Source organism: Bos grunniens, chromosome 24, assembly GCF_055505025.1.
Source record: "Bos grunniens cultivar Pamir isolate PY7600 chromosome 24, Bosgru_T2T1.0, whole genome shotgun sequence".
Taxonomy (NCBI): domain Eukaryota; kingdom Metazoa; phylum Chordata; class Mammalia; order Artiodactyla; family Bovidae; genus Bos; species Bos grunniens.
The window spans coordinates 47,467,079-47,611,257 of record NC_141188.1 but is presented as its reverse complement, the minus strand read 5'-3'; the positions used below and the strand labels follow the sequence as shown (position 1 = coordinate 47,611,257).

The window sequence follows — 144,179 nt, the reverse complement described above, 5'->3', positions numbered from 1 at the left end:
CGTCTCTTAAACCCACTTCATTCGTGCAACCTTGCCCACCTACTCCAGCTGCCACGGGTGTCAGGCTCCCATGCAACCTTCTAGTCTGTGTCTGGGCCTTTTATTATCCAATTTCCATCTTCATCTACTATTTAATATTTTATTGTTATCACATTTGGGGGACTTGATACATTGTAAACAGTTAATTCGTAACATTAATGCAACTCTTTTTCTTTTATAACCTAAATCTATGTTCCAATTTTGTCAATTGCCCCAGTGTTCTTTATACCACTACAAAAAGCAAGTTTAGTAAGAGATGAGCGGAGCCACCCTACGTCCGAGGTCAGGGGCAGAAGCCGGTAGGACCCCACGCCCGAAGGGTGGCGGCCAAGAGGAGTTACCCCACGTCCGAGGTCAGGGGCAGCGGCCGAGAGTGCCAGGCTGCGACAGCGCAGGAACGGCTGAGAGGAGCTATCCCGTGTCCAAGGTCAGGGGGGCGACGAGAGGAGATACCCAGCGTCCGAGGTCAGGGGCGGCGACGAGAGGAGTTACCCCGCGTCTGAGGTCAGGGGCGGCGACCTGGAGGAGATACCCACGCCCCAAGGCTGAGGCCAGGGGCAACGGGCGGGAGGAGCTACCCCACGCCCCTACGCCCGAGGCCAGGGGCGGCGGCCAAGAGGAGCAACTCCACGCCGGAGGCCAGGGGCGGTGGCTGGGAGGACCAACCCCACGTCCAAGGAGCCGTGGCTGCGCGGACGCAGGAGGGCCTAGAGGAGCTATCCCACGTTGAAAGTCAGGAAGGGCGGCGGTGAGGAGATACCCCTCGTCCAAGGTAAGGAGCAGTGGCTGCGCTTTGCTGGAGCAGCCGTGAAGAGATACCCACGCCCAAGGTAAGAGAAACCCAAGTAAGACGATAGGTGTTGCAAGAGGGCATCAGAGGGCAAACACACTGAAACCATACTCACAGAAAACTAGTCAATCTAATCACACTAGGACCACAGCCTTGTCTAACTGAATGAAACTAAGCCACGCCTGTGGGGCAACCCAAGACGGGCGGGTCATGGTGGAGAGATTTGACAGAATGTGGTCCACTGGAGAAAGGAATGGCAAACCACTTCAGTATTCTTGCCTTGAGAACCCCATGAACAGTATGAAAAGGCAAAATGATAGGATACTGAAAGAGAAACTCCCCAGGTCAACATGCTACTGGAGATCAGTGGAGAAATAACTCCAGAAAGAATGAAGGGACGGAGTCAAAGCAAAAAGAATACCCAGCTGTGGATGTGACTGGTGATAGAAGCAAGGTCCGATGCTGTAAAGAGTGATATTGCATAGGAACCTGGAATGTCAGGTCCATGAATCAAGGCAAATTGGAAGTGGTCAAACAAGAGATGGCAAGAATGAATGTCGACATTCTAGGAATCAGCAAACTGAAATGGACTGGAATGGGTGAATTTAACTCAGATGACCATTATATCTACTACTGCAGGCAAGAATCCCTCAGAAGAAATGGAGTGGCCGTCATGGTCAAAAAAAGAGTCCGAAATGCAGTACTTGGATGCAATCTCAAAAACGACAGAATGATCTCTGTTCGTTTCCAAGGCAAACCATTCAATATCACAAGTCACACAATATCACAATATCACAATATCAAGTCTATGCCCCAACCAGTAATGCTGAAGAAGCTGAAGTTGAACGGTTCTATGAAGACCTACAAGACCTTTTAGAACTAACACCCAAAAAAGATGTCCTTTTCATTATAGGGGACTGGAATGCAAAAGTAGGAAGTCAAGAAACACCTGGAGTAACAGGCAAATTTGGCCTTGGAATATGGAATGAAGCAGGGCAAAGACTGATAGAGTTTTGCCAAGAAAATGCACTGGTCATAACAAACACCCTCTTCCAACAACACAAGAGAAGACTCTATACATGGATGTCACCAGATGGTCAACACCGAAATCAGATTGATTATATTCTATGCAGCCAAAGATGGAGAAGCTCTATCTCCAGGAGCTGACTGTAGCTCAGATCATGAACTCCTTATTGCCAAATTCGGACTTAAATTGAAGAAAGTAGGGAAAACCACTAGACCATTCAGGTATGACCTAAATTAAATCCCTTATGATTATACAGTGGAAGTGAGAAATAGATTTAAGGGCCTAGATCTGATAGATAGAGTGCCTGATGAACTATGGAATGAGGTTTGTGACATTGTACAGGAGATAGGGATCAAGACCATTCCCATAGAAAAGAAATGCAAAAAAGCAAAATGGCTGTCTGTGAAGGCCTTACAAATAGCTGTGAAAAGAAGAGAAGCGAAAAGCAAAGGAGAAAAGGAAAGATATAAACATCTGAATGCAGAGTTCCAAAGAATAGCAAGAAGAGATAAGAAAGCCTTCTTCAGTGATCAATGCAAAGAAATAGAGGAAAATAACAGAATGGGAAAGACTAGGGATCTCTTCAAGAAAATCAGAGATACCAAAGGAACATTTCATGCAAAGATGAGCTCGATAAAGGACAGAAATGGTATGGACCTAACAGAAGCAGAAGATATTAAGAAGAGATGGCAAGAATACACAGAAGAACTGTACAAAAAAGATCTTCATGACCCAGATAATCACGATGGTGTGATCACTGACCTAGAGCCAGACATCCTGGAATGTGAAGTCAAGTGGGCCTTAGAAAGCATCACTACGAGCAAAGCTAGTGGAGGTGATGGAATTCCAGTTGAGCTATTCCAAATCCTGAAAGATGATGCTCTGAAAGTGCTGCACTCAATATGCCAGCAAATCTGGAAAACTCAGCAGTGGCCACAGGACTGGAAAAGGTCAGTTTTCATTCCAATCCCAAAGAAAGGCAATGCCAAAGAATGCTCAAACTACCGCACAATTGCACTCATCTCACACGCTAGTAAAGTAATGCTCAAAATTCTCCAAGCCAGGCTTCAGCAATATGTGAACCATGAACTTCCTGATGTTCAAGCTGGTTTTAGAAAAGGCTGAGGAACCAGAGATCAAATTGCCAACATCTGCTGGATCATGGAAAAAGCAAGAGAGTTCCAGAAAAACATCTATTTCTGCTTTATTGACTATGCCAAAGCCTTTGACTGTGTGGATCACAATAAACTGTGGAAAATTCTGAAAGAGATGGGAATACCAGACCACCTGATCTGCCTCTTGAGAAATCTGTATACAGGTCAGGAAGCAACAGTTAGAACTGGACATGGAACAACAGACTGATTCCAAATAGCAAAAGGAGTTCGTCAAGGCTGTATATTGTCACCCTGTTTATTTAACTTATATGCAGAGTACATCATGAGAAACACTGGACTGGAAGAAACACAAGCTGAAATCAAGATTTCCGGGAGAAATATCAATAACCTCAGATATGCAGATGACACCACCCTTATGACAGAAAGTGAAGAGGAACTCAAAAGCCTCTTGATGAAAGTGAAAGTGGAGAGTGAAAAAGTTGGCTTAAAGCTCAACATTCAGAAAACGAAGATCATGGCATCCGGTCCCATCACTTCATGGGAAATAGATGGGGAAACAGTGGAAACAGTGTCAGACTTTATTTTTGGGGCTCCAAAATCACTACAGATGGTGACTGCAGCCATGAAATTAAAAGACGCTTACTCCTTGGAAGGAAAGTTATGACCAACCTAGAGAGCATATTCAAAAGCAGAGACATTACTTTGCCAACAAAGGTCCGGCTAGTCAAGGCTATGGTTTTTCCTGTGGTCATGTATGGATGTGAGAGTTGGACTGTGAAGAAGGCTGAGTGCCGAAGAATTGATGCTTTTGAACTGTGGTGTTGGAGAAGACTCTTGAGAGTCCCTTGGACTGCAAGGAGATCCACCCAGTCCATTCTGAAGGAGATCAGCCCTGGGATTTCTTTCAGCTAAAGCTGAAACTCCAGTACTTTGGCCACCTCATGCGAAGAGTTGAGTCATTGGAAAAGACTCTGATGCTGGGAGGGATTGGGGTCAGGAGGAGAAGGGGACCACAGAGGATGAGATGGCTGGATGGCATCACTGACTCGATGGACGTGAGTCTCAGTGAACTCCAGGAGTTGGTGGTGGATAGGGAGGCCTGGTGTGCCGCGATTCATGGGGTCGCAAAGAGTCGGACACAACTGAGCGACCGATCTGATCTGATCTGAGCCATTTCTGGTTCTTTTTGTCTGTAGATTGAGGGACAAAGCACTGTGTTCAAAAATTACATGGATTACTTTTTTTTCTTTCAGTGTATTTATTACATTTATTTCAAATATGGTAGGATCCATTTATTTTCATTTGAACTCAGTTTTACAGTTCCTTCCATCTGGTTGATTTCATACTATATATTTTTTAATGTATGGAATAGTAACATAATTTCCAAAGTCAACCTACATAAAAGGAACACTCAGAGAAGCAGCACTCCCCTAAACTTCCCTCTAACCGCCCTCTCCCACCATCCCTTTTGTAGATAGCCAATTTCAGTAGCTTCTGGTTTATCCTTCCTGTGTGTCTTTTGAAAAAAGTAAGCAGATACCATTATGTTTTCTTTCCCTGTTTCTTACATGCGATATGCTCTCTTTTGCAGTTTGCTTTTGTCATTTAACAGTATATCCCGAAAATCACTTCATATCAGTTCAAAGAGATCTTCCTCACTCATTTCACAGCTGTGCCGATGTGGATCCATTGAATGGATGTTCAACTAATCTCTTAAGGGCTTTGACATTTAGGTAATTTCCCATAGCTTGCAATCACAAATCATACTGCCACGAACCATGTGTATTTAACTCATTTCCATGTTGTTGACCTGTAACTTCAGAGTAAGGGCTTCCCAGGTGTGCAGCGGTAAAGAATCCACCTGCCAACACAGGAGGCACAAGAGACGTTGATCCCTGGGTTGAGAAGATCCCCTGGAGTAGGAAACGGCAACTCACTCCAGTATTCTTGCCTGAACAATTCCATGGACAGAGGAGCCTGGTCCATGCGGCTGCAGAGTCAGTCATGGCTGAGAGACTGAGCACTCAGGCGCTTCTTCAGTGTAAGTTTCTGCAGTTCAGTTACTGAGTGGAGGGCAAACCTGTATGTTGTTTTCTTTCTTTTTTTTCTTTAAATCCTGGGAGCCCGTGTGCATTTTTTTCCTTTGAAATAGTCTCCCATTTTATTGCTTACATTTGAGAAATTCTGTTCTATTTATTTATTTGGCTGGGATCTTTCTCAGTGTGGTTCAGGGAGTCTTCAGTTGCAGGGCATGGGCTTAGTCGCTCCGCAGCATGATGGATTCTAGTTTCCCAGCCAAGGATCAAACCTGCATCCTCTGCATTGCAAGGTGGATTCTTAACCATCAGACCACCAGGGAAGTCCCTGTATGAAGTTTTCTTAGGTGTTCACAAATTCTCCGTTGTGGAGTCTTGGGTCCCGCAATCCCAGCAACGTCTAAGACAACCTGTGTCCCCACTGCCTCACCAACAGAGCAGGTTATCAAAAGTCTGAAGTTTTGCCAATCTGATGAATGAGAAATGTCTCAGTGTAGTTTTAATTAGCACTTCTCTTAATATTTTCACTTGTTTAAGGGTTATTGTTATATCATTTTGGGTGTGTGAATTTTCTGTTAGATCTTTGGCACATTCTTCTAAAGAGAGATATCTTTAAAACTTCTTTTAAGATTAAAAAAAAAGTTAGGGAGTTCCCTGGCAGTTCAGTGGTGAGGATGCTGTGCTTCCACTGCAGGGAACCCAGGTTTGACCCCTGGTCTGGGAACTAAGATCCAACATGCCCCTCAGCACAGCCAGAAACAAAAAAAAATTAATCTTTTTTTTTCTTTCAGTTTTTATTATTTATGGAGAAGGAAATGGCAACCCACTCCAGTACTCTTGCCTGGAAAATTCCATGGACCTAGAGCCTGGTAGGCTACAGTCCATGGTGTTGCAAAGAGTTGGACACGACTGAGCAACTTCATTTTCTTTCTTTATTATTTACATGTTAGAGATATCTCATTTTATTACTGCCATGTAGCATCTAGCTCCTCTATGCCAGGCACCATGCTGGGGACTAGGAATCTTACACCTGGGTGGTCACAGTTTAGAAGGAGAGAAGAATTTGACAGTGTCCTAAGAGTTATAATTTTGTTGTTGTTGTTTAGCCGCTAAGTCACGTCTGACTCTTCGTGACCCCACGGACTGTAGCCCACCAGGCTCCTCCGTCCATGGGATTTGAGACATGAAGGGTGGGAGGAACTTCTGCGCCTGATGAAATCTAGGAAGGCTCCACAGCAGAGGTGAACTAACCTATCAAAACTCCAAAACATAGACAGGTGAATAGACACAGGTGGGAAAAGACCGGGGGAGAGGAAGGCACGGCCGGGATTCCAGGGCCCTTTCCAGCACTTTCTGCCTGACCCTGGGGCTTGGAGGCAGAGCTCATCCCCTCCTTCCCAGCCCTCTCCCTGGGCCTTCCCCGTGCCCTCCCATGAGTCAGAGTGCTGCCAGCTGCCACAGCTACTCTCACTTACCAAGTTGGTTACACTAGTGGGGGTGGGGGGTGCCTTCTGTTCTTCACTACTTTAGACCCAACTGCTCAGCTGTTTCAGGCACAGTTGGCCTTGCTGCCTTGACTGTGGGCCTGTGTGTGTGTGTGTGTGTGTGGAGGGAGGGTGTTGGGTGGGGGTCACATGCCCAGAAACATCCACAAGAAGTGCAATCCATTACCGAGAGCTCATGTTTCTCTCACATGCCTACAACCTGTGGGTTTGCAGTTAACATTAGGCCTCACCTCTCCTCTGCCACCTCAGACTCCCACCATCCCAAGCTGGGGAGGGCTCTGGTCCTGTCCCTCCACCTTGCCACCCCAGAGAGGGAGGGGACTCGTGGATTCGCTGGGCTAGGTCTGAAGTGGTCAGGGAGGGCTTGCCGGCAGCTGTGGGGTCTGCACTAGTCTGGGAAAGCTGGGTGGGATTTAGAGAAGCCAGAGAGGTAGTGGGGAGCATGAGCACCCTTAGGAAAGGCAGGGATCCAGTATCCAGCACAGAGAGGAAGGTCCCCGGGAACACAAGTCAGGATGAGCTGCGGTCATAAACAACCCAGTGAAACAGATCGCCAGTCCAGGTTCGATGCATGAGACAGGGTGCTCAGGGCTGGTGCGCTGGGATGACCCTGAGGGATGGGATGGGGAGGGATGTGGGAGGGGGGTTCGGGATGGGGGACACATGTCCACCCATGGCTGATTCATGTCAATGTATGGCAAAAACCACTACAATATTGAAAGTAATTAGCCTCCAATTAAAGTAAATAAATTAATTAAAAACAAAAATACCAACCCAGATTCTCTGAATCTCTACGCATGAACATTCTTGCTTGAGCCACATATAATAGTAATGAATACAAATGGACTGTGTCAGGGGTCTCCCTCTCTGACTTTTTCCTCTTGGCTCTGTTTTAAGCTCCTCCATTTGGCTGTCTGGACATCAAATCTGTTACTTCCGAGACTGCAGCGTGCAGGGCGGCATCGCAGGGCAGTGGGGGTGGGCAAGCACTGAGTTATCCCAAAGGGCGCAGCCCCGAGGCCCTTGAACATCAGAGCTGTCTCATCACCAGCAAGGCCCGGCTCCTTAGCCGCATTACCAAATGGCCGCTGTGGCTGCCATGTGTCCAAGTTCACCCAATTAAGCCCGGATTAATTCCAGAGGTGTTGGCCTTCTGACGCCAGGGTGTGGGGCTGAGAGGGCCTGGTAGTGGGCCCACATCCGAGCATCCAGGAGGGTCCCCCAGAAGCTGCCTGGCAGGGTGGGCAGCGAAGAGGGCTGTGCCTCAGTCCCCAGTGCCCACCTGCCAAGGGCCCACCAGCAGTGCAGGACAGAGTTGAGATCAAGTGCCATCTCGGCCCTGACCGGCTTCAGGAGGGGAGTGGGGGTAGTGGGCCTCATGGCCGAGGAGACTCTCCCATGTAGAACGCACTTCCCCAGCCCTAGGGGCTCCAAGAGGTGCTTCGGGCAGAGTGCCAATCCCCCAGTCCCTCCCTAGTCTGAGCACTTGAGGGCGGGCATTTGAAAATCACTCCAAGACATTGCCAGTCTAGAAGAAAGGCGTCTAGACCTCAATGCCTTCACAAAATGAGTCAAAGCCCCTTCCTCCTGAGCAGGCACGTTGGCGGCATGCACACCTGAGCCCCTCGGGGATCACGGCTTCCAGGCAAGAGGGAAAGGGGCAGAATGGGATGCCCGAGAAAGACCGCCCCCTTTGCCATTCCTCACCGGCCGGCCCAGGTCCCTTCTCTGGTTCCAGGCTTCCCATCTGTTCCGGCTGTAAAGGGAAGATGGTCTGTGGGCTCTTCCCTCTCCTGGGACAGCCCCCAGCTGCCCATAGGAAGGATGGAAATGGATGACACCAGAGACCCTCCCCCAAACCCATCTCCCCGGCCTCAGACAAAAGAGAGTGGTCCCAGCAGAGCTGAAAGGAGACTCCAGCTGGACTGGGTTTCAGGGTGAGCCTCTGGCCGTTGGCAGCTTGCCTCCTTGGTGTGCAGGAGGGAGAAGAGGCTGCCACATACACCTTCCTCTTCACCTGTGGCTGATGTCAGTGAAAGAAATTTATGTTAGCAGTGGCTAACATTTTTTAGCAGTATGTCTCTAATTCTTTATGTGCTAAGGGCTTCATGTGCATCATCACATTTAAGGTAAGATGCTTCGATTATTTGCATTTTTTTTAGGTAAGCAGGGGGATCCTAAGGTCAAGCACCTGGACCGGGTCAAATGGCTAGAGAGGAGGTGGGTCAGGGGTTCACCGTAGGCGGTCTGATCTGCTCCGCTCCGTGCTCCTCTGGAGCGGATGGCTCCGTTCAGCGGTGAGCAGGTCTGGGCTCCCCCAGGGCTCCTGGTGACTCCCGTGAGCCCCTCAGGCCACAGTTCTCAGCCTCAAAGTGAGTGGGTATCAGATTTACCAGCTAATTTTCCCTGAGTGCCCCATCCTCTCGCTTCTCCAGCCTGTATCAGAACAGGCCGGGGTGAGGCGCACAGCCCGTAAGTGGAAGAAGCCCCCGCAGTGATTTTGATGCTTCCCGGAGCCTGCCCCCAGAGGCCTGCTGCCTGGGGACCTGGCCCCTCAGGTCCCTGAGAGAAGCAGCCTTGGTCCCATCTCATGTTCTGAAGGAGCCCTAAGCCTGCTGCTGGCTTCCTGCACCTTCCCAGTAGTTCAGAGTTTTTGCACATTTCCAAGGCAGGCACAGGGGTGTGGACGTGAGCACATTAATACCCATGCCCCGGGCCAGGAAGCTTGGTCGGGGGTGAGAGAAGATCCTGCCTACAGAGATTTAACTTCTGGCCCCCCACCGCCCAGCCCAGCACTCCCCTCACCTCACTGAGCCCAGCCCGCAGCACGGAGCTGGGGTTATTCCACCTAATTGTGCATAAATTTGAACATTTCCATAATTAAAAAGCGAGGTTTTTTTTCCTAATGGCTTGCAGGAAGGATCAAATGAAGTACTGGCTGACATGTGCTCTCCCTGTGCAGGCGTGAGGCATGATGGCAGGATTATCTGGCTCATCTCTCTAATTCTGCCTGAAAGAGGGTCTGGTGAAAGCTCAGGGCACTGACCCTCACTGGGGGGAAAGACACAGAGGCCCACGGAGAGTCACCAAGTCACCCATCTGTGGGGCAGGGACAGAGGGACTTGTAGCTTACACAGTGTATTTGTTTTGTCTGTTTGATTGGAGGTAGAACTCTGTAACAAAAAGAATACAATGTGACAAATACAAAATTAAAAGGAGTACAAACTTTAAAATTGATCTTGAATGAGGAAAATAGCATGCTAAATTACAAATATCAAAAAAAGCTAAGCGGGACCACTGGTGATTCAGTGGTTAAGATTTCTTCCTTCCAATGTAGGGGATGAGGGTTCGATCCCTGGTCAAGAAACTAAGATTCCCACATGCCTTGAGGTCAAAAGAACAAAAACATAAAAAAACAAAATATTATAACAAATTCAATAAAAACTTTAAAAATGGCCTACATCAAAAAAAGAAAAGAAAAAGCTAAGAGATACTACAAATTTCACAAAATACAGAAAAATAACAACATTTTAAATTCATTTACAGCCCAATCCACCTCTGTTGTACTTTTCTTCTATCTTTTTCGGAGCTTTATACTCTTTGATTACCTTTTCTTGAGACGATTCTGAAACTGTTCTGTTCTCCACAGAGAAAATAGAAAGATAACCTTGTCTTTCCTCTAATGTGGTTTATCTAAATTTGTTCTTTGACTATGGATAGTTTAGAAAATGTTCACGTTCACACATTATTACTGTATTGCAGTGTAAATGTTTATGATTATTGCTAAATTGGGGGAAATGTCTATCGGTTCCTTTGGATGTAAACAACAGGAATTCAGGGCATTTCAAGTTTCTGTGTTCAGATCATCCAAAAACTTAAACACACCAAAAATGTGATAAATTATATTTCATGTGCTTCCCATTTTGAGAAAAAGTATGATGGGTATCATGTTTTAAAAAATCATTCAAAAAAAAAAAATCATTCATGACACTTGTTTAAGATGGTAAGGAGGGGGAGGGGTTGGCTACTACAATGGAGTTTTGTAGAAGGGAGAGACAGCATGCTCAACCCTAAATACAGCAATAAAAATGGGGATTTACAGCCAAGGAGCAGGAGCAGGGTGGTGGTCAATGGATGGAAAATTACGAAGAGGAAGCATCAGGGGGAGGGGTTACCTGCTAAAGGCAGGATAGGGTGATCAGGCATCACCAGGGGGTACTAGAGGAGAGAGTGATCAAGTAAGGGATTAGGGGAATCTGGCTAAACTGACTGACGTAGCAGGAGTCTTGCTAATACTGGGCGATGGAGAGACAAACACAGAAGCCCAAAAGGCAGGGCCCAGTTAAGAGAATTCAAAGGAGCCTGACTAGAGTCTAGTCAAGGAGAGAAGCCTTATCAATCCTAGGACTGCACTTCCATTTTGAACTGGGATTGATAAGAATTAAAGTTTCTGATTTTATGCATTTGATGATCAGAAGAATGTTTCCCAGACTAGCTTCTGGCTTCATCACTTCAAAATTTATTTCTCCTGCTGTACCCACTGTTCACAGCCCAGCCTCAGGGGACACACACACATTGTGATACAGTCTCTGGCCCTGCTCCTTTCACAGTGAATGGCAGGAATGTGCCCAGAAGCCATTTCTACACCAGCGAACTACAGTCAGGCCTCCATACGTGGGGTTCTTCATCTTCAAATCCAACCAACCGCCCATGATGGATTCATAACTGCTTACATAGTATTTAAATTGCATTAGATATAAGTGATCTAGAGATGATTTAAAGCAGGGATCCCCAACCCCTGGTAGGGTCCTTGACCTGTTACGAACTGGGCCACACAGCAGGAAACGATCTGGCAGGCAAGCAAGCTTCATCTGTATTTACAGCTGCTCCCCACTCATTCTGCATTATGGTGAGTTATAAAATTATCTCATTATATATCACAATGTAATAATAATAGAAATAAAGTGCACAAAGGCTTCCCTTGTGGCTCAGCCGGTAAAGAATCCGCCTGCAATGCCAGAGACCTGGGTTCGATCCCTGGGTGGGGAAGATCCCCTAGAGAAGAAGGGAAAAGCTACCCACTCCAGTATTCTAGCCTGGAGAATTCTATGGACTTGTATAGTCCATGGGGTCCCAAAGAGTCGGACACAACTGAGCGACTTTCACTTTCAAAGTACACAATAAAAGTCATGCACTTGAATCATCCCCAAACCATCCCCCCAACCCCCTCACCCCCATCCGTGAAAAAACCATCTTCCACAAAACTGGTTTCTGGTCCCGAAAAGGTTGGGACCACTGATTTGAAGTATATGGGAGGGGACCTTGCTGGTGGTCCAGTAGCTAAGACTTCTGCTCTCCCGATGCAATGCCTGGGTTTGATCCCTGGCCGGGGAACTATATCCTTCATGCCCACAAAGAGTTTACTTGCTGTGTCTAAGAGTTCATAATCCGCAATTAAAGATCCTACATGCCTCAAGATCCTGCGTGCTGCTGCCAAGACCCAGTACGGCCAAATTAATAAATATATAAAAATAAAGTACATGGGAAGATGCTAGCAAGCTACATGCAGTGACTACACCGTTTTATATGAGAGGCTTGAGCATCCCCATGGATACAGAGGGATGGCTATTCATGGAGTGGCTGCAAGCCCTTCTTCACACCACATGGCCATCTGCCTGCTGTGCACTCTGCCCTATTCAAAGTGCTGAAAGGGACCCTTCGTGCAGCTTCAAGACAAGCAAAGACTAAGTATCACCAGGAGGACTTCCTGCTTATGACACTCAGAACCTCTAACCTGGATTTGCAGGGACCTTCTAATTGGCCATTTCATCTCCATCTTACGTTCTAGTGTGTCCTGCACTCAGCTCTCAAAGGACCTGATTGCATCAGGCACATAGCACGGTGTCTGGTATACAGATAGAGTTTAATAAGTGATATTCAACTGGATGAATGCATAAGCAAACAAGTATCAGCCTTTAAGAACTCCATAGGGCTTCCTACTCTGACACTGCTTCTCTGTGAGTTTTGCAGTTTCAGTTACTATATTCTGTCTTCTCATCCCCACACATGGGCTGCTATCTGTCCAATTATCAGTCCTGAGTTTGGCCCAGCAAACAAGGTCATTTGCTGACCTTGTCATTGCCATCGTAGTGACCATAAAACCTAAACAATCTACTTGACTTTCGAGGCCTTCTACAATCAACCCCACCCTAAATATTTATCTAGACTATGTTCCCTCTGACCCCCTTCCTAGTTTATTGTTTCAGTAAAGGAAGTAGCCTCACACATGTAAGAGGTACATTTACTTTATGTTAACATGACATTGACTGTATTTTAAATAGGTCAACTGTAGAAACGGGGAAATCAAAACAGCCCAGAGTGAAAAGCATGTACAAGCATGAACATTCATTTTCTTACCATCTCTTTTCAGTGAATACTTTCTGCTTTCATCAGAGTTCAGAGCACACCATTTTGCAACATGTTCTCCTTCTCTGTGATAACTGAACACGTTTTCTTCTGCCTCCATGGTTTCACCTCTAGACACACAAACCTTCGAGGTTAAAGGAAGTGGAGCAGTGCAAGGGGTCTTTGTCAACATTGAGAGAAAAAGTGGCCAGGAACCAGCTTCTGTTTAAACACTCCCAATGAATGGAACCTCCCCGTCCCAAGGCAGCCAGTCCCACTGGTGGGGGGAGCTACTTTTTGGAAGGTGCTTTGGTTCTCTGTGAGCTGAGTGGCCTCTGGGAGCCTCTGTGTTCCGGTTCTGCTCTCTGGAATAGCACAGGAGAGCCTACATGTCCTTCCCGTCAGCATGTCCACTCTCCAAAGGCGGATACAGCATGAACCTTTTCTAGGTTCAACAATCCTGATCTCTCATCCTCTCCGGTAGCCCCTGAATTCCCTTTTGCACCATTATCCTTCCTAGGCTATTAAATCACTCGTTCAGGGAGAATTACAGGTACCTTTTGCGTACATCTTCATGATCTATTATTTCTAGATTTTCTTCCATGAGCTTGCATTTTCCCATTAGAAAAAACATACAGTAGCATACACTGTTACTTTTCTGCTGTTCTGCGATTCCTTCTTGCTCCTAATGAGCTGAATCCTTAATGCTACGATGACGTCCTCTGCTGTGCATCCCTCCCACCACGTGCTTCCTCTGGCTCTTCAGTGGCTGGACCAGAGCCCACTGGCTGCCACTGGGACCACGCTCCAGGTTGACATTCGTCCCCTTGTCCCGCTCTGGGGGCAAAACTGTTCACACTGTGACAGAACTCACCTCCCCATCACCCAGCTCACGTCTCTCTCATGTCCACATGGACAGCACAGGAAGCTTTGCTCAGTGCTTGCCAAAATACTCTTTGCTTTTCCTAACATGCTAACAATAAATATGTTGAGTGATTGAAAAAAAAAATCCTTTGGTAATGGGGATTTGGGTTTGACATGATTTAATGAATTAATTCTGGCATGAGTATGGTTCTCTGTAAAGTGCTCCCGGACCATCTGTCTAATAATTCTAGAATGCTGTGGAGTGACATTAAGCTTACATCCCAGGAAGCATATTATTCTCTTTTTGAAAATCAAGACATTTTGCTCCCTTGGGCTGGGTAGTCCTTCTCTTCTCTAACCCATCCTACAGTCTTGTCTCCTCAGGCCATTTGGGATCATTCCGAGGATTTATCCTTCCCTGAACTCCTGTAACGACTCATAACCAGAAGGAACAGCAGCAACAGTAACAGCTACCACCTATTAGAGCTTGTTCTGCACCAGACTCTTGGCTGAAGGGCTTTATATACCTTTATCATATGTATCAATTAATCACTGTATCATACTTTTGAACATATATAATTAAACTTTTAATCACTTGCATAATGGATGCTATCATCATCCCCATTTAGCAGATGAGAAAACTTGAGATTCTGAGACGTTTAGGTTCCAGTGTTGCTCAATGTCCCTTAACTAGTGAATAAACTCAGGTTTGTCTTGGTCCAAAGTCTGAGCTCTTACGTCCAATCCCCCAGGTATGAGTATCTGTGTTACACAATTTCACCTTTCACTTTGTACAATTCTCCTATTGTTTCTGGGACTTTCACCTTAATATTTCTGGCACCTCCTGGACAGCACCCACCCCACCAAAATGGCCTTAGGTACGCTCCTTGGCTGCTAAGTGATCTTTCTTGAATGCTGTCCCTGGTTCTGTCTCTCGCTGGGGGCCAGCAGGATCCATCCCCTAAATGGCCAGGCGCTGGGAGAAGCCGCCTTGGAGGGGTTGGGGCAGGGATGCCCAGGGCTCGGCTGTCTCCACCTCTCACTGCAGGATGAAGAAGGGACCCCCGTGCAGAAACCAGAGGGATGTTCTCAGCCCGCTGAGCCCCTGGGAGGATTGACACTGCCACGTTTTCTGCCTTCTGTTCTCTCCCACTGAGCCCCTAGGGGCCGAGGCCTCAACTGATAATTCTGATCATCTAATTCTCAACAAGGTCTTTCTAGCTGGTAATTGAATTCTGTATTTTCCTCCCAACCTAGTCAGGGGGCCTTACCCGCACATCTCTTGAGCAGAACACTGGGCCAGGCTTGCTGGGAGGGGCGCAGAGGCGTGGAGACCCTTCTCAGCCTCCACACGTTCGTTTCGGGGGCCACAGGTGCAGGCCGACCACAGAACCACATGGCACGTCCAGGACACTGTCCTTTGCAGGGCAGTCACTGCACTTAGGAGACTTCCAGGCCATAAGCTGGGGAGAGTGTCTTGGAGGAGAGTGGCCTGCAGGCAGGATTCTGATAGACAGGAGGAGAGGGGGAGGACGGGCCAAGGCCTGGAGGTGGGACACATTCAGTGACGAGTCAACCCGCCTGGACAGGCCTTCAAGCCTTCAGCCAAGGAATGACTTCTGAATGCTCAGGCCGTCGTCAAGAAGTGTGTGCAAGTGGTGGGGGTGGGGAGGCCGGGGCCACGTGCCAAAAGGCCCAGCCTGACCATGCCTACCTCCAGGCCTCCGTCTACAAAACCAAGGGAAAACCTAGTGGTGGGGCTGGGTGCAGAGGGTTCCTCAGCACTGTGCAGACCACCCGGTGCATTGAGCCCGGAAACAGGCTGTTTCCTCACCCTCAAGTCCCACCTGTTTCACCATCTCCACCCCTTCGGCAGGAGGGCCTCAGTCACATCTGACCTGTCTCGGGGTGACCAGCCCCTCCCTGACCTCTCCGCTCCAGCCGAGTTGTTCTCTAGCACATTCTCCATACACACCGCCTCACGGGCCCCCAGCACTGACACTCCCCAGTGGCTTCCCAGGGCCCTCAGGTCCAGACGTGGTGATGAAGCCTTCTGAGGCTTTGTTCCCCCGTCTCTCCAGGGTCATCTCTTGTCACATGAAGCTCCCAAGATATGCGGTTGCTGTGAGCCTTCAGCACATATAAGAAACCTCCTCCTTTGTTACTGGTGAGATGACCCTGCGGTCCCACTAGCCAGTAAGGACAGGTGCAGCGTTATTCACACCCAGACGGCTTATCTCCAGAGCCCAGCTTCTTCAACACTAGATTATAGTCCCTTGGAAACTTCTATGGGCACCCCTCCAACTTGTGGTGAACTTGGGTTCACTCACAAGCCTCTGCTGCATTTAAGGCTTCTGCCTACATGGCGCTCCCCGCCACCCATGAAAGCCCTCTCAGATGCCTCACCCCAGGAGTGGGTGGGGGCAGTGATTGCCCTGCTTTGCTCCACATTGGCATCACCTGGGGATCTTTTTTAAAAAACTACTGATGCCTGACTCTCAGACACCGTGATCAGATTGCTGCTGGATTCCCTGAGATGCAGCGAAGTCTGGTAACTACCGGCAGTCATTCTTAAATCAGAATATGCACCAGCATCCCCAGGTGGACTTGTTAAACAGATAGCCGGGCCCACCCCTGGTTTCTGACCCCGTGTACCTGGGTTAAGGGCTGAGAATTCACACCCCAGAGTGTCCCGTGCTAATCACCACCCAGGCACCCATCACATCTGTGTGCTTCTTTTCTTGGCTACCTCAGCCTGGCCAGGAGCTTCCTGCTCAGTTATGTGCAATAACAGGTGTCAACATGTGTTGGATCAATAAGCCCATGAGATGCCAGGCAGGCTCCGACTGGCACTCTGCAGCCATCCATCCTTGTTTCTGAGTGGGAAAGGAGCTGTTGTTATGACTGGTGCTGTCTTTACTGAGCACAGAGTGGGTGGAGTAAGTCGTTCAGGTCACAGCAGGAGAAAAAGGCAGAGCTGGGGTGACAGGGGCAGCCTGACTGTCCTTCCCTAGGCGACCAAGACCTAACCTCCCGGACTCCCTCACTGAGATTCCCAGCGAATTTCAGAGCGTAGGTCTCCATCTATTGGTAGGAGGGAGCAGTATGCTTTAAAATGACCTCATAAGGGACAGCACTGAGAAGACTAGATCAGAATGCACACAAAAAGTAGTAGAGTAAGTATTGTTTAGTAAAATACACATGTGCAAAGATCCATACTGGGTGGTGAGATAAAACGCACGTCCTACTTTGGCTCATGGTCCGAAAACCCTGCAGAACCCTTTTTCCAGGCTGCTGTCAACGACTTCACTTTCACTTTTCACTTTCATGTATTGGTGAAGGAAATGGCAACCGACTCCAGTACTCTTGCCTGGAGAATCCCAGGGACAGGGGAGCCTGGTGGACTGTTGTCTATAGGGTCGCAGGGAGTCGGACACGACTGAAGTGACTAAGCAGCCGTCAGCGGAGAAGAGCGAGGTCGGCCCCTGCTGGGCGCCGCCAGTGTTGCACCAGGAGCCTCCGTGGCCGTGAGGTGGGCAGGGCCGGGCCTGACTTTCAGGACAGGTGTGGGGGGCAACACCCGTTTTCTCTTGGGAGCAGTTCAAACTACAAAAACATAATAAATAAATAAGAAATGTAATGAAATGTTCATCTGTCTTAATTTCTAAAGTACTGCTCTGGTCGTCTGTCCCACACCGTCTTCCCTGTGGTCAGACTGCTTCATCCCGTCCTCTCATCTCCCCAGGAGCTGAAGCTTGCGGGCACGCTGGGATCTTACACCCACCCGGCTCACCGGTGAGGCGTGGTGCTCCAGGCCCCCTCGCTGACTGATGAGCCAGCTCTGCAGAAGGGAGCGGTCGAGGGTCACCGGGCACTTGGCTAATCATTCTGAGCACCAGGCAAGACATGGTAAGGCTCCCTTTCCTTGTGGCAAAAGCAGAAGGAAACGGGGCATCTGGGGTGTATTAAGTAGTGACTACCAGGCAGCTGTTCGTAGAACCTATTTCAGCATGTCTTTCTTCCTCCCTTATTACCCTCAGTCTACAGACGAGAACACAGAGGTCACAAGGCTGACGAGGAGCAAGTTCCAGAAGCTGGGGCTGCTGACTTCTAGGCCAGCCCCCTGGAGACAAAGGAGGCAGTCGAGGGGACTGGGACCATTTCCCAGGTGGGCCTCTTCCTCCTCTAGCTTTGCTCCGTCTCCCAATGTCTCCCTGTGCTGTTCCCGAAGGAGCTGACACCTTACAAGGTGACAGACAGTCGTAGAGTGGCCCTTCCTGGCTTAGAGCGAGTTGCTGTGGTGGCTTTGGGCTTAAATCTTAGAGGTCCCCAAACCCTAACTGAATCTGTAGTCCTACAGAAAACACATTTGGTGGGGAAAGCAAGGACCCAGCATGCCCCCAAGGGCTTCAGTTCTTCCTGGGGAGATGAGAGGATTGGATGAAGCAGGCCAACACAGGGAAGTCGGTGTGGGACTGACAACCAGAGCAGTACTCACTTTAGGAATTAAGACAGATGAACATTTCATTAAATTATTTATGTATTTTGTATTTTGAACTTCTCCCATGAGAAAACACATTTTCACGGCTTTAAGCCATAACCACTTTCTGCTGGAGGATGAATCTGTCTAAAGGAAGCTTTCTTGTCTACCATGCGCCCAGATGGTTTGGGGTAGCCTGTTTGGGAGCTGAGGATGGCTGAGTTACTAGTGGCAGAAGGAACTGGAGATGAGGGCAATTAGCAGGAGGCAGACGAGGATCTGGGAAGGGATGAGGAGGAGCAAGGTGCCCACAAAATGGCACAGGTATGGGCTCTGCAAGAACCCAGACCCGGCCACACGCCCAAATGTTTGGTGTGAGGTGATTTTGTAGAATGAGAGGATTTCATGTCCAAGCTTAAATCCATGATGGAGCAGAGTGCACATGCAGATACAGGAACCAAGAGACAGAGGTGATCCCCAAAACCCAAGTCCATAAACATCTTGAAGGGAACTTGGGATTCCCACAGGCATTCCACAGAGGACAGGCTCAACTGACGTCCTGGGGTGGGGGGACCCCGAGTTTCCACAGTTGCCTTTTGCTCACTTTTGGAACATCTGAGGCAAGAAAATAGACAAACTGCCCAAGGAGACTCATTTGGGAAAGCAGAGCAATACAAAATCGCAGTGCAAAATATGATCCCCTATAATCCATCAACAAGCAGTTATTCATAGCCTGTTACCCCACCACCTCTCCCCTGCAGAAGGTCATGTCTCCCAGACATGCCAAAAACAAAAAGCCACCAGGTTAACCCTTGACAGTCTACACTCCCCTACCCAACTGTGTGTTTAACTATGGCCACCCTGCCTCCTTCCAGCCTCAGACGAAGTTTTCCTTACCTGATTCAAGTTAGGGCACCTCTGCTCTGGTTTTTGGTACCACAGATGTCCATGGGTCCTCTCTTCCATCAATCATCCCCTTTCTGAATCCCTACTTGTTCTCTGTCGTTGGCATATACAGGGTGTTTGTCTTTCCAACATCTTCCTAAGCTCTTCCTCTCCTCTATAGCACCTCGTAGCTCATCCCAACACCCCTTTTGTTCACCTCAAAGCTCGGGAAAGAGTCTGTGCTTGTCTTCACTGCCTTTCAGTCCTCCTTCCCCAACTCCAAACTGACCTCTGCCCCCACGCTGCTAATGAAATCACATTACTAAAGGTCCTCATTGCTAAACTAAATGGACGATTATCAGTTCCCACCTCCCCTGCCCCTCTGTAGCATTGACCTGCTGGCCCTCCTGGCCCTCCTGGCTCCAGGGAACTCTGGTTTTCACAACCTCTCTCTCTCCTGGTTTTCTTCCTACCCCTGATCTTCGCAATCTTAGAACAGTTTCTCAACTACAGTGCTATTGACATTCGGGACTGGATAATTCTTTGTCATGGAGATCGGACTTGTGTGTTGCAGGGTGTTCGGCAGTGTCCCTAACCTTCACTCCATGCCAGAAGCAGCATCGCACCCGAACACTGCAACAACTAGAAATGGCCTCAGGCATTGTCACATGGCCCCTGGGTGAGAACCACTGCTCTACAAGGGTGTTTCTCTTCCATGGGTCTCTTAAATATGGTTGGGTTTTGCAGGGTTTTTTTGAGGAAGGGCGGTGTGGTTGTCATTTTTATCTGTACTTTATGCTCATGTATAAATCTACATCTCCAAACACACGGCCACTGCCTGCTGCCTGTTTCCACTCTGTCTCCTCAGCACGTCAAGTTCTTAGTGAACTCGGCCTCTTCCTGTCTTAGTTGAGATTCTCCCAAAAGCAGAGCCTGAGACAAGCATTCAGATGTAGGCAGTTTAATTAGAGAGTGATCTCAGGAAATAGGAGTGAGGAACGGAGGAGGCAGAGCAAAGGAGGAAAAGCCAATATGAGGTCCAACATCAAAGCTACTGCTATGAGCAGCGTTGGGGTGGGGGGCCTCAATCCCACTGGACTCTCCAAAGAAGCACGAAGAATGCCCCCCCAGATTTGTCTACCGGCTCCCACAAATGTGAGGCTAGGCATTTATCCCCCACCTAGTGCAGACGAGGTGAGAGCATCCATCCACTGGCTCCCATCCTCCATTCTAGCGGGTTGTCCCAGGGCCATCTGGCTTCCCAGGTGGCTCAATTAAAGAGTTCTCCTGCTAATACAGGAGGCACAGGAGATGTGGGTTCGATCCCTGGGTTGGGACGAACCCCTGGAGGAAGAAATGGCAACCCATTCCCGTATTCTTGCCTGGAGAATCCCATGGACAGAGGAGCCTGGCGGGTTACAGTCCATGGGGTCGCAAAGCGTTGGACATGACTTAGTGACTGAGCATGTATGCCCAGGGCCATTAACTTCCCCAACTTCTGGGCTTCTGGGTTACCTATTTGTTAATATTTATTTTTATTCATTAATTTGGCTGTGCTGGGTCTTAGTTGCGGCATGTGGGATCTTAAGTTGCAGCAAGTGGGATCTAGTTGCCTGACCACAGATTGAACCTGGGCCCCCTGCATTGGAAGCATGGAGTCTTAGTCACTGGACCACCAGGGAAATCCCTCTGCGCTGTTTGAATGACACAAGTGAAACAGATTCCTGTGGCTTAAAAGAAGGCTCTAGAATAGATACCAAAATGGCACACACCGTGTGCTTGAATTGGGGGTGCAATCAACACGAGTCTAAGCTCACAAAGACCTATCACGGCTGCAGCTGAAATCAGAGGCTAATGAAGGGGATGCAGTGCAGGGCCCCCCAGTCTATCCCTCTGCACCACTCAGATCCACAGTAAGTCTATTCAGTCACAGAGGCCTCAAGGTAGTGCTCAGTCGCTCAGTTGTGTCCGGCACTTTGTGACCCCAAGGACAGTAGTGCACCAGGCTCCTCTCTCTGTCCATGGGATTCTCAAGGCAAGAAGCTGGAGTGGGTTGCCATTTCCTTCTCCACTCAAGGTAGTGGTCAGCCATAATTATTCTAGTGAAAACAGTTTGTACAGGAGAGTTAATGGGACAGGTTACAACCCGACTCGCTGCTACAGCAGGTCCAGAGGGCGACACTGCTGATCGCTACCTTCCTTCTCCACCACCTCTTCAAGATTCTCTTTGGTCTAGGTGTTTGCCTGATGCGATGACTCAGACCTACATCCCTGAGGAGTCTGAGCCCTCAGTGGACTTGGCCGTGTCAGCTCAGAGTTGTTATAAGAGCCCATTCTTCTGATACCACCAAGCAGGGAAGCCCTGAGTTCAAGACACACACGTTTCTGAGTGCATCTCCTGAGTTCCAGACGTCCTCTCACCTGTTACGAGTGGACCACTGAGAGTGATGGGGAAAGGGACCAATTCTACATTCACCCTTGATTCCTGGACCTGTGTATTCTTGCAACTAGGGACTCAGTGCCATAGAACAGGTCCACTCTGGGTGACAGTAACCAAACCTAGTGTCTTCCTCAAGCTGGGACCTTAGCTGTTTTTGCAAATCATTCTATCATCCTATGAGATCCGCAACCTCCAGCAATTTGATATATATCAGACCAGAAGATTCCGTGATCACATACCCATCAGCACACTTCCCTGACCATAAGATGGGTCTCTTAGGTGTGATGTTATGAGGCATCACATGTAAATAAGTCAGGCACTCTGTAAACCCTCAGATGGATGCTAGGATAGGTATCAATCCCAGGAAGGAGGAGTCACTGCTCTTTCCAAGGTGGAAGGGGCCGAATGTAATGAACTTTCCTCAAGTAGCTGGCTGCTCAAGGACTTGGAGCCTGTCTCTGAGCTGACACATCGGTCAGCAATGGCGGTGAACAGCACCACCTTGAAGGGAGCCCCTGCCTAGCCTCCATGCCTCCCCATGGCTACCCTATTCGTGGGCTCATTGTGCAAGCCCCAGTGGCCGAGGACAAGGCTGACCTCCACAGGGCGTCACGCTGTTGAGCACTTCCTCTGTGCTGGGTGGTCTCTGGCAAACATTAGCAGGAACATAATGACGACCCACATGCTTTGTGCCCACTCCCATAGGATTGCCCACGTGCTGCTTCCCCTGACCTCCTTGCCTTTCTTTTTTCTCCCTTCAGGCCTGACCGACCAACCAAGCTCCTCTGTCGTAGCCCCCAATACAGATCCTTATGGAATACATAGACTTCTCCCTCTAGAGCACACTCATGGACAGATACACTGCTGCAAGTCCTGCCCACTGGGAGAGGTTCCACTCGTCTTTCAGGGCTACCCTGCTGGGGCTTTAGTGAAACCAGCAGTCTGTTTTTGGCTAACATCAACACATTGAACCAGAACTGGGGTCTTTCTTCCTCCAGCAGCTTGTCACAAGAAAATGCTTGGTGTGAACTGAGGGAGACGGGGGTGTGCCTGGGAGGTCTGGGGAAGAAGCCTGTGCAGCTAGCAAGTCTGTGCAGCTTACTCATGCCCCTTGGCCTTTTGCCCAATCCTAGGTGTACTACTTCCATCTTAGACCGGACTCCTGTTGGTACAACAGGAGGGACACATGAATGGTACAAAACTCAGCTCATCATGAGCAGCTGATGCCTTGGTCAATTGATGCTGCATGGTCAGGGCCCAAGAGCGTGCTGGGAGCTGCTTTTCAAGTGGTGAATAGTTCTCTGCTACAGAAGGCACAGCCTTGCCTCCAAAACCTGTAGGATCCCATGGCACCCCCCTCCTACTGGGGCTTGCCAGACTCCACACCACACCCTAATCCATCAAAAATACCTCCAGCACCACTGAATTTACTGTGTCATAATGGTACAAGCAGCAAGGAAGCTTATATTCTAGCCTGGGTTTGCTGAAGAGCACTTCCTTGCTCTAAGTGGCTCAATGCATAACGGCAACAGTACTTTCAACTGCAGTATGTATTGGTGTCCCAAAGCCAAAGAGGGACATGGCACGTGGTGCTGTCTCCTTCTTAAGGCAGAGTACAAAGGGCAATAACCTGTCATCTCAGAGGGCTATGACGTGGGGCACCCCAAAGCCTCTGCTGCAGTCCCTATACCTGAGTCCTTCTCTGCATCTCCCACTCAGTGGATGTAATAACCCATGAACCTCTCTTCCTGACTCTTCCTTCCTCACTCACATGCTGAATACCCCCATATTCTAACTAAATCATGAAGACTCAACCTCATAAATTGATTTCTTTATTCTGATTTCTCCTCCCTGTTCATCCTACCACCTGAGACAGCCTTATTCATGTAACTGTTCAATTCCTGCACAAGCTTCCTCATCAAATTTCCCACTTCCAATTCCCCATTTCCTTGCTAGGAAAAGCTGCTTCCTCCTCCTCCATATAATACTTTAGGGTTCCCATCATTTGAGGTACAGCTCCATTGCATATGTTTAGATGTTCATTTTCTGCCTCAAAATGCAGGCTTTTTGAGGGTAATACACATTCTATTGGTGGAGATCAACAGCCAGAGCATCTGAGATGCTAGTGAGGCATTCAAGGCCCTTTGCCTCATGGCTCCCAACTCCAGCCTCCAGCACTCACCCACTTCCCCGCCAGTTGCAGTTCCTCCAGAGCCACGCTTTCCTTCTCACCTCCATGTTTTCCAGAGCTTTGGAACAGCATCCACCCACACCCTCCACCTTCTATCTCCCCTGACCTCACAGAGTTCCTGACACCCTGCAAACTTAGCTCACCAACACTGTCTGCACGAGCTCTTCCTCCATTTGTTCACTGCACCCCAAAGATGGCTCAGGGAGCCTTCTTGTTTCCACTGCACTGAGCTCTGTCTTAGTGCTTGTCAGGCTTTGTGACAACGGTTTGTTACACCAGATGGAGTAAGTGACCTGAGGGTGAGGGCTGACTTCCAGTCACCTTTGTGTCCCTGCGGTCTGGCCCAGTGCCTAGAACATAAGAAGCATTTAGTATTTGCTGCACCAGTGAAATCTGCATGGTACAGAAGCAGCAAACTGGCAGCCTGCAGGCTAAGTCAGGCCTGCAGACCAGTTTTGTTTGGCCCACACAGACCCTGGCTGAGCTAAGTCAAATAGGATTGATTCAGGTTACAGGGCTGATGAGACTGATGACACAAAATTGGCCTCTATTCTCTTCAGACTGTCCAGCCAACCAGAGCGATGTACTCAGGCAATACACCAGACCAAGGATGAGCGTGACCACAGCTCCCTGAGCTACCTTTCTCTGCCCCTTACAGAGACGCACCTGGAGTTTGGGTCTCAGCAGCCTACAGGATGAGGGTGGGCCCCCCTCACTGCAGTGGTAGGCCTGCATGCATACTCCCTTCACAGATGAAGAAGTTGAGATCCAGAGAGGTGGCTGACCCCGGGAAGTCACACAGCTTGTTAGCAGTTATGGCAGACCTTGGGACATTCTAATTTTCACCACCCCATGCCAGTTATCACATACCCAAACTGCTGATTGCTTCCTTTGAAGCATTTCACTTCTGAAAAGATGTTCCAAGAGTTTAACTTTGCGACCATGAGATTTGTTAGCAGCCTAAAGACAAGTTTAATTTGGTCTACATGCTTCCTGGCTGAGTCAGCTGAATAGCATTGATTGGTGCAGAGCTGGTAAGACTGCTGCCATCAACTTGGCCCTGGATTCATTTACTCCTTAAGACAATCCCATCAGGGGAGTCCTCCCAGCCCCACTTTAAATGAGTTAGCAACTTGAAGCACAGACAGGTTAGGTGAAGGCAAGACTGACTTAGTGACAGTATACACTAGTTTGGTCCCATCAGTTGTTACAATAATGACACATTTCAATCGCAGTTGACCTATGCCCTAGCCCTGGCGTACCCTTCTGACCATCCTGGTCGCTCCCCAGGATCTGCAGTCCAGCAATGATAGGGTTAATCCGACACCTGCCACAGGAACTTGCTTGAGCCCTACTTTCAGTGCGGGTTCTGACTGGTTGATGCCTATGCTGAAGATTTTGCATGTTTTAACACTGAGTGCAAGGTTCGCATTTTTAATGGTATACAGCTTTAATGTCACAACAAACGAACCTACTCTGCCAAGAGCCCAAAAAGCTAATCAGCAGAATTCAGCCCTCTACTTTGGGAAGTGGAAAATTACTAACTAGATGAAACCGGGTAACTGGATAACCCAGCACTACATAAAACTAAGGTCCTAAGGGTGTTTTCTGCCTCAGCATCCAAGGGACACCACGAACTCTCAGCAGTGACAGCGACTCTCAGGAGCTGGAGACCAGGCAAGTGGGGGTGGCAATTGCAGCAGAATCTCACAGAGGGCAGGGGCATGTCTGGCGAGAAACTGCCCCCACTCTGACCCCATGTGACTCACTGCCCAAAGGATGCAGTAAGGGCCGCTGTAGTGGGATGTCAGCTGTCAGAAACGGTCTCTCGCGATGGCTGTAAGCTTTCTGGGCAAAAACCTGGGGCAGGTCTCAAGAGCTCACAGGCAATGGTCCTGACCTGCCTTGAGGACAAGCACTTATATTTCAGTGGGGAATGGTTCGTTTCTTGCTGAATTATCTTCACCCTCAGCAAGCTGCCCCTCTCTCCATGGAGGGTAGATCTCCAGGTGAACTTGCATCTCAGGGTCAGGGCAGGTCACACCCCATAACAAAGTTGGTCATGCCCGCCTTCAATTACTGTCACATTTAACCATTTGAGAAAACAAATTGTTTTCCAAAGTAGCTGTACCTTTTTTATATTCCCATCAGCAATCTATGAGACTTCTGACTTCTCTAATTCCTTACCAACGGTTGTTGCTATTTGACTTTTTGACTTTCGTGGTCCTAGCAGGTGTGAAGTGGTATCTCACTGTGGATTGGATTTGCAGTTCCCTGATGACTAAAGATGCCGAGCCTCTTTTCAAGTGTTATTGACCAACTGTATCTCTTCCTGGGAGATATGTCTATAGGTTTTTTTAATTGTTTTTTTTGTCTTTTATTATTGACTTGGAACAGTTTTTATATAGTCTAGATTCGAGACCCTTATCAGATATAAGATTTATAAGTATTTTTTTTTACCAATTCCACAGGTTGTCATTTCACTTTCCTGATGTTGTCCTTTGAAGCATAAAATTGGTTTTGTTAAAGCCCAAATTATCAAATTGCTTTTGTTGCTTACGGTGATACATCCAAAAGGTGCTGCAGGCATCTAAAAGGAATCAGCTTCACATCTTACTCATTTCCATTAATATCATCTGCAATGTCATAAAGAACTTTTATTCCTTCTACTGGAGACAGAAAACAATCTTTAATTTTATTATGAAATATTTAAGATATACATAAAGGTGCCAATAACAACATACATCTGTGTCCCCACTACCCAGCTTAAGAAATTCTGCCAATAAACTCGAAATCCCTGTGTCCCCTCCCTACCTCCCATATCCAGAGGTATCCATTACTCTGAATTTGGTGTTTATTATTCTCGTGCATTTCTTTATACTACTATGTGTGCATCAGTATTTTACCAAAATGTGGTGTTACTTTGTCTTTTAACTTCATATGAATGGCATCATGTAGTACATACATATTCTGCAACTTGCTTTCCCCCCACTTCACAGTGCTGAGGTTTATCCATGTTGATATAACTAATTTAAGTGTATAAATATTGCTCTAGTTCATTAATTTTCACAGTGTCTAAATGTTCTATAAATACAATGTTTACCTGTTCTATAGAGGAACATCCATGTTGAAATAGCCGAAAACTAGGAAAAACTAAACACTAACACTAAACATTTCTGAGCACATAAACCAGTTCCTTTAGAACCATGGCTTTCCATATCTTCTTACTGCAATCCACAGTAAAAATAAATAAAATATATATTTTGACCCTAGGTACACATACATATATTTGTATGTAGATGTTTATCAGTATATAAAAGAAGTTTTGTGTAACAATATTGTCTCCTGCTATTTCTATGTTGTTAATATCTCCTTAAATAAACAAAAGATGGTTTATAGACACTGAACTGATTTCATGACTTCTCTACCTAGGTTACTACCACAGTTTAAATAAAAGTTGCTCAAGGGTATTATCCCAGATAGTGTAACTGCTGGGTTTTGGGTATCTTAGCCAGCTTGGGCTGCCGCAACAAAACACTATAGAGAGTGGTGGCTTGAACAAAAGACATTTTTTTCTCACAGTTCTGGAGGCTGCAAATCCAAGATCAGGGTGCTGGGATGGTCAGGCCTGGCTGAGAGTCCTCTTCCTGGCTTGCAGACAGCTGCCTTCGTACTGTCTTACATGTAAGGCTGAGGTCTCCTCCTCTTCTAATAAGAACATGGATTCATCACACCATGGGGGCTCTGCCCTCATGATTTCATATAAATTTAATTATCTGTGAAGGGTCTTACCTCCAAATAACCTCACATTGGGTAGGAGAGCTTCAACATATGCAAGGGAGGGAAGAGAGACCCAGTCAGTCTACAGCTTGAGGTATATACATATTCAGCGTTTTACTAGACAATTTCACTGTTTTCCAAAATAGCTGTAGCAAATTATGCTCAAACAAGCCAACAAGTGAGCTGCCACTGTCCTGCCTCCTTATTGGATTTAACTGTAATCCTAACTGCTTCTTCCTATGTGGGATGGTGTCCTGTAATATGCATGCATTTCCATAATTAGTAGTGAACCAGAGCATGTTTTCTGTGTTTATTGACCATCTGTATTTTCCTATTCCATAAACTGTGAGACAGGGAATCTGTCTGCAGAAAGAAGTTTCATGGCCATCCTGAGCTGGGGCTGAGAGGCATACGCAGGTGTGTGGTTCTGATGTTTAAATCTGTGACCACTTGCCTGAGAAAAAAGGCAACCAATCAAACATTACCTTCTTGGGAAAGACTTCTTCCAATTCAGTTCAGGCCAGAACAAAGTAGAATCAGTAGCAATAAGAATGAATGAAAAATAAGGTGGAGAAAAGAGGTTTTTGTTTTTCTTAAAGTTAGAAAGTCCTAATTTGGACCACAAGAAAAAAAAACCTTCTCTCGCTAAGTCAAACTTTGTAAATCTGGATATATTATTCTGCTGTTCTCAGTCTTCCAATCTGCAAAATGAGGATAACAATCTGTACCACTTCTTAACCCCATGTGGAAATTTTGAAATACAGATTCTTTTAAAACTTTGAAAATAAAAGAGTTTGTACAAATTAAAGGTTTTGTGAGTGTTCATTATCCAATGCCTTCAAAACACTTGTGAGGTGACAAAACTGTAAAACAGCCTTTTGGAGTGAGCCATTCTCCTGTATTACTACCTGAAAAGCGATGGCTCTGCAGAACAATGAATTATCCCCTAAAAAAACACATCCCTATCTTTTAATCTAAGAAAAGAAGTTTTAGAAATGCTCCATTTTAAGGCGTAGAAATCAAATCCCTTAGCAGTCAGATAGTCTTTCTGGGGTCTCCTGCACGCTGGTTCAGGCTTTGTAAATATCATTCCCTCTGCCCTCTGGTCTGATGTCCCTCGTACTGCAGATGCAGATCCATCCTAAAGTCAGACTTGCCTCCTTTAGACACAAGCCCAAGTGTAAGGGCTCAACTGTCCACAACATTTCACCTTCCCATTCTTATAACAGAGCAATCACGGAAAGGAAACAGAATGACTCCTCTGAGGTGTCAATTATCAAAACACAAAGGAAAAAACTGGTACCAGATAGTTTCCTTTGCCAAAGAATAACAAGTTAGATCAACAGAATTTACAACCAAGAGATGTACCCCACCTGCAAGCCCAGGACCTGTGAGCAGACCAACCCAGCCACTGCTGCCTCCTCCTTTCTGAGGGTTAACTTCATTGCCAGCACTCACTCTCATCCTTGACTCACATCCACCTACCAAATGAGATCTCAGGGCTTGGCAGAAAGGAAAGAAGTGGTGAATCCTCGCTACACAAAGGGATCCTTGCCTAAAGTCACCTCCATCTCGAAGGCATGCTACCCACAAAGCAGTGCAATGGCAGCTGTATTGAGCCAACAGTGTCACAACCTCAGTTGAGCTACTGGATGCTCTTTCCACATCTCGATGATGTTTACGATAATCACAAGCATCTTTTTCTGAGTTCATTGCTCCTTCCAGTATTTGCCACTGCCTTCTTCTGTTCCAGGCAGATTCTCCCAGTCAAAGCTCCACTGTATAGTCCAGGAACTCCTCTAATTCTGTAAACCAGGGCTCCCAAACACAGAGTCAAGGAAGTAAAGAAAATCATACCTACCAGTAACCTAGCAGAATCACTCTTTTATAGATCAGCAATATTGTTAAAATAAAACCTACAAGAAATTCACCGTATTATTTCAGTTGCAAAACTGGAGCTGAAGAGATATTTCGTAAAGATTTATGTAATTTTTCTCTATTAAGATTAAAGTTATAAATAGCTGTCATCTACTGTGAAAAAAATACAAATAAGGGAAGCCTCCCTAGTGGCTCAGACAGTCAAGAATCTGCCTGCAATGCAGGTGATCCACCCAGGTTCGATCCCTGGGTTGGGAAGATCCCCTGGAGAAGGAAATGGCAACTCACACTCCAGTATTCTTGCCTGGAGAATCCCATGAACAGAAGAGTCTGGCAGGCTACAGTCCACGGGGTCGCAAAGAGTTGGATACAACTGAGCGACTAACACTTTTACTTTCAAGAGAAGGCAAGGCCAAAAGCCAGCGTAAGATAGAAAGAGGAAGTCAGAATGAGATTAATTACAAGCTACTGATTATTTTACTTACTCATGCCTTGTCTATTCAGAAGCAGCTTCCAAGGGCAAAAGGATTCAGAAGCAAGACTCTAAGTAAAAAAATTTCCTCCAGAGCCCAAGAAAAGAAGCTCCTCACAGGTACTAACATGTCTAGTAGGTCTCAGACACAAGGTAGTATAAAAGAACCATTTTCAAAAACTAAAAACATTTCCTGATAACAGGTCTCTTTCCAGTGCAAGGAGAACAAAAATTCGATGAACATGAAGAGATCCAGGAGTGAATATTTAAATAAACATAGGCCTTACTCTCTCTGGTTCCTCATTCTCCTTGATGTGGAGTTACAAAAGTAATAAAATGCTAATACAGTAGTTCCTATCATTTTGATAACCAAATTAAAAACCTGAAAATAGAACCAAATTAGGAGGAAAATTCTTTAGGCTATTTTTGAAAATCCTATATTTGCTTGAACCACGAGCAAAGTGCACGCAGTCATGGCATTTTACCCTGGCACGTTGAACTCTGGGAAGTAACTGTCAGCTGACTTTTGTTCCCAGGAGCAAAGGGGTCAAGCACTAGGGAGCCTTTAGTTGACTTTGAAATCTCACGGGTTCAAACTGGAACGGGAAGTGGGGGCTACAGGAAAGCCAGTACAAAACTATTTTTATCTAGATCTAATACACCAAAGGCCAATTGCAAAACATTCTAGGAGTAGGATACAGCTGTTGCTTGGAAAAAAATCAGGCAACTTAAACAATAAGATCTGATAACAAAATATAATTCACTCTCACATCCAAAAGCTAACTTGGGAGCTGCTCCAGGCACCATCTAATTAACTGAAGCAGACAGGAAAAAAAAAATCCTCAGAAATTATCTTTGTTTAAATACACTCTATTTTATTTTGTCTTAAAATAGTTTAACCTTTATGCTACAGACTTATTTCAAAAAACAGAAAATCTTATCTTGCACCAAAAAATATATATATAACACTCTGTTTTATTTTTTTTCTCCAAAGACCATTAAATACTAAATGAAAACAAAAACTAAATAATGAACGTAAAGAAGAACCAAAGTCTATTTTAAAAACTAGAGTTGCACATTTTAAAACATTAATTCTAAGCAATGATTTGTCGTCACTGCATCAAGTCCACGCTCCAGCAACAGCAGATCTGTTAACCACCAAGTGCATTGGTTCCTAGCCATACAATGGCTAACATTTCATTTTCACGGTAAGAGGAGCAAAAGGCTTTAAAGACCTTTGTACTCTTTAAAAAACAAAACAACAACAAAAAGTTATTTCCTAGTTATCCAGTGATTTTTTTTTTAAGATCACTATCCTTTAAAACTTGTTAAAAGAATAAGAAGTACGTAGTGTTTTAAATAAAATGAAAAATACAACAGCATTGGACTAAAATACGTGATTATTTTAAACAAACAGTGCACAATCTGAGGAAGTTTGGTTAGGGCGCAGTCATTTTTATATATACATGGAAGTCGCATCATACACATACTGAGAAACGGGTTGGGGGGAGCTCTTTGCCTTGAAAAAAAAAAAAAACTTTAAAAGACAAAATTGTGCCCCCAGCTTTTTCAAGAACCTTATGACACAGTATATATAAAAAGCAGGCAACAAATTTGTTTTTAAATTACCTATGGTGCTAATTTGCTAAAAGTAACAATGAACGACTGACTAAATTAGCAAATTAGATGTTCATATTCACAACTGGTAAAATGAAAGCCGAGTTTATGGGATGTTCAGTTGCTATGAATAATGGAGTCCATTCAGTTTGGCCCCTTCCATCAAAATGAAGCAAGCAGCAACTACATCTCGCAGGGCAATATGCAGTAGCGAAGTTACCACTCTGTGGTTTCAAACTGAGGGAAGGGGGGCACTTAGCCATGTTGGTGCCATAAACCAATCTGTGACCAAAGTGTACCATTTTAGCAGAGATATTACTTTGAAGAGACTGTGGAGTATAAAGTGTTTATGCTACCAAGTGCAAAACTGGTTAGAAAAGATCCCCTTTAAAGAAATTTAAAATGTCAGAATATTTACCACAGAATTTTATCATTAATAGCTTGCCAGAAACCATATCCCTACTCTCCTGGACCTGGCAACCAAAGAAGAGGTGAAACACAGTCTCTCTATAGTTAGTTAGAAGGTGGAAAAGTCCCAAACTAGTAGGGAGAAAAGCTACTATTTCCACCATCCCTTCCCCTCCCTGCTTTCTGCATCTTAATTTTCGTGCTGGTGCACTAAGCCAGGTAGTCAGGGTGGTGGAAAAGGGACAGGTAAGGGCAAACTTTAACCCAATACAAAAGCAAAAAGCCATAAAAGAGCTTGGTTAAAACTTCACTCTCTGTTCCCAACCCAGAGTGCCTACAACACACTGAAAGAATTCTCATTAAAGGATGACCGTGAGGGACTAAAGAAAATATGCCCTGGGAAATCACCTGCTATATGGAAGTGAACAAAACATACTGCTAACATAAGAACAGGTAATGCAAAAAAGTTCTTTAAAATGGGGCTCTGGGGAATTCCCTGGCAGTCCAGTGGTTAGGACTCTGCGCTTTCACTGCTGAGGGCGTGGGTTTGATCCCTGGTTGGGGAATTAAGATCCCACAAGCCACCAGGTGTAGCAAAAAATTAAATTAAAAATGAAATAAAATGGGGCTCTGCCCTGATACTGGGAGAAAAATAAGCTGCAAAAACTTCAAGTCATATAACTCTATCCTTTCCCCAATGATATTCCTGGAAAATACAGACCAGAAATTGTACATTTCTGCTTTGTCTAGCATTTTAATTCAAGTCAAAAACAATGTGTAACAGTAAAATTCAATAAATTAATCCTAAAGTAAAATGTGACGGTCCAAGGATATACCAGTAGTGAATCTGCAGAAGGTCCTATTTTGCTCTGGCCTCTGGGTCTTTGGTTTTTGCCTAGAATTGTGGCCATGTATGAGGGGCTAAAACTGGAGGTTTACGATCTCTTCAAAAGCCTCATCTATTAAAAGTAGATACATAGGAAAATAAAAAGTTGATGAACAACAGAGGCCAGATCAAATGAGATGTTATCAGAAGAGAAGACATGCTTAAATATACTCCCATAGAAGGATATACAGATGAACTCAAACAGCAGGAAGAAGGGTGAAGGAACAGACGAGTCTTTACAAAATACAGAAGGAAAGGCCAGGCTTGTGGAGCCAGGCAGACTCTGACTCGTGTGCATGTGGGGGGTCTTGCTCAGCACAGCAGCCCCACAGCACCACCCCACACAGTGCCTCATGCAGAACAGGCACTTGGTAAATGCGTGTCCGCTGAATGGAAGCTGAACACGGTCCTTCTCATGCTCTCACGATAAGGAAGAGCCACCGAGACATTTGGGAAGGGAGGCAAAGGGCTATAGCCACACTGTATGGTGAAAATGGAAACCAAAAAGAAAAAGCACACAAAAGCTGTGGAAAAACACAAAGTGAGGTCTTCTACGCCAGCATTACTCCACTGTTCCCTGTGCACAGCATATAGTGTTCTAACTCTAGGTATTGCTTGTAAAGTAATTCACTAGGAACTACGTTATAGGAAACAAGGTAGTAACTAATGCCATGGAACTCCAACACTGGCATTTCCTGAATTCCCTGAAGCTCCTACTACCCCTTACAATTCCTGTTAGATACTGCAAAATCTACAGTGCCATTAATGTGCTTCGTATCTGATTTTTATGATACATTTTGATCTTTCCACTTTTAAAAGGTAGAGGAGAAAAATACCCAAATACAGCATCAGGTCAACTTCAGCTCAAGCATTGAACAGTTGTTATGCATCCTTTTTGGAGAGACTAGCTATGGAAAAAGGCATTGTCCTCTCAGATTTACAAGTGCCCATAGCCTTAGAAGTCACACAATTTTCATATTACTAGCTATGTACTTAGGCATAGTCTACCTAAGTAATAGGTTCTGTTTCTCCCATTGAACAAACCAGGGAGGGGGAAAGGGATCTCTCAATACTCTCTTCAGATGCTCAAACCTCATGGTGGGTATCTATCTGAAATGCCTCTGCCTTACAAGGAGATATTTTCCAAAGGGTTATGAATTATTGCAACAAGGAGATCAACTAAGTCACCTTAGCAGTATTTATAAACACAAAGAGGGCATGTTAATTATTTGGGTTGTGGGAAGTCAGCCAGGAGCAAAGTTAGGAAAGAAGGCAGAAGACTTAAGCTAAAAGAAAAAGTTAACTTCTGTCTTCTATTTTTAAGGACAGGTTTTCAATGCACATGCCCTACTAGGTGCCAATAAGGACCTGACTAATATGTGTGCAAATGCCCTAAGATAGGAGTGCCAATGGGTGGGCTGACAGTGGTCAAGTCTACATATTAATTTTATTACACAGAAAAATAAATACAAGACTCAGAAACTAAAATCCATTTTACCTGGTAATTAAAATACCATTCTAAAAGGAGGGCAGAGTTTCCCCAAGACTGAAAGTCACCAAGTAAAATGAAGTTGTCTTATAAACGTCATCATTCTCATATTCCTACTGAGGGAAACAAGAAAAGAAATTCTTTTCTCTGTGATAAGTTATTTTCCTAAGTGACTTCTTTTAATTTAAAAAAAAAAGGAGGGGGAAGGAGAGCAATTTTCCATGAGTTTTTGATTATACAAATGCCACAAACAGCTTCTGAGGCTGAAGCTATGACAATGAACTTCCATGTCACAAAGAGGAGGAGGAGGAGGAAGTAGAGGGGAACAGTGCAGAGGAAACACAGTGACATTGTATTACAGCAGGTATTTGCGTCTGCTATCCTCATCCAGTGTGAGGTCAACAACTTCTGCAGGTGAAGCCCAAGTCTGCTGAGGAGCCACAGCAGTCCATGACTGTGTTTGCCGGGCGCTAACATACTGTGTGCTGGAGCCATGCTTCCATGAAGAAACACTCTGAATCACACCTCCTCGAGGATGAACACACCTGCAATTGGGATGAAGAGCAAAAGCATGGTTAACCCTATCAGAGCAAAAACAGAAGGCAATACGGCTTCAGCTGTATTAATACTTTTCCTAAGATAAGCCTACTGCACAAGCTCATAAAACCCACAACCAATATCCTTCCCCCTTTTCCTCCTTTCTTCTATGTTTGTCTGTCTGTCTGTCTGTCTCCCTGCCTCTCTCAGTATAGCCTAAGAAATGCCAAAAGCCTTGCCTCAGTCACAAGCTCCTGAGTTATATCTAGATCTATTACTGATGGACTAGATGTTGTTTCTCTGAATTCATTTATATCTCTGGAATCTTCAGGATAGGGCAGCATATAAATTCCAAGCAAAATTAAGATGCCCAATTAGTCTGAGCAAATGAAACAATAAGAAATACAGGTGGAATCTGTTCTTAAAGTAAGTTCTGTGACATATTTGTTAATACTACTTTCAAAAACAGTTAACAGTAAAACCCCTTTTACAGATTAGATTTTTAAATGTCTATATACGTACTAGGTCATGAGTTAAAGAGGATTCCCTGGTGGCTCAGTGGTCAATCTGCCTGCCAATGCAGGAGACGTGGGTTTGATCCCAGAGTTGGGAAGATCCCCTGGAGAAGGAAATGGCAACGCACGCCAGTATTCTTGCCTGGGAAACCTCAGGGACAGAGGAGCCTGGCAGGCTATAGTCCGTGGGGTCACAAAGAGTTAGATACAACTTAGCAACTAAACAACAACAACATGAATTAAAGACCAATTTTCCTCATCTTGAAGGTGACAACAGAAAAACCTGGCTAGTGCATCACAAACACTTATGCTTTAGTTCAGTGAAAATAACAAGGCTGAAGTACTTAGCTTAGATTCTCTAGAAGTGTTCTATAAGAGTGTCAGAACTGCCAAGCTGACATGTCTCAAAGTTCACCAACTGGGAGAGAACTGTTTCAGAAATACCTCCAGATTGAATTGCACATTCCAGTCAAATGATAGAACCATGAACCTCCAGGATGAGCCATGGAGTAAGTTTTGATTCAAACGAGAGGAAGGCAAGCAGCACAAGCTATCACTGCTCCTTATGCCTTCCCATCTCAACTATAAGACCCGTCACTACGCAGCACCCGTGAGAAGGGGCAAGTGGCATGATTCTAACCACACAAACTACTACAGTGGATCGCAAGCAGCTGTTCTGACAACCTGTATACAATGAGTGATGCTTATTCAGAACTCCAATTTCTATTCCATGCCACCTGCACCTCTAGGTTCAAAAGAAACATTAGAGTAACAATGGACAAAGTTTATTATAAGGAATTCATGGCGGCTGAGAGGTTCCAAGGTCTGCAGTCAGTAAGCTGGAGGCCCATGAGAGCCAATGGTGTAGTTTCATCTGAGTCTGAAGGCTTAGAAGCAGGAGGACTGATGGTGTTTCAGTTTGAATTTGGCCTTCTCAGGTGGCTCAGTGATAAAGAATGTGCCTGCCAATGTAGGACACACAGGAGATGTGGGTTCGATCTCTGGTTGGGTTAAGACCCCCTGGACAAAGAAATAGCAACCCATTCCAGTATCCTTGCCAGGAGAATCCCACAGACACAGGAGACTGGTGGGCCATAGTTCATAAGGTCCCAAAGAGTTGGACATGACTGAGAGACTGAGCGCGCATGCACACACAAAGTTTAGCTATAGAACTGCCCCTGAGGATCCTTAAGATCACAGAAAGAGGCCCAGCTTCTACAAAGTCCAGCCTGAAAAGGACTCCCTTCCCAAGAGAGGTGCCAAAAAACAGATCCCTTGCGGCCAGAGTAGGGGTAGAATGTGGACTTGTTATAGTTATCAGACGGCCATCATCTTTCCAGAAATGAGTCAAGCAGCTACTAACCCAGAGGCCACCATATTTTCAGAGTAGCTAGTGAAAAGCATTAAAATAAGACACACAAAAACCCAAAGTCTAATCCAAATCTGTCCACTCTTTAAATACACTGAGATTAAATGACCAAGTAGTCATGGAAGAAAGTCAGTCAAAGGAGTCCATTCAACATTTTCAAGAAATGGTTTTGATGACTGATGACAACAGAATACCACAATTATTAAGTAGTTTCTCCACATGTGACACACCCAACAGACCCATGAAGTATTGGAAGCCATCATCCATCCTCTGACAGGGAAACTGAGGATTTAAGAGATTACATGACTTGTTCAGGGTCACACTGTTCGAAAGTGTAGGCAAGAGAACTTCAGACCAAGTCTGATTTCTGGTCCAGTGCTTTCCACAACATAATGTTGCCACTTAACAAAGGTGTGTATTAAACTGGGTAAGGCAAAATACAAAAGAGTCAGCAGGGTGCAAAGACAAGCCCAGACCAACAATTAAAAAATATAAAGTTCTTCAACAGTTCAAATGCTCATTTATACAAGCAGTAATTGAAGTAAAAGCTGGCTGGAAACTTAGAAAAATCAGGGAATGAAGAGCTACCAAAAAAAGTCAATGTAATCTCTGACAGAACTGCAAGAAATAATTCTGAAATAAAAGCAGTATTTACTCCCAACTATTACTTTGCACTGCTCCTAAAATAATCACACCATGTAACATCAGGACATCAAGGAGTGGCTTTAAAAAGGACCTAATCCAATCTTCCCATTTTACAGAAGAGAAAACCAAGACCAAAAGACAACTTCCCAGGGTCTTAAGAAAGTAAAGCATGGAACAAGAACAAAAGTAGGTCTCCTCTGGGGAGTTTATTTCCAACTAAATAACCATGTCTTTCCCAGACTGCACCTGAAGTATTATACACTATGTTTTATTGTAAGAAGACTGCTTAGCCCCTAGGAATAATACAATAAAAAGCAAAGCAGATTCTAGAAAGTGTCTAGAGTAGGAGAGTGAGAGGTTTAGAGAGGATATTTATTAATGAGGAAAGGTTGAAGGAAAAATAATGAGGAGAGAAGGCATTTCTTCAGCTATATAAACTAAACCACTTCTGTAGTTACGTCATAAATAGCTCCAGTTACTGGAAAACAAATTGGGCTACTTTAAGCAAAAAAGAAAATTTATTAGAAGTCACCTTTACTTGAGCACCTCAAAGAAACATCACTTCATGGCAAACAGAAGGGAAAAAAGTAGAAGCAGTGACAGGTGTTATTTTCTTTTGCTCCAAAATCAAGGTGGACAGTGACTGCGGCCATGGAATTAAAAGACACTTGTTTCTTGGAAGGAAAGCAATGACAAACCTAGATAGCACATTAAAAAGTAGAGACATCAGTATGCCCACCACGGTGTGTCTAGTCAAAGCTATGGTTTCTCCAGTAGTCATGAATGGATGTGAAGAGTTGGACCAGAAAGAAGCCTGAGCACTGAAGAACTGATGCTTCCAAATCATGGTGCTGGTGAAGTCTCAAACAAGTCAATCCTAAAGGAAATCAATCCTGAATTCATTGGAAGGGCTGAAGCTGAAGCTCCAACACTTTGGTCACCTAATGTGAAGAGCCAACTCTTGGAAAAGACCCTGATGCTGGGAAAGACTGAAGGCAAAAGGAAAAGAGGGGGGCAGAGGATGAGATAGTTGGGTAGCATCACTGACTTAATGGACATGAATCTGAGCAAACTCTGGGAGGCAGTGAAGGACAGGGGAAACTGCTGCGCTGCAGTCCATGGGGTCGCAAACAGCTGGAAACGACTTAGTGACTGAACAGTAACACCAACCAACCCTCGTACTCTGTTTCTCTTCAAAAGTTTAGATTCTCCAGAGAATGTGATGATCCTTTCTTTAGTCAAAAACTTCCCTGTCTCCTATTAACTGCAACTGAAGGGCAGCCACCAAAGAAGGGAGAATCACCATGGAAGGCAGCTCCTCCATGTACACAATCTTGAGAGCACAGTAAGAACCAACAATCGTTTTCTAGAAGGCAAGTTTTGAATGGTCATGACTACACAAAACAGAATAATCTGCCTTGTAAACATTTAAGTAATTGCTGAGGCATCTGTCAGGAATGTTAATAAGATTCTGAATATAGGCAAACTATCCTGTTAGAAGCCAGGATAGTAGTTACGGGGACAAGGTGGGGGACAGGGGAAGCTATAATTAAGAAGTGGCACAGGGGGACTTCTGTTTCTTGTTCTGAATGATGGTTACTTGGGTATGGGTACAAAAGCTAGAATGCAAACTTATAGCCTTTCTCTGTGTGTTATAAGCCAAAAAAACATTCAAAAAAATTTTTATGATTTAAGACCTCAACCACCTTAAATAAAATGGTAGCCAGGAGATGGATGAGGATAGAACAAGACTTTTAACACATTTTTTTAAGTACAGGGGGAAAAAGGTCAAGCTCTATTTTATAAGATGGTACTTTACAGAATACCTTAGATAAAAAGGAAAAAAAAATGCAGGAAGAAATGGGACCACAACAACTGTTATTAACCCCAGAGAGGCCCTATAAAGGAGGCTCGTGTGAGGGACCTCCCCGGCGGTCCAGAGGCTGGGGCTCCACCCTCCAAGTGCAGGGAGCCCAGGCTTGATCCCTGGGCAGGGAACTAGACCCTCAGGCAGGGACTAAGACCTGGTGCAGCCAAATAAATAATAAAAATACATTTTTTAAAAAACAAGGATGTGAGAAGCTCAAAATTTTGGAAGGTTAACTAACACAAAACAGTTCCATGTATTAGCACATATCCTTTTTCTATTATGAAAGATATGGGGTGGGAATATACTCATCTGTTTTACAATTGGTCCAATCAAATTCTAGTGCAGACACAAGCTTTTTCCTCACAAAGCATTTACTCTGCATATGACTGGCAACAGGTCTATAAAATGAGTCGCATTTTGTGTCTTACAGCCAAGAAAAACTGCTTAGGCCTCACTTCCATTTCCCCCACCAATCCACTATTTATAAACAATAAGTTTTGATATAATAATTTCCTGCTCTTCATACACTAAAACCAATAAAGGACAGACTTTGGAGTAGAAAGGAAGAAAAACACAGAAAGAGGGCAGGCTCTGATGATCAGCTGTTGATACAGTTAACTTACTATTCTAAGAAAACAACATTAAAAATTAATCATTTTTTGCTCTCATTTACAGATCCTGAAGGTGACCTCTTAGATAACATTCCTACTTATTTTTCTGAACTGAAGGTGGAGTGAATCCTTGTAGCTTCAGGGAAATGCTCACCCATCCCCCTTCCTTTTTTAGGGTTAATGTTAGCAAGTGGTTCTAGGATTCAATCAGTCTTAAATGCAAAAGCCTTCTCACACTAATTCTTCTGCTGACGGGTGAATCAACATTAACCAATGCCCACAGGACCATGTTTGTGAAAGGAGATAAGAGTCTGATTATTCATAAAAGCTTCAGAGAACAAGTACTGAAAGAACTGTTCCAACACAGTTTCATGGCATAAAGACCCATGCTACACGCATTTATCTTCCTAGGGGAATTACCAATGAGGCTGGCAGAAGGAAAGAAGGAAAAAGGTCAAAGGATAAAGAAAAATATTGGCAAGACGGTCATAACTTAAAACTTATGGCAAAATTAAGTGGGTGCAGAAGAACCAGAGATTTTAGAGAAGTTCCCATCTCACTAGCAAACAGCACCTTATAAAACTGGACTGTCCAAAAATAACACCTAGAAATGACATGTAGACAACGACAAGAGTTCATCACAGCAATCCAAGGCAGCCATAAAAGATGCATTCAAGTTAAGAAAGCATGCTTTCTAGCCTATAACTAGAAGAAACACGTAAGCTAAGGGATATGTCAAAATCTAAAATGAAAGAGCAGGGAAAGATGTTAGCATGCAAGAAAAGAAAAATGACTGTTTATTGGGAAAAAAAAAAAAAGACAAGTCATAACCAGAATTACTGAGTGCAAAGGTCAACAAAACAGAATGTTTCCAATATGGAAAAATGGTATCCAATGCAAGTCAGAACAACCACAATCTCAAAGAGAACAACTCAAGAACGAAGTCTGAGTTTTTTTTTTTTTTAAAGCTCTCAGAAAGCCCACAAGGTAGAATACCAAAAGGAAAAACAAGAAAAGGACAACTAAATCCAAACAAACATCTATGCATGCAAAAAATCCAATTAGAACACAAAGATGTGGATCAAAACCTAAAACCTTCTTCCAAGCGATAACCCTGCCAGAAGCCCATCAATACTTCATAACTGCAACCCTAGACCTGTAAAAGAAACAAATTTCAGATGAGATACAGCCAGCTAAAGGGGCAATTTTGAAGCAACCAATAAGAAAGCCTCTCACTCCCCCACCCCCCACCCCCCAACTTGCTTCTCAGCTTTTTAACCTCAATGTTTGAAAGACTATCAGGCTTCTTCTAAATAAAACTGCTGGAAAATTTTTGAGAAAGGCACAACAGTCAGTGAGATTCTACTCATTCCTAGACCAAGGGCCAAAATAAGAGATCCCCTCATAATGATGAAAGAGTCCATTCAAAGTACTCCAATAGAATTTGTCAACCCTACCCATCTTCCATTGTATGGACAGTTATTAACCAACACCGAGATTTTAAGATAAAGCTGTTACTGCTAAGATATGATTTCCCCAGGACTCAAACTAAAAGATCAGAATTTGAAGAACAAAAACACATCTTTATATTTCAGAGCCTGGTAAGAAAAAGTCCTCAAAAGTAATGTTATAGCATGTTATTTAAAAGGTACCCAAAGTCATTTGGCTTAGTTAAGACTGAAATAAGTATGTCTGTTCATAGAGTAAAATGACAATCTGAATAAAAGACTGTAGCAAGTTCAGAGAAGGGTCTACTAAATCTTTGAGTGTGTGTGTGTACTGAAGGTGAGAGCAACTTAGAATTTAAATCTACAAGTTCTAACAGAAATAATATAATTTTAACTACAGATAACAAAAATATTGGTAGGAAAAGAAGCTGAAGATTTCATTATGAAAGGAAAGTTAAACAAAGAATCTGAAAAGAAAGGTGTGCGTGCTCAGTCACTTGAGTCCTGTCTGACTCTGCAACCCTATTGACTGTAGCCCACCAGACTCCAGGATTCTCCAGGCAAAAAATACTGGAGCGGGTTGTCATGCCCTCCTCCATGGGACCTTCCTGACCCAGGGATTGAACCCGTGTCTCCCCCACTGCAGGCAGAGTCTTTACCGCTGAGCCACTGGGGAAATCCATGAAAAGAAGAGTAGCATCTGTAACATTTCTAGGCACAAAGAAACAATAAAGAAGGGAGAATTGGCAGGAGTTAATACGTGAACCGTGAACTTCCTGATGTTCAAGCTGGTTTTAGAAAAGGCAGAGGAACCAGAGATCAAATTGCCAACATCCACTGGATCATGGAAAAAGCAAGAGAGTTCCAGAAAAACATCTATTTCTGCTTTATTGACTATGCCAAAGCCTTTGACTGTGTGGATCACAATAAACTGTGGAAAATTCTGAAAGAGATGGGAATACCAGACCACCTGATCTGCCTCTTGAGAAATCTGTATGCAGGTCAGGAAGCAACAGTTAGAACTGGACATGGAACAACAGACTGGTTCCAAATAGGAAAAGGAGTATGTCAAGGCTGTATATTGTCACCCTGCTTATTTAACTTCTATGCAGAGTACATCATGAGAAGCACTGGGCTGGAAGAAACACAAGCCGGAATCAAGATTGCCAGGAGAAATATCAGTAACCTCAGATATGCAGATGACACCACCCTTATGGCAGAAAGTGAAGAGGAACTCAAAAGCCTCTTGATGAAAGTGAAAGTGGGAGAGTGAAAAAGTTGGCTTAAAGCTCAACATTTGGAAAACGAAGATCATGGCATCTGGTCCCATCACTTCATGGCAAACAGATGGGGAAACAGTGGAAACAGTGTCAGACTTTATTTTTCTGGGCTCCAAAATCACTAGATGGTGACTGCAGCCATGAAATTAAAAGACGCTTACTCCTTGGAAGGAAAGTTATAACCAACCTAGATAGCATATTCAAAAGCAGAGATATTACTTTGCCAACAAAGGTCCGGCTAGTCAAGGCTATGGTTTTTCCTGTGGTCATGTATGGATGTGAGAGTTGGACTGTAAAGAAGGCTGAGTGACTAAGAATTGATGCTTTTGACCTATGGTGTTGGAGAAGACTCTTGAGAGTCCCTTGGACTTCAAGGAGATCCAACCAGTCCATTCTGAAGGAGATCAGCCCTGGGATTTCTTTGGAAGGAATGATGCTAAAGCTGAAACTCCAGTACCTTGGCCACCTCATGCAAAGAGTTGACTCATTGGAAAAGACTCTGATGCTGGGAGGGATTGAGGTCAGGAGGAGAAGGGGACGACAGAGGATGAGATAGCTGGATGGCATCACTGACTCGATGGACGTGAGTCTGAGTGAACTCCGGGAGTTGGTGATGGACAGGGAGGCCTGGTGTGCTGTGATTCATGGGGTCGCAAAGAGTCGGACACGACTGAGCGACTGAACTGAACTGACCAAGTGATATGTCTCAGAATGAGCAAGAACTTAAATAGACAACACAGGTCATGACCTATTCTTTCCTACTTAAGTAGGAACACATGAGTAACATTGAATTAAAATTTGAATAGTAAGTCAAGAGGAAGTTGGTAACTGGATAATGTGCTCCTGGCACAACAGAAGATAATTAACCTACATCAATCTATCAGTCAATAGGCAGAATAAGTTTTATGGTACAGAGTTGGGAATGGAAAATATTATCATATTCTAGAAAGATCTTGACATGGGGCTTAAAGTCTAATAACGTCTTTTATATTTATACAGTGCTGAAATAAAATAATGACAAATGTATGCTAAAGGAAGAAATCTGGAGTTCTATCTTCTTCATCTGAAGAAGTCAGATGAAGTCAGCTGGAAGGAAATAACATGAGAAAATGAAAGAGAATATAACAGGAAAGAGTTTTTTATTAAGGAAGAGAAGAAAGTATGAGGTAAAGGAAAGGTAAAGAATGAAAGTCTTTCCACCAGAATAGGGGGAAATAACCATTTAAAAAGACGAGAAAAAAGGAAGCAGCTAAGCAGACAGACTTAGGGCATGAATACAAGATAGAAGGGAAAGTGTTCTGATGGAGAATTAGCCACTTAAGGGGAGATGGCTTGATAAATTACAACTTAACTCTACACCCTTAAAGCCCCAATTGTTTAACTAAAAAATCCTTTCAGAAACTAAAATCGGTTCTCATTAGAAAAAGTATTCCTCAATTTATGTGCATGTGTTTTTTGTGCCCCCACTTCTCCACTCCTAAATCCACCTTTTAAATAAGTCAACAGAAGAAATCAGTGCTGGTGAATGTTTTATTATCTTGCTAACCAAAGATCAAAATCAGATCTAAAAATAAGGCAAGATACTATCTTGTATACCAACTTGAGGAAATCACAAAATCGTAACTCTTGTGGCACAGGAGAAAAATTGTTCACTACAGAGAATACAGATTTTTCCAAAGACGAGGTTTTGTTTTGTACGTGTGTGTTAAATGTTCCTCAGGTATATCTCTGACAGGGCTGCAACTAATTCTTAGGACCATATCTTAAAGGAAGAGTCAGTAAATTTTTTTTGCAAAGAGCTAGACAATAAATATCTTTGGCTCTGTGGACCCTAAGGTGTCTGAAGAAACTTCGCAATTCTGCCAATGGACTGTAAAATAGACAATATGTAAGTAAATAAGCATGGTCTGTTCAAACAAAACTTTATTTATGGATAAATAAATTGTATTTGAATTTCATTTAATTTTTTCACATCAAAACATGTCTTGATTTTTTCCCCCAACCATTTGAAAACGTAGAAACAATTCGCAGCTTGAGGTCCATATAAAAAGATGCAGCAGGCCAGACGTGGTCCATGGGCTACAGTTTGCTCTCTCTTATCTTAAAAAATGATAAACTTCACAAAATTATTTTTATACTACTGCACACTAATTCAATGTCTTACGGCTTTTTTAATTCCTAAGAAACAAGATGCCCTAAATCACATGAACATCACCAGAAATATACTGTTAGGAACTGACTAAAGTAACTTGTAACTTTTCCCGGAAGATAAGGAGAGGTGCTCTAAGAAGAGGTGTGATGTCAAATGCAGATTTTCCAATTATTTGTTCCTGATATATTTCAAGATAAACTGAAAGGCAAGAAAATATGGGTGAGAAGGGGGTTAGTATGGAGATACTTCTGCCGTAACAGAAAAATCTGTTAAGCCATCTAGCCATTTGCTAAAAATAAGAGAAAAACATTAGTTCTGGTTCACATACATGTGTGGCCAAGATGTTTCTGATATAAGACAATCTGCAATACATTCTGAAGCCCATCAAGTGTCTATAATCAAAATGTATTTCTTAAACTACAGGAAGCTGAGAAATAGCTCCCAACATTCATGCCAGCCATGCCATGGCATGCCATACCATTTTCTTCTAATTAATTTCCTACCTTGCATGTTCCTGAACCCCCACAATCTCCACTTCACTATCTGAAGAGGCAATATTAATTTCTTCATTGAGTGGTGCATTGCCAGCAGATGTTTTCTCACTTGCTAGGAATCCTGGATCCAAATGACCTGAGAGAGAAAGGGGAGAAAAAACTAAGCACTATATTTTGATTCCTTAAGAGCAGCAGAAACATCGCACTGATGGATTTCTCCTCTCAGTTTAATCACTGAAACAGAGTACCCTTATAAAAGCTTGCCTCCATGAAATTGTTACCACGTCAAATTAAAAAAACTAAACAATACATACTGATTGTTAAAAGAATGTTCAAACAACAGAAGTACATAAAAGTAAGAACTCTAATTCTCTTGCTTTCTACTGCCATTCCTTAGGAGAAAAAATTCTAGAGTATTCTGACAAGTTTGTGTATATAAATGCAGGTATATATAAACTGCATTAATACTCTATTTTGTGATGCTTTTTGCATTAAATTCTACTCTGATTTTAAATGACCTGCAGGTAGGTTTGTCTCCACTCAGGTCAAAGGGGTTCTCTACTGCTTATCATTTTAATATAACAAAATTCTAAACCAAACAAGCTCAAAGGCACAAATGGAGTAAAGAAAAGAATTATTAATATCATAGTTACATTGGGAACCCTTACAAAAGATTTAATAATTTTCTCTCAATTTTAAACAATTTTAACAATTTTCTCTCCAGGAATCCAGATTTGACAAAATCAAGCCCAAGGGAATTCCCTGGCAGTCCAGTGGTTAAGACTCTGCACTATCACTGATGAGGGTGCAGGGGGAGGGGGGAGGGGGGACCTGAACCCAAAACAGCATCTAAAGGGGAAGACTAGAAGCAAATAGTAATTTTTGCCCTGAGAAACTGAAATATATAACCTGTACGTTGTTGACACTCCTCATTAGACAGAAAGCACCACACAGTGCTTCACCCTGGAAAGCACTGGAGCCTATAAGGACTTTCTCACAAAGATCTTCACAAAGCATCTATTCCATGGTGCAATAAAACACATTTTCCAACACTAAACATGAGTTTAATAGAACTGACTCTCAATACAGGTTAATGGCATAGCACCAAAGTACACAGCTGTGTAAACAATTTTAAAAAGAGTTAAAATTCAGAGGGATTCCTCAGCGCTCCTCTGGTTAGACAGGATTTTGCGCTTCCAATGCAGGGGTTACAGGTTCAATACCTAGTTGGGAGAACTAAGATCCTGCATGTCACAGCCAAAAAAAAAAAAACAGAGACAAAGAGTTAAAAACCTATTTATTCAGCTCTTGAATGTTCTGACTTAGAAGGATGAATTTCAGAATGTCTAAGAGTAAACATGGAATAAACAGAGTTGCAACAGGTATAAATTTTCATTTACTCTTTAAAGATGTATTTTTATTTAAATATATTGTCATCTGATACAAAATTATTTCTCCCTATTTAAAAAAAAAATTCCAACAACTGTTGTTATTATTCAGTCACTAAGTCATGTCTGACTCTTTGAGATTCCATGGACTGCAGCACACCAGGCTCCTTTGTCCTTCACTATCTCCCAGAGTTTGCTCGAATTCATGTCCACTGGGTTGATGATGCTGTCTAATCATCTCATCTGCTGCTGCCCCCTTCTGCTTTTGCTTTCAATCTTTCCCACCATCAGGGTCTTTTCCAGTGAGTTGCCTCTGTGCATCAGATGGCCAAAGAACTGGAGCATCAGCATCAGTCCTTCCAATGAATATTCAGAGTTGATTTCCTTTAGGACTGACTCAACGCCTTGCAGTTCAAGGGACTCTCAAGTCTTCTCCAGCACCGTATTTCGAAAGCATCAATTCTCCGGTGCTCAGCCTTCCTTGTGGTCCAACTCTCACATCCATACACGACTACTGGAAAAACCACAGCTTTGACTAGACAGACCTTTGTTGGCAAAGTAATGTCTCTGCTTTTTAACATGCTGTCTAGGTTCGTCATAGTTTCCTTCCAAGGAGCAAGTAGCTTTAAACTTCACAGCTGCAGTCACTGAACAGTGACTCTGGAGCCCAAGAAAATAAAATTTGTCACTAGGTCCACTTTTTCCCTTTCTATTTGCCATGAAGTGATGGGACTGGATGCCATGATCTTAGCCTTTTTTTCTTTTTTTTTCATGTTGAGTTTTTGGCTAGTTTTTTCACTCTCCTCTTTCACCCTCATCAAGAGGATCTTTAGGTCAACTAAACCAATATAAATAAGATTTTATATATACAACTCTCTCTTCCCTTCTCACCTTACTCATATCTATGCTTCAAGGTCAAGACAAACCTTGTAGTTTCACACTCCTGCAAACTTGTAGTGTAATCCTTTTTGAAAATTTTGGATAGTCCCACAAGCAAAAAAGACTTATAATTTATATCCTCTGACCCTATAATCCCACCTCTGAGAATTTAGCCTTATAGAATACACTTTAAATAAGCAGAGTCATGATGTCAAATGATACTCACCAGATTGCTATGTAGAAACTTGGGGAAAATATATGTATAACACCCAGAGAGTTACATATAACACTAAAAATATGTATGTGCTGGTTAAAAGCTATGAAAAGTAAAGGAATTTGAATGTGATTGTGGGTCTTTTTTACAATTCTTTAATATTATTTTTACCTTTTTTTCTTCAATTGAAACTGATGCATAAATGAGAAAACAGAAGATTCAAGTCTTCTAGATACAACCAGTGACTGAAATTGTATTACAGTCTGCACAGGCTTGTCAGTGGGCTTCCCAGGTGGTGCTAGTGGTAAGGAACCCGCCCTGCAAGTGCAGGAGATGGAAGAGACAGAGGTTTGATCCTTGGATCAGAAAGATCCCCTGGAAAAGGAAATTGCACCCCACTCTAGTGTTCTTGCTGGGAGAATTCCATGGACAGAGGAGCCTGACAGGCTACAATCCATGGGGTTTGCAAAGAGTTGGACACAACTGAGTGTCTGAACACACAGCACACAGGCTTGTTAATCCTATCTATATTAAAGAACAGATAGGATTGTGTGTGGTATCAGCAGTGATGTTGAAGTCTACAAGCGTACAGAGGTGACATCCACCAGACAAACCCAGTTTTGTTAAATCTAGGGTGGTTGCTTAAGTGGAATTTGGTTAAGCCTGGATTTGGTAAACCGATATTCTTGCTCTGACCCCACTACTTTGTTTGTGGCAAAGTCTTTTGTCTCATTTCTACTTCAATGCTGTAGTCAGACTGCTGTCATGCACATAGTTCCAACTGCACTGCTCGGGAGAAATACAAATTGACAGTCTCCCTTTTCTCTAAAACTTCAGCTTTTCCACAGTCAATATTTCAAGTAGACTTGCTGTGCGCAGCTCTAACAGTATACTTCATCTATTTATTTCTAAAGTAAACATTTATTTATGACATGATATGGCACCCCACTCCAGTACTCTTGCCTGGAAAATCCCATGGACGGAGGAGCCTGGTGGGCTGCAGTCCATGGGGTCGCGAAGAGTCGGACACAACTGAGCGACTTCACTTTCACTTTTCACTTTCATGCATTGGAGAAGGAAATGGCAACGCACTCCAGTGTTCGTGCCTGGAGAATCCCAGGGACGGGGGAGCCTAGTGGGCTGCCGTCTATGGGGTCGCACAGAGTTGGACACGACTGAAGTGACTTAGCAGCAGCATGCACTGTGTTTGGGCTTCCCAGGTGGCTCAGTGGTTAAGAATCTGCTAGCCAAGCAGAAGACATGGGTTCAATCCCTGGGTCAGGAAGATCCCTGGAGATGGAAATGCCAACCCACACCAGTATTATTGCTTGGAAAATCCCATGAACAGAGAAGCCTGGTGGGCTACCGTCCACACGGTCACAAAAGAGCTGGACACGACTAAGCGAATGAACAACAACAAATGCACTGCGCTCAGTGCTAGGACTGCTCCAGGGAACGAATGAGGGAGGCAGAGTTTACACCCTCAGCAAGCTTACAATATAGTCAAGGATATAATTGAGGATAATCAAGGATATACAAAAACCAGTCCGCTGGTATTATGGTTTGAAAACTAGTCGGAGAGGGAGGCAAAGAATGCCCTGCATGCACAGAGAAAAGGACCATTCCTAGACTGGAGAACAATCAAGGACACTGAGCCCGCAGGGAAGAGCAGGCCCAGGTGAAGGAAAGCAGCACAAGGAACACTGTGTAGCCCTTCAGGGCAGAAAATCACCTTTTAGGGTGAGATCTGGGGTAATGGTAGTTAAAAAAAAAAAGTAATGAGAAATGAGCTGGTAAAGTCAGCAGAGGTCAGATCATGGGTAAGGAGTCTTGACTTGACCTTGAAAAGTAGGAAACCAATGAAGGATTTCAGCAGAGGAGTGACATGATCGGATTTTGAATTTAAAATTTTTTCAAGTATGGAAACAGAACCAGTAGCGGGACAAGAAATATTAGAGGCAAGGAAACCAGTTAGACTGCTACAGTTTCCAGGGTGAGAAATGGCTATGGCTGAACCAGGAAACGGAGAAGGCAAAGGCACCCCACTCCAGTACTCTTGCCTGGAAAATCCCATGGATGGAGGAGCCTGGTAGGCTGCAGTCCATGGGGTCGCTAAGAGTCGGACACGACTGAGCAACTTCACTTTCACCTTTCACTTTCATGCATTGGAGAAGGAAATGGCAACCCACTCCAGTGTTCTTGCCTGGAGAACCCCAGGGACGGGGGAGCCTGGTGGGCTGCCGTCTATGGGGTCGCACAGAGTCGGACATGACTGAAGTGACTTAGCAGCAGCAGCAGCAGAACCAGGAAAGAAACAAAAGGAGGAACAGTCTGTATTTCTGTAAGAACAAACAGTGAGTAATCTTGGAAATTAGGCAAAGGAAAAACTGACGCCAAGGTTTCTGATGTAGGTAACTGGTGGCATTCAGTGCACCAACGGACATGTTGAGGGTGGCTGCTTAGAGCATGATGATGATATGCTTCTGAGATGCTGAAAACAGGCAGTTGAAGTTACTACTGTTCTAAAGCTCAGGTCATCAGTCTAGAGAGGAAATAATAGGTAAGTCCTCCCAATAGCGGAGAAGATAAAGTTCATCCAGAGGAATGAAGGGGGCCTAAAACAGAACCCTGACAAAAACCAATAATTAAGGGATGGGCACAGGAAGAGGTGCTCACCAAGGTCAACCAAGAGACAGAAAACCTGAAGATACGAAGCCAGGGCACCATAAAGAGAACATTTCTCAGAAGTGCCTACAATGCCCAACAGAGAGACACAATAAGAGGAGGGACTAAGTATAGCCCAATAGAACAGGTGATAAGATGACCATACACAACCCTGGCCAGGGGAACCTCAGAGGAATGATGGGACTGAAGCTATTGCAGCAAAGCCAGCTGGAGAAGAACAGAAGGGGAGAAGGAGCAGACACATTTGAAGACATCTGGCTGTGGAGGAAACGGCAATAGATGGCACCAAGAGGAACACGGGTTTGCAGGAGGGGGATGTGTACGTGTATATAGTTATTTTTACCGGCCATATCTAGAAAAAAGGCAGAGAGCAAACAGTTTTGATGGCAGAAAGCTGAGGTGATCTTCATCTGTAAAGAATGCAGAGGGCCATCTGCAGAGCACAGGTGTGAGTAGGAGAGCAAAGTCAGTTTAGAGTAGGTTCAGAAAAGTGAGCCAGCCACTGTGAAGAAAGAATGATGCCTAAGGAAAGGAGAGCCAAGGTGAGGCTGCAAATCAGGAAGTTAATACGACCCTCAACTTTTCAACTATCTGACTTTCTCCAGCATGGATAAAGGCTCTAAAGTATGCATCCAGGGATCAGACTTGGCCAGCTGAGTACAAGAAAGTCAACTATATAAGGAGCTGAGGATATCAGCAAAGGAGAGTTGGGCTGAACAAACTAGACAGAGAAAGAAAGATGCAACTAGGGGGAGCTGAAAAAGGACTGTGTGATGGGTCTGATAAGGTAGAGGAATAGCGTAGCAGGAAGGAGCAGTGTAAGTATAGCTAAGCAAAAGGAGAAAGCATTAGGAGGAGGTAAGAGGGAAACCAATGGTTATGAGAAGTAAAATGTACTTCTACCCTCCTGCCCACTCACAAAATTCAACCGTCTGGGGCCGCCCATCTGACTGTCTTGTCCCCTGTGTGCATGTGTGGTGAGTGGCTTCAGTTGTGTCCGACTCTGCGACCCTATGGACTGCAGCCCGTCAGGCTCCTCTGTCCATGTGTTCTCCAGCCAAGAAAACTGGAGTGGGTCACTATGCCATCCTCCAGTCTTGTCCCCTGCTGCTGCTGCTGCTAAGTCACTTCGGTCTTGTCTGACTCTGTGCGACCCCATAGGCGGCAGCCTACCAGGCTCCTCCATCCCTGGGATTCTCCAGGCAAGAGTACTGGAGTGGGTTGCCATTTCCTTCTCCAATGCATGAAAATGAAAAGTGGAAGTGAAGTCGCTCAGTCGTGTCCGACTGCTAACGACCCCATGGACTGTAGCCCACCAGGCTCCTCCGTCCATGGGATTTTCCAGGCAAGAGTACTGGAGTGGGTTGCCATTGCCTTCTCCGGTCTTGTCCCCTACTCAACTGTTATTCTCCTTTGCTCTAGCCACCTACCACTCACCTTCCTACAAGTTTTCCACTGCCCTATGGAATGCCAGCTCTATGGAAAAAGGCACTGAACTTTCTCTTTGCCTCCTTGTGGAAACATGACTTTCTTGAAAATGCTGCCTCCCCTGCAGGCCTATGATTCTGACACCTCAATGCACCCATGTTCTTTATTGCTTGGTCCAAAAGTCAGTTTAAGACAAAACAGGGCCAGAGGGTGCGGTGGGGTTGGTGGGAGGATACAAACAAATTTCCTGGTGAGCGTTAACAACTCTGAACTAATGATGTGAGTATTCTGCCACATTTCCTCTCAGAGCCTTTAAATAAAATGTGCCACACACCAAGTCTGTGGGGCGCCATGCTCTACAAGAGACCCCATGGCATTCTCCAGTAAGTCAGGAATGCATCCACTCCTCTATTTCAGAGCCAGAACAATCAGTCCTTTTCTCTCAACGTTACCCTCTTCAGAAAGTCGAACATTCCTCTGGAAGCTCTTGCGCAGAGGTGAACACTCTCTGGCCTTCGGGTCACACCTACATGGCCCCAACCAATGCCCCTAGACCTCAAAGGAATCCAACAGCAGAGCAGGGCCTAAATCACACACAAGTGAGTCAAAGATGCACGAGGTTCTTCAAATACTGTCGGTCGTAGTAATCTCTTCCTATTCTAGAATAAGCTCTGCACAAAAAGCGTAAATATCACAATTACCATGTATTTGACTGAAAATAAAGCAGAAGATGTATATTTAGTTATTGTGGCAGCTGGCTGTCTCTGTGTAGTTCTTTGTTTGTGTAGCTTTTTGAAAAGATAACTTCTTTCATTTCATGAGAAAACTAATTCTAAATTTCTGTCCTCCTACTACAGACCTTTTCAACACATAAATAAGTCAGAAAGTAGACCACGAAAGGCAGTAACTAAATTATCAGGGCAAATATTTTCTTTTTAAATCAGCTATCTAATGAGAACTAGTCGTAAGCCTATTTGCAGTATATAAAATTATTACATAGTGGTGACAGTGGAATGTTAAGTATAAAAAAGGTTACTATCTTAAGTACTCATAGAGTTTTAAAAGAAGCAAATCATTACCTTGTGTTGAGCTTTTTCAACAAAAGTATTAAAAACAACTTTAAAAAGTGGTAGAAAAGGAGATTAGAAACCTAAAATCTTAGGTTTCTTAGTCCACATGTAGCAGCTAAACAAAATCTCCTTCACAAGACTCGATACAATGATTTTAAAGTGCTAACAACAGAAACATGGTCATTCTGGTCTGATTATTAAAAGCCCTACTCTAAGAACAGGAAACCCAAGATTTTTTTTCTCTTCACTACAACTAAGCTTGTACTATGGACAAATCAAGATTACCAGCCCAATTTCAAGGATGGAGAGAATGTTCATAAGCCACCTTCTTAAAAAGAAGGCTGATGGAAAAAATGAGATTTGTTTAGAATTTTTAATTTCCGAGGCAGGGGGACCTCTAAATTAGTTTAGTGTAATGATTATACCAAGAGTACTTCAGACTTCAGCCTCTCTTGGCCTCATCTACATTTACAGTGAATGAGCCTTCAACTCTTTCCAATGAACATTGAGAGTTACCTCCTTTACAATTGACTGCTTTGATCTCCTTGCAATCCAAGGGACTCCAGCACCACAGTTTAAAAGCATCAATTCTTCAGCACTCAGCTTTCTTTATGGTCCAACTCTCACATCTGTACATGACTACTAGAAAAACTATAGCTCTGACTACACAGACCTTTGTTAGCAAAGTGATGTTTCTGCTTTTTAATATGCTGTCTAGGTCTATCATAGCTTTTCTTCCAAGGAACAAATGTCTTAATTTCATGGCTGCAGTCACCATCCACAGTGATTCTGGAGCCCAAGAAAATAAAGTCTGTCACTGTTTCCACTTTTTCCCCATCTATTTGCCATAATGTGATGGGATCAGATGCCATGATCTTAGTTTTTTAAATGTTGAGTTTTAAGCCAGCTTTTTTACTCTTCTCTTTCACCCTCATCAAAAGGCTCTTTAGTTCCTCTTTGCTTTCTGCTGTTTGGGTGGTATCATCTGCATATATGAGGTTATTAGTATTTCTCCCAGAAATCTTGATTCCAGCTTATGCTTCATCCAGCCCAGCATTTCGCATGATGTACTCTGCATAGAGGTTAAATTCTCAGGGTGACAATAATACAGCCTTGGCGTACTCCTTTCCCAACTTGAGAACAGTCGGTTGTTCCATGTCTAGTTCTAACTGTTGCTTCTTGACCTGCACACAGGTTTCTCAGGAGGCAGGTAAGGGGGTCTGGTACTCCAATGTCTTTAAGAATTTTCACGTTAATAACCTTTGAGGGTAGATACTAGTTTTATCTCAGTTTTGACAAGGAAAACTGAGGCTTTGCATAACTTACGTGAGGTCACACAGTCCATAAGAGGCTGCTTGTTCAAAATCCAGCTGTTTGCTCACAGGAGGCTGCCACCCACTACACTATTTAATTCTAGCATCAATGAGAAAAAGTAAACCTATGGCAAGAGCTGAAAAGGAAATTTTAGGTCTTTTCTTGATCAGTGGCTTTCCTAATTTCAACTCTTTTGCCTTGGTTGAAACTAAAACTAAACAGTAAAAACTATTTTGCATACTAGAACATCTGCTGCTGCTGCTGCTAAGTCGCTTCAGTCGTGTCCGACTCTGTGCGACCCCAGAGACAGCAGCCCACCAGGCTCCCCCATCCCTGGGATTCTCCAGGCAAGAACACTGGAGTGGGTTGCCATTTCCTTCTCTGATGCATGAAAGTGAAAAGTGAAAGTGAAGTCGCTCAGTCGTGTCTGACTCCCAGAGACCCCATGGACTGCAGCCTACCAGGCTCCTCCATCCATGGGATTTGCCAGGTAAGAACACCGGAGTGGGTTGCCATTAGCTTCTCCACTAGAACATCTAGTTGCTTAGAAAAAGAGACATGCTACAAGCCACTTAATGATTACTTATGTGATTCTAAATGGAGGGCTGTAGACCTGGTCTGAAATGTTGCTATTAATTAGACACTGAGTATCCATCCTAAGCGGCTGGCTCAGATGGTAAAGAATCTGCCTGCAATGTGGGAGACACAGTTCAATCACAGGGTGGGGTAGATACCCTGGAAAAGAAAATGGCAATCCACTCCAGTATTCTTGCCTGAAGAGCCCCATGGACAGAGGAACCTGGCAGGCTAACAGTCCACGGGGTCACAAAGAGTCAGACATGACTGAGCAACCAATGCAGTGTACAGTGTACAGAGACACTCAACAGTCTAACTCAGTGACTGGCTTTTATTTTATTGGGAGGGAGAGAAGGAAGACTATGATTAACCACTACATTTATCTTAAACTCCAAACACAAGAAAGATGATCTAATTGATACTAATAGTCCAAATCTCAAAACTATAAACTGGCAATGAAGCATAAATTCTATGAACATTTTGTTATGATACATTAAGTATATTCAAATTCACAAAACAGGTTCCCACTATGACAATTACATCAAGACTAGAGGGTATTAATAAATGGTAAAGAATCCACCTGACAATGCAGGAGACGCAAGGGACTTGGGTTTAATCCCTGAGTTGGGAAGATCCCCTGGAGACAACAATGACAACCCACTGCAGTGTTCTTGCCTAGAAAATTCCATGGACAGAGGAGCCGGGCAGGCTACACTCCACGAGGTTGCAGAGTTGGATATGACTGAGTACACACACAAATACATTACTCACATACCTGCATGTCAGATTAAAAAAAAAAAAAAAAGACTTTGAACGATCAGTAAATGGCTTCATAAGAAAATACCATGGGGATCTGTTGAACAGTGATGTCCATGTCCTATGATACACAAAAATCTACACGATTTATGGCCCAATACATACATGTGCTTTCTTGATATATTACATCCTAGCGAAATTATCACACATGTACCAAAAGACACGTACAGGAAATGTTAATGGTAGCATCATTTCAAATAGCATCATAAATGTTCAAGAAGAGAATGGGTACGTCTACTGTCATATATGCATGTGCTGGAATACTAAACAGCAGTGAAAAGTGAATGGACTACAGCAGTACTTAACAAGAACAAACTTCACAACATGTTGAACTAAAACAAAAGCAAGTGGCAAATGATTACCTTCTATGTAATACTACTTAGTATTAAAACATGCTTGTTTACAGATACAAAGCAAATGCAGTAAAACTACGAAGGAATACACAGGAATACCAAATATTAAATATCAATTTCAAGGCAGTGCTGGAGTGGAGAGAGAAGAATAGAGGAAGGAAGTCATGTGTGTTTCCCTCATCAAATACTTCTGTCATGTTTTCTTTCTTAGAATTTAGAGCTAAGCACCAAAGGCTAAGGTGGTTTTAAAGGATCAAGCTAACAATTACCTGAACCTGAAAATGTGAAGCTTCCCCACCCCCACCAATGCTGGTGACTTTAGTGATATGGTAAGACGCCCAAATGCTGCACTGTTAGGTTAATTCATATTAAACTGCTAAATTGGTTGTAGATCAGAAACTCAAATATTAACAATTCAAAAGAGTTCAACCTAATATTAAAACTCTCTATGAAAAGCAAAAAAAAACAAACAGTAACTGTTCATATTTTTCCTAACAATTCACAATAAAGTGGTCTACATTTACCAACCAGACTGCATTTAATGTTATAATATATACACAATACATATTAATAAACACTTAAAAGACACTTGTTGGGCAAAGCAAGTGTTTATACAAATAAAAACTGAAATCCAGAGGAGAATCACCTTGTCCAAGGTAGGCAGTTAGCAGTCACAACAGAGTTAAAACTAAATCGAGGTCCTGTTCCAAAATTAGTCACAATAAATTAATCGGAAGCTCAACAAATAAAGAGAAACTTTTTTATTTAGTTCTAATTGAGGATTATGAAATGAATTAATGACAATGATCTGTAGAATTGTCTTTTACTTCCTAAGAACTTCAATATAAATAAAGTTCTAAATCATAGCCCACTGCTATTTTTGTAACACACAACTCATTTCCCATAAAAATAATATTCTAGGTAGTTATTAAATCAATGGAATTTATAAGTTAACTAGAAAACTAAAATACCTCTATAACAATAACGAAAATACACAGTATGTAAGAAGTCTGTCTCTCAATCCCCTCTACCTCTTTTCTTAAAATTTTCTAAAAACACTAGTACTTTTAGAAAAAGGTTTAAATTAGAAAGAATGTTGGAAGAAAGAGGTTTGGGGAACATACTGAAGGAGACTTGGAGGCATTGTGCAAGGTTTTCAAAGGTAACAGCAATAGGTTTCTTAGAGAATAAAACATCACTCTTAAGAATCATCACAGAACCAAGATAAACAATGCAAGACAGGGAGAAAGATTTTCCTGAGAGACAGCAACTGCAGAGTTGGAAAAGACAAAATGAGAACTAGTGTAGAGAAATTAACAGGGACACTGCACAAGAGGCAGAACAACAGTGCGGTACTTCAGTGGACAGTCCACAGGGCGGACTGCAAGGTCACTCCCTGTTCAGAGTTAAGTGAGGGAATCCACTGGTGGTGGTTGGGTGGGGAGGGCTGGGGGGGTTTGGGGGTGGGGTGGGGAGACAGTATCAGGTCATCTGGCTGATTTTTACATATGTTAGGCATTTTTAACTCAAGATGTCTACTGAAATTTACCTATGCCTACAATTATTGTCTTAGATACTCATTTTTGCTTTCTTCTGATTAGTAAATACAAATGACATGCTACCCCAAATCTTTTCAGTTATAAAGGACATCCTGGATAGCCGCAATCATCTAATGTTAGATGTTTCTAGTTGGCCTGCTTTCCTAAGCAAGGAAAAGAGCTGCCAGGACACATGCATATTATACCATCAGAGAAGGAGGGGTAGGGATAGGGAGACCAACCTGCCTCCGCATTCAGCTCCTCTAGAAGCCCGCTGGTCCTCCAGGTAGCTCCTGTGTCCTGGCCTCCTACAGAATTACTGTGCTCTTGAACTACTGCAGCCGCCAATAAATTGTCCACATTTACCACTTCTGGCTCAGAGCCGGTGTCAGACATATCATAATGAGCTACAACTGGAGGTCCATCTAGGGAGGAAAAAAAATGTATACTTGTATCTAACTCATGGGGTGAAAAATACTTCTATAACTAAAAGCCCCCTAAATGCCTGTTGCCTTTATCTTATTATTCTACCTAGTCAGAAAAGCTGCACTTTATACAATCTAATTATTTTGTACATGAAATGAAAGTGAAAGAAATACTCCAGCTTACAAAGATGAGGGACACATTTGAGAAGGAGGGAAAGGGTGTTATTATGAAGAACAAAGACAAGACTATACTGAACAAAAGTTACATTCAATTCCTGTCATTCTGCTAAAGGGCAAAAGATTAAGAGAAGGGACGACTATAGAGAAGGTAAAGCTGATTTTTTAAAGGAAACACTGATGCAAACTATTAAAACTGAATTTATATATTTTTAAGAGGATCAATCTAGTTTCTTCCTCTTAGTAGCTAATACTAAAAGTCCCTAGTAGAATCGAAGAAGAAAGTCAAATATATATTTTCCTACTTCAAGAGCTCTACTTGCCCAACATCTATTTCCAGTAAAGCCCTTTTATAGTATTAGGGATGTTATGTATTTTACAACATTCTATAAAAAGATGAGTGCGTGCTCAAGTCGGGTCTGACTCTTTGTCAGGTTCCTCTGCCCATGGGATTTTACAGGCAAGAATACTGGGGTGGGTTGCCATTTCCTACTCCAGGAGGTCTTCCAGACCCAGGGATCTAACCTGAATCTCCTGTACAGCAGGCGGATTCTTTACCACTGAGCCACCTGGGAAGCCCCCAGCAAAAAGATAATACTCATAAAATCCATCTTCAGGATTTGGATGTCTTGTGAGGGATATTTCTATTGTCTTTTCCCTGAGAAAAACAACCAGCTGACACTCCAAGGAAGTGATACACAACCTTATGGGTTATTTGACAGGAAGATATTAAAACTTTTGGAAAAATAAAGAGAGCCCTTCTACCTCCAAATCACCCTAAGCTGCTGAAAAGGGCAGCTGAGCTCTGAAGTAATTACACTGCAGTGATTCATGCTAAATAATTCAATATTCATGCTTGTAAAATAGATACATGGTTTAAAATGCTAGTGCTACCTTTTCTAATATAAAGGTAAAAAGCAAAAATCATTTTCAACCAACTATGAAGCATATCCCTTACTACTAACTGCTATTTTTGAATAAAATGCTTTTTCTCCTCCAACAGTTATTACTAAGTGCAAGCAAATCACTTAATTCCAGAAAAAAAATTTCTAATATCTAATAGATTAACGTTAAACACACCTATTTTATGAAACTCCTGACTATGAAGGAATACATATGCCAATAAATCATTAAAATAGAACACAATGAAGGACTGCTGTTTTAATACAAACATCCATTGTGTAAACTGTCACTAAACAAAACATGAAACACACTTGGGGCACTTATCTCTTAAGACTAAGTTCCCAAACCACAGGCTTATGCGGCAACACTTTAAAATAAAAAAATGACCAAACATAAAAGTAAATGAGTTATTAGGTGCCACCGTATAAGGAACAGACATGTCACAATATGAAATTCTGACGATCATGACAATTTCAGCTGACTACTTAAAAATAATTTCCAATTTCCCCAAAAGGGTACATCAAGTTCATAAAATTCAACAGTGTGGCCTTAGTATCAGCTAGTAATAGATTTTAGACCAAATAGTAAAATATTAGTTCATGTTTATGGTTTTTCTTTTCAAAAAAGAAAAGAAAGCTGTATCATTTATGGAGTTCTCGTCAGAGTTCAAAATGATTATTATGGAATCAAGATAATGTGGGATGTCCAAATATTTGGTTGCAGAAGATATGAAGGTCAAGTACAATATTGACTATTTGACCAAATATTCTATTTTTTAAAGGGCTTTATTAAGTGTTTTGTGTTTGGAAAAAAATAAGAGACTTATTTAAAAATTTGTATCATAAATACCATTCACAACCTCTTGCCCTCACGTTCCCCCACCCCACAACCCACAACCACCAAATTGAGGCAACAGGTCAACAGTCAAGTCAAAATTGTACCCACTCCTACATGTAAACTCATGCAAAAAGTATAAGTGCAGATGTACATGCAGAGTAACATCACCTACCCATGGAAATAACTTGTCTGAAAGTCTTCATCAGTAGGATATACAAGCATAAACTTGTTATCTGGCTTCATTCTTGTATCTTCCATATTTCCAAACAGCACACCTTATAGCTTAGCTCAAATTTAGTATTCATCATAAACAAAGACAGCAATATTTTCACATTTTAATTATACTTAAAATTAAAATAAATTATCACTGTCGTTTTTCATATCTAATATATTCAAACAATGACAAGTCAGTACTATATAAACTTTAATAAAGTTAAGGAAAGGTTGTTTTTCCAATTTTGCCTTCCAACAAGAAATCACAATTAAGCATCTTGTGTCCCAAGGTCATCTCACACTATCAGCAAACCAAAATTAAGTAAGATATGTTTAAAGAACTAAGCATCAAGGCTTGGATTTTGAATCACTAAGTATGAATATTAGCTAACTGATGGGGACAATTTATGGTATTCTTTTAAAACATGATTTCTGCTACACAGCAAAATTAAGAGGTAAGATCCTTTTAAAATAAGTATCTCTTGAAGGAAAAAATAAAATCAAACCACTAAGAGGAGCTAGAAAAACCAGGAACATTAATAACAGAAGCAGCTATCTATGCTTCCAATTTGATTCTATCAATTTATTACAGGAGGGAATAAGCATGAAGCTATTTTTCTTCCTCTGACTTGATTGTTCCTCTAGGATGCTAAAACAACTGTGCTGCTACTAAGATAATTTTGACTTTTAAAAACATCAAAATAGCAACTTCAAGTAAAATTACACATGGAAACATTTCCAATTTAAAATGCAGTCACTAAGCATTCCATGTTTACAACATAAAAGGTTATCAAACTTCACATTCTCCCATTTGGTATCTGTCAACCACACATCATCAATGTATAATGATGAACTTTGTTTTTCTATAGTCATTAAAAGCATCTCTCTATAAAGGTAAATCTAACTCAATTATTTAATAACTATTTTGTCTGTGGTTAATCCAAGTGCTGTGTCCAATTTAAGTGTCTTGAAATTTTTGCTGATCACAAGAAAAATAAAATGTTCAGCAATCCACTGCTTCATTTAAGAACATCACCTTGGTCTATCTTGTGCTAGACAGGTCTGCATCCTCTCTCTGAGCTCCAAGTTTATAAATAGGTTCTAACTTTTGAAATACCAAAATACAGGTGTGGGACTTTCCAAACGGTCCAGTGGTTAAGACTCTGTGCTTCCACTGCAGGGGGAGCAGGTTCAGTCCTGGTCAGGGAACTAAGATCCAGCTTGCCAAACAGTTCGGCCAAAAAAAGAAAAATGAAACAAAACATACAGATCTATTCATCACACATTCCTACTACAGTGAAGTTTACCCCTATGTGACTTTAAATCTTCTGTATTATTATCAACAGTGTTTAATTTTATGAATTAGTCTTCTTTCTGGTCAAATATGTTCTCTTCTAAATCTCATGGAAACAACTTGAATCATGAAAACAAAAAACAAAGCAAAACAAAGCCTAACATCCATCCTCTATTACATCTATCTTTCCAAATCCCTCTTTCCAAAGCTGATAACCAAAAGCACAGAATTTTAAAACTATGTAATATATAAGTTACCAGTCCCATTTTACAGATGAGAAATTTTGAGTCCTAGGGAGGTAAAACCAGCATAGTTTATGGTTGTTCTCAGCGGTGAGGGAATGGGAAATATACAGGGTAAGACTGGGAGCCGTATATGAAGTGCATAGGTTTGGGGCAGCAAATACATAGGTTAAAATCCTGCCTACTTCTTCTTAACGTATGACTCAGCTTGTTCACAGGGTTACGATGAAGGTTAAAATATAACACAGAACACAACAGTTCAAAGACTGGTCCACCTGCCCACCTTTCCATTATAAATTAGCACTTAACCCTACTTCTTTGTTTGCTTATGTTTGTGTAAACTCTGCTGTACACAGCCTGCATGCAAGAAGCTTTGAGAAAACATCACTGCCTGAGTTGGTGCCTTCTACTGGTCATGGATTAACCCATCTTGTTAAGTAAATGCTTTGCTGGGATTAATAAGGTCATCACATATGTGGCTTTTGTATTTTTATTTTTGTTTGAAGTGAAATGTTAGCTTAGATGTATTCATATGAAAGTGTTTTAAAGCCAGATAGAGGTCACTTTGGATCATCCCTATTTGGCATCATTCTTACCTACAAAGCCCTTCCACTAACACAAGTGTTGTCAGACTCCCAGTATGAAATCTAATCAGATCTGGGAATCAGAAATTCCTCTTGTATCCCACAGACATCTGGAAATGTCACTCCTCCTTCTCTATTGCTAAATCTTCGGCCCAAGGAAAGGTGGAGCAACAGACAAACAGCGTTTACTCATTCAATTCCCATTTCAATGACTACAGTAATATACGATAAAGACCAGAATAAATTCCTTCTCTATGTTTTACTACAGCCAATTTCCCAAAACCCCTCATAGAAGAGGAAAGAAAAAAACTTTCCTGCTGCTGTCAAAGGACCCCACAGAAGTTCTGTCTCCCTAGTCATTAAAGGTCCTAAGATCAGTACCATTATCTACAACATCTAGAGAAAGTCACTCCAATAGTGAGATTCAAAAAAAGTTACACCTAAAAAGAAGAGTTCTCAGAAATTACCTACCCAAGCACTTTAGGAAGGAGGAGCATGTGTACGGTATTCAAGTTAGGAAAAGAAGTGTAGGGAAAATGAGGTGTGAGCCTTAGGGATTGAAAGAAAGAAGCAAACCTCAATAGTTGAAAGGGAAATCTGCAATTGGCAGAACCTACCTAGTAAAAACTAGCTTTTTAGTAATACATCTAAATATTTACCAAGATGGAAAATGATTATTTGGAATAAGAAAAAATAAAATACTTAAGAAAATACATACGCTGTATTTTATTACTATTAATCTACATATATATGTAATATATGTACACACATACACAAAGAACCATTTATAAAACCTGTAATTTCAAAGCATCTCTTGGAAAAGATAACTATATCAACCAGAAAAGACAAAAAGTGCCATTTCTAAAATAACAACTTTAAATACCAAAAACTGGGTATTTTTCCTTTATAGTATTATAAAGCTATTTTAGTAAAAAGAAAAATAAGATAGTGCTAAATGAAAATAAAATGCAGCAATATGCACTGAAATTCTATGTCAGAAGTTAAAAAATCATTTTTAAATAAAATGAATTGATGCCTATTTTGTGTTTTTCCCATTATATCCAACTCAATTATTAAAAATTTAGATGTTCCGTTTACAAGGGAGAAATAGAGTTTTAAGGATTACATCTGTTCTTACATCATACTGACAAATGACAGGTCATTTTGCCCAGAGAAGTTACCTATAACACTGATGAATAGTTAACTTTGAAAGTATCGAAGGAAAATATTCAAGATTAAATACAGAAAACAGGACACTTGCAGAGGTCACCATCTTTCAATTTATCTTTGTATTTCAAGGACAAATCCACAATTTCTGTTTTGAGGATTCACATCAATGGAGAACAAAACTAAAACATCTACACTACTACATACAAGAAGGAAGAACACGAAAAGTTGACATGACTTTCGCCACATCCTCGTATCTATGTACCCTGCTAAGACACATCCACTCAGCTTTTTGGTTATTCCTCAAGGTAGGCTACATTTTGCTATTTTCTAAACAGTCTTCAATTTTTAACAGGATAACTCAGAAGAACATATAAAGGAGAAGAATCTCCACCTTTTATGTTAGCACTGATATTTTGTTATTTCCTTTTTCAATATACCAACTGCAAAAAGACAGAAAATTATCTGAAAAACACCATGTGAAATCTATTATTAGTGATACTACCTATAAACTAATGCCATTCATGCATTATGGAAAAGCAGGTTTCTGTACTAAGGAACACCTAATGTGAATTAACTGGTAGGGAATCACCATAACTAATGTAAAAGGATCCTAAATAGAGTAACAAGAAACATTTCTTTTTAAACATTTTTATTTATCTAGGTCAACTGATACACTTCAAATGCAGAATTAGGTAAAAGATATAAAGAAAATGCAGTAAAAATAAAAATCACAGCAATTTGATAACATTCTTCCCAAATTTTAAAGTTTTAAGACTTTATTATCAAAGAATACATCTCCTCATGGATTATTATTCCTTCATTTCTTAACATGTCTTCTGTTGTACGTTGGAGTATTTTAAGATAATATGAAAAGATCTATTCACTACTTTGGTTTCAATCCCCACTAACTTTTCCTAAACTTCAGAGAAATTAAAAACAGAATCAAGAAAGAAATGAAAAGTATAGAACTCGGAAGTTATTCACATTGATAACTATTAATGTACTCATATAACTGTTCCAGACAGATTAAAAACGACAAGTTTCTTATCTGTACAATGATTGAGGGCATATACGCCATTTTTAGAGAAGATTCTGAGAATTATTCTTTGAGAACAATTTTTATTAAAGCAAATTTAATAAAAAATTAATTAAATTTCAGTTTAATAAATCTGCTCAAATTGTTTTGATACTGTGTTTTCTCACATGTGAAACCCCACAAAATCTTTTCCATTGTGCCCCTTACTATACTATTTAAATAATTCAAACAGAAGAGAGGAAATCAATACAAGCTAAACAAAATATAACAGGTAACTATTTTTTAAAGTCAAGTTCTGAAGAAGAAAAAAAAATAAAAAATGAAGTCAAGTTCTGTAAAATAACCTGCCCATGTTATCTGACCTGCATATAAACCTTAAGCAATATATTTCATTAAATTGTGCTATATCTCAACCTTCAGATCACAGTATCTGCTGTTAAATACACATAACTAAGGAATGACAAAAGCAATGAAGCAAAATAAACTAATTCGTGTATATTCTTTTACTCAGTCTGCTAATGAAACAAACAAGCAGTCAAAATCTTTACCTGATAATCTAAGAAATAAATTTTTCCACCTAACTTAATCACTCTAACTCGTATGTGGCAATTTTTTTTTATACACATTTAGGAAGCAATGAATGGATATATTAGTGACTTGAATCCATTAAAATCCCTGTAGACTATTGCATAGTTATGTTTCCAGCACAACCTGCTAACTATAGCATTAATAAGAATACAGGATTATTTGATAATTCTGAAGGTCCACACACCTTCATGAGCACATGCACACACACACTCTTGAGACTAGGCTTATTCCTTTGACTTAGTAACAAAGAACAGGCTTTTCTCTTGGAGCCCCCAAAATGACAGATCCTTTAAGTAAAAAAAAAAAAAAACTTCATGCAAAATATTAAGTTTTAAGATTTTAATTTTATTGTGTTGTGTTCTAAATTAAATTTTTATTTGAGCTCTTATTACACTCAAGTTTTAATAATGCACACAAATTACACATTAATATAACTGAGAGGTATTATGCAATGAGAGGCTCAAATAACCTGATAACTCTAATCTTAAATCTGCTGGTTAAATTTTCTTAAAAATGATTAGGATCTAATGTCCTACAACACTGAACTAGGAGACTCTAGGCAGAAAACAGTCTGTAGATAGATTATTGGAAAACATATTCACTATAGCGCCCCCCGCTTAAATACCAGCAACTAAATAGCATATGTAGACTGTTAGCGAGATGACATAATCCAAATATGGGATTATAGTCTTCATTTTAATCTTTCCTCTATTTCTTTCGGAATTGATCCTTTTCTTGAAAACTGGACTGATTAAAATGAGCAAAGATACTTTAAATAAACCATCTGTGTTTGTCTTCTCTTTCTTTTCTTGCAGTAATTCCCTATAAAGCACTGCAATCTGCCAGTCCTCAGTGACTCTCCAAAGGTCATCTCCCTGATCTTCCCAAGCTTCACAGAGCAGCAGAGGGGCCACTGCCTGGCTTGCCCTGGGGCCTGTAGATACTGGTGGCAGCCATATTTGGGAGCACATTCTCCTGGGATTATACTCTTTTCTTTTATTAACCTTTTATTTGGTATTAGGATACAGGTGATTAACTGGGTAGCCATTTAACAATGTTGTGACAGTTACAGGTGGACAGAAAAGGGACTCAGCTATATATCTACAAGTATCCATTCTCCCCCAAACCCACCCACCCATCCAGGCTGCCACATAACACTGAGCAGAGTGGGATTATATTCTTAAATAAAAAGCATTTCAACCATGTCTAGATCAATGCTAGACATGATCTAGATCAACTAAAAGACGTTTCTGTCCAGCATTAGCCCTTTATACACCACAAAAAAGCCCAAACAGGATATATTCCCTGTACTTAAAATTCTAGGAAAATTAAGCCAATTTAAGGTAAGTTAAGGGAAGACCAGGGTTCCCTGGTAGCTCAGCTGGTAACGAATCCACCTACAATCCAGGAGACTCCAGTTCGATTCCTGGGTCAGGAATTTCCCCCTGGAGAAAGGATAGGCTACTACCCATTCCAGTATTCATGGGCTTCCTTGGTGGCCCAGACAGCAAAGAATGTGCCTGCAATGCAGGAGACCTGGGTTCGATCCCTAGGTTGAGAAGATCCCCTGGAGGAGGGCATGGCAACCCACTGCAGTATTCTTGCTTGGAGAATCCCCATGGACAGAGAAGCCTTGTGGGTCCATGGGGTTGCAAGGAGTCAGACACGACTGAGCGACTAAGCACAGCACAGCACAAGGGATGACCACTAGGCACTTCTAAAATAATACCGATATAAAAATGCCACCACATAATCCAAAAATAATTTCCACTTCTTAGTATGTATTTAGACTATGATCTTAGGAATACAGACTGCCTCAGTGAAGGAGAATTCAATAATCCAAAACAGCAGTCGTTTTTAAAAAACTATTATAACTACTTCAAATACTTAATACTTCTTTGTCCACAATACAAAAACAAATTTTTCTGAAAGAAGAATTTTTAAATCGTGCAATCTGGAAAAAGCATAATTACTTTAAAGCACGATTCATTAAAAAAAAAAAAAACAACTACTGTTTCAAAACAATACTCCTTAAGACAGCAACACATTTTCAAGACACCACGACAAACTGAAAATCAGGGGAAAAAACTGTATGTATGCTTCTGGTACAAAATTATTCTTAAGGTTAAACTTTTCAAACCACAAAATATAAAATTTTGTTTTGGAATAAATTTTAATATTTTAGCATATATTCTATGAATTAAATCAGTACATTCCGGTGTTCCTCTTCTTTCTACCAAAACCTCTCTTTCCATATCTTTATACAAATTTATGTAGAAAAAGCTTCCTCAAATTTATTATGCTCGATACCTTCTCAAATATTTACAATATTTTTACCTTGAATATCAATTATTAAAACTTTACCTTGATAATTCCACTCAACTGACATTTTTCTCTTTTAGGCAAATAAAATCTGTAGATTTCCTAGTCCATTATCTAATAACAACAAGAAACAGAACATGTCCAGTCAATACTAAGAATAATGTCTACGTTACTTTTTATGTTATTCTTAAAGGATTCATTCATGTTTTCTATTTTAAAAATAAAAAGCATTTCACTACATGCTTAATATATGAAACATTAAATCATGAATCAAAGAAGAAATCTGTTAAGTTCTTGAAGTAGTTATGCATGCATAGAAAAGCAGTCATGTTAACATGCTGAAATTAACATTTTCTTATATCTAAAAATCCATGTCTAGTAAAATCTGTGATCCCAGGGAAAAGCCGAATACAGAACAAACTTCCCTGACAACATCTTAATTTAAAATAAATATTATAGATTAGCAAAAAACTTCTCACCCAAAACCAATATGCTCTTCTTATTGGTATAAAACAGGAAAGTTAAAAAAATATTAGCTGAAGTAGTTTACAAGTGTTGTGCTATCATGTCAGAGAAAAACCCATCAGTTATAACTCTCCCAAAGTTAATTCCCAATTCTCATGTATTAAGCTCTAAAAAGAAAAAAAAATTTTAAGTCATTTTTCACTTCAAAAAAGCAAAATAAATTGATTCAATCTATTACAGTTAATTTACAAGGTATAGATATCTGAATATAGAACTAAATAGAAAAAGTGAAGACAATTTTTCTGAGTAGTTACTGGTAAATTACTAAAATAAAACAAAGGTCTTTATTGTTTATACAGCTGACCCTAAAGTTGGGCTCCCACCCACTGCACAGTTGAAGAAAATCCACACAAAACTTTTAACAGTCTGTGGTCCCACATCCATGAATACTATCAAGCACAGATTGTGCAGAACCACAGTTCATATTTAGTGCAAAAAATCTGCATATAAGACCTGTGCAGTTCAAACTCCTGTCGTTCTAATGTCCAACTATATATGAAACTCCAGATATATCACCTATCCTTCCTCCTGCAAAACAGACAATCAGATCTTTTTCAGTTGCAACTATATTAAATATTAAAATAACCTTACTCATATTGAGAAGTTAACTTATAAATTTGAAGGGGAAAAACTACCATATTTTTATTGTAAGTAAATCCAGTAGAAGTACAATTTTTTTAAAAAAGCACAAGGTAATGTTAGCAAAGTTATATACACCTACTGAAAATTTTCTTCCTAAATTAGCTTTTTCTCACACTATTTCTCAGCCCTGGGCCACACACTGAAAATCTATCATGTTGCAAAGCTAACGATGCTGTGCTATTTTCTCCCCTTTGACACACGCCATGGACTCTTTAACATACCATTTATTTTCAGTCCAGGGACTGAAAACAAAATTAAATTGGTAGTACATTAGCCAATACATTTAGTCACTATTAATTAAAAAACCCATTCAATACATACCCTTAATAGAGTGACCATTTCATCTCTATCCTCTAGAGGGTTACCCTTTATATCAGAGTACCAATTTCACCGGATTCTGCCAGGTAACTGCTTAGAGAGTTAAAGCTTAAAATAAAAACCCATCTATGTAACATTGGAAAAATACTGCTTTTCTCACACATAAACTCAAACTCCTGTCTAATCTGTATTCCTTACAGTATCTCACATAGCAGGTACAGAGCATTAATTTGCTCAAAAAGTAATTCATTCTTCCTGCACACAAAGGCTACTTCATACAAGTCATTAAAGACTAGCAACAAAATCAGTTCATTAAATGACCTATGAAAGAATGACATAAAAATGCTCATGCAATATTCACTCATGACCTCCAGAATGAGATTAATTACATCATTCCTCTTACAGGAATCACAAGCAAGTCAACACTGTTGTAGAGATTAATGCTAAGAGACTCTAAGGGAATTAACCACTTACCTATCTGGATTCACTAAGATTCCCTATTTTATATCTTACTGATATTTATGCTTTTGGCATGAAAAAAGCATAAAGATGAGGATCACTCCTGCTGCTGCTGAATCACTTCAGTCGTGTCCGACTTTGTGCGACCCCATAGACGGCAGCCCACCAGGATGTCCCTGTGGTTGCCATTTCCTTCTCCAATGCATGAAAGTGAAAAGTGAAAGTGAAGTCGCTCAGTCGTGTCCAACCCTCAGCAACCCCATGGACTGCAGCCTTCCAGGCTCGTGCATCCATGGGATTTTCCAGGCAAGAGTACTGGAGTGGGGTGCCATTGCCTTCTCAGGAGGATCACTCCTATCATCATATAAATACGGTTCTATGTTCCAAGCACATGTAACAAAACTCTAACTAGAATTCATGAAATTTTGTTTTGAATAACTAATTTTTTAAAAAGCAACTTGTTTACTATTTAATTTTTAAAACATTACCAAAAGAAACTTAAAATGGGCAAAAGCATATTCTTTCTTACACAATTCAAAAAGCAGATAGTTAACACAATTAATTTTGTGATAGATTCAAAGGTTGTTCTATAATATTCCCATTTTCAACAAAGTTAATCAGAAAAGTGTAACGTCTGAGAATTCGAATGTGCTGTCAACATTCCAACAAGCCACAAAGGGCTGTTGCAGCAGGTCTTGGGAATCAGGCAATGCGAGTAAGCACCTGATGGGTGATGGGGAAATGCCTTGGCCAACTAGCTGCATTTTAAGTTCCCTGGGCTCCAGTAGCTGCTTGTCCTCTTCACCAGTCAAGGTGAGTTAGTTTTTCCATCCACATTCGGAACTTCTCTGTCTGCCTCTGCATCTTGGAATAACAGCTCATGACCTCTTCTAGGACACTGCCTATAATGTTTCTAACACACACAGCACCCCTGCCAAGTAATCCTAAAACTTCGCTGGGCGCTCCTTCAGATCCGCCAGTATGACTGAAGTCAGTTTTAAAGGCAGTGAGGCCATTTGATAAAACGTCATTAAATCAGAAAATTGTATTTTTATGAAGACATGCTTATTCAGGAAAATGACTTAAGCATTACCAAGAACAGGCAAATAGATTCAGCAATGACAAGGAGCACTTAATTAACCAAACACAAGTAATTCTGAGAAAAATAACATGACACTACCCTTTTTTCATAGCTTCACTGAATCTGCCTAGGATTTTATATTTTGTACTATACAACTAACTACTCAAGTTTGAAAGTATCAGTAGCTTTCAAACTTGCTAAACATAAAGACCTGGAATGGTATAACAAACACCAAAACGTAGGCAGCTCCCAGGCATAGGTTTGTTTTAAGCCCCCTGGGTGATTCCAGTGTACAACCCTGACTGAATATCACTGTATCCCTGAATATTTTCACACCATGACTTTAAAATTCTAAAAGGTGTTTTAACAGCTGACCATAATAAGTCAGTATAAATAATTCTGTTAATTGATTTTCATCAACTACTCTTAAGTTAAAAAAAATTGTTTTCCTTATGGAAAAACCACATAAAGGATATACAAAATCCATGTATACTGCTGTGTAATATTTTTTATAAACCCTGGTTTATGCAAGGTACTAAAACATATATCTCAAAAAAAAAAAGTTTTGTGGTTAAGTTTTGGATATACAAATCATATTCTGCTCTTTTAGAGAGCACATTAATGGCTCTGAGTTGTCCTGCAGTAGACAAATCTGTTTCCACATGATCCAGCACTTTTCAAATGTGTGAACAGTGTACACCTATTAATATCAAGTAGAACAGTGGTTTCAGAGGATTTCTGTTTTAGGATATGCTCTTCTATATACAGTGTTTTATCCTTGAACTAGGCCAGATTAGTTTTGGTTTGGGTCCCAAATACTTTGGGTTTCTAGTAAAACTAATTATACTGAACTCTTTTCTTCGGGTAACTATTAAAAATGTTACCTCCTCAGATCACTCTTGCCTATGCTACCTAATATAGCTATTCTACCCCATCTCTAGTTCATTTTTATCTGAACTCTTATATCTTGCTTTATTATTATTCATAATGTATATTCCTACTTGAGAGCATATGATGAATTCATTTATTATCTGTCTCCTCAAAAAAGATGATGTTCCACGAGGGCAGACATGTTTCATTCACTGTTGCATTCCCAATGCTGCATAGCAGGTGTCCAAACTTTGCTGAATGAATGAATGATGGAATCAATCAAGCTTGGCCTTATACCATCTACCTATATCAAGAAGTCTTTATAAAGAACTGCCCCCATGAAATGCTCTATTATATTTATCCCAGAATATTTCTGAAAATATAGTTTACTTTATCTCATAGTGGCTTTTTATGAATAGGCAAAAGAAAAGTTTCCCAGGTCTCAGTATCAAGAAATGCAGTGTTTCTCTTATATTAAGAAAACTGCTTATATCATGCCACCTCACCTCTACTCAATGCCTAAAAGGCTACAGGACAAACTTTGAGCCCAATTCTACCTAGCAAATAAAAACTTCATCAAGTTTATTGTTACCAACTTTTCCCTCTAACTTCATTTTATTCCTCCACCCCTGATTACTCCATTCCATGCCCTCTCTCCACATTAAAAAAAAAAACCACCTTATTTATAAGTAAACGTCTTCAAGAAGGACATACCTTTCCCCAAAGTATAACACATTCAGCTTATGGAGAAACTAAAAGGAGTTTGAAGTATATTAAACTTTCTTTAAACAGTTTATATCCATTATAAGTGCTGGGTAAACTGTAGTGTACAGGACAGGAATTTATACAACTACTTTGATGTTTCAGATTCTGGTGCTGCTTATTTTTCAGTATTTAAAAGCTGAATTCAACAAAATGGTATGAGAACACTTGTGCTAAGGACAGCAAGATAAGATGCAGCCTTATAAAGATGACTACCAGCAAAACGCACTAAAAGCAAAGACATTTTAAAGTCTAAAAAGACGACGCAATTACACATGTCAAAACAAACAGGATGTACAATACCGAGTATGAACCCTAACATATAAACCACGGGCCCTGAGTGATGACGTGTCAGTCTAGGCACAAACGTCCCGTTTTGTGCAGGTGCTGCTAGTGGAGGAGGCTGCACGCAGGTGAGAAGGGGAATAAATGGGAAATCTCCTTACCTTCCGTTTTATTCTGCTGTGAACCTACAATTGCTCTGAAAAATACATCTAAAAAAAGAAAACCAACCAGGGACCATATTCTCATCTTAAACACACTTATGTCCTTTTAACACTAAAATATATCCTACTTTGAGAAAGACATATCAAAAGCAAAGTTTATGCTTTTGCATACACGAAGTTTTTAAGGGCACTCACCTAAGGAAATAAATTAGGAAGAACAGGCTGAAAACAATACCTCGGTGCTTTAACATTAGAGATTGTCAAAGAATATCCACCAGTAACATTTCAAAGCTTCTAAATTTAAGGTAACATTATCTGGACACTGTAGTATTGAGGAGATCACATTTAAACAATGCATGCTTTTAATAAAATCACTTAAATGGATAAAAATTTATAATTGCTCATGTTTGCTAATTTATAAAGACTGTGCTGTGGTTTTTATAATTAAGAACATTTTAAAAAACGAGACTGTACTGTTCAGAACTTAACTGAAGCAGACTACAATGATTTTTAGCTATGGGAGACTTCACATATCACTGCTTAACTGACTGAGTAGTTCTCAGTCTGGCTGCCCAATGTCATCACCAGGGAGTTTAAAAATGCTGGTACCTTTATGCTAAGTGAAATAAGTCAGAGAAAGACAAATATTGCATGATCACACTTGCATGTGCAATCTTAAGAAAACCAAACTATAAAAGCACAAGAGTAGTTTGGTGGAGAGTACAGAGTGCAGCAAGAATGAGTTAAGGTGATCAAAGGGGACGGACTCCCAGTTGTATAAGACTAAGCTCTAGGGATTTAATACACCATAGTGACTATAGTTAACAATACTACATCATATATTTGAAAGAAGACAACTTCCTAATACATAAATCGTAAGTATACAAATAAGAGGTGTGTTAGCTAACCCTATGCTAATAAATTTCACAATATATACATTTAGGAGAAGGGGACAACAGAGAATGAGATGGTTGGATGGCATCACTGACTCAATGGACCTAAGTCTGAGCAAGCTTGGGGAGTTGATGATGGACAAGGAAGCCTGGCGTACTGCAGTCCATGGGGTCACAAAGAGTCGGACAAGACTGAGAGACTGAACTGAACTGACATTTATTAAATCAATACCTTATATACCTTAAATTTATACAATGTCATATGTCAATTATGTTTCCAAAAAGCTGGGGAGAAAATGCTGATGCCTGGGTCAGATCCAGAGATTCTGATTTAACAAGTCTGGAATGGAGCCTGGGCATTGTAAGTTTTAAGTGCTCCCCACTCAAGTGATTCTAACACACAGCCAGACTGAAAACTGCACAAGATACTACGTTCTTTGTTTGCATTTACTAATCACTGCTTTCAGGCAGTTTTCACCTGATTACACAGTCTTGGTATTTTGTTATCAATGTATTTAATGAGTCTCCTAAACAGCTGCCAAAATACAATCAGATTTTAAATTATGGCCATGGGGCTTTCAGTCACCTCATATTCAAACAGGAAACAGGTTACAGGATTCCCAACCTGGGTTTGGGGTCTCATCTTCCACTGCAAGTCCCTACAGCTTAAATTAATAATAAAATTTTTCAAGTAATTCATCCCTCAGTAGGTTACAAACCCTTACAAATCAATTTTAAACAAAAGTGTAGCAAGAGGAAAATGTGCAAAGAACATGAATAGATTGTTTACCAAAAGAATACAAATGGCTAGTATGATTTTTCAACTTCATTAGTGATCAAAGAAATACAAATTAATGCCAAGATACAATTCTTTCATCAAACCAGCAACATTTTCATAAACACTCAAAAGAGAGAAAATAATGCAACCAACACTTAAGCTCCTGGATAAAATAAACTCAATAAAGTCTTAAAGAGTAGTTTGGCAGTATGTGTTGAGAGACTTAAAAGTGTTCATACCCTTCTTCATAATAGCAAAAGCTAAAAACAGCCCAAAGGCCAACATTCGGGAAGTTATTTTATAGTTAGATAAATTATTCAAAATCCACACATGGTTTTAGGGAGACCATTGTGTTTTGGTTAAATGTTCAAAATGCAATATTAGAGGGAAAGAAAAGTACACATAGTATGACCAATTCTCTTATCTATTATGGAAGGCGATACTCTTAAATGTTAACATAAACAGGATTTTAATCTTAGACTTCACATTTTTCTATTTTCAAATTTTTCTACGAAGGATTTACTACTTAAAGAAAAATTTTTTTCATTTCCAAGAGTTAAATGATCAGGCACAATAAGTCTCTACATAGGAAAAACTGTAAGGTAAAACTATAACTAATCATGAGGGATTTCACTGTATAAATAATTGTGGTGAGTTGTGAATGCTGAGATCCTAGCTTCAGGAGGGCTGAGCTGCTCCAGCCTGACTACAAAGGATTAAGGACTCAGATGATCTTAGGTGTCCTCTACAGCCTGACATTCTCCAAAATAGACCAATTAGATTTTCTAAATGCAAACCAACTGACCCTTACCTACCAAGATGGATACTATTTTTGAGCCTCAGTCCGAGTAGTCACTTACATGGTGCACTACTAAACTACACAAAAGTAGGTCATTATAGCCAAGATAAGATGAAGCTACAGGCTTTCCAGGTGGCACAGTGGTAAAGAATCTGCCTGACAACGTAGGAGACACAGAAGACATGGGTTTGATCCCCGGGTTGGGAAGATCCCCTGGAGTACGAAATGGCAACCCACTCCAGTATTCTTGCCTGGAAAACACCATGGACAGAAGAGTCTGGTGGGCTATAGTTCATGGGGTTGCAAAGAGTCAGACACAAGTGACCAACTGAGCACACACACACAAGATAAAGCTACTGTGAGGTTTATTGTATACTAAATATTTACGAAAAACATGTCACTGGAAAAACTTTTCTCTGCTGCCCACCCTCAATGATGCACATAAGCTGCTCTATTCAGAGAATTTATGAATTGAAGTCTGATGTCTGTTACTCACATTCACTAAAATAAAAATGTCCTGGGAGAGTTCCACGACCATCCAGTGGTTAGGACTCCATCCTTTCAATGCCAAAGATTTGCATTCAATCTCTGATCAAGGAACTAAAATCCCACAAGCCATGTGGCACAGCCAAAACAAAACAAAAAACAAAAATTCCCTGCGAGAGCAGACTTTATATATCTAGTTTCAAAGTGATTTTACAGAAAAACTGATGTCTCTCACAACCCGTGAAGAAGTAACGCTCCAATAATAAAACTGCAAAGAATGATTAATAATATAAAAAGATCATCTATAAATGAGATACTCAATAAAAACCTTGAAAACTCAAAACCACCATACACTATTTTCACATTAATATCCACTATGAAACACTCTATTTTTGCTCATCTCTAAATCCCCCAAATGAAAGAACTGCCAGAGTTATCTTGATATGATACTTCCAGATTCTTAAAAGAGAAATATATCAATAGTTTTGAAAACTTCAAGGAGAGAATGACCTAGTGTGGATACAAAGCTGCCTGTCAGCTAAATGCTAACTAAGACAACAAAACCACTTTGTAAACATCTGTGATCCAAATATCAAACTCAATTATTATGCATCACCAGGTACTATGTAAGTCTGCAACATTATTTTCACTCTTTAAAAGAAAATGCATTAATTGTTAAATTGTTTGGCGTAAGTTAACATTTAGCATAATTCCTTCAGTGTTTAAACTGCTGCCAAACAAAGTTTATAAAGCACTTCTGAACTACTAAAATTATTTGCATCTTAATGAAAGTGTAAAGCAAGAATATCAGTTTTTATTCTCCCTCTTCGTTTCCATTCTGTATAAATCGAGCATTCAAATTCCAGATCCCAAGAGATTCATTGTTAGACATGTCCAGTTTAAGTTCACCTGAATGTCCACAGTGCTGCACTCATGTTTCAAGTCAGCTCACAATTTATCCTACCTTTACAATCTATGTGACTTTTCAGCAACTGCCTTGCAATTAGGGCAGAGTGTATCCCTCCTGCCCCAAAGTTATAATGTGACTCAAGAAAATGAGGTACACATAATTATGACAACACAAAAGGCCAATGTCAAAATTTTTCAGGGATAACAATGTGGATAGTTGAAATGAACTTCTTAATATTTAAACTTAAGCTGTTCTATCTTTGTCACTTTGCATAATTCTAGGAAAGACCATTCATAGCTGCTCATGCATACAGCATCTTCAGAAACTGTGGTGTGCAGCCCAGATAGTCATAGAGTGGCCCTGCACCTTACCTACCATTTGGTTCTCCATGATTACTCTACATAGTCTGAAAACTCTACATATTTTCAAAACAAACTAAATTATAGATACAGATAATTTACTTTGGTGTTTTGGTTGGTATACAATTCAGAACAGACAAGAAATAGATGACTGGCATTTTAGAAGTTTTAGATACTGGTCAAGGTAGTCAATTAGCAGAGGGGTTTGGAAAACATGAACAAAGCACACCTAATCTATATAAGCCCAACAGGGAGAACGTCCTTGAAGGTATTTCTCATGCTATCTCTACAATGGGGTCTATCTTCAAAGAGAATTTTTGCTCACCCACCTTCTCCGTTTCCATAAAAAGACAAAGAAGCATTGGGCAGTTACATAAAAATCTGTTTAGTGAGTGGAATTAAGCACTGTATCAAGAGATCCATTATGATCATGAGTAGTAGATTAGTACAGGACCTAAGAATGCATAAACGACTGTATGGTTGTTAATAGGCTTTCCTTAAAACACTAAATATAAAATTTAAATATACCTGCCTTAAAACAACCCTAATGTCTGCTTCTCTCATGCAGTCAACTGCTGGGCTTCAATTAAACCCTCTCTCCCAGTAATTAATTCAATAGATATTAAAACAGTAAGCATGTCCAACAATTGTTAGGAACACATTTAATATACTATATGAATGATACTTTTATTGTAAGTTGAATACCTATAAAATCGTTCTTGTTACTGAGTTTCTGTAAGTTTGGTTAGTTATAGATTTAATTAACCAATATGATTTTTCTTGAAATATTCTTCGTATATCAGCAATATGCTGATGTATAGAATCAGAAACCTTTCAAAAAACTAGGAGAAAAAAAGTCACCCATAAAACTTTGAAAACCAAAACTTCCCCCTCTTTACCATAGCAACAAATAACATTGCCATGATCTATTACATGCTGACTACTTTACAGAATGTTCCTAATCGAAAGTCTCTTCAACAATGAGAATTCACCCAATTAAGGACAGTTCAGATCTCATTTTTCTTCCAGTAGAAAATCTCAAGACTGCCTTCATAGTACACAGTATCAGACAAAGTAATATAGAGAAAGCCGATTATGTCAAACATGTAATAAATTACAGACTCATATCAATGAGAGCTGGAACAGTGGATTTCTACTGAACTTTTTAAACTCGGGGGTGTTGAGGGGGAAATTTTGCAAAAAACATTCTTTTCAAATGCAAGTGACAACAAGCTAATCATGCACTGAATGAGGGAGAAGGGGAATACATAAAACTACTGTTTTATCAGGAACAGTTATTAGAAACCTTTAACAAAAGATAGAACATGTTATTTCAGACACCATCAGCTTGAGTGCAGTGGCTATATAATAAAGCAAGGTGCCTATTCCTGAGGAATATGTACTTGGTAATAACACTGAACAGTGAGTATTAGATCTAAGCAGTGCTAGAAAGGCAATGATGGGAGTTCAGGTAGTGGGTTACAGAGAAAGACTTGTGAGAAATTCCATTCTTTAAAAATAATCTTGTCCCTATCATTAATTTTTTTTTTTTTTCCGGGCTGATGTGCTAAAGTGCACTAGAAACCTCAGAACAGATTTTTAAATTGGCGTGTCTTGTTAACACACTGCAGTCTTCAAATTTACATAGAGCTGCAGGTCTCCTGGATTTTTTTCAAGTGTCACTCATCTAACTGAGCCCAAGAGCTGAGAAATGCCATGAGGTGCTCTACAGTCAGTTTAAAAAACATCCTCTACCTGGTATCTCTGCAGTGATTGTCTTGCTGCTCCCTGAAACCTCTTCATCATCATCTGATGAGCTCGTGCTTGAGTCACAAGTCAGGTCACTATCACTGGTACTACTGTCCTGCAACAGGTTATACTTCTTCCGTGCAGCAGCCTCCCGTTTCTGCCTCAGTAGCCTGATTCTCTCCTTGTGCTTTTGGCTCCGATGACCTTTAACCTTGGCAACTCGGCCATTCTGTTTATCACTGGATTGCCGGTTTTTCTTGGCAGCCATGGTGGATGTTTCACTTTCAGATCGTGACCGGCGAGACTTACGCCCAACTGTGGCACCAGACACTCCGGAAGGGTCTCCTTCTACCGCTGTTTCTGCCTGGGAGGGTTCATTCTCCTCTGCAGAAGACAATGTATCTGAATCGGCCAGGTGGCCGCTAGAGGAAGGGGAAAGCATACAGTGGTTAGAGGAATCACTCTCGTAAACTCGGCCAGTTGTCGGCTTGTCACTCTCTGTGGATGCTAACTGAGACTCAGAAGAGTCCCTTCTCAGTTCCATCAACAAGCAGGGCATTGAAGAAAGAACTGTAGAATCCACCACACCATCTTTTGGAACTTGAGATTCCAGTTCCACAGATCCATCTTCCTCCTTAGCTGTCTCTTGTTCAGATGTTTTTGGTGGCACTTCAGACTCAATAAGTTCTTCAACTTTTCCCACTGCCTCCTCCATCTTCATTTCAGATTTTCGAGTTAATTCATGGAGCAGTCTAGGAAACTATGTCAAAGATGTAACAGGAAACCAACCTGTACAAAAACACACAAAAATCAATAAACAGAAATGGCAGATCACTGAATCAACATAACATTCCTACCTTTCTAAGTGGATAGTAAAAGTAGCCATCATATGGGCCTTTAAAATATATGTATCTATTAATTGCTCGAACAAGTCAAATTCAAAGGACTTAATGCAACCAAATACTGGCATACATGGCTACTAAAAATGGCACAATATTAATCTTCTATTACTCAACTTGCAAGGCCAGCAAGCAACCAAACAAGTATTCTCAACTTTAAAACTTTATTTAAAGTGTTCAAGAAAAGGATCCTCAAAACTTTGATATAGGTAGCACACATTTTTAACTAATATAAATGCTTCAAAAAATTGATCTAGAACAAGTTAACTGGAATGATTACTTTTATGTTCCAACCTTCAAAGAAAAGAAGCAAGGGAGAGAGCTACAGGGGAGTGACATCAAATGCACATCTTCGTTAAAGGGAAAAAACCCATCAATTACGTGCATCTGACAAGTGAACAAAAATAATTATGTGATCAAAGCTGTCTGCCATTTTGCTCAATAGGAGCTGCTCTAGACAGGCATTAAGCCGAAAAACCTCAATCTGTTGTTTCATCTGTTCTTCCTAGTTCCCGTAAACCTTTCATCACACCGAAAACGAGTCTAGTCTATGTTTTGTTTCATAAACAATAGCCACTAAATACAGATAAACTACTTTGTGAACCCAGAAAACCTAATACTCTCTATTTTAAGAATGACTTAAAGGGTTTAAAAGAAAACACCCTACACACGCATTATCCACCTCCTATGCTAGCTTCAGAACCTAATATCTTTCCCCCACTGTGTGTGCTACAACTCCACTTACTCATAAGAGAAACAGGACATAATCTTTAACCACGAGAGTTGTGACCAATACAGCACGAAGTTCATTAACTGGTAGTTTTAAAGAGAATGCTAACAATGTATAGGGCAAGTAGTATGTCACCCTGAACAACTGATGATAAAGAAGGCAATTATCATAATGTCCCACAAGTCACAGAGAGACACAAACATTAAGCTACATGGTGTTAGTAAAGGTTCAATAAGACATCATTCCATAGAGTTCCCTTGATAGTTTACTATGTGGCAGACAGCAGCAGGAGGATAACTGAAAAACCCTTTCATTGATCTAATATGACAAAGTCTACTTTTTGCTTACTATAAACATATAAACATAAATGTTCTACTATCTGTTACTTTTCTCCCCGCTCAGCTCCTGTTCTTAGCTGCTGACAACACGGGCATTCTGCGGCTTCCCTGGTAAAGAACCCACCTACCAAAACAGGAGACACGGGTTCAACTCCCGATCCAGGAAGATCCCACGTGCTACAGAGTAACTAAGCCCAAAGCACCACAACTACTGAGCCTGGGCTTTAGAGCCCAGGAGCTGCAACTACTGAGCCCTCGCGCCACAACTTCTGGAACCCACAGGCCCTCAAGCCCGTGCTCTGCAACAAGAGAAGCCACCACGAGGAGAAGCCTACGCACTCCAACTAGAGTAGCCTCAGCTCGCCACAACTAGACAGCCCGAGCAGCAAAGACCCAGCACAGCCAAGGAAATAAAGAAAACAAGCCTTACACATTCACGAAAATCAGAACATTCACGACCACTGGGAACATTTATAAATTAAAAATCCCATGGGACTTCCCTGGCAGTTCAGTGGTTAAGACTCCACACATTTCCACTCCAGGGGGCCCAGGTTCGATCCCTAGTTGGGAAACCAAGATCCCACATGCCACAACCAAAACAAAAAAGTATAAATATATCTGTATCATAATTAATTTTTGAGCTGAAAGAAAAATAGCATAAACGTCTTTGCAAACACCACTCCAAAAGGAATGTAACACCACTGAAAGCCAACAGAGGGAGTAAAAGTTAAATTAACAAACTGCCAGTGTCCTGAATGAAGCATGCTGACAGAAAAGAGAAAAAAAAAAAAAAAACAAGAAATAAAATATTTATAGATATGCAATATCCTCTGGTAAGAGGAATAAAACAAGGTTTTCTAACTGAATAAACATGAGAGTTGACTCTTCTGCAGATTATAAAGTTATATACTCTAGAATAAAATTCTTCTTAAATATCAGAAAAGACACTAAAATGAAAAATAAATCTGTTAAAATGATCTTTAAAACTCTTGCTTCTTCAAGCAAATAAATTATGTGGATAGCACAAATAAATATAGACTGTTTCTCCTTGTAAGAAAACATAACAATTATCAATTTCTTTCAATATGACACATCAACCTTTCAAGTTCCTTAAATTTTAAGTATTGAGATTTACAGTGGCTTCTGTTTCCTAAAAAAGCAACCAGTATTGCAGGCGAAACCACTTAAATATGTCCATATTAATCACAAACACTGGCATCAACTATAAATAGAACATCATGGTATGCCCATATGATGTGGCCATAAAGGATAAAAAAATTCTCTATACACTAATATGGAGCACTTTCTAATACATAACATTAAATGAAAAAAGATACATTATACCATTAATGTAAAATGAACAAAATTATATGAGTTTGTCTGTACACACACAGAAATCTCTGGAAGGACTGTGAAGAGAGTAACACCAGCTGCGCTGGCAAGGAAAGAGAGTGACTGAGGCACAGGAGTCAAAGACTTTTTGCTGTCCAAGAGTTTTGTACCTCTTGAATTTTGTATCCCATACAACTCTACTCAAAACTCCATTCTAACATAAAAGTCTACTGAAAGTCTTCTGAAGGAAAAAAGGACTGGTGTTTTTTCTGCTCAGGACACCAATTACTATTTAGGTCATATTTAGTCAGTTAATTCTATTAGAAGTTCTCTCCATAGTGGAATTTGGTTGTAATTCATAAAACAAGGAAAAAAGTAAAACAAAGTAGAAATAAAAACTCTAACAAAATTCTCTGCAATGGAATAAAGATGAAGTATCCAAAACACCAGGGGAAAAGATGTCATATGCACATATTAATCCTCCCAAACAGATTATTTACTGCATATATGGTTTTCAATCAGGGGGGAAAAAGTGGGATTTTCCTGGTAGAGGCAGTCAAATGTAGCTGGCAGTAGAAATGATAAAATTATCAAATGGGAGTTGCATCTTTGAGATAAAAGACTCTCAACCCTCTAGTTTAATGTTCAGAGGGTTTTTCAGTGAATGTACATTCAAGTATGAAATCCACAACAATTAGCATTTATCCTATTAGAACAGCATTCCCACCCCCCATGCTATTCTTCCCTCCCATCTAAAGGTTATCAATCCCCTTCTGTGTATATGTATATATGTATACACTGTAAATGTTATTACAACCTGCTGCTGCTGCTGCTAAGTCACTTCAGTCGTATCCGACTCTGTGCGACCCCACAGACGGGAGCCCACCAGGCTCTCCGTCCCTGGGATTCTCCAGGCAAGAACACTGGAGTGGGTTGCCATTTCCTTCTCCAATGCATGAAAGTGAAAAGTGAAAGTGAAGTCGCTCAGTCGTGTCCGACTCCTATCGACCCCATGGACTGCAGTCTACCAGGCCCCTCCGTCCATGGGATTTTCCAGGCAAGAGTACTGGAGTGGGTTGCCATTGCCTTCTCCTATCCCCTATCCCCTCTCATCTCTCTAGAACCTTACATTATGATTATTCCTTGGCACTTATCAACCTCTCACACTCAACTAGACCATCTGTTCATTCATTCACTCACTCATTCATTAAAAAAATAAGTAATCTACTTCTGCCTATCACTTCAACCTCACATCTCCCATCTCCTCCTCCAGGGAACTCTTCTCTTCTTTCACATCCAACTATTAACAGAGCTGTCCAAACTTTTTCCTCTATTTTCTTACCTCTCACATTCCCTCTCCAACCAAATCTCACCTGACATCTGCTTCTATCAAACCAGTAACAGTTCTTCCCAAGATCATGAATGACCCCCATATCTCTGAATCCGACACAGATCTAACCTAATGTCTAAGCATCATTCTACGCCTCACCACTCTCTTCTCCTGAAACTGTGCTTCTTTGGCTTCAGGTTTCCCTATCTTACTTCTGGCTGCTCTTTCCCGGCCTGCTTTGTAAGGTTAACCTCCTCTAACGCATCCCGCAGTCATTAGCCCCGGGGCTGGTCTTCTTCCCGCCCACCAAAGTGAGCTACCCTCCACTCAGTTTCCACTCATAATCTTGTTTTTCCATCTTAGACTTTCTCTGAACTCTATTCCAGTCTTCTCAAGCATCCACTTGACATTTAGATTCACAAAGATAATCAGTTCACCGTAACCCATCTCTTTACTACCCTACTCTGCTCCTTCTCTAGCCTTCCCCAGCTCAGTCAACAGCACTACTACTATCTCAGCTGCTTATGTCAAAAACCTGAGGGTTATCCTCAACAGTGCCTTCTCCTTTATTCACTGCATCCCATCACTCACTAATTTCTATCAACCCTGCATCCTCAGATTACTAGTTTGTCCACTACTGTCTCCACTGTTAACCACTCTAAACACAATCGCTACCATTTATTTTTCAATGGGATGATTGACAATCAACTCTTGACTCTGTATTCAGTCTTGCTCCTACCCACCAACCTATTTTTCATACAGCAGGCAGAACAGTATCTATACAAGGCAAATTTGACATGCTTATACGGGAAAGTTTTTACTTTTTTTAATATTTCACATACTTTCTATAAATATTTTTAAAATATACTGTAAGGTTGGGGTGGCAAGATGGGGTGGGAAGGAGGGAGAGATAACCAAGAGGAGAGAGAAGTTAAAGGCAACCTGAGCTTTGCTGATGCTTTTCTCTCCCCCTTTAAAAGAACTGTATGCAATTTCAAAACCTAGCTGTCAATTTTGGACAATGAAAATGTAGCATTTTATTAGTCTTATACTAATTAAGAAAGTAAAACAAAAGAAGATGAGGACAGGTGGAAAAGTTAAAGCATGGAAAGGTCCGCTCTGAGGAGACAGTGAAGTGATAAGCATCAGAGTGAATAAGGGGCTTCCCTCGTGGTCTAGTGGTTAGGAGTCCACCAGCCAATGCAAGGGACACAGATTTGATCCCTGGTCCACGAGGATCCCACATGCCGCAGAGCAACTAGCCCCATGTGCCACAACTACGCGGTCAGTGCTCTGGAGCCCGAGAGGCGAGACTACTAAAGTCCACACAATCTAGGGCCCACGCTCCACAGCAGGAGGAGCCACCGCCAAAAGAAGCCCGCATGCTAGAGGAGCCCCGCTGCTTACAGCAACAAGAGAAAGCCCTCGCACAGCAACGAAGACCCATCACAGCCAAAAATAAACAGATCCTTTTTAAAAAACAAGTAAATGAGGCTACTAGGAAAATCTGGAGGGAGTTTGTATTATAACAGACCTCAGCAAAGCATAATACAAGGTGAAAAAGAAAGCAGGTTTGGGGGTTTGTGAAAAATGGAAAAGGGTTTAACACATGCTACAGAAAATCTGACAAAATAAAACTCCTAAGTACAATGATTTATATAGCGTGAAAGAGAATTCACAATACTCATTTTCTAGAAACCATTAACACAAACAAGCTAAAATGTGATTGTTCTTCCCTACTCAAAACCTCTGTCAAAAAGACAAAAAAACCCTCTATTCATATCTCCAGTTTCATCTTGGGCCACTCACACCCTAGGTCTCTTCAGCCTAGAGAGAATGTCACAAAAACAGTTTTTTTTTAGATTGCTGGCCTTTCCCACTCATTCTGTGCCTTACCTCTTGCTGGGTACTCTTTACACCTTATCAGAATAAATACTGCTTCCTTGGGGATAGCCAGGGGCACCTTACAGACTAATAAGATCCCTGGTACGTACACAAATTATATACTGATCATTCTTCAGGACACTTTGCTTAACTGTAGTTAACTAACTGTGTCACTGTTTAATGTCCATCCCCCATATATTAACAGCAAATTAAATAACCACCCCCACCAGCTGATTGTCCCTATGATTAACAAGCAAAAGAGAACACAAGGCAAAAATTATGATCAAAACAAAAGGTGTCATTCTAGTCTTGCATGGCTCAAAGACAAACATAATGGGAATTTGTGGAACTTTTCTTCTGACTGCAAATTTCTCTAGGAAGTTGAAAGCAAGGTGGTTAGTAAGGATGAAACAAGGTGGTGGGGAGGCTGATCACAGGACTGGGGTGAAACAGCAGTGAGAAAGTCCAGAAACTAGGGGAGTATAGCATATGATCTCCAGACAATAAGGACCCACTTCACGGGCTGAAACCATGAATTTAAAGCACCATGAAAGCTCCAAGGTACACATGATGTGTCTTCTCCTTTCAAGTCCAACTGTGTAAGTCTAAACGCAGAGGGAGAAGTTGGATTTAACCAGAACTGTACTTTCACCAAGCAAGTAAAACTCAAGAAAAAGCAAGACTGTGTAAAATGTTATGATTTTAACGTTCTAACATTAAGAAGGTATAGGGTAGTGAAAATGCAGTGAACCTACAGAATGGACATGCCAGTGGAGTAAGGGTATACACTGAACTGGAAAGACAGAAGGTGTTAGTCCAAAAATACTGAAGGAAACTGAGATTACAGAAGGGTCGTGAGACTGGAGAAGGAAGTGGCAACCCACTCCAGCATTCTTGCCTAGAGAATCCCGCACACAGAGGAGCCTGATGGGCTGCTGTCCATAGGGTCGCACAGAGTCAGACGTGACTGAAGTGACATAGCATGCATGCATCCAACAAGACCTAAAACAGTGCTGCGATAGTGGCTCAGCTGGTAAAGAATCTGCCTGCAATGTGGGAGACCTAGGTTCGATCCCTGGGTTGGCAAAATCCCCTGGAGAAGGGAAAGGCTACCCACTCCAGTATTCTGGCCTGGAGAATTCCATGGACCATATAGTCCATGGGGTCCCAAAGAGTCAAACACGACTGAGCAACTTTAAGACAATGGCACAGCCCAAGGACATGACATAAACTGATTAGAACTAACTAGGTCCAAGATGTAGTGGCGCGGCTGTGAAGAATCTGTTTGCCAAAGCAGGGGACTCAAGAGAGGTGGGTTTGATCCCTGAGTCAAGAAGATCTCTCGGAGTAGGAAAGGGTAACCTACTCCAGTATTTCTGCCTGGAAAATTCCACGGACAGAGGAGTCTGGTAGGCTACAGTTCACGGGGTGGCAAAGAGTAGGACACGACTGCGCACACACACATGGACTGCAGGCTGCCCGGGCTCCTCTGTCCATGGGGATTTCCCAGGCAAAAATACTGGAGTGGGTTGCCATTTCCTTCTCCAAGGGATCTTCATGACCCAGGGATCGAACCCACAACTCCTGCATCAGCAGGTGGACTCTTTACCACTGAGTCACCAGGAAAGCAGAACCCTCAGTATACACTCACCGTAACACATCAGCATGACAGATGACACACCCACAGGCGCCATGACAGTTCCAAGGCTTACCACAAAAGGTGCCCAATTCCTGGAAATGCCCACCCCTTTCCCAAAATGGCTACAATACTCTTCCCACTCATTAGCCTATGAAATTACCCACCCCTATAAAATCTTACAACCCCATACCCTGGTGCCTGCCTCTCTTGCCTTCTGAGATGGCCAACACTCATAAATCTTCTCTTTACTATGGCTCACTCTTGAATTCTTTCCTGCATCAAAGCCAAGAACCCACACTGGGCAGCCAACCCATGGACTCACATGAGACCTGGGAAGTAACTATCCTCTCGCACCTCACTATCCCGCAACAGTGCTACTCAAAGTGCTATCCCTGAATGACTGGCTTCAACGAGGGAACTGTAGACATTATGAAACTGATCAGAGGCTTATAGCAATTTGATACTGTCATGACAAACAAACAGCATTTTAATTTTCTAGTATCTGATTTTGAATATTTTACCCCCAAAATCCACCAATGATGGAATGGGAATAAAAATACAACAGACAGTTCAAGAAACATAGGTTATAGTATGACTATGGATAACTATGGATATAAGTGGCTGAAGTAGGGTAGAAAACAAAATCATTATGGGAACTGAGTGGGTAGTGTCAGAAGACTCATCCATGTGTATCCTGAAGTGGCCAAGAATTAAGACAAAAGTAATAATGGACAAAATGACACTAATCAAGGAACAAAAATCATTTCAATATAAAGGAGTCAGTGGCTAAAAGAACACAGCAGTATAGGGATAAATGAAAGAGAAAAATCATTTGAAAAGTGGCAATGAGGAACAAGTAGATCATCTACCCTCCTTCTCCAGACCAGAGGATAAGGGCTAAAGGAGAAAAAACACAGCCACCCCTTACAAGGTGAAGCAGTGCCTTCCCCTCTGGGGAAAGCCAGATTTCTATTAGTATCAGAAGGTAGAGGGCCCTAGGGCCCTCACGCCTAGAGCCAGAGTTCCACAAGAGAAGCCACAGTTTCTATCATGAACAGTATGAAAAGGCAAAAAGACACGACACTGAAAGATGAACCCCCCAGGTCACAAGGTATCCAATATGCTACTGGAGAAGAGCAGAGAAATAGCTCCAGAAAGAATGAAGAGGCTGAGCCAAAGCAGAAACTACGGCCACTTGTAAGTAAAGTCCGATGCTGTAAAGAACAATACTGCATAGGAACCTGGAATGTTAGGTCCATTAGTTAGGTTAGGTTAACTGAAATTCGCTCAGTCGTGTCCAACTCATTGCGACCCCATGGACTATATAGTTCATGAAATTCTCCAGGCCAGAATACTGGAGTGGGTAGCCTTTCTCTTCTCCAGGGGATCTTTCCAACCCAGGGATCGAATCCAGGTCTCCCACACTGCTGGCAGATTCTGTACCAGCTGAGCCACAAGCCACAAGTTAGGTCCATGAATCAAGGTAAAATGGAACCGGTCAAACAGGAGATGGCAAGAGTGAACATTGACATTTTAGGAATCAGTGAAATGGACAGGAATGGGCAAATTTAATTTAGAAGACCATTATATCTATTACTGTAGGCAAGAAACCCTTAGAAGAAATGGAGTAGCTCTCAGTCAACAAAACAGTCCAAAATGCAGTATTTGGCTGCAATATCAAAAATGACAGAATGATCTTGGTTCGTTTCCAAGGCAAAGCATTCAACATCACAGTAATCCAACTCTATGTCCCAACCACTGATGCCGGAGAAGATGAAGTTAACGGTTCCATGAAGACCTACAAGACCTTCTAGAACTAACACCAAAGAGATGTCCTTTTCATCACAGGGGACGGGAATGCAAAAGTAGGAAGTCAAGAGATACCTAGAGTAACAGGTAAGTTTGGCCTTGGAGTACAAAATGAAGCAAGGCAAAGGCTAACAGAATTTTGCCAAGAGAACGCACTGGTCATAGCAAACGCACTCTTCCAACAACACAAGAGACGACTCTACAAACGGACACCACCAGATGGTCAATACTGAGATCAGATGATTATATTCTTTGCAGCCAAAGATGGAAAAGCTTTATACAGTCAGCAAAAACAAGATCTGGAGCTGACTGTGGCTCAGATCATGAACTCTTTATCACAAAATTCAGATTTAAATTGAATAAAGTAGGAAAAACCACCAGGCCATTCAGGTATGACCTAAATCAAATCATTTATGATTGATTATACAGTGGAAGTGACAAATAGATTCAAAGGATTATATCTGATGGAGTACCTGAAGAACTATGGACAGAGAGGTTCATGACATTGTACAGGAGGGGGTGACCAAAACCATCCCCAAGAAGAAATGCAAAAAAGGCAAAATGGCCGTACGAGGAGGGCTTACAAGGAGAAGGAGAAAAGAAGTGAAAGGCAAAGGAGAAAGGGAAAGATATACCCATCTGAATGCAGTCTAAAGAAGAGCAAGGAGAGATAAGAAAGCCTTCTTAAGTGAACAATGGAAAATCAATAGAATGGGAAAGAAGAGATCTCTTCAAGAAAATTAGAGATACCAAGGAACATTTGAGGCAAAGATGGGTACCAAAAAGGACAGAAACAGTAAGGACCTAACAGAAGCAGAAGAGATTAAGAAGAGGGGGCAAGAAGAACTGTACAAAAAAGGTCTTAACGACTCGGATAACCACGAAGCTGTGGTCACTCACCTAGAGCCAGATATCATGGAGTGTCAAGTCAACTGGGCCTTAGGAAGCATTATTACAAATAAAGCTAGTGGAGGTAATGGAATTCCAGTTGAGCTATTTCAAATACTAAAAGATGATGCTGTGAAAGTGCTGCACTCAATACACCACCGAATTTGGAAAACTCAGCAGTGGCCACAGGACTGGAAAAGGTTAGTTTTCATTCCAATCCCAAAAAAGGGCAATGTCAAAGAATGTTCAAACTACTGCACAATTGCACTCATTTCACATGTTAGCAAGGTAATGCTCAAAGCCTTTAAGCTAGGCTTCAGCAGTACATGAACCAAGAACTTCCATATGGTCAAACTGGATTTTAAAAAGGCAGAGGAACCAGAGATCAAATTACCAACATCAGCTGAATCATAAAAAAAGCAAGGGAATTCCAGAAAAACATCTACTTCTGCTTCACTGACTGCACTAAAGTCTTTGACTATGTGGATCACAACAAACTGTGTAAAATTCTTTAAAGAGATGGGAGTATCAGATCACCTTATCTGCCTCCTGAGAAACCTGTACACAGGTCAAGAAGAAACAGTTAGAACTGGACATAGAACAGACTGGTTCAAAATTGGGAAATGAGTGCATCAAGGCTGTATATTGTCACCCTCCTTATTTAACGTCTATGCAGAGTACATCATGTGAAATGCTGGGCTGAATGAAACACAAGCTGTAATCAGGACTGCTGGGAGAAATATCAATAACCTCAGACACTAGATGATACCATTTTAATGGCAGAAAGTGAAGAGGAACTAAAGAAGCTCTTGATGAAGGTCAAAGAGGAGAATGAAAAAGCTGGCTTAAAATTCAACATTCAAAACACTAAGATCATGGCATCTGGTCCCATCACTTCATGACAAATAGATGGGGAAAAACTGGAAACAGTAGCAGATTTTATTTTCTTGGGTTCCAAAATCACTGCAAAAGGTGACTACAGCCACAAAAAAGACAACTGCTCCTTAGAAGAAAAGCTATGACGAATCTAGACACAATATTAAAAAGCAGAGATATCACTCTGCCAACAAAGGTACATCTAGTCAAAGCTATGATTTTTCCAGTAGTGATGTATGGATGTGAGAGCTGGACCATAAAGATGGCTGAGCACTGAAGAATTGATCCTCTCATACCATGGTGCAGAAGACTCTTCAGAGTCGCTTGGACTGCAAGATCAAACCAATCAATCCTAAAGGAAATCAGTCCTAAATATTCCTTGGAAGCACGGATGCTGAAGCTGAAACTCCAATGCTTTGACCACCTGATGTTAAGAGCCAACTTGTTGGAAAAGACCCTGATACTGGAAAAGATTGAGGCCAGGAGGAGAAGGGGCAACAGCGTATGAGATAAGTGGATGACTCATCTCTGACTCAATGGACGAGTCTGAGCAAACTTCAGGAGACAGTGAAGCCTGGTATGCTACAGTCCATGGGTTCGCAAAGAGTTGGACATGACTGATTGAACTGAAACAAACAAAAAAAAGAAAACAAACAAACCCTACACTATAATCCCATGTTTATAAAGTGCAAAACTGGACAAACTGAAAAGACACGTCCCACATGGCTAGACAGATGTGCAGTTGTTGCTATTTAGTCACTTGGTCATGTCTGACTCTTTTACAACCCAATGGACTGTAGCCCGCCAGGCACCTCTGATCATGGGATTTTCCAGGCAGGAACAGTGGAGTGGATAGCCATTTCCTTCTCCAGGGGATCTTCCCAAACCAGGGATAGAACCTGCATCTCCTGCATTGGCAGACTGATTCTTTACCACTGAGCTACCAGGGAAGCACCTAGTTGTGTTTTAAGAAGCAAGGAAATGGTTACCAAAATGTCAAGTCAGTTGTTACTTCTGGGTGAGAGAGATGTGATGGATTATGAGTACACAGGGTTCCTAAGTATCATCAGGGCAAGACCTCTGGCTGTGGGCAAGCAAAAATGAAAGTTGCTGAGTTGTCTTAGACTCTTTGCGACCCCATGGACTATACATGGAATTCTCCAGGCCAGAATACTGGAGTGGGTAGCCTTTCCCTTCTCCAGGGGATCTTCCTGACCCAGGAACTGAACCGGGGTCTCCTCATGGAGACCAACCGAGCTATAAGGGAAGCCCATGGGCAAGTGGGGGTGGGGGTGGTCAGCAACTCTTCTCCCCAAAATGAAACTATAAAGCAAGACAAAATTGACAGAAGCAGCCAATTTCAGTGCTCTGGAAATCAGTCAAGAGCATACATAAAAGTGCTGATGCTTGAAAACCTGCAAAATTCTGATTAAGAATAGTGAAAATCTGTCTTGCCTGAGGCTGCTCCTGCTTCCCCCCTCCACCTCTAGCTCAGTAGGTTCTGCCTTATAGATAGGGGGCATGCCCTGAGGACCTGCCAGCTTGCACTAACAAAGGGGCCTCATTCAGTTTGGAGTGGATGGCCACACCTATGCCGGGGCACTGTAGGTGCAACTGCAATCTCAGCAGCAAGAAATCAGGGCAGTCATAGGTTCTACTAACCTAGGGATATAGTCACAAATGAGGTTCAGCATATTCTTGGCTGAGGCTGCGTGATAATGCAGAGGAGATGCCAAAGGGTCCAACAGAAAGTAAAAGCCCAGGCAGACTTGAAAATGGCCTGAACTTTAAAATGTGTTCCCCTATCCACATACAAGTCCATCAACAAAGAACAAAAATCCTTCCTGGAATGAGGTGTTTGAGCACAACTCTGTCCAAGCACTGACTGGCCAATAAGCTACACTAGAAAGGATACGAGCAATCAGGCTTAAAATTTTAAACAGGAAGAAAAGAAAAAGCAGAGACGTAAGCAACAACACACTGCAGGAGAGAAACATTTCACAAATTTACCCAGTTAGCTAAAGGAAGAAACAGCCATGTTTTCAAAGGGAAAAATAATCAGAATCCAAAATTGCTAAAGTATTATCTAAAATGTCCAGTTTTCAACAAAAAATTAAGAGACTTCCAAAGAAGCAGGAAATGTGCTCCATTCACAGGAGATAAAAAGTCACTAGAGGGAATTCCCTGGTGGTCCAGTGGTCAGGATTTGGCACTTTTACTGCCAGGGGCTCAGGCTGGATCCCTGGCTGGGGAACTGAGATCCTGCACGCCGCAAAGTGTGGCAAAAAAAAAAAAAGTCACTAGAAAAATGAGTTTCCTCAGATGTTGGGCTTAGCAGACAAAGACTTCAAAAGAGTTATTTGAAATATGTTCAAAAAACTGAAGAAAAATATGCTTTAAAAATTACAGGAAAGTGGGCTTCCCTGGTGGTTCAGGGTTAAGGATTTGCCTGCCAATGCAGGAGATATGGGTTCAAACCCTGGTCTGGGAAAATCCCACATATTTCAGGGCAACTAAGCCCATGTGCCACAAGTACTGAAGCCCATGCGCCCAGAGCCATGCTCCACAACAAGAGAAGTCGCTGCAATGAGCCCATGCACTGCAACCAAGAGCAGCCCCCAAAGAGAGAGCTGCAACTCGAGAAAGCCTGCTCACAGCGAAGCAAGCCAAGCAAAGCCACAAACGATTTTTTAAATTACAGGGACATATGGTAACAATGATTCCACAAGTAAAGAATCTCAATAAAAAGACAGAAATCAATAAAAGAAGAACTAAATGGACATTTTGCCCATTTGAAAGGAAAAATTCACAACAGCCGATTCAAGACGGAAGAAAAAGAATCAGGGAACATAATGAGAGCTCAATAGAAAGTATACAATCTTTAGAATTTAAAAATTAAAGAACAATGAAAAGAGCCTTAGAAATTTATGGGACAACATCAAGAATGCCAACGTGTGCAATAAGAAAATCTTTTTAAAAATACAAGATTGTACAAACGACTGACTGTAACACTGTATTGCTAGGTTTATAACACACACAGATGTTATATGTATAAAAACAATAGCATAAAAAGGAGGGAAAAGACGGAGCTCTCCCCTACTGGAGAACTGTGTCTGTATTTTACTGGATGGAAGTATTAATCTGAAGTAGAATATGGTAAATGGAGATAAAGATGCAATTCCCAGAGTAGCCACTGGGAAAATAACTCCAAAACTATAGTTGAAAAACAACCCCTACCTCCAAAAAAAGCAGTAAAAGTAAATACAGAAGATCAACAACACACAAAAAACAAGCCATTAGAAAATAAATAACAAAATGGAAACAGTAAATCTAACCATATTAATAGTTACATTAAATATAAATGCCCTGAACACTTCAATCAACAGGCTGAGTTTGTCAGACTGGATAAAAAAGATCTAACTGTATGTAGTTTTCAAGAGACATATCTTAGATTCAAAAATAGACTAACTAAAAAAAAAAAAGAGTGGAAAAAGATCCACTAGCAAGGAGCAAACATAGGAAAGCTAAAACATATCAATATCAGACAAAATTGACTTTAAGAAATATTGCTAGAGACAAAGAGGAACACTTCACAATGATACAAAAGAAGTATCAGGAAAACATAAAAACTGCAAATGTATACATTACTTATAAATATGTGCACTTAACAAAGGTTCAAACTACATACAGCAAAAACTAACAGAATATGACACTGTTGCAAAAGTAACTGTGGTTTTTGCATTATTGAAATTTGTCATTTGATACTGAAACACTTTCTTAAATACATGTGGTTGTGTTATCCATAATTGTAATACACATTTCTCGCCTTATGTTTTTTTGCTAATGACCTATTACTTGTTTATTTTGTAATTATTTTAGACTGTAAATGACAGACAAAAAGCAAATTTGAGCGATTTTCTTATTCGAGTTCAAATGGGTCGTAAAGCAATGGAGACAACTCTCATTATCAACAATGTATTTAGCCCAGGAACTGCTAAAGAACATACAATGCAGTGGGGTTCAAGAAGTTTTGCAAAGGAGACAAGAGTCTTAAAGATGAGGAGCACAGTGGCCAGCCATCAGAAGTTGACAATGACCAACTGAGAGCAATCATGGAAGCTAATCCTCTTACAACTACACAAGAAGCTGCCGAAGTGGATTTTATACAACAATCGACATCAAACCACCTCAGTGGCTGGACCGAGAAGAAGCTTCAAAACATTTCCCAAAGCCAAACTTGCACCAAAAAAAGTTCATGGTCACTGTTTGATGATCTGCTGCTGGTCTGATCCACTACAGCTTTCTCAATCCCAGGGAAACCATTACATCTGAGAAGTATGCTCAGTAAATCAATGAGATGCACCAAAAACCACATCACCTGTAGCCAGCACTGGTCAACAGAAAGAGCCTGATTTTTCTCCATGACAACACCTGACCACAGGTCGCACACCCAATGAGTTAAAAGTTGAACGAATTAGGCTATGAAGTTTTGCCTCATCCGCCACATTCACTTGACCTCTCACCAACCACCTACCACTTCTTCAAGCATCTCGACAACTTTTTTGCAGGGAAAATGCTTCCAAAGCCAGCAGAGAGCAGAAAATGCTTTCCAAGAGTTCACTGAATCCTGAAACACAGTTTTTACGCTACAGGAATAAACAAACATTTCTCATTGGCAAAAATGTGTTGACTGTAATGGTTCCTACCTTGATTAACAAATATGTGTTTGAGCCAGTTATAATGACCTAAAATTCACAGTCTGAAACTATAATTACGTTGGCACCAACCCAATAGAAAGGAGATAACACAAATAGTTGCAGATGTCAATTCTCATTCTAAATGGATAAAACTAGACAGGAAATCAACAATAATATAGATTTTTTAACATTATTAACAAACTCAACCCATAAGACATACACAGAACACTACACTCCTTGGGTTGGTTAATGGCATATACAATTGGGTACAGGGTAACCATCCAAACTAAGATGCAGCCTATAAGAAAAGTAAAGAGACAAAAAAATCAACTATGGTTTGAGTTAGATAATGTTCATAGGAACACAAGTCTCAAAGGAAAAAAAACAGAAATACAAGAGGACATCATCAATATAAGCAGAGGTGATAGCTGAATATATCAGCTCACCTAGGAAGAAAACAGAGTGAACCCAAAAGAGATTTTACAGTCTTTTTAAAAAATTGTGAGGTTCAAGATGGCAGAGTAGAAGGACGAGTGCTCACTTTCTCCTGCAAGAGCACCAAAATCACAACTAGTTGTTGAACAACCACCAAGACACTGGAATTTACCAAATAAAAGATATCCCGTGTCCAAAAACAAAGACGAGGTGCAGTCAGACAGTAGGAGGGGCACAATCATGATAAACTCAAATCCCACTCCCGCCAGGTGGGTGACCCACAAACTGGAAAAAAAATACATACCAAAGAAGTTCTCCCACTGTTGTAAAGGTTCTGAATCCCACTTGAGGCTTCCCAGCTTGGGGATGTGACAAAGGGACTGGGAATCCCCAGGGAATCTGAACCCTGAAGACCAGCGGAATTTGATTACAAGACTTCCACAGGACTAGGGGAAACGGATATTCCAGTCTTGGAGGACACAAACAAAACCTTTTTTGTTTTGCCAAGACCCAGAGGAAACGAGCAATGACCCCCAGAAGACTGAACCAAAACTACCCGCTAGTGCTGGAGGGTCTCCTGTGGAGGTGTGGGTCAGGAGGGGCTCACCACAGGGATGGGGGCATTGGCAGCAGCAGTTTGGGAAGGTCCCCCTGGGCATAAACCCTCTTGAAGACTGCCATTAACCCAGCACAAAGCCCACAGGGCTGGGTTGCCTCAGGCCGAAAAGCGAAACCCCACAGATAATTGGATTAAAGCTTTACTGAGCAAGGCCCTATCAACCAGAGCAAGACCCAGTTTTCCCAGCACTATTCCCTCCCAACAGAGAAGCTTCAGATCAGATCAGATCAGTCGCTCAGTCATGTCCGACTCTTTGCGACCCCATGAATTGCAGCACACCAGGCCTCCCTGTCCATCACCAACTCCTGGAGTTCACCCAGACTCACGTCCATTGAGTCGGTGATGCCATCCAGCCATCTCATCCTCTCTCGTCCCCTTCTCCTCCTGCCCCCAATCCCTCCCAGCATCAGACTCTTTTCCAATGAGTCAACTCTTCCCATGAGGTGGCCAAAGTACTGGAGTTTCAGCTTCAGCATCATTCCTTCCAAAGAAATCCCAGGGCTGATCTCCTTCAGAATGGACTGGTTGGATCTCCTTGCAGTCCAAGGGACTCTCGAGAGTCTTCTCCAACACCACAGGTCAAAAGCATCAATTCTTCAGCACTCAGCCTTCTTCACAGTCCAACTCTCACATCCATACATGACCACAGGAAAAACCACAGCCTTGACTAGACGGACCTTTGTTGGCAAAGTAATGTCTCTGCTTTTGAATATGCTATCTAGGTTGGTCATAACTTTCCTTCCAAGGAGTAAGCATCTTTTATTTCATGGCTGCAGTCACCATCTGCAGTGATTTTGGAGCCCAGAAAAATAAAGCCTGACACTGTTTCTACTGTTTCCCATCTATTTCCCATGAAGTGATGGGACCAGATGCCATGATCTTCGTTTTCTGAATGTTGAGCTCTAAGCCAACTTTTTCACTCTCCACTTTTATTTTCATCAAGAGGCCCCTTCACTTTCTGCCATAAGGGTGGTGTCATCTGCATATCTGAGGTTATTGATATTTCTCCCGGCAATCTTGATTCCAGCTTGTGTTTCTTCCAGTCCAGCGTTTCTCATGATGTACTCTGCATATAGGTTAAATAAACAGGGTGATAATATACACCCTTGACGTACTCCTTTTCCTATTTGGAACCAGTCTGTTGTTCCATGTCCAGTTCTAATTGTTGCTTCCTGACCTGCATACAGATTTCTCAAGAGGCAGATCAGGTGGTCTGGTATTCCCATCTCTTTCAGAATTTTCCAGTTTATTGTGATCCACATAGTCAAAGGCTTTGGCATAGTCAATAAAGCAGAAATAGATGTTTTTCTGGAGCTCTCTTGCTTTTTCCATGATCCAGCGGATGCTGGCAATTTGATCTCTGGTTCCTCTGCCTTTTCTAAAACCAGCTTGAACATCTGGAAGTTCATGGTTCACATATTGCTGAAGCCTGGCTTGGAGAATTTTGAGCATTACTTTACTAGCGTGTGGGATGAGTACGATTGTACAGTAGTTTGAACATTCTTTGGCATTGCCTTTCTTTGGGATTGGAATGAAAACTGACCTTTTCCAGTCCTGTGGCCACTGCGGAGTTTTCCAAATTTGCTGGCATATTGAGTGCAGCACTTTCACAGCATCATCTTTCAGGATTTGGAAGAGCTCAACTGGAATTCCATCACCTCCACTAGCTTTGTTCATAGTGATGCTTTCTAAGGCCCACTTGACTTCACATTCCAGGATGTCTGGCTCTAGGTCAGTGATCACACCATTGTGATTATCTGGGTTGTGAAGATCTTTTTTGTACAGTTCTTCTGTGTATTCTTGCCATCTCTTCTTAATATCTTCTGCTTCTGTTAGGTCCATACCATTTCTGTCCTTTTACGAGCTCATCTTTGCATGAAATGTTCCTTTGGTATCTCTGATTTTCTTGAAGAGAACTCTAGTCTTTCCCATTCTGTTGTTTTCCTCTATTTCTTTGCATTGATCGCTGAAGAAGGCTTTCTTATCTCTTCTTGCTATTCTTTGGAACTCTGCATTCAGATGTTTATATCTTTCCTTTCCTCCTTTGCTTTCGCTTCTCTTCTTTTCACAGCTATTTGTGAGGCCTCCCCAGACAGCTATTTTGCTTTTTTGCATTTCTTTTCCATGGGGATGGTCTTGATCCCTGTCTCCTGTACAGTGTCACACACCTCATTCCATAGTTCATCAGGCACTCTATCTATCAGACCTAGGCCCTTAAATCTATTTCTCACTTCCACTGTATAATCATAAGGGATTTGATTTAGGTCATACCTAAATGGTCTAGTGGTTTTCCCTACTTTCTTCAATTTAAGTCTGAATTTGGCAATAAGGAGTTCATGATCTGAGCCACAGTCAGCTCCTGGTCTTGTTTTTGCTGACTGTATAGAGCTTCTCGGAGAAGGCAATGGCATCCCACTCCAGTACTCTTGCCTGGAAAATCCCAAGGACGGAGGAGCCTGGTAGGCTGCAGTCCTTCGTGTCGCTAAGAGTCGGGGACAACTGAGAGACTTCATTTTCACTTTTCACTTTCATGCATGGGAGAAGGAAATGGCAACCCACTCCAGTATTCTTGCCTGGAGAATCCCAGGGACAGAGGAGCCTAGTGGGCTGCCGTCTATGGGGTCACACAGAGTCGGACACGACTAAAGAGACTTAACAGTAGCATAGAGCTTCTCCATCTTTGGCTGCAAAGAATATAATCAATTTGATTTCGGTGTTGACCATCTGGTGATGTCCATGTATAGAGTCTTCTCTTGTGTTGTTGGAAGAGGGTGTTTGTTATGACCAGTGCATTTTCTTGGCAAAACTCTATTAGTCTTTGCCCTGCTTCATTCCATATTTCAAGGCCAAATTTGCCTGTTACTCCAGGTGTTTCTTGACTTCCTACTTTTGCATTCCAGTCCCCTATAATGAAAAGGACATCTTTTTTGGGTGTTAGTTCTAAAAGGTCTTGTAGGTCTTCATAGAACCGTTCAACTTCAGCTTCTTCAGTGTTACTGGTTGGGGCATAGACTTGGATTACTGTGATATTGAATGGTATGCCTTGGAAACGAACAGAGATCATTCTGTCGTTTTTGAGATTGCATCCAAGTACTGTATTTCGGACTCTTTTGTTGACCATGATGGCTACTCCATTTCTTCTGAGGGATTCCTGCCCACAGTAGTAGATATAATGGTCATCTGAGTTAAATTCACCCATTCTAGTCCATTTCAGTTTGCTGATTCCTAGAATGCCGACATTCACTCTTGCCATCTCTTGTTTGACCACTTCCAATTTGCCTTGATTCATGGACCTAACGTTCCAGGTTCCTATGCAATATTGCTCTTTACAGCATTGGACCTTGCTTCTGTCACCAGTCACACCCACAGCTGGGTATTCTTTTTGCTTTGGCTCCATCCCTTCATTCTTTCTGGGGTTATTTCTCCACTGATCTCCAGTAGCATACTGGGCACCTACTGATCTGGGGCCTTTTAGCCTCAACCAGCAAGGAGCAGACAGAAGAAGCAAGAACCAAAATCCTACAACTAGAACAAAAATCACAATACAGAAAATTACTCAGCATGAAAAAGCAGAAAGTTATGTCCCAGATGAAGGGACAAGATAAAAACCCCAGAAAAACAATTAAATGGAGATAGGCAACCTTCCAGAAAAAGAATTCAGAATAATGATGGTGAAGATGATACAGGATCTCAGAAAAGAATGAAGTCTAAGACTGAGAAAAATGCAAGAAATGTTTACCAAGCACCTAGAAGAACTAAAGAACAAATGAACAGAGATAAATAATATACTTGAAGGAATCAACAGCAGAATAAGTGATGCAGAAGAATGGATAAATGACCAGGAGGAGAGAATGGTGGAAATCACTGCCACAAAACAGAATATGGAAAAAAGATCCAAGAGATAACCACAGCCTATGAGTCCTCTGAGACAACATAAAGACACTAACATTCACATTATAGGGGTCCCAGAAGGAGAAGGCAGCTTCTCTGAAGCTCAGCTGGTAAACAATCCTCCTGCAGTGCAGGAGACCCTGGTTCGGTTCCTGGGTCAGGAAGATCCCCTGGAGAAAGGATAGGCTTCAGTATTCTTGGGCTTTCCTGGTGGCTCAGATGGTAAAGAATCTGCCTGCAATATGAGAGACCTGGGTTCAATCCCTGGGTTGGGAAGATCCCCTGGAGGAGGGCATGGCAACCCACTCCAGTATTCTTGCCTGGAGAATCCCCATGGACAGAGGAGCCTAGCCAGCTACAGTCCACAGGGTCCCAAAGAGCTGGACAGAACTGAGAGACTTAGCACAGCATAAAAGGAGGGGAGAGAGAGAAAGGACCTGAGAAAATATTTGAAGAGGTAAGAGCTGAAAACGTCCCTAACATGGGAAAAGAAATAGTCAACCAAGTCCAGGAAGTGCAGAAATCCCTTCCCAGGCAGGAGAAACCCAAGGAGGAACACCAAGACACATAGTAATCAAACTGACAAAAATTAAAAGAAAGAAAAAAAGTGGAGTCGCTCATTCATGTCCGACTCTTTGCGACCCCATGGACAGAGAAGCCTGGTAGGCTCCTCTGTCCATGGGATTTTCTAGCCAAGAGTACTGGAGTGGGCTGCCATTTCCTTCTCCAGACAGAGATAAAACATTAAAAGCAACAAGGGCAAAAACAACAAATAACATACAAGGGAATTCCCATCAGGCTATCAGCTGATTTCTCAACAGAAACTCTACAAGCCAAAAGGAAATGGAATGATGTATTTAAAGTGATGAGAAAGTTCAGTTCAGTTGCTCAGTCGTGTCCGACTCTTTGCAACCCCATGGACTGCAATATGCCAGGCTTCCCTGTCCATCACCAACTCCCAAGGCTTGCTCAAATTCATGTCCATCGAGTTGGTGTTGCCATTCAAACATCTTATCCTCTGTTGTCCCCTTCTCCTCCTGCCTTCAATCTTTCCCAGCATCAGGGTCTTTTCCAATGAGTCAGTTCTTCTCATCAGGTGGCCAAAGTATTGGGGTTTCAGCATCTGTCCTACCAATGAATATTCAGGACTGATTTCCTTTAGGGTTGACGGGTTGGATCTCCTTGCAGTTCAAGGGACTCTCAAAGAGTCTTCTCCAACACCACAGTTCAAAAGCATCAATTCTTCGGTGCTCAGCTTTCTTTACAGTCCAACTCTGACATCCATACATGACTACTGGAAAAACCAGAGCTTTGACCAGATGGACCTTTGTTGGCAAAGTAATGTCCTGCTTTTTAATATGCTGTCTAGGTCAGTCTAGGTTTTCTTCCAAGGAGTAAGCGTCTTTTAATTTCATGGATGCAGTCTCCATTTGCAGTGATTTGGGAGCCCAAGAATATAAAGTGTGTCAAAAAATCAGAAGTTACCAGAGGGTAGTGGAGAAGGTGGAGGAATTAATAAGGAAAGATCTTCAGAGCAGTGAAACTATTGCTGGACTCTATAATGACAGAATCCCTGGTAGCACAGCTGGTAAAGAATCTGCCTGCAAAGGGGGAGACCTGGGTTCAATCCCTGGGTTGGGAAGATCCCCTGAATACATGGCAACCCACTCCAGTGTTCTTGCCTGGAGAATCCCCACAGACAGTGGAGTGTGGAGGGCTATAGTCCATGGGGTCACAAACAGATAGGAGTGAGCAACTAAGCACAGTAATGATGGACAGGCATTTGTCACAACCCAGAGAACTGTTATATTGTGTTATTCAACAGAGTGTCTCTTTTTCAACACAGAGTGAGCTGTAATACAAATCTGAACTTTAATAACATATCAGTGTTAGCTCATCAATTGTAATAAACAATAAACATCAAACTAATGCAAAGTGTTAATAACAAGAAACTGGAGGAGGGGGGCATAAAGAACTCTCTGTACTTTCTGCTAAACTTTTCTACAAACCTAAAACTGCTTTAAAAATAGTCTATTAATTTTTTAAATTAATGCTGAGGAAATTTGTGGGCTTAGAGCTGCTAGGAGGGCCAACTATGTCCTTATGAGAGGAATGCCTGGCTGGAAATGAAGCCCACAAAAAACAGCAGTAAAGAGTGAGAAAGAAAAATAGAAAAATAGTGCTCAGATAATATCAAATGAGCTCCCAGACTCAACTAGGCCAGTTGTACACTGGACTGATCACAGTTAAATGAACCTATCAGGGCTCATTTTTGCTTTTTTAAAAAATCCGTATGGTGACACACACACACGTACAGTCATCTTCTGCATAAGCATCTCCACAGAAACTAGGGTCACAGCATCCAGAAAACCACTGCAGTCAGTGGCTCTGCTTACACAGACTTCATGGAAAAGGTAACATGAGCACAAACTGCATTACTCTGGCCTGTGCTTCTCAGCATCAGAAAACCAACGCCTCTAAGCGGCACTACGAGTGCTGCTGGTCGATTTTGGCCACAACATAAAATACTCAACCATGAATTAGCTAAGGCCTCCTGAGGCTTTCAGAAAGTTTCAAGGAATATTTGTAAAAGATAAAGGAAATTTCATTTGAAAAACTTCCTAAAATAAGGTTTCTTTCAGTCACTAATGATTTTTAAAAACAAACTGGTAGTTACTTCATAAATATTCTATTGATATTCTTTCTTCAACAAAGAACTGCTTTCAGCTCTAATCTCAGGAACACAGATTCCTTCCCAAGTAATCTGCAATTTCAATCGTAGACTTTCCGTTGATACAACTGTAATAGTATACTTTCTGACTTGCTCACCAAACTCAAAAACCTTACATATTGTAAGAGGATACTGATATCCTTTAGCAAATGCTTGATGCCTGAATAATCAGACAGTTTTAGAAAACCATATCAGTGAATATCAAAGTACTTTGAGTCACAGGACTCCATTAACAAAATAACAAATATATGTAAAAAAAGAAATTCATAAATGTTTTATTGTGTATTGGTAGGCTTTTATAAAAGCTGTAATTTAAAGATACACAGAATAAGGGATCTAGCCACACTGACAACTCATCTAAACAATTCTATTTAGGGTTTCAGAACATTTTAATTATTTTTATTAATTACTGTTCATAGTTAACCTGAAATGTATAATCCTCATTTCTAAGAAAAGAATATATAGGTCAATGGCCAAGTTATATTTAGATATATTTAGACAGATATATTTAGAACAGTTTCTGAATTTCCAACCTGCTTCTCAACCTAAGACTACATCATGCTACACAAGTAGTCTCCTTTAACCAAAATAAAAAAAAATTCTGAACACCTGGATATTTACAAAAGATAAAGTAGGTTATATTTAAAAGATAAAGTTTTAATACAGATTCCTTTTAAAACATATTTTTGTAATATATTTGAAGTCTGATATTCAAAATTTGGTTTTTGTTGCTAAACCATCTGTAGATGACCTGCTTCTGGGCAGCCAAAAAGATCACCCATCACACACACACACATTTGGAATGATGCTAAAGCTGAAACTCCAGTACTTTGGGCACCTCATGCGAAGAGGTGACTCACTGGAAAAGACTCTGAAATTCTTAAGGACAAACTGCTGCTGTGCAGTTAATTCAGCGCTGACTTTTAACTACAAATGCACCATTAGCATAGCACGTGTCTTTAAAATATACATAATAATGATACAAGGCTTTAGAAATGAATTTTTTTCCCAAAAAGTAGCCACCAGATATGCAAATACATGCCATATCTTTGCTTACATCTATTACTCAATTACTACAAGCTAGTAATATTTAAAGAACACACACCAGGAATTCCTTGGCAGTCCAGTGGTTAGGACTCTGCTTCCACTGCAGGAGGCACAGTTTCCATCACTGCTGAGGGAACTAGGACCCTACTCGTGGTGTGGCTCAGCCCACCAAAAAACACCAAGCCACTGCATCATTTGTTTTTCCCTCGAATGTATAAGAATCCATCTTTTGCATAACAAGATATATCTACATTTTGCACTTAAGAAAGTAAACAAGACTGCTCCTTTGATAGCCTTCCCTAAAATCAAAACATCCATCATTTTGATAGATTTTATAGAAACCACACAACCACCATTTCTTTGTTATCTTCATATGAAGAAAATGGTAGTTTTTCACCCACTGTACCAAATGGTTAATCTATTAAAGTAAAAACTATGCCAATAAAGGAGAGAAAAGGATCTATTAAGCCAAGGAGATGCAGTTTAGTTTCATTGCAATCTAGTCTAAACAAATTTTTATTTTTTATCTGGCAGCACTGTCCGATCAGAAATTGAATGCAGGGTCACAGCAGTGAAAGTGGTGCTTCCCTGGGGCACCAGGAAGTCCCTAAAAACAGTTTTTTAAACTTCTTTTTTTAAAATAGGCTCAGCCTGAAAATCCAAATACTGTTAGCTGTCTTACAGTTTATATATTCAACTACACACTTTTATTACCGAATTTATGATTCAAAAATGATGCACTTTCCCAGCACTAAAAATCAAAGCAATTGGTCTGTTTCTATATTTTTGTTAAAAATATTTACTTCTTACATAGATGAAACTTAAAAGTCATGTGACCACCAATAAGAATGTAGCTAACTCTAAGATACAGTAACTCTAAGATGAGAAACGCTGGGCTGGAAGAAGCACAAGCTGGAATCAAGATTGCCGGGAGAAATATCAATCACCTCAGATATGCAGATAACACCACTCTTAGGGCAGAAAGTGAAGAGGAAATAAAAGGGGAAAGTGAAAGAGAAGAGTGAAAAAGTTGGCTTAAACCTCAACATTCAGAAAATGAAGATCATGGCATCTGGTCCCATCACTTCATGGCAAATATATGGGGAAAGAGTGGAGACAGTGTCAGAGTTTATTTTCGGGGGCTCCAAAATCACTGCAGATGGTGATTGCAGCCATGAAATTAAAAGACACTTGCTCCTTGGAAGGAAAGTTATGAACAACCTAGATAGTATATTGAAAAGCAGAGATATTACTTTGCAAACAAAGGTCCACCTAGTCAAGGCTATGGTTTTCTCAGTGGTGACCTATGGATGTGAGAGTTGGACTGTGAAGAAGGCTGAGCACCGAAGAATTGATGCTTTTGAACTGTGGTGCTGGAGAAGACTCTTGAGAGTCCCTTGGACTGCAAGGAGATGGAACCGGTCCATTCTGAAGGAGATCAGTTCTGGGTGTTCATTGGAGGGACTGATGCTGAAGCTGAAACTCCAGTACTTTGGCCACCTCGTGCAAAGAGTTGACTCACTGGAAAAGACTCTGATGCTGGGAGGGATTGGGGGCAGGAGCAGAAGGGGACGACAGAGGATAAGATGGCTGGATGGCATCACTGACTCGATGGACGTGAGTCTCAGCGAACTCCGAGAGTTGGTGATGGACAGGGAGGCCTGGCATGCTGCGATTCATGGGGTCGCAAAGAGTTGGACACGACTGAGCGACTGGACTGAAATGAACTGAACTGAACTCTAAGATAACAGAATTTCCTCCTTTCAAGACAGTAATGCTATGAAACAGATTATAGCTTGCATCTCCTTCTAACTCATTTTTTAAGTAGTAGTAACTCATCTCACATGCTAGTAAAGTAATGCTCAAAATTCTCCAAGCCAGGCTTCAGCAATATGTGAACCTCGAACTTCCTGATGTTCAAGCTGGTTTTAGAAAAGGCAGAGGAACCAGAGATCAAATTGCCAACATCTGCTGGATCATGGAAAAAGCAAGAGAGCTCCAGAAAAACATCTATTTCTGCTTTATTGACTATGCCAAAGCCTTTGACTATGTGGATCACAATAAACTGTGGAAAATTCTGAAAGAGATGGGAATACCAGACCACCTGACCTGCCTCTTGAGAAATCTGTATGCAGGTCAGGAAGCAACAGTTAGAACTGGACATGGAACAACAGACTGGTTCCAAATAGGAAAAGGAGTACGTCAAGGGTGTATATTATCACCCTGCTTATTTAACTTCTATGCAGAGTACATCATGAGAAACACTGGGCTGGAAGAAGCACAAGCTGGAATCAAGATTGCCGGGAAAAATATCAATAACCTCAGATATGCAGATGACACCACCCTTATGGCAGAGAGTGAAGAGGAACTCAAAAGCCTCTTGATGAAAGTGAAAGTGGAGAGTGAAAAAGTTGGCTTAAAGCTCAACATTCAGAAAACGAAGATCTTGGCATCCAGTCCCATCACTTCATGGCAAATAGATGGGGAAACAGTGGAAACTGTCAGACTTTATTTTTTGGGGCTCCAAAATTACTGCAGATGGTGATTGCAGCCATGAGATTAAAAGTCGCTTACTCCTTGGAAGGAAAGTTATGACCAACCTAGATAGCATATTGAAAAGCAGAGACATTACTTTGCCAACAAGGGTCCACCTAGTCAAGGCTATGGTTTTTCCTGTGGTCATGTATGGATGTGAGAGTTGGACTGTGAAGAAGGCTGAGCACTGAAGAATTGATGCTTTTGAATTGTGATGTTGGAGAAGACTCTTGAGAGTCCCTTGGACTGCAAGGAGTCCCAACCAATCCATTCTGAAGGACATCAGCCCTGGGATTTGTTTGGAAGGAATGATACTGAAGCTGAAACTCCAGTACTTTGGCCACCTCATGAGAAGAGTTGACTCATTAGAAAAGACCCTGATGCTGGGAGGGATTGGGGGCAGGAGGAAAAGGGGACGACAGAGGATGAGATGGCTGGATGGCATCACCGACTCGATGGACGTGAATCTGAGTGAACTCCGGGAGTTGGTGATGGACAGGCAGGCCTGGCATGCTGCGATTCATGGGGTCGCAAAGAGTCGGAAATGACTGAGCGACTGAACTGAACTGAACTTCCCTAATATGTAACTGGAATCAAGGTTTAAAAAAAAAAAAAATCTTGACAAATCAAGTCATGTGTCTTTAAAACCACTCTTGGGTCTTTGTCAAACTTTGCCTACTCTATACCTAGAAATTTTTTTATTAAAATCCCTGAAGTGTTTTGAAGCTTTGCCTGGTTTGGGTTTTTATTTTACTTTATTTATGTCTGTGTTGGCAAGTCTTTGCTGCTGTGTGTGCTTTTCTCTAGTTGCAGAAGCAAGGACTACTCTCTAGCTGCGGTGCTGGGGCTTCTCACTGCAGTGCTTTCTCTTGTTGCAGAGCAAGGGCTCTAGCGCCCTTGGCTTCGGTAGTTGTGGTACATGGGCTCAGTAGTTGTGGCTCCTGGGCTTTAGAGCACAGGCTCAGCAGTTATGGACCATAGGCTTTTGGTTTTAGTTGCATGTGGGAGCTTCCCAGACCATGGAACAAATCTGCGTCTCCTGTCCAGTGGTTAAGACTCCATGCTTCCTCTAAAAGGGGTATGGGTCTGATCCTTGGTCAGGGTGGTAAGATTCCACATGCTGCATGGCGCAGCCAAAAATAAATTAAAAATAAAAGAGAAGTTTAAAAAAAATTACATAGAATCAGCATTATTTCTAATAGAGTAATTTTCATTTTATCTTTCCAGATAAAATAGACAAAACAGACACAACTGCCAACAGCCTAGTAAAGCTGCTCCCTTACATTTCGAACACTATATAAAGTGGGTGTATATTTATAAGGATGCAAAACCAGACACCATGAAATTAAGCATCTTAAGCCACATAATGCAAACAACGTAAAAAACAGTATTTTACTAAAAATCAAAATCAAACTCCCTCTCTCCAGATATTTAGTTCTTAGAAGACATTCTACTACAACAGTGATGTTCCCAAATCATTTAAAATAGAAGAATTAATCTCTTTTCTATTTTATATACATAAATACTAACATACTCTAATGACAACAGTATTCTTAAGTACCAATATCTCAAAATAAATTTTGCTTTTGAAGGACTTCTTTCAATTATTTGTCAGGATTTGGGGTAAGCTTTTCCACTGAGAAGTTGTAGCACAGATAATGTGGACAGTGCAGAAATCAAAACTCGAGACTGGCGTTCCTTCACAGCTCAGTGGTAAAGAATCCATCCGCCAACGAAGGAAACCCGAGTTTGATCTCTGGTCCCGGAGGGTCCCACATGCTGCACAGCAACTAAGCCCATGTGTCACAACTGCTGAGCCTGTGCTCTAGAGCCCAGTAACCTCAACTACTGAGCCCACACGTCGCAACTACTGAAGCCATCATGCCCTAGAGCCCATGCTCTGCAGCAAGAAAAGCCACTGCCATGAGAAGTCTGCGCACTGCAACCAGAGAGCAGCTCCCGCTCGCTGCAACTACAGAAAAGCTCACACAGCAACAAAGACCTAGCACAGCCAAAATAAATAAATAAATGCATTTATTTTAAAAAGATCAAGATTGAAATAAAAACATCCACAGAATTACAGTACAGTGGAAACAACCCTTTCTACACAGCAACTCATCTCTTCCTTTCCCTCAGCTCTCAAAAGAAAAAGGTTGAAGAGGCTATAACTATAAGCAAGACCGAGTATAAGGACTCAGAACTGGGAATGATGTAAGGCATTCAGAGTAAAGAACTGTGAGTAAGTAATGGGCAATGAGCACTATCAGCTGCTAACACTGCAGAGACCCAAACATTAAGTGCCTCCTGCTGCAAGTATGCAGCATCACCTAGAAAATATTTTTGCCCCCTCAAAGAAAAAATGAGAAAAGAGATAATATATTACAGAAACCAAATCTACTCAACCTTTAAACCTAGTATCAATTAACAAGAAACACAGGAGACTGGTATACCACTACAGCAATGTTAACTGGAAATTCAAACTGTGGGAAGGCTCCTGTTTTTTCAACAAATAATTGTCCAGGAAAAAGAAATGGGGGTGGGCAGGGGCGGGGGGGGGGGGGGGTGGTGATACCTATAGATTACAACACAATGCAGAGACCTACTGGACTCGATCTGAATAACTGTAAAAACACACTTATGAGATAGGAGAAATCTGAACATTGAATAGCAGATGCTATCAAGAAGTACTGCTAACTATTTTTCAGTGTGATAAGTTATTCGGTTTTTTTTTCCTTCAAGAGTGAATGTGACTAAAACACACTAGAGTACAAAAGGGCTAGAGTGCAGAAAAGGAACACTAAAAATTAATGCAGCTGAATAGATCTGGCCTACTCGGAACTGAAAAATAAATTATGAGATTGCAACCAGGGGAAGAGAGTAGCTTTACTTGCTTGCCAGCCAACCTCTTCTCCACTGATATAAGCTCTATAAATAGGCCCCAAGTGATAATGGCTGCTCAAATCACTTCATGTTGCAGATACTACCACCACTGACATGCATCTGGCCCAGAAGCAGTGCTGTGAATAAACTAGCATCCAGAAAGCAGCCAAGGAAGTTATCAAATGTAAAGAATGCACCAGCGCTAACAGACCCTCTAAGTACTCATAAGCACTATTAGTGTAAATCAAGAACAATTTTAAAGCACAGGTTCTAGATTTCCTCCAAGATTTCTGCTCTGGCCATTTTCTATCTCCCTCAGAAGAGGATACAAATAAAGATGGGTTACCACACGCTGGGACCTGAGGTCCCCTAAATATTGCCAAAAACCTATCATGCCCTCAGGCTCATAGCAAACAGTAGAGATAAATAATGGGGAACCCTTGATGATACAATGCTGATTTAAGAATAAACTATGCTTCTATGCTAGGTTAAAACTAAGGCAGACAGGATACTGCTTAAAATCTTGACCACGTGAGGTTCTTGTTCTTAGTACAGAAAAGAAAACAGTCCTGTTTTCCTAGAATTTTAGTCCACACCCAACTTCCCCATCCTCAACAATATCTTTCTCTAATTTTAACACACCTAACAAAACGTTGACTCTGGACATCATAGAAGCTATTTTTTTAAGCCAAACAACTCAGTAAAAAAATAACTTCTACTGATTCCTTTGGTCAGTACCTGGTTTCCAGAATGTTAACCATGCTAATGAAAACTTGAATTTGTCTTACCTAAACACAATCCTAGTTTATCCACATTCTTGGGAATGGCTGCTGCAAATAAACAAGATCTAACATTTAATTTTGTTGCTCTTTGAACAACAATCAGAACAAATTTACCAATACATGGACTTTAAGTCCAGGCAGAGAAAAAAGTATTTGGTACACGAACTGGCAGTACGAAAAAGAAAATTCAAGTCTCCAATCATTTTCTTTTACTCTTACAGACCCGTTTAAGAAAAAATCATTTTCCAATATCCGATTTTAAATTATTTTATAAATGAAAATACTAACTCCATACACTAGTTGTCTGGTTATCCAATACTTTTTTTCTCCTACAGCCTGCTTTTCTTCTCCACATTTTAGAGCAGGAAAGAAACAGAAATCATCTGGTTCCCTAGATTTGAGTTCCTTCAGCATAAATTTCTTTTATTTTTGTGCCCATCTCCACCTGGTGCCTGAGTGCTCAGAAAATGGGTTTTTAGTTTAACCAGGTATAACTGCCCCACCCTCAAATTAAGTTCTGCCGACAGATTTCTATTTTTGATTAATCTTCACGTGAAATGTGGGAGACCTGGGTTCGATCCCTGGGTTGGGAAGATCCCCTGGAGGAGGGCATGGCAACCCAATCCAGTATTCTTGCCTGGTGAATCCCCGTGGACAGAGGAACCTGGCGGGCTACAGTACATGGGGTCGCAAAGAGTTGGACACGGCTGAGCAACTAAGCTCACAGCACAACTAGAAAATACTCATCCAAGTAGTTTTAAAAGTAAATAAAGTCAAATTAATAACTCAGGACTTGCATCATCTATCTATTGGCTATTTCAAGTGACAGAATCTGAACAAAGAGGTATGAGGTATCTATTTTGAATAAAGACATGAAAGAGAATAGAAACAAAACTTAAACCCTATTAACGGATAGACTTGTGGTTGCCAGGAACAAGACAAGTAGGGGAATGGAAAGAGAGTGGGGTTATGCAATACAAGCTAGCATATACGAAATGGATGAACAATGGGGTCCTGCTGGATGGCCCAGGTAACTACACTGGATATCCTGTGATAAATCATTGTGGAAAATAATATAAAAAGAATGTATACACACACACACATACCTGTACAGAGCTGAATCACTTTGCTGTACAACAGACATTAATACAATGCTGTAAATCACATACACAGTTCAATAAATAACACACACTGCAAATTATTTTAAAATCATATTTACTATTATTCACTTCTATTAAAATGCTATGATAAATGTGTATAATATATATAATACATATTCTCTCTCCTGGCAGTTTAGAAATACGAGAGAGTAAGACAAACAAGGTAATTGTAGTTTCACCTTGTCCCTTTCTTTTACCACAAGGACCTGTAAGCCGATGTGAAAAGTGACTGAACATCAATCTCACTTCTGCTAAAAGAAACTGCCCACACAGAAGCAGGAAACACTGTTTACTTCCCTAAGTTCAATCATGAGTTCTGAAGAGTAAGGCAAGCAGTTTCAATGAAATCACTGGCCACACCATCCAAAATCACTGATACTCACAACTTTGCTTAGGCTGTTCCCTAGCCTGGAATGTCCACCTGGAAATCTATTTCCAGTTCCAAGTTTAAATGTGTATGTTTTCTTCAACCTACCAACCTTCAGGTGGTGAATTCAGACAAAAGTATAGTATTCAACACTATAAAGAAAGGATTAGGTTTGTACAAAAGTAACTGCAGTTTCAGACCATGAATTTTAAATCATTATAACTAGGCTCATACACATTTTTATTAATCAACTGGAAACCATTACAATCAACACATTTTTGCCAACAAATCAGTCTGTCCCTACAGTGTAAAAATACATGCTTCAGTATTCAACTAACTCTTGGAAAGCATTTTCTGCCTTCTGCTGGTTGTGGAAGCATTTTCCCTGCAAGAAGTTGTCTAGATGCTTGAAGAAATGGTAATCAGTTGGTAAGAGGTCAGGTGAATATGGCATATGAGGCAAAACTTTGTGGCCCAATTTGTTCAACTTTTGAAGCACTGGTTATGCGACATGCGGTCGGGCACTGTTGTGAAGAACTGGGCCCATTCTGCCGACAAGTGCTGGCTGCAGGTGCAGTTTTCAGCGCATCTCATCAATTTGCTGAGCATACTTCTCAAATATAACGGTTTCGCCAGGACTGAGAAAGCTGTAGTGGATCAGACCAGCAGCAGACCACCAAACAGTGACCATGACTATTTTTTGGTGCAAGCTGGGCTTTGGGAAATGCTTTGGAGCTTCTTCTCAGTCCAACCACTGAGCTGGTTGTTGCCAGTTGTTATATAAAATCCACTTTTCGTAACACACCACAATCTGATCAAAAAATGGTTCATAGCTGTTGCACAGCATAAGAGCAGATGACACTTCCAAACAATGATTTTTTTGATTTTCAGTCAGATCATGAGGTACCCACTTATCGAGGTTTTTCACCCTTCCAATGTGCTTCAAATGCTGAATGACCACAGAATGGCTGATATTGAGTCCTTTGGCAACTTCTCATGGAGAGGAAATGGCAACCCACTCCAGTGTTCTTGCCTGGAGAATCCCAGGGACAGCAGAGCCTGGTGGGCTGCCGTCTAAGGGGTCGCACAGAGTCAGACACGACTGAGCGACTTAGCAGCAGCAGCAGCAGCATGTAGTTGTAAGAGGATCAACTTTGATGACTGCTCTCAATTGGTCACTGTCAACTTTGGATGGCCGGCCACCACATCCTCATCTTCAAGGCTCCCATCTCCTTTGCAAACTTCTTGAACCATCACTGCAATGTACGTCCCTTAGCAGTTCCTGGGCTAAATGCGTTGTTGATGTTGCAAGTTGTCTCCACTGTTTTACAACCCATTTTGAACTTGAATAAACAAATCACTCTAATCTGCTTTTTGTCTAAAATCATTTCCATGGTCTAAAGTAAATATAAAGTAAACAGCAAGTAATAAGTCATTAGCAAAAAAACAAAGTGAAAAATACCCATTAAAATGATGTGTAACAGGACTTCCCTGGTGGTTCCAGTGGCTAAGACTCCCCAGCTCCCACTGCAGGGGGCCGGGGTTCAGTCCCTGGGCAGGGAACCAGATGACACATACATACCAGACCTGGCACAGCCAAATAAACAAACAAATAAAAATTTTTAAATGATGTATAATATAACCACATTTATTTAAGAATGTATGCCAATATCAAATAGCAAAGTTCAACAATGTAAATCCACAATTACTTTTGCACCAACCTAAATATTATGCCATGAAGACAAAGAGGAAGCTTAAATATGTATTATTAAGTCAAAGCCAATCTGAAAAGTCTACATACTGTATGATTCCAACTATATGACATTATGGAAAATGTGAAACAGTGGTAACAGTAAAAAGATCAGTGACTGCCAGTCGTTGGAGGTTGGGTGGGATAGAGAGATGGACAGACAGAGCATTTTTAGGGTAGTGAACGTACCCTGTAACACCATAAGGATGGATACATATCACTACTCATTTGACCAAATTTACAGAAGATACAACACCGAGAACAGCACTGTAAGCCTAGGAAAAAAAAAAAAAATTTAAGTTTCTTTAGCATCAAGGCCTGCCAGTCACACTCACCGAGCACCAGCAACGAGAGCACTACTGGCGCACAGCAAGCGACCAATAAATTGGTGCTGGGAGAATGAAGAGGTCCCATCTGAATGTTTGGTCTCTGTTTTCACAATGGCTTTTCCCCTCTTCTACAGTCTCATAGCTTTTTATTCAATTACCAATGTCTATTCATTTTTACTTACACAGCAAAGTTTATTTGGCCCTAATAAAAATAATACAGAATACCAAAATCAGTGTGGTTCAAAAGAAAACACATTAATAGTACAGCATTTTTCACCTTTTACAGATTTTCTCAATTACTGCCAATTCAGTAAATATGAATATAAACTGTTTTCATGGTGCCAGTTACTTGCAAGAAAATCAGGAAGGTCTAAGATCATTTGTCAAAGTTACAAACATACGGTCTCAGTCTCCAGTGTGTATGTATGTGTGTGTGCTTAGTCGCCTAGTCATGTGGGACTCTTGGTGATCTTATGGACTATAGTCATCAGGCTCCTCTGTCCGTGGGGATTTTCCAGTCAAGAAGACTGGAGTGGGTTGCCATGCCCTTCTCCAGGGGATCTTCCCAACCGGGGATCAAACCCAGGTCTCTTACATTGCAGGCGGATTCTTTACTGAGCCACCAGGGAAGCCCATGTGTGTGTGTGTCTGTGTCTACGCATACATGTATCACTTCCAAACTTTCAAAACAAAGAAAACATTCTAAGTGCCCATATGTCAACTCTGTTCATGCACACATCAAAATAAAACCATAAGACTGAAGATCCCAGCAAAACAACCCCTTGAATAATGAGTAACTATACAACCCCCTAGAAGTTACTAGTCATACACACAAGGGTAATGTCACATATGAAACAGAACCTTTGAAGAACAAACACTGAGCACTCAGTTCTCTCAGAACCTCATTAAATTAGAATCTAAAGGTAAATCTATCTTTAATCATGCAAACTATAAAACAAAGAGCATTTATGACACTCTTTCATAAATGCATTTAAGAATAATACAAACTGAATTAGTCAGTAATGTAACATTATGAGCTTAATATGAAGCTAACAACAGAGAAAGTTTCCAGTCCCAAAATCTAGTCCATCCTATTTTTCACAAATAAGATGTCAGAAAAAAAATTTTCCCATTAAGAAATCATATTTAGCTGACACTTCAGGTATAATTACCTTGAAGTTTCTCCTTTCCTATTTTATGTTTTGAAGTTAACCACTTTGTTAACATTATATAAAAGGTATGGTTTCACATGTCAAGATTACAGTGGTACTGAAAAGCACTCTGAAAGAATATGATTTAGAAATGTCTTTATTTCTCATTTTACGAAACTGCATGAAATTTCACTAAAGCTCTTCATAAAGTAGCATATAGGTCATCACAGTAAATTTCATCATAAGTTTCCTGAATTCAAATTTAATTCCTAGTTTTATATTTACTGTGCATAAAGCACTCAAGTAAGTATTGTATTACCCAGGCTATTTAACAAAAATATTACACTTCCTACTAAAAAAGATCAACACTGTCACTCCTTAGGACATCAGGTAACAACTGTAGGCCTCCAAAAATGCTTGTTAAAAGGCAATGTTCTTACTGAAGGGATCCAGATTGCCAGGATCAGCAAAACCACATTAGAAAGTTAATAGCCTCCCTCCTTAAAATATCCCAAGAGAAGAAAGAGAGTAATTTCAAACTGTTAACAGACGACACTACACAAGAGCCTAAGCAAAACTGCCAGATGTATTTGCAATGAAAAGGCCCAACCTTGACAAAGCATCATCAGTGGGTTTTGCATCCTACTGGGTGGAAGGATTCAGAAAGCAGAAGCTCAGGCGAGAAACCAAAAGCACATCCAGCACAAACTGCTCAAGCGGTTCAATCTGGAACAGGTACGGACGTTCATTCCTTCAACCTGTGAGCATCTATTCTGTGATAGCAGAGAGGACGATTTAAAAGGGAGAAGGAATGACGGGCTGAGGTTCTGTGGGGAGTTGCCGCCCCAAGACACTGAAATCGGTGCTACAAGAAAATAAAGTACAAAGTACGAAGTACCACTGAGGAAAAGAGAAAGATGATGATGAAGTTGAGGCTGGTCAGGTTACATCCTCGTCGGGTTTTTCTAAACAGAGTTGACAAATACGCCAGAAAGAGGTCAATTTTGGAGACTGACACATCCGTCCCATTGACCAGGGGGGCGTCTGCCGACCGAAGAAGGTAGTGGAAGCGCCCAAAAACGCAGGCGGCGCCAAGCGGGAGAGAGCCTTCCTCCCTCCTCCCAGGCCTTAGCAGCCGCGGTGCTGGGGCGGCCGCCCGGGCTCTCAGAGGAGTCCGAGCAGGTGTCGGCGCCAGATTCCCGGCTCGCGGGGCCAGTAGAGTTGGCAAAGCCGCCGCGGCCACTACGCCCGGCCACCCGGGGTCCCGGAAAGTTGCGTGAAAGACAACTCCGGGGCCGCGAAGCCGCTCCCCACCTCCCGCGCGCGGCCCACGGGCTGCGACACCTCCAGCCTCCGGGGAAAGGGATCCACCGGGGGCAGGGAAGCGGGGAGAAGGGTTCGGCCCGCCGGGCCCGGAGGACGCGAGGGTCACCGGCGAGCCAGTGAGCCAGGGGTCGGGCTGTTTTCGTCCCTCCAGTCGGCCGCTACCCGGGCCGCGCCTCCCTCCGGGTTCCGGGCTTGAAGACCCGGCGCCCGACAGCCCTGCCCGTCACGACCCCGGCGCCCTAAACGCCGCAGAAACCTCGCCCGCGGCCCGCACCCCGTCCCACTGAACCTGACCCCCCGCTTCCCCGGGAAGCAGCCCGGGTCCCACGGCTCGGACCGGAGCCGGGCCGCGGCCCTGGGCCCCGTCGCGCCTCACCTGCGCTACGCAGCAGCCCCGCACCTCGTCGCCCGCTCCGCGCGCGCCCCGTCGGGGCACGCACCGAGCCCCCCCTGGCCGGTTCCCTCCGGGCCGCGGCGACTAGGAACGCGACGGCCCCACCGTCGCCTTCTCTCCTCAGCACAAGCTCCAGCGACGAGTAGAGGGTTGCGGTCAGGACCCCCACCGGGGTCAAGGGGAGGCCAAAGCGAACCCCACCGCCTCCGCAGCCTCCTCCACCAAGTCCCTTCACTCGTCCGCGCCGCCCGGAGAAAATGTCACCAGAGGCCGTTCCGCTCGGCGCCTCACTTCCGCCCGGAACCACAGAGCCCTGAGCCCGCCCGGCTAGAGCGGCCGCTGCGACGGGGAACCTCTAGGGAAGAGCGCGGGAGGCCGAAAGGAAGCCAGACAGCGCCATCTGGCGGGACGGACCCCACGCTCCTCCGGCTGCAGCTCGCCTGGCGCGCGGGCATCGGCCTCCCGGGTTTTCCCACGCTCCCTGTATCGGCTCAGGCAGTTCCCTTCTAAGAAATGTCTTGCCCCCGGGGGGCGGGGGGTGTCGGGAAGCCAGTCAATACAAGCCACGGATAATGCCCTAAGAGAAAGTCGGCGCTCTCTTTTCTGTGCGCTGCTCAGGACTCACCCCTCCTGAAGCGTTACCGAAGGAAGCTCTTGGCGTTTGAATCCTTGAGTCACGCCGGCAAGGAAGTCCGCTCCGTTCTCTTCCCCACCTTTTCGCGGATGCCCACGGCTCTACTCGCGGAGACTTGGCTTTGCCTCTCTGATGCAGTGGCATCAACATTCCGTTCAAGTTTTCTGGATGAACCTTGCACGCCTTGCAGACAGACCGCCACCTGCTGGTGAGTCAAGAGTCCCCCAGAGAAACCCCGCTCCGCCCCCTACGCGCTATGCAAGACGCCCCAAATCCCACCTTTGCAGTCACTCCGGATTTGCACTAGCGCGCCCTGAGCTTTCGACGCCCTTCGCTGAGGTCTGGGATCGAGGAAGAAACGTGCTGGACGCGAGACCTGGAAGAAAGGTGAGGTGGGCTTAAGAAAGAGAAATCTCACAACTCAAGATCTGGCCAACGCTTCGCTCTCCCTAAAAGCAGGGTTTTGAGAAATAAATGAATACATAAGGGCTTGAGGAGAAAATGTCAAAGGGATTTACCTTTTCAGGAGCCTTGCTGGGAGTTGGGGTGACATTCCACTGGAGGACATTCTGAAAATCACAGCGCCGGTTCCATGCTTCCCTTAACGTCAGTCTCCCCTTTAGATCAGGCCCTCCAGCTCCCCCAGTTCACTCATTTATGCCTCCTGCCTACAGGCATGGGAATTTCCCATTCCTTCATGAGTAGATTGATAAAATAATAATAATAGCTAACTTCTCTGAATGCCTGTTATGTGCAAGACACTGTACTATGCATCTAAATGGACTCATTCATCTAATTCTCACAAGAACTCCATGGGTCTGGTGGTATTCTTGGCCCCAGATGACAAAAGTGGAGCCAGACAGTGGTAAAGTGACCTGCCCACGGTCGCTCCTCAGAAAGTGGCATGACACCGGCAGCCCAACTCCAGAGCCTGCATTCTCAACTGCTACCACCACATGCCTCCTTGAAATTCAGTGAGAACATACTATGTGCCAGATAAACATTTTGTTTATGTGTGTTATCTCATTCATTTATTTCCCTGCTTCCTTAGTCCTCAGGGAATTTGAGAGGTTTTGGGGGTAGTGACAAGAGCCCAGGCTCTTTCAGGAGAAAAAGAGAAAAGGACTAACTACTAAGATGACAGCTGTCGGTCTGAAATGAATGAATGAATAAGGACAAATACATTTTTTTTTCACTAAAAAATAAGGAATGCTTCTCGAATTTGCATGTCATCCTTGTGCAGGGGCCATGCTAATCTCTGTATCCTTCCAATTTTAGTGTATGTGCTGCCAAAGTGAGCACTACATTCAGTTTTAAAACAGCCTCTCCACGATCTTATCTCATCAGTGCTGCAGAGATGCTGAAGTAGGACCCTGACTTCTGAGGTACTGACTTGGCTCCTTCTGTTTGATACCAACAAGTCAATTCACTACAATGAGTGGACTGCTTATTTTTGGAGTCTGGGGAGTTTGATATCCTAATTATTAATAACCCTATTACTGCTGGGCTTCCCTAGTAGCTCAGCTGGTAAAGAATCCATCTGCAATGCAGGAGATCCCAGTTCAATTCCTGGGTGGGGAAGATCCCCTGGAGAAGGGATAGGCTACCCAGTCTCCAGTATTCTTGGGCTTCTCTTGTGGCTCAGCTGGTAAAGAATCCACCTGCAATGCAGGAGATCTGAGTTCGATCCCTGGGTTGGGAAGATCCCCTGGAGAAGGGAAAGGCTACCCACTGCAGTATTCTGGCCTGGAGAAGTCCATGGACTCTATAGTCCATGGGGTCGCAAAGAGTCAGACACAACTGAGCAACTTTGACTGACTATTACTGCCATATTTAGATCCCTAAATAGGGCGCTTGCTGTCTTCTTCCCCTTCTGTAGGAGCAGGAAGTGCTGGACAGCTGATCCTACTTGTCTTGGAATTGCCTCCTGGAATCTCCTGTGCGTTATATACTCAGCCCTCCAAGCTCCTGAAATCTCATCTCCGTAAAACCAGCCCAGTCTAAACCACATCCTGTTGCCTCTGTAGGAAATTTCTCTCAAGATCCCTTTGCTCACAGATACTGTACTATCACTGTGTCTACCTGTTGCCCTCTCTGTGGAGTTACTGCTGCATCACATCAGTAGTTCTACTCAGTCTGTCATAAACCCTGGAGGCCCAGCCTTGAGTCATCTTCAGCTTCATTGCTTACACCTGATTCATCGTTGGACCTGGGGTTGGGCTGACAGCAGGCGCCTAGTCAGGACGGCCTTGCTTTGACTAGTCTGTTCTCTCCTGACTGAGCAGGTTACTTTCAAAATTTGCCCCTGTAAGGCGGACACTATTGTTAGAACCACTGGTTAGATGAGGGAAATGGGGGATCCGAGGGATGGAACCTTCAGCTCTGGGCTACCCCTCCCTCATGTAACCACCCTGACCTTTCCTCCCCCGCCGGCATCAGCAGCCTCTGCTGCAGTCTCCCTGCACCTGCCGTGAGGCCATGGAACGGTTGAGTGCAGGGAGGGGTGGTGTTGACCGTCTTCACTGTAGTGGCCTCATAATTTCATTCAGGTCACTATGTCCAGAGTTAACATCCCCTGTTCTGCCTCACAGCGTCATCCCACAGAATTAATGTCCCCATATTGGAAGGCCGTCCGGAAGCAGGCTGAGTGACTTGGTCTCCAGGACTGAGGGCTTTGGGGTCTGGACAGATCTGGGTGTGGATCAGGTCTGCCTCCCTCGAGCAGAGTGACCTCCGGGCAGTTCTGTAACCTCCTTGAGACTCAGCGTCCTTGCCTGTCAAACAACTTCTTGTGAGGGGTGAGGGTGAAATGAGTTTAGGTAAAGCTCCCAGCACTGCTCTCGGCTCAGAGAGAACACTCGCAACAAGGCTGTTGTTCAGATGGCAACACTCCAGGTCAGCGCCTCCCACAAGCACAGACTCACATGGGTCAAGTACGGTGGTGTTGCCATCTCCAGGGACTCATATTTCCAGAGCAGCAACTTCACGTGGAACCAGAATGGAGCAGGGAAAAAGGATGCCGTGAACGCAGAGGCACACCACCACCGCCCTGCTCTGGGCCTCTGGGGTGGGTGATGGTGGCTCCTCTCTCTATGGTTAAGTCCCTCTTTCCAATCAGGTGACACCCCTTCTATATGTAAAGTCTGTAAGTCTATTGAAAAGTGGAAATAAGTGCAAAGGACAGTTTTAACTTTTTCAACGAGTATGTGTTAACCTCTCTTTAAAAAAAAAAAATCTATTTGTTTTTGGCTGCGATAGGTCTTCATTAACTCCACGTGGGCTTTTCTCTAAATGCGGTGAGCAGAGGGGTCTGTGCTGCCGTGGTGTCTCTTGTTGCAGAGGACGGGGCTCTGGATGCATGGGTTTAGTTACCCTGCACCATGTAGAATCCTCCTGGACCAAGGATCAACCCTGTATCCACTGCATTGGCAGGCACATTCTTAACCACTGGACCACCAGGGAAGCTCCTCTCTTTTTAAATAAAAGAACGGCCCTGGGAATTCCCCGGTGGTCTAGAGGTAAGACTGCACTCGCACTGCAGGGGACATGGCCCCATGCCTGGCCAGGGAACTAAGAGCCCATATGCCATCAGTTCAGTTCAGTTCAGTTGCTCAGTCGTGTCCGACTCTTTGCGACCCTATGGACTGCAGCATGCCAGGCCTCCCTGTCCATCACCAAGTCCTGGAATTTACTCAAATTTATGTCCATTGAGTTGGTGATGCCATCTAGCCATCTCATTCTCTGTCGTCCCCTTCTCCTCCTGCCTTCAATCTCTCCCAGCATCAGGGTCTTTTCAAGTGAGTCAGTTCTTTGCATCAGGTGGCCAAAGGGATTGGAGTTTCAGCTTCAGCATCAGTCCTTCTAATGAATATTCAGGACTGATTTCCTTTAGGATGGACTGGTTGGATCTCCTTGCAGTCCAGGGAACTCTCAAGACCATAGAACATGGCAATAAAAAAAAGAACAGCTCTGTGTAACAGCGCCTGACCCTGTGGGACCTCTAGGGTGGGAAGGGTGAGGATTTCCCCTGTTGCCTCATCAGTACTAGCACCCACCGCCCATCAACACAGCTGCTTTTCCATTCGTAACATCTGCCCTCCTTTGCACCCGTCGTGCATCTTCTTTCTCATCCATCCGACACAGCAGAGAGTTCCGAGGGGGTTTGACCGAGTTGTCCTGCTCTGTGGTGGACACACTCCATACGTGGATGGGCATGGATGGAGGAAGTCTAAGCACCTAAGCTGCGGAGACACAGAAAACTGAAAAGATGTCAAAACAAGAAAGTGGCACCAGCTGCCAAGTGGGTGAGAAGCTGGGAGGAGGGCGACAGGCTTGCAGACAGCTGTTGAGAAGGAGGAGGGCTCAGCGCCCGGAGGGCAGCGCTCGGGCCGACCTTCCTCGCAGCCGCCTCTGTGTCCAGCTCGGGGCCTGGCAGACAACACGGAAATAAATGTCTGTGACTGAAGGACAGCTGTGCAGAGAAGCTGACCTTTGGGGGCAAGGGGACAAGAGGTGGAAAAGTCCCCGGGATGTCTGAGGGATGACAGCCTGAGGGCCTGGCTGCCCATGGCTGGACAGCGAAAGTGGGAGGCCTGAAGGTAGTAAGTCAGAGGCTTAATATGAGTGGAAGGAGCCGGGGCTTCGTTTTTTAAACACTCATGGGGAAGCCGTGTCCGAAGTTCTCACCAGACTTCTGGGGAGTGTTCGGGTCAAGGCCAGCAGAAAAAGGACCCTCCTGGCCCACTTGGAGAGGAAGCAGAACATGGACCCCAGACTGTCCACGGCAAGAGGGGCAGGAAAGCTGAGGGAAGGAGGGAGAAAGTCGAACTGCCAGCCGCTGGAGAGAAAGAAAGGAAAGCTTTAGGAGAGAAAGGACGTGTTGCAGGGAGGAAGCCAATTCTGACTCCATGTTGGAATACCCAGTGGCTTGCCTGGAGGACCCTACCCCTCTGCTTGTAAACTGTAAACTGAAATGCCTTTGTTCAGTTCGGGGAGGGATAGTTTGTCTCTGCCCACCTGTGAACACACCCCTTCCTAAGGCTGGACATTCCCTTGGAGATGTTTTGCAAGACTGAAGACCCTTCCACTTTACTTCCTCACTGCATCGCCCTGCCTATTCTGCCTTTTGACTTTAGTTCCTCATTGCTTCTTTCTCTCTGATCTATAAAAGAACCTGGCATCCAGACCCCAATAAGATGGTTATTTTGAGGCACTAGCCTGCCATCTTTTTGGTCTGCCAACTCCCCAATTAAAGTCTCTTCCTTGTCTCAGCACCTCATCTCTCGGATTCATTAGCCTACGGTGCGGTGAGCAGAGCGAGCCTGGACTTGGTAACAGAAGGACCTGGAGCCCCAAGGACTTTCCCTGTGGGTGGCAGATAAGACACATCGCAAAGACACAGAGTGATCGGGAAGCAAAGACTTGTAAAAGCCTCTGGGTAACACGGGCTTTGAGGAGAGCATCTTCAGTCTTCCACCTTCTCCCCTGCAGCTCCAAAAACTGCAGCCTTTAATTGGGAACAACATCAGGGGACTCTGGGTGTAATTTAAAAACTTATATTTGCTCTTTGTCCCAGGTCTCTGGCACAGAGCTCGTAAAATGCTTGGAATTTCCTGGGTGATAGGAGGGCCTTTTGTTATTTGTAAGAAGCCCAAGTTCAGGCTAAGGAAGCGATTCTTTTTTTTTAAATTGAAGTATAGTTGATTTACAAAGCAAGTGATTCTTGATGGACCCCTAGGGTCGCTTCTGGATGGGGGGCAGTTTCTCAGAGGAACTATCCCTTGAGGAGAGAGAGGGTTGGAACTTTCAGCCCCACTGCCACTTGCAGGAAGGAGATTGAGTTCAGTCACCAAAGGCTAATGGTTTCATTAACAATGCCTACATAATGAAACCTAGATAACCCCCACCTGATGGGGTGGAGGGAGCTGCCAGGTTGCTGAACACACTCAGATGCTGGGATGCTCTCTCCTACAGAGCATGGAAGCTCTGTGCCAGCCCCAGCCCCACGACCACGTGCTGTTCCTGATTTGTATCCTTGGTAATAACCCAGCAACAGTAAGGAAAACGCTTTCCTGAGTTCTGTGAGTCATTCTAGCTAATTATCAAAGGTAGGGAGGAACCGGGCTTCCCAGGTGGTGCTAGAGGTAAAGAACCTGCCTGCCAGGAGACGTTAAGAGATGCGGATTCAATCCCTGGGTCAGAAAGATCTCCCGAAGGAGGGTATGGCAACTCACTCCAGCCTTCTTGCCAGGAGAACCCCATGGTCAGAGGAACCTGACAGGCTACAGTCCATAGGGTCGAAAAGAGTCAGACACGATTGAAGTGACTTGCACGCACAGGAGGAGGAACCACAGAACTCCTGAGTTTGTTATAGCCTGCAGAACAGAAGTGTGAGTCCCATAAGCCCAGGGCCACTGCTTGCAGGTGGCATCAGAAGTGAGACAGTCTCGTGGGGCTGAGCCCTGAACCTGTAGGACCTGAGCTGATTCTGGGCAGTTAGTGTCAAAACTGAACTGAGTGGCTGGGCACCCAGTTGTTGGAGAACTGGTGTCAGAAAAGAAATCACATAGGATCCTAAGCTTTGACTTGAAATAAATACGTTATATTTGGTTTCAAATAAACATGACATTAAGCAAGACCAGTCCTAGACCAAATCTCTCTTCAGACTCCTCACCTCCCTTCCCTGTGACGGCATCTCCCTCTTCATTGGCAGCCGCTGCTGTCAACACCCAAGCCTCTGGAAGGCAAGTTCAATGCTTGCCTGTCCTGGTGGTATGGAAACAGAAAGGAGTGCCTCTGAGGAATTCCTCTCTCCTGGTGACAGTGCAGGAAGCATTCCTGGGTGAGGAGGATCCGGAGTTTCCTCATTTGCATGTGGTAAGCAGCACGTCAGCTAAGAGTCTTAGGAGAGCCCAGGAAAGCATGCCTGCCATTCAGTCTCATTCAGTCCTGTCTACTAAGTGCAAGGCACACTGTAGGCCCTAGGCGTGGTGTTGCTTTAATCCTCACTGCAGTCAGCGAGTGTTAGTCACTCAGTCACATTCTACTCTTTGCGACCCCATGGACTGTAGCCTGCCAGGCTCCTCTGCCCATGGAATTCTCCAGGCAAGAATACTGGAGTGAGTAGCCATTCCCTTCTCCAGGGAATCTTCCTGACCCAGGGACTGAACCCAGGTCTCCTGTGTTGCAGACAAATTCTTTACCATTTGAGCCACTGTGAGAGGTGGACCATAAAGAAGGCTGAGCACGGAAGAACTGATGCTTTCTAACTGTGGTATTGGAGAAGACTCTTGAGAGTCCCTTGGACTGCAATGAGATCCGACCAGTCCATCTTAAAGGAGATCAGTCCTGAGTGTTCATTGGAAGGACTGATGTTGAAGCTGAAACTCCAATCCTTTGGCCACCTGATGCGAAGAACTGACTCATTTAAAAAGACCCTGATGCTGGGAAAGATTGAAGGCAGGAGGAAAAGGGGATGACAGAGGATGAGATGGTTGGATGGCATCGACTCGATGGACATGAGTTTGATAAAACTCTGAGAAATGGTGAAGGACAGGAAAGCCTGGCATGCTGCAGTCCATGGGGTCGCAAAGAGTCAGACACGACTGAGCGACCAAAAAACAACAGTCAGCAAGGGGAGGGAGGTTTCACAGAAGAGGACACAGAGGCCCAGAGAAGACAGTGTGCCTGACCAAGACCACAGGAGCTAAATGGGCAGAGCCAGGATTCCTGGAGGAGAACATGTTACTTCCCTCAAGACCATGCATAACAGGGCTCCATCTAGAAAAAAATCACAGAGGCAGAGGAGGGACGTGAGGGAGGAGAAATTAATTCCTCGAGGAAGTTTTTGACCAGGGGCTTGGAGAAAGAGCAGGGCTTCCAAGGACAGAGATGAAGAGAAAGGTGCCCCGGGCAAATCAGGTCTGGCTTGAGGGAAGGCTGCACTCTGAAAGCAAAGCTACCACTGCAGCAACGGACAGTGAAATAGGTGTGTTTCTCACATAAGTGATGGATCAGGTGTTGTGATTTGGGACCTCGCCACCCACCCTCCAGTTTTGTTTTTATCTTTTTACTGATTAATTCCAACAATGTTCTCTTGTTTAGATAGCTTATCTTGACCACTTCGTAAGTATGACCACTTTGTAAGTATGACTTCATTAGCCGCTCCAGGCGGTCCTGAAGGGTAATGTGAGGTGGGTGTTGTTAATAGTTTGCCGAGATCATATATCCAACTGATACAAGGAGATTCTGAATAAATGCTTGTTCTTTTTTTTAAGTCTATTTATTTGGCTGCACCAAGCCTTAGTTGGGAGAAGGACATGGCACCCCACTCCAGTATTCTTGCCTGGAGAATCCTGTGGACAGAGGAGCCTGGTGAGCTGCTGTTCATGGGGTCTCACAGAGTCAGCCATGACTGAATCGACTTAGCATGCATGCATGCATTGAAGAAGGAAATGGCAAACCACTCCAGTATTCTTGCCTGGAGAATCCCAGGGACAGAGGAGCCTGGTGGGCTGCTGTCTATGGGGTCGCACAGTCGGACACAACTGAAGCGACTTAGCAGCAGCAGCAAGCCTTAGTTGCAGCGTACAGGGTCTTTAGGTTGGCGCATGTGAGATTTTTAGCTGCGGCACTCAAACTCCTTGTGGTGGCATGCAAGATCTAGTTCCTTGACCAGAGATCGAACTCAGGCCCCCTGTACTGGCAGAACAGAGGTCTTAGCCACTGGACCACGAGGAAAGTCCCAGTGAATGTTTGCTTTGAATGAATGAATGAGTGAACAACTTATCCAAGGTCACCAGCACTAAATAGGAGAATCAGGATCAAACTTTGCTCTACAGCCTCCAAATCCCAGACTCTTCTCTACTGTTTGTAGCTGGGGGACTTAGCAATGTCATTGTGTGTGTGTGTGTGTGTGTGTGTGTGTTGAGGGTAGGGAATTAGGCTCATTATTGTGTTTTATAATGTGCTGATCGTTTGAAAAAGGCTTGGGGCCTGAGAACAATACAGGCATTCATTAAAGTACTTTAATAGACTGACAGCAGCAACAATAATCTAAAATTAAACGAAGCAAAGTATCTCATGTGACTCCTCTCTTGAGGAGTCGGTGCAAAAGCACCAGGCTTTGGGAAAACAGGATGGGGCTCTCTTGGGGAAAGACAAAGCAGAGATTTACAGAACCTGTGTGGGAGGCAGCAGACCGGAAGGGCCCCCAGCAGCCAGGCGGGCAAGTCCCCAGGAACACAGGATACAAGCCTTCCCTCCTCTTTGAGTAACTGATTAACTGGGAACCATGAGTAGCCACCAGGCCGAGGAAGGAGGCTTAGAGATCACCTCTTATTTTGCAGAAAACTGTATATGTTTACTAATTATACTTTTTGGAGACATATGTTTCTTAAAGCACTTAGTGGAACTGTTCTGGCTTTAAACAGAAAAATTATTTATTTATTATTTTCACGTGTGCTGGGTCTTCGTTGCTGTGCGTGGGCTTTCTCTAGCTACTGTGAGCGGGCTTCTCATCGCCATGCTTTCGAGGACTTCCATAGTTGCAGTGGCACAGGGGCTCAGTTGCCCCACGGCATGTGGGATCTTCCCAGACCAGGGATCGAACTGGTGTCCCTTGCATTGCAAGGCAGATTCTTAACCACTGGACCACCAGAGAAGCCCCATTCTGGCTTTTTAATTCGGCTTGTGATTTCTGCCCCGAGTCCTTCATAGTCAGTAGACAGGCCAAAGGCCAGCTCTGCAGGGGTCATCTCAAGGCCCCTTTCTGAAGTGACGGGGAGGCCGCCCTGAGTGAATATAGGCTCACCACAAGTCCAGGATGTTTGCAAAGCTGCAGAGTGTGTGCCGAGCTGGCTCCATTCTTGTCACACACGAAAACACTCAGCTTGTACCGCAGATGAGACAGAAGGATGTCTGCTGGCCATCCCTGCCCTCAGGGAACTAATGGACAACTAGTGTCTCCTGAACAAGTTACCTCCACTATGCAAGTGGCCTTACAGAAGGCAAACAGTTCGTCTTCGCTTCGTGTTTACCCACTATGTCCAGGACCGCCCTTCCCCACCCCACCCCCCAAGCCAGTCAGTGCCTTTACCTACCACTCAAGGCCTTAGGACTTAGCCCTCCTTGTCTCTCTCCCCCACCTTCTCTTCCTGGTCTAGGACTCAGTCTCGAAGGTTTCTACTCTTTGTTTAAAAAAAAATTAATTAAGGAACCTAATTCTTGCTAGAGTGATAGCTGACTAGCAGATTACCCCTCTGAGGTGATGGAATTCTTTGTCCAACGAAAATAAACACTTCCCTAGAAGCTGTCAGGAAGTGACGTAAAAGGAAGACATTTCAGACAGCAGGGCAGGTCAGTTGGGGAGAGGAAGATATTTTTAGTTCACCAGGTTTTTCAGCATTCTCAAATCACGATGTTCTGACGACCTAGGAGAGCCAGTCTAACACAGAGTCATCTGTGTGATCTCACCAAGGCCTAACGCCAACTGTTTTGCATTCCTGGTGTACCAGGAACCTGGGAAATACCAAGAAGCTCTAGAATTTACAACCCGAGAAGACAAAAATATCCCAGAGAGAACAACAGGAGGAGAGCTGAGAAGTGAGTTGGTGCTGTTGATTATCAGTGCTATGATAACTCAGAGAGGAAAAGATTGATGCTGTGTGGGAGGAGTCCCACTCGATGGTGGGATGAGACTGGGTCTGAAATGTAGGTGGAATACAAATATGGAACGTTGCACGCTCTTTAAACTTCAGAAGTTTCAAGAGCCTCTCTCCTCAACTCACCCAAACTGGATTTCCCATTGCCACAAGGACTGCAGGGAGCTCGCTTCCAGGCTGGCAGGTCACATCCTTTGGTATAATCACGTGCCTTCAACTACCCCTTGGGAGAAACGTGTTCTCAGCCAAACCCTGAACTGAGATTGTTGTGGCATAAAAGCCAGGAACACCTAGGAGACAGCTCATCTACCGGGAAAGCATGGCTACAAGGGTGGAGGATGTAGAGTCCCTGCCTGAGGCCTGCCAGAGTCCAGAAGAAGAGGAGACTGACACCGAGGATCGTCCCAGCTGATCCCTGTTCCACTGCCTCTGCCCCATCTTACTCCTGCCTCTGCTCCCCTCTGGGCTCAGTTGCTTCAGTCCATCTCTTTTCGACCCCATGGACTGTAGCCCACCAGGCTCCTCTGTCCATGGGATTCTCCAGGCAAGAATATTGGAGTGGGTTGCCATTTCCTTCTCCAGGAGATCTTCTGGACCCAGGGATCAAACCTGCTTTTCTTTCTTCTTTTCTTTTTGCCACATAACAGAAGAATGATTATCAGAACAAATTCCATGACAAATCATAAAAAATAACCATTTTTTTGAAAGATATCCATAAGACCACCTGAGGACAAATGCACAGAGGTGCCTCCAAGAAGCCAGACAAATAAGCTACCGACCCCAAGGTGAAGGCTGAAGGGGAGAGGAGCATGGATTTGTGAATAAAAAAACTGTACAGTGATCACCACAGGGGGGTAAGGGGGTGGATGGAGGTGGGGTGGATGGACTGCTTGTTTCCGGGGGACAGCATGGGGGTTGGGGTGGCAGGGGCCCTAGGACGAGCACCTCCTCTGTGTGGACACAGCAGGCTCACATGTTCACTCACACACGTGGACACCGGGGAGGGGCACAGGGCCTGGGCATTGGGCTCCATGTTGGCTAGATGTAAACACAGACATACATTGCCCCCTGCAGCCCAGACCTGCACCCGTGGGCCTCTGGTCCCACCTCAGTGACCCTACCCTCAGAAGTGGGTCCCTTCTCGCCAGGCAGGGTGGGAGCACCCCCACCCCAGGGTGATCTAGCTGGGGCAGCCGCACCCCTACCCTCCACCACCAGTGGGTTCTGTGGCCTAGAGGCTCCAGAAACATCAGCCCCCCAGGAAGAAGGGGCCACGGTCTGCTGCCTGGCTCCTTCCCAGCTGAGAAAATCCTGTGACATGAACTGTTCATGGGGGGCTGTCCCCAACCCCACCCCCACAGGACTGGTGCATGGAGGCCTGAGGGGCACCCAATTAGTGCCCACAGTGTCCAGCGGACAGGGTAGGGCGCACTGTCCAGGGAGCCTCTAGAAGTCCTGGGGTTTTGGCCACTTTGGTCAATGGCTCACCTCACCTGGTGGTTCACCAGAAGCCCCGGAAGTCAGATGCAGGGTGTGCGACCCTCGCTGGACGTACTTGCTGTGGGCTGTGCCTGGGCTCGCCGTGAGTGTGGATGAGCGTGTGTCTGTGTGTGTGGCCGACCGACCCACACGTGAGTTCGGCCTGGGCTCGCCGTGAGTGTGGATGAGCGTGTGTCTGTGTGTGTGGCCGACCGACCCACACGTGAGTTCGGCAGTTGTATTGGCACCAAAGCCTCACAGCAGTGGGGTTCCTGCCCCAAATGTCCCTGCGGGCTGTACCCCTGCCCGGGTCACTGGCCTCTGCCCAGCCCAGCCTGCACCCTGCCTGCCCCAAGTCCCAGGGCATCACAGGACACCCCCCACCCCCCAGCTCTGTGTTTGGCACCGAAAGACCGCACTGCCCATCCCCTCGTCCCCCACCTGGTCCAGGCCAGCACAGAGGGACGGGCAGTGAGCCTGTGCCGCCCAGCCCCCAAGGGAGGGCAGGGCTCTTCCAGGCCGGGGGAAAGTCGGGGGGAACGGCTGCAGTGACACAATGACTCTTTCCTTGAAGCTAAAGACAAAACGGCAGTGACGAAGGGGTGCTGGCACACGGCTGGATGCTGGCCCTCGGCATCGGCCACAGCGGGAGCTGGGCCAGCAGGCCAGCAGGGTGGCAGGGGGTTGGTGCTGGGAGGTGAGGAGGGGGCCTCGGCACCCACGGGGTTTCGGTGCGTGGGCATGTGTAGGGGGTCTTCGTGGTGAACTGTCTGAGCCAGGAAGAGGCCGCAGGGGCGGGTGGTGTGGCGAGGTAGGGCCCAGGGCCCAGGCAGGCCACCCGCCCCGCCACCTGGATCAGGAACCTCTAGCGTGGCAGGGGGAAGGAGGGGTAGGGAGGCCGGGGGTCCCGCAGTGTGCCTGCTGCAGGAGGCTCCTCGGTGGCAGGGCCGAGGAGGATGAGGACAGGCTCTGGGTGGCCGGCCGGCCTCTCCCGATCTGGGCCGAGCCCACAGAGCCGCGCAACCCCGCGTTCTTTCTGCTCCTGCGTTGGCAGGTGGTTCTTCACACCATCACCACCTGGGAAAACCTGCTCCCTTCTGACTCTCTCCAAACGGGGATAGCTCTTGTCTGCCCTGCCTTGTCTCCTCATCACCACCCTCTTTGCCTTCCTCTCTGTGTCTTTTGGAGAAGGCAATGGCACCCCACTCCAGTACTCTTGCCTGGAAAATCCCATGGACAGAGGAGCCTGGTAGGCTGCAGTCCATGGGGTCTCGAAGAGTTGGACATGACTGAGCGACTTCATTTCACTTTTCTCTTTCATGCATTGGAGAAGGAGATGGCAACCCACTCCAGTGTTCTTGTCTGGAGAATCCCAGGGATGGGGGAGCCTGATGGGCTGCCGTCTCTGGGGTCGCACAGAGTCGGACACTACTGAAGCAACTCGGCTGCAGCAGCAGCAGCCATGTCTTTTGCTCCATCTTCACCCTCCTCTCTTGCATGTGCCCCGGCTCACGTCTTCTTAGTCTGCATCGTCACTCAGCTGCCTGCTGTCCCCCGTCCCAGGGCTTCCCTCCCAGGACTTGGAGGACCCTGGATAAACTGAAGGAGAGAAGGAATTATTATTACCCCTCAGGGGAACCCTCAAGCCAGCAGAGGCCAGAGCTGGGGGATAAATGTCTGACTGCCTTCTTGCAGGAAGGTAAGTCTGAAGCCTTCTCTGCCGGGCTCCTTGGTGGCCACCAGCAGGACCATGCTCCGAGGCCTTTCTGGAGACCCACTGGGTGGTGCACCCTGCGGTGGCCCTCCCTGCTTCCTTGAGCTGCTCTTCGAAGCTACTCCCTTCTGTTCCTGGGGAACTTCCCCAAGTCCACGGCCTGTGCACAAGCTCTTGTCCTGGACTCTGTTTTGGGCGAACCCAAGCCCACCACTCTCCTTCCTCTCCCTGTCCCTGCTGTCCCTACTCAGATGCTAAAGAATCTGCCTGCTGTGCTGGAGACCTGGGTTCATCCCCTGGTCGGGAAGATCCCCTGGAGAAGGAAATGGCAACCCACTGCACTATTCTTGCCTGGAGAATCCCATGGACTGAGGAGCCTGGCTGGCTACCGTCCATGGGTAGAGAAGAGTTGGACATGGCTGAGCGACTAGCACTTTCACTTTTCACTTTCAAGCCCACCGCTCTCCTTCCTCTCCCTGTCTCCCCCAGCCCCACTCATCTTCCTCTCTTCTCTGCTGCTCTGTCCTCCTCTCAAAGTACGTTCTCTTCCCCTGCCTCCCTTCAGGCAGATGGTGTGTCCCAGGATGGTGTGTCCCAGTGAGGCATTAGAAATTCCATCACTGGACTATCCCCGGGGAGCCCAGTCTCCGCATCAAGGGAGAGGAGGGCATCAGGGACAGAGTTGGGCTAAAGAGGAGACAAGAGGAGACTGAACTGGGCTGGAGGTGCCTCAGCGTGGAGAGAGGTCCGTGTGTCTCACGGTCCTGGTCCTCACTGTGTTCCCTAGAAGAACTCTCCCCCCTGGGACCTTTAGTCCCTGGCAGGAAACATCCATTGACTGAAGGATTCTCCTTCCTGGGCTGCCCCAGGCTACTGTGAGTGCACTCCTCACCAACTCACCCCCAAACAGCCACATTCCAGGCAACAGGTAAAGGGATGAAGAAGTAAATTCTGGACCAGATCAGGCCTTAGCAAAATGTCCTGAGAGTTGCCAGTGGCCTAGTGGTTAGGATACCAGGCTTTACTTGCTGATGCCAGAGTTCAATCTCTGGTTGGGGAATTCATTGAGTCCACTTCTAGTGGATTATAATCTAGATCCCCAACTCACTTTTTTTTTTGAGTCTTTTTAAAAAATTAACGTATACCTGATTTGTAATATTGTACTAATTTCTGCTGTACAGCAAAGTGATTCAGTTACACATGTTTTTTAATGTTCTTTTCTGTTAGGGTTTATCACAAGATATTGAATATAGTTCCCTGCACCATATACATTTGGGCCTTATTGTTTATCCATTCTATATATAACAGTTTGCATCTGCTTACCCCGGCCTCTCAATCCACCCCTCTCCCACCCTTCCTCCCCCTTGGCAAGCACAAGTCTGTTCTCTGTGTCTGTGAGTCTGTTTCTGATTCCTAGATAGGTTCATTTGCGTCATTTTAAATTCCACATATAAGTGATACTATATGGTATTTCTGAGAAGGCAATGGCACCCCACTCCAGTACTCCTGCCTGGAAAATCCCATGGACGGAGGAGCCTGGTGGGCTGCAGTCCATGGGGTCGCTAGGAGTCGGACATGACTGAGCGACTTCACTTTCACTTTTCCCTTTCATGCATTGGAGAAGGAAATGGCAACCCACTCCAGTGTTCTTGCCTGGAGAATCCCAGGGACGGTGGAGCCTGTGGGCTGCCGTCTATGTGGTCGCACAGAGTCGGACACGACTGAAGCGACTTAGCAAGAGCATATGGTATTTATCTTTCTGTGTCGGACTCACTTAGTGTAATAATCTCTAAGTCCGTCCATGTTGCTGCAAATGGCATTACTTATTCTTTTTATGGCTGAATAGTACTCCACTGTATATATGCACCACATCTTCTTTATCCTTTCACGTTGCATGGATGGACGTTTAGCTTGTTTCCTTGTCTTGGCTATTATTAATAATGCTCTTATGAACATAGGGGTGCATGTATCTTTTCGAATTACAATTTTGTCTAGATATATTCCCACAATTGGGATTACTGGATCATAGGGCAACTCTATTTTTAGTTTTTTGAGGAACCTCTGTGGTGTTTTCCATAGTAACTGTGCCAACTTGCACTCCCACCCACAGCGGAGGAGGGTTCCCTTCTCTCCACACCGTCCCCAGTATTCATTATTTGTAGACTCTTTGATAACGGCAGTTCTGACAGGGATGAGGCGGTACCTCATTGTAGTTTTGATTTGCATTTCTCTAATGATTAGCAATGTTGAGCATCTTTTCATGTGCATGTTGGCCATCTGTATTCAGCTCACTTTCCTTATGGTCTATAAGCCAATTTAATTTCTACTCTAAAGCCCCCACCTGGCAGGAAAGTTCATGTCAGTCATTGCTGAAGCTTCATTTCCCTTCGGTACTCAGGATGCCCAAGTGCCTGGAGAATTAGGATGGGGCCTGTTCTCTCATGCACATCAATTTGTCATTTACCAAAGCACAGTGGTGGGCAGTAGCTGGGGTCTGTTTCCATGTGATGCATGGAGAGAAATCTTTGCCAACACTGGATCCCCAAAGGCCTCCCACCCCACTTTCATCATGGACATCTGTACAAGGATAATGTTACTCACATCTCTTATACCTTCCAGGCCCTCATGATTTCTTCTCTCTCAAAGGCCATCTCCCCTTCTTACCTTGTCCCTTCCCCTTACAACGTACATGAAACCCATTGAGTTTAGATTTTTTTTTTTAAAGGACAGGAAGAGTCAGTGACCTCAACCTCCTTCTGCCTTGCACCAAACCCGAATCAGGGAAACAAGAAGTTACCAACCTGGCAGTCTACTTGAAATGGAAGAGTTAGTTGGAATACTATAAAAAACATAAATCAATATATCAAAACATCACCCTGCCACTCTTTCATTCTCCAGCACTTTATGGACCTGCTTTGGAGCCAACCACGGTGCCAACCCTGGGGACACAGACCCAGAGCCCCTCCAGGTTCAGAACTCAGCCCACCCTGTCCTAGTGGGGAAGACAGACACGGGGTCACCTAACTTTAGGACTATGTGCCAACATAAAAGGAGTGTGCACCCAGAGTCATGGGAGCTGAGACTAGGAAGCTGCAGACATGGCCTGTGCCCAGGGAGGACTCAGCTGGAAGAAGACTTCTGAGCCAAGACTCTGAGAACAAAGAGAATTTGCAGCACCCAGAAGAGGAGGTAAGTCTTCTAGGCAGATGTCAAAAAGATCCAAGCCATTCTGGGAAAGAGTGGGCTTGGGGTCAGAGTGCTCATCTGGGAGTGATGAGGGCAACAGCGAAAGAGGAGTTTAGAAAAAAGAACAAAGTCCCCGAGGAAGACTTATTTGTAAGATGGGTTGAGATGGTTTTTTCTTTCCTTTTTCTTGCTGGGATAGGGGTAGAGGTGCAATAAATAGCCCTCTCTCCCTCTCCTCAAAAAGAAAGTTCGGAACCAATTGAAAAATAAGACACAGAAAACAGGTGAACATTTACATGTCAACTTTATGAGAAATAAAAGCTTAATAGGAGGACACAGAGAAATGCACAGGCCCCACAGTCTTCCTAATACGTCACGGCCACTGTAGACCGTATTCAGCCAGCTGCAGACAGACTGGACAACCTCAGACCTTCCTCCAAGTAGTGGATTTATGGCCTGGTGAGCAGCCCAGAATATAGTCCCTTTGCAAGTGGGCAGGCCCTACAGAGAGTGTTTATTAATTCACCAGGACTGAAGTACCACAGACTGGTGACTTGAACAGCAGAAATGTATTTCCTCATAGTTCTAGAGTCTAAATTCCAAGATCAAGGTGTCAGCTGGTTCGGTTTCTTCTGAAACTTACAGTCGGCCTTCTCCCTGCTATGTCTTCACGTGGTCACCCCTCAGTCTGTATTGTCTGTGTCCTAATCTCCTCCTATAAGGATACCAATTTAACTTTATTGTTGTTGTTTAGCCACTAAGTCATGTGCTCCTCTTTGTGACCCTATGGACTCCAGCCCGCCCAGCTCCTCCGTCCGTGGGGTTTCCCACATCACGCCCACATCCCTCTGTGGGTGCTCACATTATTATCATTTTCTGAAATAAAGCACTACCTCACATTTATGTGGAAACCAAACTTTTCATAACACTGTCACATCAAAATCAAAGCATGAGGGACTTCCCTGGTGGTGGGTGGTTAATAATCTACCTTCCAATGCAGGAGACACGAGTTCAGTCCCTGATCGGGGAGCTCAGATCCTATATGCCATGGGGCAACTAAACCCAAGTGCTGCAACTAGAGAAGCCTGCGTGCCACAGTGAAGACTGAATGCGGTCAAACTTTTAAAAATTCAAATAAATTTTTTAAATAAAAAAATTTAAGTTAAAAAAAAAAATGAAAGAAAGGTAGGAGAGTTTTCAGAAATCACCTAACCATACTCACTCATTTTACAGATGAAAGAATCCAGGCCTGATTGCAGTCCAGCCAAGGGTCACACAATTAATTAGTGGTCACCTGTGACCACTTGGGATTCATTTGACTTTACGGTCCCCAACCCAAGATTTTCTATCGTCTTTATATCCACTTCTCTGTAGGACCTATCCTGAAGATCAGCACAACTGTTTGAAAAGGAAATCGAAGTAAAAGAGATGCTGAGCCGCTAACTGCTCTGAAGAGACTCAAGTGACTTGGCCTAAAACGTGTGTTTGTTTACATTTGCATTGCCCAGTGCTGAGCCTGGGTGCCACCGGCAGCAGGTACTCAGTTCACATTAGCTGCCTGCAGGCATGAATGCTTGAAGAGCCAGAAGACTGGAGACAGGAAGTGTTTTTTCCAGAAGTAGGTGAAGAGGGATTCTTCAAACAATAGAGCCCTGAACTTGGCATTGATTAGGCCTCTCCTGGGCTTGTACTCTGACACCTCTCCCCATCCTGCAGGCATCTTTCAAGGTCATCTCGGCTTCTTTCCTCTCCTCCATTCCTATATCAAATTTGTTTCCAAGTTCTCTTATATCTCCTTCTTTTCCATCTCTGTTGCCGCATCCTGGCCTAGGCCCTTATCACGTCAACGCTGATCGGGACTCACGTGTCTGGCAGGGTTGAGCACAGAGGCCCACGCAGCAGCTAGGAGGCTATCCAAGCGGATCAGCCCGCAGTGGATGCTTGTTTCAGGTTCTCCCCCCCTCCTCAGCCTGTGGCTTCCTCCTTATCAGCTCCCCTCATATGTACCCCCGCAGCACCCCCCACCCCCACCTCCTTCCAAGCTTTCTCTACCGCCTCACCTGTGCACACCCCTCCCCCAACCCCCACCTCAGGTTTCAATTAACCAGCTGCCCATAGAAAGATTCCAGCAAATTTATTCTCCCTAAAATAGAAGTGACCCATAACAAGGCTTAATGAGATCATCCCCCAAGGAATTTCATAAGGGACCATCCCTGCAGCCAGTGAAATGAGAGTGAGCTGGGTCTCAGGGCGTCTTCGCGGAGGGAAGTTTGCTGCACCACCCCTGGGGCATGTTGATGGTCCGGGCCCCCCAACAGGCATGGAGTGTGGAAAGCAGGGACACATGGACTGGGGGCTCCGTGAGAGGACACGGAAGCACAACTCACCATCTCCAGAGGTTTGCCAAGAACTCACAAGAAACCTGACGCCTGCCCTGACTCAGTCCACTGTGGTTCCCTGTCCTGCGGCCACCAGCCCAAAGCGGTCTCGAGAAGAAGATGGCTGGGAATGGACCTTTCACCCCTCCTAAACTGCTAGAGATGGGGCAGTGTTCAGGGTGGTGTGGAGCTCCCTTGGCAGAGCAGGGAAAGGAGGATGCTTGTTTTCCCTGCTTTTGAAAGACGATCGCCTCTGTAGCCAGGAGTGGTGCCAGCCGCAGGCAGTGTCCAGCCCAGTAGACGATGGGTCACTGGGCACTTGGGAGGAGTTCTCGTCTGTCTGCATTTTTGTCTGCATGTGCACTTTATTGGCTCCCACGGCCCCCTGCCCCACGTATGCTCACCTGCTGGAGGACCATTCTCCCTTCTCTGCCCAAACCAAAGCACCCAGAATCTCAGAGGGTCTCCAAAAGCTGGATCCAGAAAGACTCATAGATGTGACCTTAGTCTACCCATTTCCCCAGTTTATGGACGAGCAGCTGGAGCCCGGGAGATTAAGGACTCTCTCCAGTGTGCTAGTTCTCTGTGTTGCATAACCAGCAACCACAATACGGTAGATACAGACAGCACACGCTTATTAGCTCAGCTTCCTTGGGTCAGGGATCTGACCTTAAGTTAGTGGGTCCTGTGCCTCGGCATTGTGATATGTTGAAATCAAGGTGTCAGCTGGGCTGCCATCTCATCAGGGTCTCGAGTGGGGAAAGATCAGTTTCCAAGCTCCCTCGGGCTCCTGGCAGAATTCCTCTCCCTGGGGTAGCAGGACTGAGGTCTTTATTTTCATGCTGGTAGTCAGCCAAATGTCCTCAGTGACTAAAAGCTGCCCACAGTTCCTCGCCAAGGGCCTCTCCACAGATCCTCTCACAGCATCGAAATTTCTTCATAGCCAACACGTGAGAGAGCCTTGGCCTCAGGGAAGGCCCGCAGTCCCTCTTCTGAAGCTTTTACCTGATTAAGCCAGGCCCACTTATACTCATTTCCTCTTTGATTAAATAAAAATCAGTCGATTTGGTATCTTAATCACATCCTCAAAAATCTCTTCACCTTTGCCGTATTCTGTTAGATGTTAGACCACAGGTCCTGCCCACGCTCAAAGGGCAGAGATCTTCCCAACCCAGGGATCAAACCCAGGTCTCCTGCAGATTCTTTCCTAGCTGAGCCACCAAGGAAACAGGGATAAATCAGGAGACATGAAGCTTAGGGTCACCATATCACCACATGTCACACAGCTAGATAAAAGCAGAGTTAAGGTATAGAACCTAGGTTTCATATAGAAACAGGTTTCAGGGGTCAGTTATGTTTCAGAATTCAGACTGTTCTAGATTTTAGAAAGATAATCAGACAGTTACACCACAGACTCACAACATCCTTGGTGTAGTCTGGGACGGCACTCTGTAATCACTGTAGATTTCTGCAGTGAAATATATAATTACTCATACCTAGTGGTACATGTAGACCCAAATTAGCTGCATGGTGGTTCAGGTGAGGTTTTGCTGCCAAATAAGCTTGGGTCAGATTAGGCTTTGCCAAATGAGTTATGAAGGACTTTCGGGTTTTTAAAGCTTTGGGACTTTGGAAATTCTGGTAAAGGATTGTGTACATCTAATAACTAATACCCATTAAGTTCTTGATCACAACAGATTTGGGCTAAGTCTTGTGCATTCTCAGAATCCTGTGAAGGGAGATATTTTCAAGACATCAATCATTTTCCTCTCCTTTCCTTCTCTTTCAAGCTGAGCTCTGTATTCACTGACTTGGGGCTGGGAGTGTTACCAAACTGATTAACTGGATCTACTCTGGAGTTCTAGCCCAGGCTATGACCCCTTATCTCATCCAGGGAGGTTCTTTTTCAATTGATTTTGTGCAGCCAATAAAAAAAACCCTAAGACTGGAATCAATTTAGTTCAGTCGCTCAGTCGTGTCCGACTCTTTGTGACCCCATGAATCACAGCACGCCAGGCCTCCCTGTCCATCACCAACTCCGGAGTTCACTCAGACTCACATCCATCAAGTCAGTGATGTCATCCAGCCATCTCATCCTCTGTCCTCCCCTTCTCCTCCTGCCCCTAATCCCTCCCAGCATCAGAGTCTTTTCCAATGAGTCAACTCTTCCCATGAGGTGGCCAAAGTACTGGAGTTTCAGCTTTAGCATCATTCCTTCCAAAGAAATCCCAGGGCTGATCTCCTTCAGAATGGACTGGTTGGATCACCTTGCAGTCCAAGGGACTCTCAAGAGTCTTCTCCAACACCACAGTTCAAAAGCATCAATTCTTCGGCACTCAGCCTTCTTCACAGTCCAACTCTCACATCCATACATGACCACAGGAAAAACCATGGCCTTGACTAGATGGACCTTTGTTGGCAAAGTAATGTCTCTGCTTTTTAATATGCTCTCTAGGTTGGACATAACTTTCCTTCCAAGGAGTAAGCGTCTTTTAATTTCATGGCTGCAGTCCCAACTGCAGTGATTTTGGAGCCCAAAAAAATAAAGTCTGACACTGTTTCCACTGTTTCCCCATCTATTTCCCATGAAGTGATGGGACCAGATGCCATGATCTTCGTTTTCTGAATGTTGAGCTTTAAGCCAACTTTTTCACTCTCCACTTTCACTTTCAACAAGAGGCTTTTTAGTTCCTCTTCATTTTCTGCCATAAGGATGGTGTCATCTGCATATCTGAGGTTATTGATATTTTTCCTGGCAATCTTGATTCCAGCTTGTGTTTCTTCCAGTCCAGCGTTTCTCATGATGTACTCTGCATAGAAGTTAAATAAGCAGGGTGACAATATACAGCCTTGACATATTCCTTTTCCTATTTGGAACCAGTCTGTTGTTCCATGTCCAGTTCTAACTGTTGCTTCCTGACCTGCATACAGATTTCTCAAGAGGCAGGTCAGGTGGTCTGGTATTCCCATCTCTTTCAGAATTTTCCACAGTTTATTGCGATCCACACAATCAAAGGCTTTGGCATAGTCAATAAAGCAGAAATAGATGTTTTCCTGGAACTCTCTTGCTTTTTCCATGATCCAGCGGATGTTGGCAATTTGATCTTTGGTTCCTCTGCTTTTTCTAAAACCAGCTTGAACATCAGGAAGTTCACGGTTTACGTATTGTTGAAGCCTGGCTTGGAGAATTTTGAGCATTACTTTACTAGCGTGTGAGATGAGTGTAATTGTGTGGTAGTTTGAGCATTCTTTGGCATTGCCTTTCTTTGGGATTGGAATGAAAACTGACCTTTTCCAGTCCTGTGGCCACTGCTGAGTTTTCCAAATTTGCTGGCATATTGAGTGTAGCACTTTCACAGCATCATCTTTCAGGATTTGGAATAGCTCAACTGGAATTCCATCACCTCCACTAGCTTTGTTTGTAGTGATGCTTTCTAAGGCCCACTTGACTTCACATTCCAGGATGTCTGGCTCTAGGTGAGTGATCACACCATCGTGATTATCTTGGTCGTGAAGATCTTTTTTGTACAGTTCTGGAATAGCACAAGCTTTATTGAGTGGCCAATGAATGGAGAGGCAGGAACCAGGTTCACAAATCAACCTCTCAACCTGATTAGGGCTGAGACACCAAATACTCAGTATAGGAGGATCAAGTAAAAGGGAGGGATTTGGAAAGAGTCGGAGGAATGTTCATGAGTTAGCTGAGCTTTCCTGCTTGTTGTCAAGGCAATTGTCAACTGTCATTGTGCCTGTGGGTATGTCATTTAGATTCTTTTTTTTTTCCCAGTATTTTTTTGGTTGCTCTGGGACTTAGTTGCAGAACACAGGATCTTCAATTGCAGCATGTGGGATCTAGTTCCCTGACCAGGGATGGAACCTGAGCCGCCTGCATGGGGAGTCTTGGCCACTGGACCACCAAGGAAGTCCTTGTCATTCAGATTCTAATGCATTAGAAAGAGCGTATACTGAGGCTCAAGGTCCACTGGAAATCAAATCTCCCATCATCTTGGGCCTGGTTGGTTCTAAATTGTTTTTTCTCTTTGCAGCTTCTTCCTGAAACTTAGATAAGAGCAATCCGTTTCTCTTTGAGGAAGGGGCAGGGTACGACTCTGGGGCAGCAGCCTTGGTAACAGGGGAGGCTGGATGGGGTAGGAGCCTGGGAGTTTCTCCACCTTCTCTGCCACCAAAGCTGTTCCAGCCCCAAATGGGGAGAGGACGTGGGGCTTTGATAAACCACTTTGGACAAGCAAAACCCAAAATAAGACAAATCAAAACACTGAAAATAGATGCTTCATCTGAGGCCAGGGAGAGAAAAGATTTGGAGCTCCTGGAAGCACAGTTCTGCTGGCAGGACCCCAAGGGGTAGGGCCCAGGCTGCATCTAGGCAAGCTGGGGCCCAGGGTGGGTGGCCTCTGCTTCTGTAGCGGACCATCGGCTCCTGACTGGACACTGTTGGCTCCAGCTGTCCTTACTGCTCTCTCATAATGTGTGCAAGTGAGGCCTTGCTTTGTAACCAGAAAGCTTTTCTCCTGCCAGATACCCCACTGCTGAATAGACAGGGCTCAATAAGTGCTCACTCACTGATTTTTCAGGGAGGACTTGAAAGGTGGAAGGGGTGGGGGTGCTCCAGACCCCTCCCTCCAGGGTAACAGCTAACTGCGGTTCACTCCCTCTGCAGTGTTTGGTTTAGGAGATCCTCTGATCTACTTCCTTACAACCTAGGTCAGGTTTCATTACATCATCCTCCACTCAAAGCGCCAGAGCCTCGTGGCAAATTGGTGCAATCCGCAGGCCTGAAGCGGCACAGTGCTGCGTTGTGTCCCCGTTGGAGTGAATCCCGCCATGTGATTTTTGCCTCTGGCCCCAGAACCCCAGGGACAGCCTTTCAAGGAAAGGGTTTGTTCATTTTCTTCCCCTCTGAAAGTATTTTTAAAGTATGACTGCCCCCTGGTGGTTAAAATTATGTATGTAAATACGGGCTCAATAAAGGACAGAAATGGTGTGGACCCAACAGAAGCAGAAGATATTAAGAAGAGGTGGCAAGAATACACAGAACTGTACAAAAAAGATCTTCGTGACCCAGATAATCACAATGGTGTGATCACTCACCTAGAGCCAGACATCCTGGAATGTGAAGTCAAGTGGGCCTTAGAAAGCATCACTACGAACAAAGCTAGTGGAGGTGATGGAATTCCAGTTGAGCTATTCCAAATCCTGAAAGATGATGCTGTGAAAGTGCTACACTCAATATGCCAGCAAATTTGGAAAACTCAGCAGTGGCCACAGGACTGGAAAAGGTCAGTTTTCATTCCAATCCCAAAGAAAGGCAATGCCAAAGAATGCTCAAACTACCACACAATTACACTCATCTCACACGCTAGTAAAGTAATGCTCAAAATTCTCCAAGCCAGGCTTCAACAATACGTAAACCGTGAACTTCCTGATGTTCAAGCTGGTTTTAGAAAAAGCAGAGGAACCAGAGATCAAATTGCCAGCATCCGCTGGATCATGGAAAAAGCAAGAGAGTTCCAGGAAAACATCTATTTCTGCTTTATTGACTATGCCAGAGCCTTTGACTGTGTGGATCCCAATAAACTGGAAAATTCTGAAAGAGATGGTAATACCAGACCACCTGATCTGCCTCTTGAGAAATCTATATGCAGGTCAGGAAGCAACAGTTAGAACTGAATGTGGAACAGCAGACTGGTTCCAAATAGGAAAAGGAGTACGTCAAGGCTGCATATCATCACCCTGCTTATTTAACATATGCAGAGTACGTCATGAGAAATGCTGGGCTGGAAGAAGCACAAGCTGGAATCAAGATTGGTGGGAGAAATATCAATAACCTCAGATATGCAGATGACACCACCCTTATGGCAGAAGGTGAAGAAAAGCTAAGGAGCCTCTTGATGAAAGTGAAAGAGGACAGTGAAAAAGTTGGCTTAAAGCTCAACATTCAGAAAACGAAGATCATGGCATCCGGTCCCATCACTTCATGGGAAATAGATGGGGAAACAGTGGCTGACTTTATTTTTTGGGGCTCCAAAATCACTGCAGGTGGTGACTGCAGCCATGAAATAAAAAGACACTTACTCCTTGGAAGAAAAGCTATGACCAACCTAGATAGCATATTCAAAAGCAGAGACATTACCTTGCCAACAAAGGTCCGTCTAGTCAAGGCTATGGTTTTTCTAGTAGTCATGTATGGATGTGAGAGTTGGACTATAAAGAAAGCTGAGCACCGAAGAGTTGATGCTTTTGAGCTGTGGTGTTAGAGAAGACTCTAGAGAGTCCCTTGGACTGTAAGGAGATCCAACCAATCCATCCTAAAAGAGATCAGTCCCGAATGTTCATTGGAAGGACTGATGTTGAAGCTGAAACTCCAATACTTTTGCCACCTGATGCTAAGAGCTGACTCATTTGAAAAGACTCTGATGCTGGGAAAGATTGAGGGCAGGAGGAAAAGGGGATGACAGAGGATGAGATGGTTGGATGGCATCACCGACTCAATGGACATGAGTTTGAGCAAGCTCCGGGTGTTGGTGATGAACAAGGAAGCCTGGCATGCTGCAATTCATGGAGTCGCAAAGAGTTGGACATGATCGGTGACTGAACGGAATTGAACCAAGTTTTTATTATTTAAAAACGCAATAATTTCTGAACAGAGGGACTTCCTTGACATGTTAATAAATCTGAACCTAGGCTTAAAGGTGAAGGCACTTTAGTAGAAGGATCTCCACTCAATTCAGGAACACAGCAAAGTCGTTCTTTTTGCCAGGTTGCATTTTCCAATGATGACCACAGTGATATCTTCTGCACTCTTCTTACAATGTAATCCTGACCTTCCAACCACTGGCTGGGGAGTCTATGTCCCTTTCTCTTGACTCTGTGGGTGGACTTCTAATACAGTAATGATGGAATTGAGGCTTTGTGACTTTCAAGATTGATCATAAGAATGCTATTATATCTTCGCCTTGCTCTGTTAAAATGCTAACTCTCAAAAACCAGCTATCATATTGGAAATAAGCCCAAATCAGCCATCATGAAGACACCACACAAAGAGATCAGGTGTTAATGTTTTAGCCCGAGGCTGACAGCTTGAGATCCTGCCCAAAGCCAGCAACAAATGCCAGGCAAACAACTGAAGCATCCCTGGTGATTTTACCCCTCAGCTCTTTAACCATCCCCAGCCTTTCAGTCTTCCCAACCTGAGGCTGCAGACAGTATGGAGCAAACGTGAATAATGCCCACTGTCCCCATCCCGGCTCCTCACCCAAAGAATCCACAGTTATTTTATGCCATTTGGAGTAGTTCATTATACAGTCCATGCACACGTGCCAAGTCACTTCAGCCATGTCCAACTCTTTGTGACCCCATGGACCGTAGCCCGCCAGGCTCCTCTGTCCATGGAATTCTCCCAGCAAGAGTACTGGAGTGGGTTGCCATTTCCTCCTTCAGGGAATCTTCTCGACCCAGGGATCGTGTTTCTTATGTCTTCTGCATTGGCAGGCGGGTTCTTTACCACTAGTGCCACCTGGGAAACAGTCACTGTACAGTAATGACTAAAATTTTTGCTGTTATTAATACCACCACGACCACATTGGCATGATAGTACTTGCTGAGAAAAAAATGAGAAGATCCAAAATTGATAAGGAGGAAGTAAACTTATATTATTTGCATGTGAAATAATTAGATATCTGGAAAAGTCAAGAGAATACACTGAAAAAATATTAGGACAATAAGAGAATGAGGGGTTAGTTTCAAAATCTAATTTCTTTCTTTCTTTAAAAAAAAAAAAGATTTAAATGTTTATTTATTTGGATACACTGGATCTTGGGGCACTCGGGATCTTTGACCTTTGCTGTGAATTCAGGGTCTTTAGCTATGACGTGTGACCCCTTAGTTGCGGCATGTGGGATCTAGTTTCCTGACTAGGGATCGAACTCAGGCC

At 43.2% G+C, this 144,179-nt stretch overlaps 1 protein-coding gene, 2 long non-coding RNA genes and 1 other non-coding gene across 12 annotated transcripts; 1 reads left to right on the top strand and 3 right to left on the bottom strand.

Moving 5' to 3' along the window:
- Positions 1 to 30,761: 30,761 nt before the first annotated feature.
- ARK2N (arkadia (RNF111) N-terminal like PKA signaling regulator 2N) lies at positions 30,762 to 119,867 on the bottom strand. 9 transcript variants are annotated; one of them, XM_086373363.1, is made up of 6 exons: positions 119,735 to 119,867; positions 117,090 to 117,186; positions 78,364 to 79,146; positions 57,732 to 57,914; positions 45,238 to 45,364; positions 30,762 to 34,852 (listed from the first exon to the last, which is right to left on the bottom strand). In XM_086373363.1, the coding sequence occupies exons 3-6, from the start codon at positions 79,076 to 79,078 to the stop codon at positions 34,663 to 34,665; spliced, it is 1,215 nt and encodes a 404-aa protein (XP_086229489.1). In that variant the 5' UTR covers positions 79,079 to 79,146; positions 117,090 to 117,186; positions 119,735 to 119,867; the 3' UTR covers positions 30,762 to 34,662. The 9 variants fall into 9 exon arrangements, with proteins under 9 accessions (XP_086229489.1, XP_086229490.1, XP_086229488.1 ...); XM_086373364.1 differs by lacking the exons at positions 117,090 to 117,186; positions 119,735 to 119,867 and adding an exon at positions 116,802 to 116,998; XM_086373362.1 differs by lacking the exons at positions 117,090 to 117,186; positions 119,735 to 119,867 and adding an exon at positions 116,159 to 116,475.
- Positions 116,879 to 120,054, top strand: LOC147346213 (uncharacterized). The gene is made up of 4 exons (XR_015154028.1): positions 116,879 to 117,018; positions 117,098 to 117,197; positions 118,089 to 118,195; positions 118,690 to 120,054. It is a non-coding gene; the product is annotated as an uncharacterized LOC147346213 (long non-coding RNA).
- Positions 118,009 to 118,112, bottom strand: LOC147346215 (U6 spliceosomal RNA). The gene has a single exon (XR_015154201.1). It is a non-coding gene; the product is annotated as a U6 spliceosomal RNA (small nuclear RNA).
- A 10,047-nt stretch (positions 120,055 to 130,101) lies between the features above and the next one.
- Positions 130,102 to 137,238, bottom strand: LOC147346212 (uncharacterized). The gene is made up of 2 exons (XR_015154026.1): positions 136,898 to 137,238; positions 130,102 to 130,549 (listed from the first exon to the last, which is right to left on the bottom strand). It is a non-coding gene; the product is annotated as an uncharacterized LOC147346212 (long non-coding RNA).
- Between the last annotated feature and the right edge of the window lie 6,941 nt (positions 137,239 to 144,179).

What these genes read in the sequence shown, in the direction of transcription:
- ARK2N (XM_086373363.1), bottom strand. Translation starts at nt 79,078, where the DNA reads ATGAAGATGGAGGAGGCAGTGGGAAAAGTTGAAGAACTTATTGAGTCT. An exon ending in GGAGCTGAATGCGGAGGCAG is followed by an intron (nt 45,365 to 57,731) that starts GTTGGTCTCCCT and finishes TTTCTCTCTCAG; the next exon opens with GTCATTTGGATCCAGGATTC. An exon ending in GGGGTTCAGGAACATGCAAG is followed by an intron (nt 34,853 to 45,237) that starts GTAGGAAATTAA and finishes TCCCAATTGCAG; the next exon opens with GTGTGTTCATCCTCGAGGAG.